Source organism: Peromyscus leucopus, chromosome 12, assembly GCF_004664715.2.
Source record: "Peromyscus leucopus breed LL Stock chromosome 12, UCI_PerLeu_2.1, whole genome shotgun sequence".
Lineage (NCBI taxonomy): Eukaryota > Metazoa > Chordata > Mammalia > Rodentia > Cricetidae > Peromyscus > Peromyscus leucopus.
Window position 1 is genome coordinate 4587506 of NC_051073.1, and position 121896 is coordinate 4709401.

At 49.5% G+C, this 121896-nt stretch overlaps 2 protein-coding genes across 2 annotated transcripts; one reads left to right on the plus strand and one right to left on the minus strand.

The window, feature by feature from the left end:
* Positions 1-57228: 57228 nt before the first annotated feature.
* On the plus strand, positions 57229-83823 carry Cldn14 (claudin 14). Its single transcript, XM_028879973.2, has 2 exons — positions 57229-57362; positions 82529-83823. The coding sequence occupies exon 2, from the start codon at positions 82610-82612 to the stop codon at positions 83327-83329; it is 720 nt and encodes a 239-aa protein (XP_028735806.1). The 5' UTR covers positions 57229-57362; positions 82529-82609; the 3' UTR covers positions 83330-83823.
* Positions 83824-96489: 12666 nt separating this feature from the next.
* Positions 96490-117625, minus strand: Chaf1b (chromatin assembly factor 1 subunit B). Its single transcript, XM_028879977.2, is given in 15 exon segments — positions 96490-96705; positions 97368-97462; positions 100507-100938; positions 101965-102127; positions 104736-104827; positions 104906-104975; positions 107918-108011; positions 108416-108500; positions 110603-110699; positions 113442-113489; positions 113492-113544; positions 114434-114551; positions 116188-116320; positions 116888-117074; positions 117538-117625. Coding segments are annotated over 14 exon segments (1719 nt in total). The 5' UTR covers positions 117014-117074; positions 117538-117625; the 3' UTR covers positions 96490-96592.
* Between the last annotated feature and the right edge of the window lie 4271 nt (positions 117626-121896).

Here is a 121896-nt window from a genome sequence, read left to right on the forward strand (position 1 = left end):
CTGTCGCCAGAGCATCAGGAATCAAGCAGCCCCAGGAGCCCAGCTCACACAGCAGACTCATGACAAAGCTGGGTGTCTCTGGAGAGTCACAGGGAAGTTCTGTAAAAGCAGAGGGGAGATGTCTGTGCATTCACAGTGTGGCTGATACTTGCCTAAGCCTTACAAATCAAAAGTGGACATCCACCATTAAAAATACCTCCCGTTTCTGGGCCAGTGAGAGGGCTCACTGGGTAAAGGCGCTTGCTGCCAAGCCTGAGGACCTAAGTTCAGTTCCATAAGCCCACATGGGAGAAGGAGAGAACTGACTCCCACCAAGTTGTCCTCTGACTTCCACACCTGTGGTGTGACGTGTGCGTGTGCACATGTACACCAACTAAAGGGCAAGAATCTAACAAAAATCCTGAATTTCACTCTCTCTCTTTTGAAGATTTAGTTTTAATTATGTGTGTGTGCCTGTATGTAGGTATGGCACATGGATGCATGCCATTAGGGTCAAGAAGAAGGGGTTAGATCCCCTGGAGCTGGAATTATAGGTCATTGTAAGTCCCTGCTCATGGGTTCTGGTAACCTAGCTTCCATCTACTCCAAGACCAGTTCTTGCTCTTAACCACTAGACAGTCTCTAAAGCCCCTCTTTTCTTTGAAAAAAAAAATTGTGTGTGTGTGTGTGTGTGTGTGTGTGTGTGTGTGAGAGAGAGAGAGAGAGAGAGAGAGAGAGAGAGAGAGAGAAAGAGAGAAAGAGAGAGAAAGAGAGAAAGAGAGCATGTGCATGTTTACATAGAGGGAAGAGGTCGATTTTCATTATCTTCCTCTATCACTTTCCAATTATTTTTTAAGACACTGAACCTACAGCTGGCCATCTCAAGACAGGGTCTCTCACTCTCACTGAATCTGCAGCTTGCCATCTCAGTGAGACCAGCTGGCCAGCAAGCTCCCTCTGCCTTCACCCCCCCCCCCCTCCACCAGCACTGGGGTTACAGGCACATGCTACCAGGTCCAGCTTGGATTCTGGGGATCTGAACTCAGGTCCTCACACTGTAGAGCACCTTCCCTACTGAGCCCCTCCCTCAGTGTAGGTATTTCTTCCTTTACATCTGTTCTATCAACTCTTCCAAAGCTCTTGCTTTGTGTCTGAGTACTTTACAAACACTGGTTCAATCTTTCTGACAACCCTCTGGTATGGCTCTCACAGTAATCATTCCTCTATACTTGATGCCAAACCAACAGTTGTATTATCCAGTGTAAACGGCATCTCCCAGACTTGTGCTTCTGTGGCTCACAACAGCACATTTTGGGGCTCAGTGGTTAAAGCATTTGCTTTGTGTGAGGTCTGGAATTCAGATTCCTAGAACCCACATACGTGCTGGATGGGCATAGTGACCCACTTGCCATTACAGCTCTCAGAAGCCAAAGCCTGCCAGCTCGTCTGAACTGGTGAGCTCCAGGTTATGTGAGAGACCCTGCCTCAAAGAATAAGATGGAGAACAATGGAGGAAGATAGCCAACGTCAAGCTTTGGTCTCCATATACGTGCTCACACATGTGCATGCTCACTCACATGCACATTCACGCCACACACACACACACACACAGAATCACACTTTCCTTAGGAGAGATCCAGAGTGACTCAGCACTGGCTCTCTTCAGTGTAGACACAGGTTGTCACCCAGGATCTGAAGCCACACCTCTAAATACTGGAATAGGCTTTTCTGGTGCTTCTGACCCTACAGACTCAGTCAGAGGCATTAGGATTTCTCCCAGTGGTTGCTCCATTCAAACTCCATTAAGTTAGCCCCTTAATTTGTGGATTTTCCTTGGCTTAGGTCTAGCTGGCAGTTCTCCGGAGCTTGTATCCTCCAACTCAAGTCCAAGCACAGCACATGGTGATTATACCCAGGCTGGGAAAACATGCGTCTTTTCCTGACACAAACCAGATTTCTGTGGTGGGAAACTTGTTCTATGGCCAGCACTCGGTATCTATGCTTTGTGTACCCACAGACTCAACCAACCACGTCAAAAATATTCAAAACAGAATTGCGTCTGTGCCGAGCACATGCTGACTTACCTCGTCACCATCCAGGAGCAACCAGCTTGACAACAAGTTATGTGGCGTCGGTGTCCTGTTGGGCATTACAAGGCATCTAGAAACGGTTTAAAGTGCAGTGGAGAATGTGTGGGAAAGAGATGCAAATAGTATTATTTTCTACTATAGAGACCTGAGATTTCTTAGGATTTGAGCATTTGCAGGGGATCCAGAACAGAGCATCCTCCAGCCGGAGAATCCCTAGTAAATGACTGCGGGAGGGTCAGCACAGAACTGGGTGCTCCCACCTTGGGTATCTGGCTTAACTCTCACAGGGATATGCTCCCAACCTAGTTTATTTTTGGCAACCCTTGAAGAATTGAGATGGAGCCAGCTAGGGCCAGAGAGGCCAGAAGAATGAGCTGTAGGTCACCAACTGGACTTGCCTATCTCTTACGGGTTTGGGGGTATCAGAGTAGAACCCACACTTATTTCTTGATAATGTGATTCAAATATGGCAAATTGGCTCCTGGGAGAGATGGGTGACCCTGAGGGGTTGGTTCTTCCTTTTGTTGCTCTGGAACAGACTGTGTGGCAGCCTCGCCCAGCAAATTACTGCTCTACTTCTGGCTGAGCCCGGTCTGAGGGGCTCTGTGTGTCAACGCATCTCCACCATCCCCAGTCCGAGGCCTCTTCCCAAAGCCACAGAACCTCTGAGCGAGCCAACATTGCCCTCGTAATCATTTCCTACATAAAATCAACAAGGGGAAAATGCCTCTTTAAGCACATGTCGGGATGATTACGTCTCTCCTTGACAGGGAATTATCAACGACGGCCCTGGGGCTCCTAAGACTGGAGAGATCATAAATCTCTGATTAATGGGGTAGGACAGATTGTTGATATTCTCGGAATTCAATCTTCTAACCTCAGAGCCGTGTTTATAGCTCATGGACTCTCAGCTTCAGAAAAGAAAGGCCTGTTTTGTGTGCTTGGTTATTAGGAGATGGCTCCAGAGCAAGGAAGTCAGCCAGTGTGCCTCGTGGGTTGGCCTGAACCAGAGCGTGCATTTACACAATGATTTAGGATGGAAAGCCCCAACAATGCATGAAAAGACTCTGGCTTCAATATTCTACCCATAGTACCTGTCACTGGGCCTAGATGGAGCCCTTCGGGGCCTCCGTGGTTCACTTTGCAAACCATTGTGGGGCTGCCCTCCTTCTAACAACCAGAGAGAATGTAACCTGTCCACCCCTGATTGCCACAGTCTATTTCTTTCTTTATTTCACATATAAATACATATATATGTATGTATGTATTATATATATTTTTCCCCTAAATGAGTGACCGCAACACAGAGCTCTTTATGAAACACGACTCCCCTGAAGAATGATAACATTTCGTTCTGCATTCTTTGGCGGCACCCAAGTCCATGGTTGGACAGAGGTGACCACTTTCATTTCCATCACTGTGTTATGGCTGTGAAAACCACCCTGTGTTATAACTTTCCTCATCCTACAGAAAAGCTACATGAAGAATAGAAACGAATAACTCACCCCAAATTGCCCACGAATCCAGGGTTATTAGGATTCCCAGGCCAGTGGGCTCACCACAAAACTGCGCTCCTTGACAAACAGACTGTGGAGACAAGCCAAGTCTCCATGCCAAACGCTCACTGTCTGCCGCCCAGGTGGAAAGAGGCCAGGTGTAATTTGTTCATGGGAGAGAGCACAGCCTGGGTAGGAGGTCAGGGATATTTTAGAGATAAGGGCGAAAGCATTCTTTAGAGACTGTGGGTCATCGCTTATAATAAAATTGATGGGGCAGTACTAAATCCAAAGCGACGCACAGGCTGGAAGCCATCCACGGTGGAGGACGGACGGTGGACAAAGGGTGGGACTGTGCACAGTGGGGGCGGGGCGTCCTCTTCTTCAGCAGGAAGGGGCCTAGCCCAGACTGTGGCCGGAGACCATGCTGGAAGCAGAATGATGAGATGAATGTTCAGTCCTGGCCTCCTTCTTCCTGTGGGGCCGCCTCTTTCTTTCTGACAACTTCCTGACTTTGTGTCCCTCCTAGTGACTCAGATGGTCTTAGCGGGAGACACAAAGTAGGCTCACCCTGCCCTCCTGCCCTGACGAAAGCCCTCTTCTCCCAGATCTCCCTCTCTCCTCCAGCAACCCACCCTAGTCCTGTCTCCTTGGTGACTCTGTTTCCCTATAGGAAAATTTCCCTCGGTGCAGTGGGTCATTCAGAGAAATCATCCCTGGACCGGGGGTCCTGAAAGTGTAGTCATTCCTTCAACATCAGCTGACTCCAGGGACTGTCAAAGACACTGACCCAGTTTCCTTCCCTGTCAAGATGATGAAATAGCCTGACAAGAGCAACTTCAGAGAAAAGCTTTATGTGGCGATAGTTCGAGGTGACAGTCTATCATTTCAGGGAACTCAGTGCAGGAACTTCTCAGCTCATCATATCACAACCAAGAGCAGAACGAGAACAAATGCAGGCATGTGTTCTTGGGCTCAGGCCCCTGTCCCCACCTACACAATCAAGGACCCTGCCTAGGGAATGGTACCACACACAGTAGGCTGGTCTTTTCCCATCAATTAATGTAATCAAGACAGTCCATTGCAGACACACCCACAGCTAACCTAATCTAGATAACTCCGCACTGAGACTCTCTTCCTAAGCAATTCTATATTGTGTCATGTTGACAATTAAAACTAACCAGGTGCTCAAGAGCCTTGAATAAAATGTAGTATCTGCACAGAACCTACATATCTATGTAAAGCACCGCTGGATTATTACAATATGATGTAAACATTATGTAAATGTAAATTGCTTAGGAAATATTAAACAAGATAAAAGTCTTTTCATGGTCAATAGACATGATTTTCTTTCCAATACTTTCCATCTGTGGTTGGTTGAATCAACAAGCACAGACACTATGGCTATAAAGAAGCAACATGTTGTAGCCAGAATGTAAGGACCATGGAAGATGACATTCAGCTTCTGAGTTGACAAACAGGACTTTGCAGCCAACAATGCACTTGGAAAGCCAGGCTTTGTTCAGGCATCCCGAGAGCCAGGCTCAGAGAGCTAACCCATCAAGTTATAATCAGGAGGGGGTGACAACCAGCTCTTTCCAGGCCTAGAGGATTGTGGGACACAGCTAGTCAGCAAGAGTGATTAACAGTGCGGTATGTGGGTCTCACGGTGCCTCTCTGGGCTGAGGTTGGAGTTGGAAAAGCGTGTGCTGCATGGAAGGGAATCAGAAGGTGCAGAGTTCCCAGTGTGCTTTCTACTGGGCCAACACCACTGTGCTGGCGCTTTCTCACCCACACGTGGGCCCCGAGAAACAAAGAGGGTGAAGAGTATGAGGTAGCAGAGTGCGGCTCTAGACTGAGGCCGTCAGAAGCTCAGCTGAGGTGCAGAGCGGCGCTGTGGAAGGAGCCACATGATCAGATGATGAGCAGCAACACACGTGGCCGCCATGGCGGCATTCCGAAGCATCCCATTCCAGACTGACCAAGAGCCACTAGCCCTTCAGTCGCTGACATCAACTGACCAGTTCTACTCCAGAGGGGAGCATCCACAGTGTGCTCATCTTTGTCCTGTCTCTGGTTGCCTTCCCTAATGCCTGGAGCACATCGGCTCTCCCCAGCTCCCACCTACCCAGACACCACCTTGGAGGGGAAAATGGGACATTGCCACCCAAGGAGTAATTATGTCATGCTTAGTGACAGATTTTGAAGATGGGAGAGCTGCCTAAGTAGATGAGACCAGTACAGCACACAGGTTGAGTCAACTGATGATGTCCCACAGCAGAAAGGCGGTGATCCTTGCCTCTGCCTCACCAGTGGTGATCCTGGTAGAGACGTTCATCAACCAGTTTGTTCTAGAATCATGTCCCTGAATTTGAATATTCTTTACCTACCTTCCTCCAGGTTTATAAACAGTGATCTCCCCAAATGTCATTTTCTGCAGGAATAGAAAAATAACCCTAAAATCTGAATAGGAACAATGAGCATGCCAGAGAGGGGGGAAAAAGTGCTGAGAAGGAAGAGTAAAGCCAGGAGACTGGATTTCCTGACTTCACAATACATCATAAGCTGCTGTGGAAATGCCCTGGCCTGGACGTGGCCAGCACTGTCCTGAAATGAAGCAGCCGAGATTCCCAGAGATGCTCTAGCGCCCCCTCACGGAAGGAGCAGGAGGTTCATGAGGCATCCAGGTCCCCGCCCCCCCCAAGAACACATAAGTAATCAATGCTTCCGGGAAGTGAGGCCGTTACTCCATGTTTAGCAGCTTCACACTTGCCCATATTCCTGTACATTACCCTTACCTGCTCTCCTACATATAACCTTCTCCCTTGCTCCTGCGTATAACCCTCACCCATGTTCCTGTGTGTTATCCTCACCCATGTTCCTGTGTGATCCTCACCCATGTTCCTGTGTGTTATCCTCACCCATGTTCCTGTGTGTTATCCTCACCCATGTTCCTGTGTGTGATCCTCACCCATGTTCCTGTGTTATCCTCACCCATGTTCCTGTGTGTTATCCTCACCCATGTTCCTGTGTGTTATCCTCACCCATGTTCCTGTGTGTGATCGTCACCCATGTTCCTGTCCATCAATGCCGATTAAATTCCTAGGCTTACCCATGAGGCTTGGGCCCAGTCCTGCTCTGGTGTGTTGTTGATGCCCTGCCTGCGGGTAAACAGACCTTTATTTGCATCTTCCCAAAACAAATCACAGAACACAAACCTACACTAGCTAAAACTGTGGTTATGGCAGAAAGACAGACAGAGACCTATGGACAGAAGCAAGAATCTGCAAAGACACTCACAGGTATAGGACCAACTGGTCTTCAGTGAGGATGCGAGAGTCAACACTGGGAAAGTGATACTTTGACAGATGGTTTCAGGGAAACTGGATCTTCACATGCAGAAGAACAAAACTGGACTTTCTTCCACATACAAAAACCAACTCCAAAGGCATTTAAAGAATCAGCCCATGGCCTTCTCCATGGAGGAGTAAACACTGGGAAGAAACCATGGCATCTTACTCCTGTAAGAATGGCTACGATCAAAAACACCAATGACAACCAATGTTGTAGAGGATGTGGAGCAAAGGGAACACTCCTCCACTGTTGGTGGGAATGTAAACTTGTACAACCATTGTGGAAATCAGTATGGCAGTTTCTCAGAAAATTAGGAATCGAACTACCTCAAGACCCAGCCATCCCACTCTTGGGCATATACCCAAGGAATGCTGATTCATACCATAAAGATACATGCTCAGCTATGTTCATAGCAGCACTATTTGTAATAGCCAGAACCTGGAAACAACCTAGATGCCCGTCAGCGGAAGAATGGATGGAAAAAATGTGGTACATATACACAATGGAGTACTACTCAGCAGAGAAAAACAATGACAGCATGAAATTTGCAGGCAAATGGATGGAACTAGAAAAAATCATCCTGAGTGAGGTAACCCAAACCCAGAAAGACAAACATGGTATGTACTCACTCATAAGTGGATTCTAGATATAAAAATAAAGAACAATCAGACCACAACCCATAGAACCATGGAGGCTATATATATAGCATGGAGGTCCCTAGGATGACTGTAGCTTATAATAAATTTCGGTTTTACTCAATTATTGAAAAAAATAGCCAAATGAATGGAAACACATGAACTATGAACCAAAGGTTGAGGGGCCCCCAGCTGGATCAGGCCCTCTGAATAGGTGAGACAGTTGATTGGCTTGATCTGTTTAGGAGGCATCTAGGCAGTGGGACCAAGTCCTGTGCTCATTGCATGAGTTGGCTGTCTGAAACCTGGAACTTATGCAGGGACACTTGGCTCAGTCTGGGAGGAAGGGACTGGACATGCCTGGACTGAGTCTACCAGGTTGATCGCAGTCCTCAGGGGAGGATTTGCCCTGGAGGAGGTGGGAATGGGGGGTGGGCTGGGGTAAGGGGAGGAGTGGGAGGGGGAGAATAGGGGAACCCATGGCTGATATGTAGAACTGAATGGTATTGTAAAATAAAAAAAAAAAAAGAAAGAAACCATGGCATCTGTCTCAGCAGTGACCCCGAAAGAAAGAAATGTGATATGTGATTCTGCCAACTAGATAGGTTCTGTACAGCCAAAGAAACAGCCATGTGGAGAAGAGACAAGCTGCGGAACTGCCGTGTGTGTGTGTGTGTGTGTGTGTGTGTGTGTGTGTGTGTGTGTGTATAATCATATGCCAACAAGGGATTAATATTCAAAGTGTAGAAGGAACCCCTTCAACTCAATAGAAAACAGACCTGATTTGGAGCATAGAGAACAAAAACAATTGAACAAACACTTCTAACAATAGAAATTCTAACATAATTGTGCAATGGGCATATGAATCACTAATCAGGAAATTGCAAGTTGGCATGGCAACGAGACACATCTCACACATGATAAGATGCCTCTAATCAAAAAAAAAAAAAAAAAAAGCCGGGCGGTGGTGGCGCACGCCTTTAATCCCAGCACTTGGGAGGCAGAGCCAGGTGGATATCTGTGAGTTCGAGGCCAGCCTGGACTACCAAGTGAGTTCTAGGAAAGGCGCAAAACTACACAGAGAAACCCTGTCTCAAAAAACCAAAAAAAAAAAAAAAAAAAAAAGCCTCTAATCAAAAGCCGAAGGTGCTGGTGAGGATGTGGAAAAGCTAGAGCCCATGCTGATTAGCGCTGTGTCCTAGCTACTTTCTGTTGCTGCGAGAAAAAAAAAAAAAAAAAAAAAAAAAAAAAAACCCTGACCAAAATCCGCTTAGGGAGGAGAGTGTTTATTTGGCTTACACATCTTGATCACAGTCCATCGTGGAAGGATGTCAAGGCAGGGACTCAAGCAGGCAGAAGCAGGAACCATGGAGCAGCTGCTGACTGGCTTGCTCCTCACGGCTTCTCAGCCTGCTTTCTTATAGACTCCAGAACCACTGGCCCAGGGACAGCACCACCCACCATGGGCTGGGCCCTCGCACATCCATCATTAATCAAGAAAATGCCCACAGTCATGTCTGGAGGCCAATCTGATAAGGCAGTTCCCCAGTTGAAGCTCCTTCATCCCACGAAACTCTAGCTTGTACCTCGCTGACAAAACTAACCAGCTCGCCGTGACAGTGAGAGGACAAAATGACACCAGGGATACGGAAGACAGTACAGAGGACCCACAGAAAGCCAAAGACAGAAACACAAGGCCAGCAATTCTACCTCGGGGTGTTTATCCTAAAGAACTGAAATTAGGACCCCAAAGGAACGTTCGCACTCCAGTGTTTAATGCAACATCATTCACCATAGGCAAACTGTGGGGGCGACCTGAATGTCCACCAGCAGATGGACGGATAAGGAAAATGGGGTGCAAATGCACAACAGAGTCTTCTTCAAGTCCAGGAGGATGCTCTGCCGTGGGGAATGACGTGGGTGGGTCCAGAGGCATTATGCCAGGTGAAATGAGAGCATCGCAGAAAACAAATATCGAATGATTTCACCTATTTGGTTATCTCATAGTTGAATTCACGGAACGTTTCAGAGTTGGGGAGCTGGGGAAGGAGAGTTGATATTTGATGCACGTCAAATTCTGAGTCTGTAAGACAATTATGTCCCAGAGAGCTGAGTGTCGTATCTCTAATTAGCAATACTTTTAACGATTAATTAGGTTTTTGGCAAATCTCATATTAAATATCTTTACCACAGAAAGGAAGGAAGGAAGGAAGGAAGGAAGGAAGGAAGGAAGGAAGGAAGGAAGGAAGGAAGGAAGAATCAGTAGAAACTACTTATTTGTTACTTTCTCGTTGCTTTGAGAAAACACCTGATCAGAAGCACTTAAGGGCAAAGGACTTCCTTCAGCTCACAGTTTGAAAGGACACAGTCCAGACGATGGGGAAGGGATGTCTGCAGGGCCGTGAGGCCAGAGCACATCAACAGTCAGGGAGGAAAGAGCAGGCAGGAGGGGAGGCCAGGGCCACCCTCCCAATCATCCACTTCCTCCTGCAAGACCTTCTAAAGACTCCACCTTCTAAAGGCTTCGCAGCCTTTCAAAAACAGGTCCATCAGCCAGGGGCCAAGTGCTCAACATATGAGTGTAGCTAGAGTTTTCCTGTCTGGCCCATCAGCAGTCAGGACAAATCTCTGTCACCCGCCAGTCCCACAGCCGCTCAGACCCAACCAAGTAAACACAGAGACTTATATTTCTTACAAACTGTATGGCCGTGGCAGGTTTCTTGCTAACTGTTCTTATAGCTTAAATTAATCCATTTCTACAAATCTATACCTTGCCACACAGTTCATGGCTTACTGGCGTCTTCACATGCTGCTTGTCATGGTGGCGGCTGGCAGTGACTCCTCCCACCTTCCTGTTTTCTCAATTCTCCTCTCTGTTAGTCCCGCCTATACTTCCTGCCTGGCCACTGGCCAATCAGTGATTTATTTATTTATTTATTTATTTATTTATTTATTTATGTCAGAGCATTTGACATACAGACCACCCCACAGCACATGAGCCCATGGGGGCCATTTCTCACTCAACCCACAACAGGGTGAAATTCCATTTATTGAGACTTTCAGGAGGGTAGCTGTAGGTAAGGAGAGAATCCAGGTTCCTTGCACCTTGCACCTGAGAATCCATCCAAGTGCAGCAAATGTCACTAGCTGCTCACAGATGCCTGCTCAAGGATGTGAAGGGTGAGGAAAAAAAGAGGACAAGGCTGTGTCATAGAAGGGGCAGAACCAGTCTTTGTCCATAAGCCTCTTAGACTCGGAGGCTGTGGTTTCCTACCACAACGAGGTTCACAAAACACTGGCTGTAAGACTCCATGAAGATGGCTGCATTTCGTGAGTCACAGGAGCCAGGCATGAGAGGCTGGCCCCACAGCCACCCTGGGCAGACACCCCGGGGGGACACCCCAGCTGGACACCCCGAACAGAAGGCACATTAACTTGAATCTCTGTCACAGTATAGACCTGCTCTAGGCCACTTCTGACCTGGGTGAGTCTGAAAAAACTGGAAGAGAGTTCAGAGTCTGAATTACATCAGCATTTCTAGAATATTCCGGAGTTCACACTTGCTCAATTGAAGACCCCAGAGAGGTGACTGACATGACCCTGTGCCTGGGCACTGTGCATGGCAAGATGGAAGGTTCCTGCGGTGACCAGCAGTGCCACTGACATCTGCCAGCCGGTCAGCAGGAGGTCACCTCAGCATTTGGAAGTGAAGTCATGAAATTAGTCACCACTGGCCAGGCAGCTCAGACTCCTAGGAAGAGTCTTTGCAAAGAGACTGCAGCTTGGAGCTGACTGGCTTGGAGCTGACTGGCTGCATTGGGATAAAATTGGATGAAAGATGACCAAGGGGGTCGTTTCTTTTAAAAATTCTTCATCCTAAAATACAGACTGTATCAGATTCTCTGTGCACAAAGTGCCCCAGGGAAGGACATGGGCATGCACACACACACACACACACACACACACACACACACACACACACACACACACACACACTGACACGCAGAAAGCCCAGTCTGCATGTCCCCACACTCAGCCTCAGAAGCTTCCAGTAAAACTGGTAGGTGGGACCCAGCTGTGTGTGGAGATTGTCCTTCACACCCACTGACCAGCCATCCCATGGGAAAGAGAACAGCTGCCTGGAGGCCTAATGAGCTGGCTTTCCAGACGGCTTGGAAAAGTTCCCCCACAAACTCCACATCTATCCATCAGTGAGGCAAGGCCCTGCAGACACCCGCACTCCTTGGTTTTACAAAACATTGGCAATGAACGGACACAGAAGAAGCATACAGCCTTGGCTCATGCCGCCTGTTCTCTTACAACTTAATGAGACTAAATCGCTGATAAGTTGTTTTGAAGCGTAACAGTGCACCCCATGTGGGGCTGGAGCACAGTGCCGTTCTCCCCAGGGCTGATTCCAGTCCTGGCATGTCATTCCACCTAGAGCGCCTCTGTGTTCTGTGTTTTCCAGCGATTTCTGTGAGAGTCAAGGTGGGGTTAGCCTGTGGCCCGGCAATCCACTCCAAGCCCTTCCTAACACATCCCACACACTGGAAAAGCAGTGTCCAGAGCCTGCAAGGAAAGTGACCCACCGAAAACACTCCCAGTTGGACAGATTTGTAAGTATCCAGCTTTTCCTCCACAGGTGCCCATGGAAGCTTAGAACTGGAGATGCCCAGCGACTGGGGAATAGCTCCATAGCATTGGATTTGAGGAGTGGCATGGGTGACCGGTTTGGGGGTGTCTTTAGCATTTCCAAGGGGCTGTGGGCATCAAATATGCTGGGCCTCTGCATGCTGTGGCGAGGGGCAGAACACAGTGTGCGTGACTCGCCCACTCCATGATGATATGTCCTGCTCAGAAAAGCTGCAGAATGCCTTTGCTCCCAAGGGACTGAATTTTAGTTAGAAGACATCTAGAGGCTGCTGCTGGCCACCGTGTGGGCTCAAACCCCGGAAAACGGGGCTAGGATGGAGCTCAGGTGACAGACAGAGTGCTTGCCTAGCCTGACCGGTGCTCTGGGTTCTATCCACAGCGCCACCTAACACCAGGTGTGGAGCGTGCTTGTAATCCAACACTGGGAGATGGAGGCAGATGGATCAGAAGTTCGGGGTCACCCTCAGATGAGAGCAGGAGGCCAGCCTGGGATGCAGAAGACACTGTCTCAAAAAACAGACAACAAACAAACCACAAAACCCTCTGACCTCAGAATCTCTGCTGTGTGACTTTGAGAAAGTTTCCTAACTTCTCCGTGCCTCACTTACCCCATCTGTGAAGAGAGCATCTAGTTTGTGAACATCTTAAGGGGTAAGAGAACGGACCACTCAAAACTTAAGTTCTGATTCCTACTGAGCATTGTGTATAGAGAGCTCTTTAGATTATGGCCCTGGCTGTTATGGTTTGGATGAAAAATGCCGTGTTTGAAGGCTTGGTGCTTGACTGGTGCACTCTCTGGGTGTCGTGGAACCTTTGGGAAGTGGGGCTTAGCGGGCGGAAGTGGGTCACTGGGAGCGGGGTGGGTCACTGGGAGCGGGGCGGGCTGCAGTTAATAGCCCAGCCCCTGCTTCCTATTCCATCTGCACTCTACACAGGTGAGATCTTCCTTGACAGGCATCCTGCCCCGGGCCCAACCAGGGGGACCGCCAAGAGCTGCAGCTGCTTGTCCCAGTGAGGGAGGCGACAGCTAAACTGTTAGAGAACAGAATGATGAAGGGCTGAGCACGCACAGTTCTCAGGCACCTGAAACACTGTGCACAGGGAAATCCAACTGCAAAGGCATTGCTCGCTTAGGGTCAGGAGGTGGCCTGGGTAGAGATGACTCCAAGAGAGAGAAAGAGAGAGAGACAGAGAGAGACAGAGACAGAGAGAGAGGGAGACAGAGAGGGAGACAGAGACAGAGAGAGACAGAGAGACAGAGACAGAGAGAGAGACACAGAGAGAGACACAGAGAGAGAGACACAGAGAGAGAGAGACACAGAGAGAGAGAGAGCGCCTGGTCATGGGGAAGGCTGGGCATTGAGATGCCTTCATTTCAGAAACTGCAGGGGTCCTTCTCGGTTTGTTTTGACACCTTTGTGCTAAGAATTCACCTTCTACTTCCTTCTAGTTTGCCAAAAACCAAGTTGATTTTGTGGGCTTCAGGGACAAGTCTCCAAGTCCAACCCAACCACGGTCATCTCTAGGTCAGAGACAGTGACCACTCAGGCAGACTTCCGCTAACACCTTAGGACTCTTTCGGGATTTCAGGTCAACGAGGCTTAGCTAGGAATGGACCCCAGATGCCAAGTACCCCAAGTTGGCCTCCTAGACACACCCTGCAGACCTCTCTGTCCTGGGGAAACTCAGAGTAAAGACAGAGAGTCTTAAGGCCACTTAGACGGGCAGCACCAGCCACGGTCAGCTTTGGCACAAATGGTACCCCTCTCCTTTTATTTTCTTATTTTTTTTTAAGCCGAGCTGGATGTTTTGCTGCTGAGAGAAGCAATGACCAGTCTCTGTAGGTTTTTTATTACCCAGGAGCATTTTCCTCCTGACCATGCTTCAGAGCTACCTTCTCGCCTTCCTGCCCTTGACCGCTCACGGGAATACCTCATGCCTCGGCGGTGCCAGCTCTGAAGAGTGTAATCAGTTGCAAATGTTTGGGGGTGGATGACTGAAGGATGAGGGAACTTTATCACCGCTCCCATTTTTTACTGTTCGAAAACTGTAGACGTCTCACATGAGACAGCCTCCTGCCCCACTTCTTCCTGCCCTGAATAGTCCTTTAAAAATGATGAGAGCAGCAGCCAAGGAAGGATGGCTGTCAGCCACCAGGACAGCGAGGACGTGGGGCCAGGACAGCCCAGTGGAACCGACTCACTCACTCGCTGTCCTCTCATCTCATCCCCAACATCGAGGAGAACGCCACCTGGCTTTCTTTTGTGTTTTTGTTTGCTTATCAGTTTATTTTCCTGCAGCGCTGGGGATAGAACCCAGGACCTCACACATGGTAGGCAGATGGTCTGCTACTGAGCTGTGTCTCCAGCCCTACTTGGTTTGTGTGTGTGTGTGTGTGTGTGTGTGTGTGTGTGTGTGTGTGTGTTCATGTCAAAAATCTGTCCCAAATTATGGCCCCACAGCCTCCGGCATCTGGGGTCTTCCAGTTAACCTCCTGCCTGCCTGCTAAGGTATCTCGCAGGGAGCTCAGAAGACCTGCTGTGAGGACCCCTCTCTAACCGGTACTGACACGCTCCAACATCACTTGTGGTATACCCGGTCTATGTCTGGCACCCAGTACCAACAACAAATCAGTGCTTGAGCCTGAAGGAGTTTACAGCTGGAGGCCAGAAACACACAGGCAAGAACGGCAGCCAGAGACCGGCACTGAGGGCAGGAGTGAGCTCAGGACGAAGTCTGACGGTGGAGCTTGGACTCGCAGGGTCCTCTTTCCACCCAACAGAGCCACCCAGATGAGTTCAATCAGACCGTCCAGTCTCTGGGCTCACAGGTGCAGGGCCACCATAACAAGGCTCCGTGCTCTGTGGTGCAAACAGAAATGAGTGGTCCCAAGAGACTTCTAACAGGAAGTTGGGGTCCTGAGTCAGCAGGGTCGTTCCTTGGGGACTCAGAGGGTAGTAGTCTTGTGTGAGGGTGAGCAAGCAGAAGAATCTACCCTGCCTGACACACTGCGCTTCCTCTGAGACCTGGGAGAGAGAAGACTCGGTGTCTGTGGAAATGAGGAAAAGAGAAGAGTCCCTATGTGCTGTCTTGAAATGACCGTGTGTCTGCCCTGGTCTAAGGCCTAGCTTAGCCTCTGCACCCCAAGGATAACTTGTCTTCCCTGAGATCTGCTTGTTACCTTCATCCATTTATCTTTCAACTCCACATACAGCCTTTTCAACTCACAGCCTTTTTTCCATGCCTGCCACTTTGGGCTTCAATAAGGATCCTCAGCACTTTGAGATGTGTGTGTGTCTGCTTGCTGTGGATATCGCTCTGTATAAATAAAATGCTGATTGTCCAGTAGCCAGGCAGGAAGTATAGGCGGGACAAACAGAGAAGAGAATTCTAGGAAGTGAAGGCTGAGTCAGAGAGATGCTGCCAGCCGCCGCCATGACAAGTGAGATGTAAGATGCCAGTGAGCCACGAGCCACATGGCAACTTATAGATTAATAGAAATGGGTTAATTTAAGATATAAGAACTAGATAACAAGAAGCCTGCCACACATACAGTTTGTAAGCAATATAAGTCTCTGTGTGTTTACTTGGTTGGGTCTGAGCAGCTGTGGGACTGGCAGGTGAAAGATTTGCTCCTGACGTCTGGGTCAAGAAGGACCAGGAAAACTCTAGCTACCCTGCTCATGCATCTGGTGTTCAATAAGGATCCTCAGCAGCTGAGATGTGTGTGTGCCTGCTCATGCATCTGGTATAAGGGATACCTGAAGGAGTCTAACATTCTGCTTGAAGCAAGTGACCCTTAGGTTCAGTTTCCTCTGTGCTCTGTGGACAGAAATCACAGAAAGACAGACACGTGGGAAAAACAAGCAACAAACTAACCATAGAAATTATCCCTGTGTCCCGGAGGATGAGTGACCAGCACCGGAGGCCGAGTGACCAGCAGGAGCCTGCTCTGTGCACATTTGTTGAGTATCCCTATGCTGAGGCCTGTGCTGGATCTGAGGACTTACAGGAGAGGGAAATAAACCACAGTCCTCCCTCTCATGTTGCTCACAGCCTATCTGGATACCAGACATAGAGAAAAGCCAACGTCTCAAACTATTTAGTAACTGGAGCATGCCCGAGAGAGAGCAGCTGAGCACGCTTCGGCCACTGAGTCAAGGAGGCCTTACCTTTGCAGAGGAGCATCATGGTCAGCCCATCCTGGAGAGTCTTCAAACAAAGGGAGGGAAGAGTGCGGAACCCTGGGTTTGGTTATACTGCCCCCCAAGGATGCTCTCTGGCCCTGCAGAACCGGCTACACACTGGACTTCCCACCTGCAAGAGCAAGAAAAGGATGCTCAGGGCCAGCTCTCACATCTGAGAGACTTCTTTGCTTTCCAGTCTCGGCTGCCCTTCCCGGAGAACAGCTCTGGACAGGCCTGCTCTGTTCCTCACTGGGACGCTCAGCCAGCAGATCATCTAGAAGGTTCGACCTGCTAGAGAGCCAGGGGGTGCTGCCTGATGGGATGGGGAGGGGTGCGGTGGGGCAGGGCAGGCCGAGGTAGAGGCTGACCAGGTAGAGAGAGGAAGGAAGTCCGTCCGGTGGGAAGAAAGGCCCGTGCCTAGACAGACAGACGAAGCCTAGCAAATACAAAGGCTAGGGAACTAGAGACACCAGGTGGGAAGGCAGAACACGGCTGTGAGGCACGGAGCCAGCCCTGGTGCTCTGTGAGCTCACGCAGGGGCGCTGCAGCTTCTCCTCCCTAGGATGTGGCTGCCTCCCCATTCCCCCCTCCCGCTGCCCCCACGCCCCCCCTCACCTTCCCCAGGGACTTTGGAGATGGAGGTGACAGGTCAGGTGTAAGGGGCTTCTCCACACTTCTGTTGCCATTCACAACTCATTAAAACCATGATCAGGTGGAGGCTACGTGACCTCCTAGGGTGTCTGGCCACAGGCAGACAGATGCAGGACTCCACCTAGGGTCTGGAGGCCAGCCCTCCATTGCCTGTGCCCTCCCAACTGTCCTTGGTCTGCTGCCTAAACACCACATCAACACCTGGCCTGGGGGACCCACTCTGGAGTTAGGGCTTATTAGCGTCAGAGGCATGGCCTGGGGACCATCACGTTTAATATCCCTCTCACACAATCCATACATCACGAGGAGTCAGCTGCACCCTCCACATGTTTCTGATTCCCCTAATAGCCAGGTCTCTGCTGAACACCCCACCCCTGTGTCTGCTGGGCTCTGGCACTCAGAAGAACCTGTTGGGATGGTGTGCCTGGCCTCCCGAAGCAACCTTCTAGAACATGTTTTCTTTAAATAAGAATCTTTGTTTGCTGATCCTTGGCGTTCATGTTGCACAGTTCAAGCGTGCTTTAAGTAGGTCAGAGCTGCAGTCAGTATAAAAGGCATTAATAGCGAAAAGGCAAGCCCTAGGCTGGGATGTAGCTCAGTTTGGTAGAGCATTTGCCTAGCATGCATGAAGCTCTGCTTCCATCTCCAGGGCCACATACTTGAGGCACAGTGGTGCAGGTCTGGAATCCTAGCACTTGAGAGGCGAAGGCAGAGGGTCAGAAGTTCAAGGTTATCCTCGGATACATGCTAAGTTGAGACCATCCTAGACTACTTGGTGCCCTGTCTCAAAAACAAAAAGCAAGTGTTTATCCCACCCAGGTCCTGTCCTGCACCAGCTCCCTCCCCGTGTTCTAGAGTGGGTGCCCTGGGTGCACTAAACCATCACGTCTGTGATACTCTGAAGAGTTTTTGACTTCAAAATGGGACTTTGTTTAAAGCAGTGGTTCTCAGCCTTCCTAATGCTCAGTTCCTCGTGTTGTGGTGACCCCCAACCATAAAATTATTTCGTTGCTACTTCATGACTGTGGTTTTGCTACTGTTATAAGTTGTGATGTAACTATCTGAGAACTGCTACTTTGAAGTCATTATCCCAGGAACACTGACTTGAAAAGCATTTGTTTTCATCCAGTGCGCAGCCTCCGGACCTCTGCTGTTTGGAGCGTGACCCTCCCTCGTTGTGAGGGTCGTCCTGTGTCCCTAACTCTGCCTCTAGAGGCCACTAGTGACACTGACTCATCATCATTTGGAATGAACAGGAATGTCTCCCGATGACGCCCGATATCTGGGTACAAAGGTGGTGGAGAGGGCCGTCTCCTTCAGGGAGAACCTGGGACTTACAGCCATTTTTAAATGCTATCAGCATCTCACTAGTGAAAAGGCTTTGGCTGCTTAGAAAGACTCCAGACCTCCACTGTGATGTCAAAGAAATGCTTGGTTACAAGTTGAAAATTATCGGAGGTTCATGATGGACAGATGGGGTTTCATTGCACTCAGTTGCTAGTGGTGTGTGTGTTTGAACTTTTCAAATTGAACGGCCCATGTTTACACGGCCTTTGGGTTTTCATAAAAGCGATGATGCTTGTGCTGATCGAGGCTCCAGCAAAGGCAGAAAGCAGCAAAGGCCAAGACTGGGAGATGAACAGGAAACACTAGGAACCTTTTTCCTCAGGGTGGGGTTTGAATCTGAGAGTCCTCTAGTTAACCTCAAGACAGAACATATTTGGTTAGAAATGCCACAATGACTTGTGATTAAAAAATGATAATAAGCCAGGCTGTGGTGGCGCATGCCTTTAATCCCAGCACTCGGGAGGCAGAGCCAGGCGGATCTCTGTGAGTTCGAGGCCAGCCTGGTCTACAAAGTGAGTTCCAGGCCAGGCTCCAAAAGCTACACAGAGAAACCATGTCTTGAAAAATCGAAGAAGAAGGAGGAGGAGGAGGAGAAGAAGAAGAAGGCTAGAGCAAAGGCTCACGGGTTAAGAGCACTTGTTGCTCTTGCAGAGAACCAGGGTTCAGTCCCTAACACCCACATGGAGGCTCACAACAGTCTGTAACTGCAGTCCTAAATGATCCAATGCCCTCTTCTGGCATCCAAGGGCACACAGACACACTTGCAAGCAAAATACCCATTCACACAAAACAATAAAACTATTTAAATAAGTCCACTACTGATAACAAGCCCATAGATAGCCATGAGCCCTGGAGGAAATGCTATGGACAATTGCCCTGATGCCCAGAACCTGGACGTGCTGAATCAGATTCTGGAATGGGGCCCAAAAATTGATTTGATTGGTACAAGACAAGATGAATGTGCTATTTAGGAAAAGTAGCTCAACAAAGAGCAGAGGGAAAAGTCCCACCCTTGCAGGTCCCCAAAGATCCTCTTCAATCACAGAACGAACCAGAGCAGCATGAGGGTCCATGACCTCAGAAGTATTACCAGTCCCAGGTTGCCATTTATTTCCCAGAGGCAGCTGTCCTCAGAACATGGATCAGCCCACGGACTCTCCTCAGAGTTATTGAGGGCCTGAAGACCACTTGGGAAGATAGTCCTTCCTTGATGAGGTCCATGCTCCAAAACAGGCAAAGTGCTCCTCACATCCCTTCTCTGCCAGCCTCAGGGGGCCTCCTGGAGTATTTCAGGACAAGCAAGCTTGACCTTTAAACCCCAGATTCCAAGTCACGAGTATTTTAACTATGAGTGTGTGGTGGGGTGCTGGGGGTGGTAGTGAGGACAAAAGGGTGTCATCAGCTTACTACAGTTGGAAAGCACCACAGGGTCCCTGGCTTTAATGGTGCAACTTCCTATAGATGTTTAAGAAGTCATAGAGAGGGCTGTAGAAAGGGGTGTATTTCAAAACAAATCATTTGACACTCCCTCCCCACCCCACCCCACCCCTACTCCACCCCCACCAAATATTTCAAGAAGGAAGAAATGCGTCAACTGTCCAGATCCTCATAACTCAGGCAACTGAGAAGAGGCGGCACAGGGACACCCCCCCCTGGGAACCCCCTCTCCCCCGGGAGCTCCCCCCCCACAGCCAGACGAAGGGTCTTTTTCAGACCCTGGGACGCTGTAAGAGCTCCTTTGATGATTGCTTTTGATCTTCTGAAGGCATAAGGGGAGTCCTCACTTTCAAAAACGCTGCAAGAATGGACTCCCGGTGTCTGGATGCAAGGCCTGGTCTGTGTGAAGGATGACCTGTAACTAGCTGTCCCCCAAAAGACTTGGGGGCGGGGGGCAGAACCTGAAAGGGACAGACCAAACCAAACACAAGTTGCTGCTTCAACTCAGGACCTCACTGCTACCCGCTCACACCTGAGACCCCAAGGCTCTTTAGAAACACACTGCCCTTGGGCCTCTGTTAGAACCCAATTGTTGAGTCTCCAGGATGAAGCCAAGCCTCCGGTGTAAATGGAGAAAGTTGTAAATGGAGAAAGTGCAAGGGATCGGGAGACTTGGCAAGAGTGCCGAGCCCCCCCCCCACTTCCTCACTCCCTCCAGCCCTCCCCCTCTCCTTTCCCGGGCTCCCTCTTTCTCTCTCTGTGGGTTTCTGTCTGTAATGCCTCCACCACCACCCCCATCCCGAGCCCCCTGCCCTGGTACAAGAGCCCTGACAGTCTTTCTGCGTCTACCCACAAACACCACGGTGCCAACCTGCTATTTACAATCCCACAAACAAGCGAGAGCAACTGGCACCCCCCGAATTGGCCAGGGCGTCGTGGTTTTGTGATTAAGTTCCTTTCAGCAATTAGTAAATTTATTGTCCTAATGGTTATCGCATGGCTGCCGCTCTGCGACGTCCTTGTGGTTGGGGCTTCTGTCGTCGTATTTCAGCCAGATCTCTTCCCGTCTCTCCCAACTGTCCGTCCCATCCAAAGCTGATTTGCAGTCCTGCAGCAGGATGGAGTCAGAGTTCATTCCGAAGTCCACAGCGAGTTGGAGTAAGACACGGAGACATCTCATTTTGGCTCCGCGGCATGGGAGAGAGAATATGCTTTGTTCAGGGGAGGGGCAGCTGCCTGTGGCCAGAGGGGGGAGTCTGAATTCTCCCTAGCCTCAAATTCACCGTTCAGTCCAAGAGCACTCTTCCTCCAAAGATTATCAGGGGTGTGCGTAACAGGGGGGAACCTCAGAGGAAAGCAGCGAGATCTCTGATGCAGAGACTGTCCCCAGAAATGTCTACCCAGAGCAGGGTGAGGACCGGATGGAGGAGCAGTTCTCTATCTCTCCCCACCCCCACCCCACCCCCCGACACACCACCCCCACCCCCATTCCTGGATGGTATTCCCTGCCAGCACGCTGGGAAATGGAGACCTGGGCTTGAGGGAGCCAAGAACTTACAGGACTCCAGAGTTCTCAGTATCACTCCCTGGGTCCCCAAATGAAAGCCTAGCTGCTAACATCGCCAGCTGAGCAGCTGACACAGGCCCCTGGCTGTAGGTGTGGGGACTCTTGGGTGACTCAGTTTTCTTGCCTAGTAAACAGGGAATAGTCCCCGCCATCACACACTGTTTCTGATTTTAGGATTTGACCCAAACTTAGACAAAAACGTGGAATAAGGTTACAGGATTGGGTGACCCTCTGCTTTTCAGGAGGCGCTTTATACCGTATCAACTCACTTTCACCTCATCACACATTGAAAAGAGAAGTGTGTGTGTGTGTGTGTGTGTGTGTGTGTGTGTGTGTGTGTGTGTGTGTGTGGCAGGATTTCTATGTATGGTATTGGAGCCAGATCCTAGGCTGAAGTCTAGCTTGGACCATACCTTAGCTGGGCAACCTTGGGAACGACTGCCTCAGTTTGCTTCTTCAGGAAGTGCCCCAGTAAGAATTCGGTGTTGTTGAACTGGTGTGACAATCACGTAAAGCTCCCAACCACCTACCTGTCTTAGTTTCCACTGTCATTGCTGAATAACAACATATTGATCAGGTTATAGGACAGCCCAAGACCAGAGAGGCAGAGAAGGCCCCCTGAACATCCTGGACTCCTCAGGCATCCGCTGTATCTGCTCTATCCTTGTTCCTGTGGCACACATACACTGTATAACTCCTTCGGGGATTTGGTCTGTCTGTCTGTCTGTGTTTCCACCCTCCCACCCAGCCCCCCAATGAAACTCAGTGACACATTTGTTCACTGAGTGTTTTCTGAGCATCGCCACTTGGACATCAGGGTGTCCTCAACCTCCAGATGTTGCGCAGCTTCTGTCTCAGTAGCTGGGTCCCTTTGCCTGCCTTGTTGGAGATGGGGGAGGAGGAGCTGCTGGAAGCTCCTGGGGCTTTCTCAGCCCTGCTGCAAGAGGAGAAGTCCTCCCTCCCCCGCCTCCAACAGCACACAGAGACTCTTCCAGGTCAGGTTAATTAATCTCGTCTGTGCGAACGCATTTGAACCTGATATTGAGCATGCAAGTGTGTGTGTAGCAATAAGGCAGTATCTTTTGTGTAAGCTGGCACTGGTGTCCTCTCTGAGAACAGTATTCCCCAGGGCAGGTACAGCTGTGGGAGGGGCCAGAATCCACAGCTGTAATTCCACTCCATGTATCAATTATTCATCCCTTTCAGCACACCAGCTCTGCGTGGCCACCTGTGGGCCATCCTGGCCCCAGAAATCTGCTTAGGGGCTCATTGGGACTCCTAGAAGGGAGTCCCATGAGGCTCTGAGGAGGAGACCGAGGAGACGACAGACACCGCTGGGCCCTGAGCACTGTACATGAGCAGCCATGAGGAGGTTTGAAGCCACCCAGGAGGGGTGAGTGCCCAGCCAGAGGGTCTTGGAGAATGGGGTGAGGTTCAGACTAGCCCCAGGAGCCAAGCACACTGGGGATTCTCTGCAAGCAGGCTGAGGTGTAATGGTGACCCTGGATGTGCATCACAGGAGAGCGTCCTAATCAGAGGTCAGAAACAATTTACTTCAAACATGATCAGGGTGCTGTAGCTTGTGACTGTAACCGCAGCTACTGAGGAGGTTAAGGCAAAAGATTTCTAGCTGGAAACCCACCTACAAAATGAGTTCCATCTCTCCCTGTTCCCACCCCCAAAAAAAGTATTTAAAATGTGCTGCATGAGCAAAGTGTGCAGACTGGTTGTGGTTTGTTCTGCTAAGGCCAGGGGAGTCAGAACCAGCAGCCAGGGAGAGTGGGCTATAAAGCTCCTTGTCGGGTCTCAGGAGCTGGTGACAAACTCCTGGCTACACACGCATGTGTGTGCGTCACTCACTGCAGAGAGTGGGTCACAGAAGAGATCGTGTCCTGGAAGAAAAGAGGTTGTAGTTAAGTGAATAGTCAGAGAGAGAACTTCACACCATTAAAACAGACCCCAAAAATGAAGACACCAGGCAGAGCTCTCCCTCACGACTTCCCCGACAGTCCCCCAGTTCTACGGTGGTGACCACTACCCTCAGAGAAGCTGGGCCAGAGTAGAAATGCTTTCAAGGTGAGACTGAGTACCAAGGGTGCTTGTCCAGGCGAGCCAGGACGCCCTTCCTATTGGACAGTGAACCCCAGGGAGAACACCGGTCTTGTCTTGTTTGGCTGCTGGGAAGTTAAATGTTTTGCTTGCAACTGAAGTGGTCTCCTTTAGGGCTAGAGCTTGGATGGGGTCATTTCCGTCCTTCCGTTTCTTGGTTCTTATACTCTGACACACACACCCCTTTTCAGGTACTTGGGACTTTTATTGTAACCGTATAAAAATCACCTTTAATATGTATATGCATATGTGACAGTGATGGATTTTCATAACTTAATGAAAGAAGACCTCTGGGCACACCTATGGGATGGACACTAGGTTAGCCCGTGGGCACACCTGTGAAGGACTTTCTTGATTCGGTGGATTGAGGTGGAGGAGTGGGCAGCTCCGTTTCCTATGTTTGGGTTCCGTACAGAAAGGAGAAAGCAGGTGAGCACCAGCTTTCGTCACTTCCTGACAGTGGACACAACGCGACCTCCTTCTCAAGCTCCTGGTGCCGTGACTTCACCGTGATGGACAGTTCCCTTGACCCGGCGGGTGAACTGAGCCAGCTCCGCCTCCTATAGGTCACTTTGTCCAGGTTCTTTAACACAGTGGAGCAGACTTGCCTTCTTTTCTTGGAGAGTTTCATGACTCTTGCTTAGAACCCATCAAAGCCGACCAGACACTTCCACCGTTTGCGAGACACCTGGGGCTCCAGAGAGCGATGTGCCCAGGCTGGGGAGGAGACTCAGTTGGTAAAGCGTTTGCTTTGGGAGCATGAGGACCCGAGTCCCATCCCCAGACATGTTTGAAAAGAGAGTTACGTCGGCGCACAATAAGATCGCATAGAAAGAGGCAGAGACACATGGACTGTGGGGCTCCCTGGGTGGCCGGCCCACCTACTTGGTGAATTCCAGATCAGTGAAAGACCCTGTCTCAAAAAAAAAAAAAAAAAAAAAAAAGTGGTTGGGCGGTGGTGGCGCACGCCTTTAATCCCAGCACTTGGGAGGCAGAGCCAGGCGGATCTCTGTGAGTTCGAGGCCAGCCTGGGCTACAGAGTGAGTTCCAGGAAAGGTGCAAAACTATACAGAGAAACCCTGTCTCGAAAAAACAAACAAAAAAAGTGTACAGTGCCTGAGGAATGATACCTAAAGTTGTCCTGTGCCCTACACACACACACATGTGTCCTCACACATACATGCAACGGAATGCACACACACACATGCACACACGATGCTGTCACCTCAACTTGGACCCGCCATGGCAGCATTCAAGCACACAGCAATAATCAAAGAACGACACAATGAACTGCGGTGGACGCTGCCTGGACGTGACACCTGTGTGTGCCCTGCCCTGCCCTGATTGTTCTTCCTCTTTCTGCCCTTTGCCGCTTGTGTGCCAAGTGGGCACAGACACACTTCCATCCTGGTTGATGCTGAAAGCAAGCCGTGAACCATCACACACTTGCTGTTAGTATTCCGTGAGCACCCACCTTCTCCGGCCATTCCTCTTAAGAATCCATCCACAAGATCAACTTAATATCATAGCAGTTATTAATTCTCACCAAAATTTACTAGTTTCATAAAAAAAAAGGGGGGGCGGGAGAGATTGGATTTTTATAGCTTTTTAAAAAGAAACATTTGGCCACACAAAGGTATCTGTGTGTCTAACACTCTCAGGATGAGTGTCTTTGTTGAGGTACCTTTTTCTACCTGTTTTCAGTCTACCTTTGTTGTTGGACTGCCTTTCGGTCTGTCTTATAGAAAGCCTGGCATCCTGGAGTTTGGGGGTCTGTGGATTTGGTTTTAGTTAAACAGTGTTATCTCCTTATTTGAGGTAAAGAAAAAAAAAAAGAAGAAGAAAAAAGCTGCTCCTGCCAGGGCGTCTTCCCCCAAGCTCATTGCTCTGCGGGTCTCTAATAGTCAGCTTGGCGTCACTATGACCAGGCCCCTGACAGAAACATCTGGAGGTAGAAAGGCTGACTTTGGCTCCTGGTTTCCAAAGGGTTTCAGCCATCATCATGGAAAGGCATGCTGGGAAGAAGGCAGGAGCATGAAACAGTGAGACTGACCAGGGAACGTAGAATGGAGGCCCAAACGAGGGACCCACAGAACCTTCCAAGTTCTACCTCTGGTGAGTGACTTCTCACCAGCTAATCCTCACACTCTGCAGGCTCCCTGGCCTTCAGCGCCACAAGCTAGGGGCCGAGCATCCAACCAATGAGTGTGTGGCAGACATTTCAAACTCAAACCACAACAAGGTCTGTTTATCTCTTGCACACTTTCAGAATGCTCACAGCACAGCGGAGAATCTGTGGGGTTAAAGAAATGAATGAAAATCCCTAGAATTGTCCCCAAGATGGGGACGTCAGGCTTGAGCATAGCAGGTTAGGTGGTCTCAGTGTGCTGCCCCTCACCTAGCTCTTCACTGTAGCAAACCCAGTCAGTGGAGCTTTGAGATGAGCCTGCCAAGAGAGACAAACTTTATGTCCTTCCAAACCATAATTTTCCCATGATTCCATATGTTCAACTTAATAACAGTTGTTGAATGGTCCCACTGCCCCTAAAATCAATTGCATTTCCATTCTTGGAGACTCTAGATTTCCTTATGCTCTCAAGGCCCTTGTTTGCTTTTTTTTTTTTTTTTTTTTTTTTTTTTTTTTTTTTTTTGGTTTTTTCGAGACAGGGTTTCTCTGCATAGTTTTGCGCCTTTCCTGGAGCTCACTTGGTAGCCCAGGCTGGCCTCGAACTCACAGCGATCCACCTGGCTCTGCCTCCCGAGTGCTGGGATTAAAGGCGTGCACCACCACCGCCCGGCCCTTGTTTGCTTATTATACAGACTGATATCTATATCATCTATATCTATATATATATGTATGTATGAGCATAAATATTATCCTTTTCAGTTTTTAAACATATCTTTATGTGAGCAGTCATAATTCATATATCATTTTATATAGTACTTTTCCTCTCAATTTTGTATTTCATGGGTTTTTTCCCCCAATAGCATGTAGCCTACATGAAGTAATGTATTTACTTATTTTTGAGACGGAGTCTTATGTACCCCAGGCTGACCTCCAACTCCCTACGCAGCTGAAGATGATTGTAACCCTCTAATCCTTCTGCCCCTACTTCCCAAGTGCTGGGATTACAGGTCTTTGCCACTACACCCGGCTGGTGCTGGCGATCGGACTAGGGCTTCCTGCATGCTGGGCCAGCGCTCTGCCAACCGTGTGGGGTCCTCAGCCCTAAAGTCAATCTTCAGAAAGATAAGTGATTTCCCTTAGCCGGGCGGTGGTGGCGCACGCCTTTAATCCCAGCACTTGGGAGGCAGAGGCAGGCGGATCTCTGTCAGTTCGAGGCCAGCCTGGGCTACCAAGTGAGTTCCAGGAAAGGCGCAAAGCTACGCAGAGAAACCCTGTCTCGGAAAAAAAAAAAAAAAGTGATTTCCCATTGAATCAGCACGATATAATGCAATTAATCATGGCGCCATTTTTGGTCAGAGTCTACCGTTTCCATCCATCCTTTTATTCTACATAAATCACACTTCTGCAGCTTGCTTACACAGTAAGACCTATGGCTCCCTGTTGTCCTCCTTGGCTTGCGATGAAGAAATGATGCCACCGTAGGAAGGAAGGTGACTTCTCTGGCTGGGGTGGCTGAATTAGCTCATCAGTTATCATGACGTTGAACACAAGGAGCTGAGACAGGACCCCCCTATTCAGCCTGAGACCAGTGCCTTTCCCAGGTGTGTGAGTGAGATGTCCTCATGAAGGAAGGACACGAAACCAGCTGTGGCGTCAGACTCAGGGACTGTGCGCTGCGGTAGGACGAGGGAGGGATCAGGACGGACCGGCACTGTGTGGAGGGCTGTGTGCCACAACAGCGGCATAGCAGTGTGGTGTGGCCAGCTAGCTTCTCCCCAGGGCATTCCATCTGAGCACAAGGACTGTGAGACAGAAGGGACCCGTGGGTTTGCCCGCCTCCGCCACACTGATGATGTTGCTGGCAGCGGGAGAAAGCCGGATGCTTCCTGCCAGAGCTGTGCCATCCACAGCCTTGTTCCAGCTCCCACAGGGGAGCTGGCGTCTGTCACCCTCCCTGTCTTCCTGCGAGCTGCCTGGTGTGCCCAGATGCTGCCCCGCCCTCCCAGGATTCCTAGAAAGCAGGACAGTGCCTTCAAAGTTATTCATTGTCGTTTGTCAAATGGAAGTTTTGTTTTTTCGGTTTTGTGTTTTGGGACGGTCTCCTGCAGTCCAGGCTGGCTTCCGACTCACTCTGTAGCTGAGGGTGACCTTGAACTTCTGACCCTCCTGCCTCCACCCACTGAGTGCTAAGGTTACAGACTCATGCCACCATGCCCTGTTTATGTGGCACTGGAGATTGAACTCAGAGCTTCACGGGTGCTCGGCAAGCGAGCACTCCACCAACGGAGACGCAGCTGCCGCTCAGAAGCGGAAGTGTTTTGTGAATTCACACTGTGCTCCAGTAAATGAAGCTGCAGAAGCTTTTCTCTGTTACTGAGATAGAGAAATGATAGGATAAAAGGGTAGATTATTGAATCTACTCTGAAAAGAAAAAAGGGAGAATATGGATATGATACGATAAAAAGGTAGATTATTGAATCTACTTTTAAAAAGCAACTACTACTTTTAAATATTTTACATTGGATGGATTTTTGTATATTGTATACAAATTGTATACATTGATACAAATTTGAGATTAATTTTGTTAGAATATACTGTGCATATATTTCTACTCTTGTTCAGCGTATTGTATCTATACAGCTCATTGAACAATGTAATGCAAATTTCTAGTCCTTGAAAGTTATTCTCACCAACTAATTAGGACATAAGAAATGCAGGTTAGTAGTTAGTCACCTATTAAAATCAAACTTGTACTTAGGTTAGGTATGTTTTCAAGGTCAAACAGATATATTTTAGATAAACAGGTCACTTTCAAACACTTCAGAGATCTACAGAATATGGCATTTAAGATGTTTTAATAACATAGGTTCTTTTTTTATGACAATGAGACATGTCTGCTCCTGACAGTACCAATCTACTTCAGAGAAGATGATGAGCATTGAAGAAACTCCTTATGGAGTTTACTGTCTTTGTGGCAAAAGTTAGCCACTGGGCAAGAAAACACCCTTGCCCTGACTGCTGACAGTATGCTGTCTAAAATGGACAATCAGGACACAAAAGAAAGGACTACCTATCCTTGCCAAGACAAGGTAGGACAGCTCTTTAGAAAATCCTGCTTCACAGATGAGTCTGTCAGATATGCTAGGCCTGTAGGCTGAAGATGGATGCCCCAACATTGCAGAGGAACCTCGGGTGACTGTCCAGGCAGCCAGCTGTTTCTGTCATTTCTCACATTTTTTGGAAGTTGCTTGTTTGCACTTCCTGCTTACTCAGTTAATATTATTTCCTTCTCGGGTCTCTGGGGGAGTTGAAGACTAGATACCTATAGTTTTCCTTGTTAACAAATTCAGAAAAGAAACTCACTACAGAAGTGTAAAGTATATAAGTTTGAAAGACATCAAAAGATAGTTTTCAGTTAGTAATACAAGTTAGGATAGAGTGTGAATTAGGTACAACATTTTAGACTTACCATGATAAATAATGGAGTATTTTTTCATAATCTGTGAAATATTAATGGACTGGACATTGTTAATGCAATTCCCGACTGTATATATTGTATATACTTATTTTACTTATTGTATATAGTTTTTCTTATATTAATTATAACCTTCTTTTATTATTTTAGACAAAAAAGAGGAAATGTGGTGATATATTGTGTACCCTAATAAAATTTGCCTAAGATCAGAGGACAGAACAAGCCACTAGATTAAACATAGAGGCCAGGCAGTGGTGGCACACACCTTTAATCCTAGCACTCGGGAGGCAGAGATCTGTCAGGATCTCTGTGAGTTCAAAGCCACCCTGGACTACGTGAGATTGACTCAGTCTAGGAGAGAAACAGAGGCAGGCAGTGGTGGCACAAGCCTTTAATCCTAGTATTGGGGGGGGGGTCACATGCCTATAATCCCAGTACTTGAGATCTCACACCTTTAATCCCAGTATTTGGGAAGTACACACGCCAATAATCCCAGCACGAGGAAGGAAGTGAAATGTCTGGGCAGAGAAAGGTATATAAGGTGTGAGGAGACAGGAACAGAGGCTTTTCAGGCTGAGGAGTTGGTGAGGTAAGAGGTGTCTGTGGCTTGTTCCTTTGTCTCTCTGATCTTTCGGCATCTACCCCAATTTGTTTTATTTTGTTTATTTTGTTTTGTTTTGTTTTGTTTTTATTAAAGGGCCATTTAGCAATTCGTGGCACAGTTGCAGAAGTAGCACTGGTCCTGAGGGCTGCTTGCCGTTGACAGTGTTTCCTGTGTTGGAACACAGCCCCCATAACCACCCTGTTTATTTTTGTGTTTTTCTGGGCTGGAAATGGAGGAGCTCACCACAGTAGGCAAGTGTTCTTCACTGAGCCCCACATGCCACTGCCGCCTTTCAGACTCTGCCACCCACTCTGGACACACAAACTGTCTCTTCCGTGGCTGCAGTCACAGTGGCTGGAGCATCCCCAAGCATGAGAGCATCTGGCCTCCAGAGGGCCTCAGGGATGGGCGAGAAGATTACAGAGAGAACCACCCGGAAAGTCTCACCCACTTGGTCCCTACCTGCTGTGGTTAGCTTTAACAGTTACTGACACAGCCGAGAGTCCCCTGAGAAGGGAGTCTCAGTTGAGAGATTGCCAAGACCAGATTGGCCTGCGGGTATATCTCTGGGGATTGTTAATTGATGAAGGAGGGCTCAGTCCAGTGTGGGCGGCACCACTCCCTGGGCAGGTGGTCCTGGACTGTGTAAGAAAGCTAGCTCAGCCTGAGCCTGAGGGGGAGCCAGCAACAGCATCCTCCATGGCCTCAGCTCCAAGTTCTTGCTTGAGTTCCTGCCCTGAGTTTCCCCAATGATGGAGGGTGACCCGGAAGTGTCAGCAAATAAACCCTTTATTCCCCTGAGTTGTTTTTGGTCAGAGTTTTATCACAGCAGTAGCGGAAGAACAGGACAGCCGCCAAGGAGTACAGCTCAAACAGCACCTTCCCCGCGCATGGCCTGACCTCCCCCGACGCCACCGCTGTTCTGTGGTCTGTGCAGCTGGCTCCTAAGCACCCAGATGCACCTACCCTCCTGAGCTGAGCCTGCTGCCTTGCCTCTGGCTGCACGGTAGACTGCCAGCTACCCTCTGGAATCACAGAGCATGCTAAGTTTACACCCTCCGGATCACAGAGGTGGCTCTGTAGATGTTAAGTGTCAAGACTCTTGGTGCTTGTAAAACAAACCACGATCGGGGTGTGGTGACTCCAGCAGGCAGATACCTGATGTCAGTCTTCCATACAGATCTTGCCAGCCATTTGGTAACATGGTAACTTTATATGGCTAGAGCTCCAGCTGTGGATATTTAAAGAGGGGGAAACATTTTTTATATCTAGACAAATGTATCGCTGATCATAAGCTAAATATTTTCTTTAGTGGAAATTTTCCTTTCTCATCATATTTTCTAAAGAAACCCTGCCTTTCTTTCCATTGTTTCTGCAGGTTTCCTTTTCTAAGACTGCGTGTGTAAGTGTGCATGTGCGTGTGTGCATGTGTGTGTGCAAGTGTGAGTGTGTATGAGTGTGTGAGAATGTGTGTGTGTGTAAAACTGGACACTAAATCTATAGCTACACGCATGCTGGGTAAGTGCTTTATCAGTGAGCTATATGTATCCAGCCCCAGTTTTACCTCTTATTTTGAGTTTTACACGATAGTCCTGACTAACCTTGAATTCATTCTGTAGCCTTGAATTTGCCATCCTCCTGCCTCAGGCTCCCTAAGAGCTGGTGTTCTTAGCCTGTGCTACCAGGCCCTGCTAAGAAGTATCTAGCGTTCTCTCCTCACATGTCAGTTTGCTCTCTCTGTAGTAAGTAACAGTATTTCCTGTGGCTTCACTCAGGAGACTGAGTAATGCCAAGGTCATGTGAGGGCTTTGGGGGAGAAGATAAATATTTTGACTGCCAGCCGGCTGTTTTTTGTAGCATGTCACACTCCAGTGATGTTTATAGCAGAACAGACCCTCTTCAGAGGTGATGGATTCTGAGACAAATTGCTTTACTTTTTGAGATGGGGTGGGGTTGAGGCTGAGGTTGGGCGTGGTCTCACCGCATTGCCCAGGCCAGTCTCCAGCACCTGGACTCCCAGGGTCCTTCCGCTTCAGCCTCCTGAGTAACTGGGGTTCAGCAACCATGGTGGGGGGAACACTGTTCTATCACATTTTCCCAGTTCACTAAAGTGCCCCATGACTGTCCCATGAACTGTTGAATATACTTATTTCTGTGTTTACCAGCGTGAGACCATGAGAAGCCATGTTCAGCTACTGGACACGAGTTCCTGTGGCCAGTCATTCTGCGTCTTCAGAAACCCCCGACTTTGAAATGCCAGCCCCGAACACACCCAGACAGAACGTAATGTGCTTTAGCACCATGTGATAAAATGAAAAGTACATTAGATTTTTAATTGTTTAGATAACACAAAATAGATGCTCTTTAATTTTAAATTGATTGTAAAAATAAACATTGCAGGACCTGAGAGTGTGTAATCCAGTGGTAAAGCATGGGCTTAACATGTAAGAGGTCCTTGGGTCAATCCTCAGCTCTGAAAAACGCATACATATAGTTATGCACATTTACATACACACACATAAGTGCATATATATATATATATATATATATATATATATATATATATATGTGAAGTAAACATCACAGAAAATCTTTGGGCTTCAATCCTAATCCTCTACTGTCCTATCCTACGGACAGTATTGGTCTAGGTGTATATACAGAGGCCTTTAGAGGTAAATTTACAGAACTAGACATATGGCTTCAGGGTAGAACGCTTACCCAGCATGTATGAGGCCTGAGTTCAAAGGCCCAGCACCACTAAGGACACAAAGTAAAGTATTCACAGACACACAGTCATGTGTGGATGTGCGTACATACTTCCTTAAAGTACCCGCCAATTTTTCAGTCTTGTTCATTGAAGGCAAATTATTCTCCCAAACTTCTCTTTAACAAACTCTATCCTGGAACTCGCTTTGCCCTGGACAGCCTGTCTTGGGGGCCGTCCTGTGTGAGTTTATCTACGTGCGCCGTTCTTCCATTGAGCTGTCACCACCAGCCAGACAGCCCCCCCCTCCCCAGGTACATCTGAAATGTCAGCACCTCCCCCTGCTCCCCACCCACTCACGCCCAAGACTGTTTTGCCCTCGACCTCCGACCTCCGTCAGATCGGATGTTTCCTTCGCAGCCTCTTGCTCCTCTTGTGATGCTTAGATTGCTCTTCCAGTGTCACGTGACCTTCCCCCACTCTTCTCGCTTCTGCGCTTACATCTGCTGGTCTACCCTGCACTATATCCTGTGTCCAGTGCACCGTAGATGCTTAGTAACATCAAGGAGCCCCTAAGGAGGCGCACAGAAGTGTGTCTAAGGAAATCGCTGCTGCATGATGGATGTACAGAGCGAAGGCAGAGCTGTGGTGGGCCAACCGATGGCTACCATGGCTGTGCAGGGGGGATTGCTTGTCAGAGCCCTTCACCCCAACATGCCCCTTTAGTTAGGGAGACTCAAGGCAGCTTCTTCATTTGTGGAGCATTGCCTGCCTGAAACGCCACTGTGGAACTAGCTTCCCATGGTGCTTCTGCCCCTGTTAAAAATAAACCAAGCTCGACTGGGTTTGCTTTGTTAAAATTAATGCAAATATTCCACACCCCTTCAAAACCTGCCTTTGAGCTAAAAGCCTGATGTGGATATTTAATCTTTAACCAAAATGCAGAGGGACACACACACAAATCCTGGAAAAAACAGCCTCATTAATTGTCCACACAAAACCCACCAGCCAGAAATCGCCTGCTCAGGTGTCAGAGGCTGTAGTCAGGGATGCAGCTATGATACTAGCATCATCTTAAAATCACACGGTGGTGGTTGCTCTGAGCCTGATCCTTTCCTTTGTGGCATTTATTTCATACATTGGCTACTGTGGACTGGAACAGACTAACAAATACAAGAAATAGGGAAACAATGATTCAAAACATCTGCATCTCCTATTTAATGAGAAAGGTAAGCGTAATTTTAAAAAAAAATTTTTTTTTTATAGCATGTGTGTGTGTGTGTGTGTGTGTGTGTGTGTGTGTGTGTGTGTGTGAACGCATGCCATGTGTGGGTACCCTCTGGGCCTGAAGACAGCCTCAGGTCCCCTGGAGCTGGATGGAGTTCAGGGATGATTGATTATGAACTGCTATGTATTTGCTGGAAACCAAATCAGGTCCTCCTCAGAGCAGAACGGAGCTTAGCCATTAAGTCACCTCTCCAGCCCCCCATACTATTTTTTTAAACTAGGAAATACAAATCTGAGTTAAAGGAAAGCAGTGTTGACAATTTTCTGTAGTGGTTCTTGTCTCAGATGTGACCTGGGTGGCTGAGGAACATTGTCATCTAAAGGGCACAAGGTAAAGGTTTGGCATTGTCACTGGAGGGAAGAAACTCGGCCAGCTACACCTTTCTGTGTGTCCAGAAGCCCTGTCACAGAGTTTCCGTGAGGGAAGGGGATTTTAAATGCAGAAAACTTTCTGTAGAAAGATACCTCCTTTCAAACATGATTAATATGTCTTGTCTGCAGCTTTCTCTTCAAATTATTTGTGATTCTACTGAGGAAGAAACATTTCTTTGTAGCCACAACAGTCGTCTGGGTGAATCCAAATGAGTGTATAAAAGGCTTGAGTTCCTAGCAGGGTACGCTCTGGGGCAGGTCACATGGGAGTGATGTCTATCATCCTGTGTAAAGGACAGAGGGCCATGCAAGGTAACAATTCATCCTGTCTGTGGTAGAGATGGAGGAGAAAAGAATCCATTTCTAGAACTCTCTAGAAGCAATTTCTGGAACTTTCTGGTCCACTTTGATAACTTTCCACAACTTCTAGAATGTTCTGCTACCTGGAAACATGTGCATTCTTTCACTGAAAAGTTAATTTATCGGTATGAAGAATGGGGCCTAGGGTGAATTGCTTGTCTCCAGATCAAGGGCAGGTGCTTCTGTGTGGATGGAGCCCTTGAGAGACCCCCGTTCCTCTAGGCTGGCTGCCTGAGGGAGGGACCTCATCCAGCTCCTTAGCGCTGTCCTCCTGTGAGAACAGAACAAGCAGGGACCTGCACACCCATGTCTGGTGGAGCACCAGGGCCGCCTTTTGTCTGAGAAGAGAAGGGATGGGACGGAACTTTCCAGAAAGGTTTTCCTAGCTCCTGGTTTCCCTAGTGCACAGAGTTAACAGCTTGGAGTCATAGTGAGGATTCAAACCCTGCTAGGTGGTAGAGCGTGGACTCCTTGTTCTGTTACATGGAGCCTGGTGTTCAGAACAGCACTGGCCACACACACTGGCAGTGACCGATGGAGGAAGGGTGTCATACTCTGACACGCCACCCTGCACCTGGTAAAGGGCTGCCTGGGTGGCTGTTTCAAGTGTTCGTCTTGATAATCTCATTGTTGATCACTTGCCTCTAACAGTAAGTAAAGCAATTGGATAACCCAAACCAGTCACCTCCAAGACGCTGGTCAAGAGGGACGTAGAAAAACACAGTGTCAAACACGTAAGGGTATGAACCACAACTCTCAACAGCGGGGCTTCTTAGGACTGGAGAGATGGCTCAGCAGTGAAGGCCACACACTGCTGTTATAAAGGGACCTGACTTTGGCTCCCAGGTCCCCACCCCCGCAGGTGGCTTACAGCTGCCTGTGACTCCAGCTCCAGGGGCTCCGGTGGCCTCTTCTGTTCTGCACAGGCACTGCACCTATGCACGGAGACCCCCCAAAAGACACATTTTTAAAATTATGTTTAAAAAAGTCTAAAGTAAAAAAGTAAAGACTTCTAAAAGAACTAGACAGTTGAGTCCACATGGAAGAGAAAATTGGACCTTTAAAGACAAAACAAAACTGATGTTCACCACCTCATTTCTGCATCAGAACAAGAGGAAAAGAAACTTCCAGGTGACAAAATCATGAGTTCAGTGTGCAAAGACAATTATTCTTCAAACCAGAGCTCAAATGTCTTAAGCAGCCAAATTTATTTTTCCTGAGCGATGGAAGAATAAGTAATAAGAAAAAAAAAAAGAAAGAAACTAGGAAATTAAATGTAAATGTCATGGCGAATGCCTTAACAGTGACGATTCCCCTTTCCAGCCAAACACAGTGACCCACTGCCTCTCTGTTTTCTCCCCAGAGAGTCAAGAAATGACTGCATGATAATTCACTTATCTGTAGTGCAGGAACCGCAAGGGCAGAACCACATATTATTCAAAATGGGGAATTCACGTCACATTATTTTCCATTGGTGAGTAATGGACGGGAAATGGGAAATGTCACTACAAGGCGGCCTGGCCATCTGGTAGGATCTTTCCTGTGACTGTGGCAGCTGATCGTAGTGTGGAAAGACTAAGGCAGCGGATCTCAAGCTGTTTGGCTTTCTCCAGGGAACTTGGGTTCATGCATGGGAGGCAGGCAATAAAGTCCAATTATTCTGGATGTGGCTGCACAAGGCATATGAAAATTATCTCACGCAGAGCGACGCTGCAGCTAAGTATTTTTCAGAACAGCCATCAGTCATTCCAGGTACCGGAATCAAACAAACCAACCAATCTCCGCGGAATGACTCATTAATCAAAAGACGGTGATGAGATGTTGGCAATTTTTCACTGCTCCACGTGTAATATTTTAAGTCTGACGTGCTGACAGGATGTTGGTGTGTAGGAAATTATCACACCCGAGAAGGACAGCCAAGCTTCACAGCTCTGGACTACTCGTGTGTTATCTATTTACCACGGAGCCTCTGGTCCGCCCTGCTGAGGCGTTTGTGACTTATGTAGGAACCGTGGTGCCTGCAGTTGAAAACGACAGTGGGATGAGGCTCTTAGTCAACCGAGACTTTGGGGGAACTCAGTGTTCCTGGGGTCCTTGGAGCAGACCAGAGCCTTGCCCATCGAATCCCTGGTCTCCAGAGGTCAGCTTCTTGGTCCTTATGTTCACAGCTGTGGCAGGTCCATGATGATGAATTCCTTATCAACCCTGAGAGGGGCCACTTCAGGAGTGAGGTAGGCTCTGCTATTTAGCTTGGTGAAGCCTATGGAAAAGATTAATGACATTACAACAGAAAGGAATTTTTTCTTGTGTATGATTGAGCCAACCTCATGAATATCAAGTGCTGGCAGTTGCCTTTTGGGACTTAAAGTTTATTTAAATGAGCCTGCTTTTAAAAATAGTAATAATTAAGTCCTTCATCTGTTTTATTAATTAAGTCCTTCACCTGTTTTATTAATAAGTCCTTTGTCTTTTTATTAATAAGTCCTTCGTCTGTTTTTATTTTTCTCTTCCTCCGTGCAGACACAAACATCTCACAGTCCTGCCGGACTTAGAGGTCTAATGGGTTAATAAGTTCCACAGACTTTTCTAGGGCACAGCTTTGCCTGGAGGGGGCAGCTACGTGAGAAAGAAAATAAAAAGGGCTGGGGAGATGGCTCAGCCAGGAAGGTTCCTGCCGCATGAACACAAGAACCTGAGTTCAATCCTTAGCACCCATGTAAACACCCAGCACCGTGGTACAGAACATGTCCATGACACCAGCCCTGAGTGTGGGTGTGATAGATCCCTGCAGTTCCCTGTCACCACAAAATCAGCGAGCTCCAGGTACATTGTGAGATCCTGTCTCAAAAAAATAAGATGGGGAGGGACTGAGGAAGACATCCAGGGTCACCCTCTGGCCTCTGGAACACAGGCATGAACATGTACACATGTGCGCAGGACACACAATTATAACCCTCTGGCCTCTGGCACACAGGCATGAACATGTACACATGTGTGCAGGACACACAATTATAACCCTCTGGCCTCTGGAATATGGGCATGAACATGTACACACAATAATAATCAAAGCAATAAAGAACTATGGCGATCGGGAACGCCTGTTGGAGGAATGTGAATTGGTTGAAAGTTCATACTCTACTAGATGTAGATGAAGGTTTTAGCTTTTGCTCCAGGTGGATACTTTTAATTTTCCAGCTAAAATTATTGAAAAATACACCATTTTTCTCTTTTTTTAAAAAAAGATACCATTTATTTTATTGTGTTACAGGTGTCCAACAGGGGTGCTAGGATTTGAATGCTGATCCTCTTGATTGAGCAGCCAGTGTTCTTAACCTCTGAGCTAGTTCCTTAGCCTAAGAGGCATCATTAACTCTAGACAGTCATATTTCTCTTTGGTAAGGATATCTTGATGTTGGGTGGTTGAAATACACCCTCTTTTTACATCCATCAGTTTTGAGCATCATTAAGATGCACTTAATTATGCTCCAGACTGAGCGTGTGTAGACAGCTAAACCCTGAGCTAAAATCAGAACTTGTCTGAGTATAACCTTTGAACAATGAAGCCTGCGTGACTAGATCAACCACCAGTTGATGGACGTCTTAACATCAACCTCTGGCCTCTAGCTGAACACTCATGTGTGTGTACATGTACCTGAACACACACACACACACACACCTACACACCAGCAGAGAGAGAGAGAGCCCTTATGATTGAGAGGTAGGCCTCCTGGGTTCTGGCCTGGTTCTGTTCACCAAGCAGTGTTGATCCAGTCTGTCCACCTCTCCGGGTTTCTGCCTTACCTGTAAAGTGGGAGTGCCCCACACCGGATCGGTGACAGTCTGCCACACCTGCCCACTACTTGTTTTGTAACTAAAGTTTTGCTGGGACACAGCCATGCATTTTTATGCCATAACAGTGACCAGACATCCAATGAGGTTGAAAGTATTTCTGTTACCGTCTGGGTTAGATGATGTCCTTCTTGAGTCCTTCCAACAATTCTGGGCAGGAATAGACCACAAAGATTGGGGGCATCTGAGTGAGGGTCAGCTCTGAGATGGGAACAGACAGAAAGGAGGGGCTGGGCTGGCCAAAATGAAAACACCTTTTTCTTCTTTCCCGGTGGTGCATCCCTGAAGCCCAAGGGTGATGCTTTGGGGACTCACAATGTGAACTACAATGGGCGGGGAAGGGGCAGGCTATGTCTCAAAGATTCCAAGGCCCAGGCTAGGGTGTAGCTCAGCTGGTGGAGCGTTCACCTAACATGCACAGAGCCTTGAGTTCCATCCTCGGTACAACATAAACCAGGTGTAGTGGTGCACATCTGTAGTCCCAGCCCGAGTGCAGCAGTACACATCTGTAATCCCAGCCCGAGTGCAGCAGTGCACATCTGTAGTCCCAGCCTGAGTGCAGAAGTGCACATCTGTAATCCCAGCCCGAGTGCAGCAGTACACATCTGTAATCCCAGCCCGAGTGCAGAAGTGCACATCTGTAATCCCAGCCCGAGTGCAGCAGTGCACATCTGTAATCCCAGCCCGAGTGCAGCAGTGCACATCTGTAGTCCCAGCCCGAGTGCTGCAGTACACATCTGTAACCCCAGCCCGAGTGCAGCAGTGCACATCTGTAGTCCCAGCCCGAGTGCAGAAGTGCACATCTGTAACCCCAGCCCGAGTGCAGCAGTGCACATCTGTAGTCCCAGCCCGAGTGCAGCAGTACACATCTGTAATCCCAGCCCGAGTGCTGCAGTGCACATCTGTAATCCCAGCCCGAGTGCTGCAGTGCACATCTGTAGTCCCAGCCTGAATGCAACAACGCACATCTGTAATCCCAGCACATCCAAGGTTGTCCTCAGCTACCTAGTAAGTTTGAGGCAAGCCTGGGTTACAGGAAGACTCTGTCTCAAAAACAAACAACAAACAAAAAAAGATGCCGGAGTGAGCCTGCAGCAGATTCAAGGGGTCAGGGTCCCCAGCGATTCCTTGCTGCTGTTTCTGACGGGCCTCGGTGTGCAGGACAGCGGTATGGCTGGTGGAGGCAGACACTACTGGGCTCCTCCCTCGGAGGGCATCCGCTGCAGGCACCCCACACATGCGCCCCACCTGTGGTCATGCACGCTGCCCTCCCCAACGTGTGGTTTGCCAGCTCTGGAAGCCATCATTCGAAGCCTCTGCCAAGTTTCCAGAAAGTCCCATCTGGCTCCGCTCGCCTCCTCAGCCTGCACCCCACTGTCACCAGCTCCGCTGTCACCCTCAGATTTCCTCCCTGCTTTCTAACTCGTCTCCGCAGCCTTCCCTTTCCTGATCTGAAACCCTGTTCATCCTGTCCTCCTGGACATCGGGGTGTGATACAAATCCCAGCACTCAGGGAGCTGAGACAGGAGGATGGCAAGTTCCAAGTCCACCTGGGCCACGTAGTAAAGAGCCTGCGTGGTGGTTGGTTTTGTTTTGACACAACCCGAGAGTCCCCATGAGGATTATCTGCACCAGGTGAGCATGGATATGGAGGACTGTCTCCATTTCCCTAATTGATCGGTGAAGACCTGGCTCTAAGGTGGGCAGCACCCTGGTCTAAGAGCAGAGAGAGCAGTGTAGAGAGAGCAATGTCCACGCAGAAGGCACGGCCCTCTGCTCCTGGGGTGAATGTGCTGTGGCTGGCTGGCTGGGGTTCCTGCAAGCTTGACTACCTTCACGAGGGCCGTAACCTAGAATTCTAAGGCAAAATAAGCCCTGTCTCCGCTAAGTCGTTTTTTGTCAGGGGATCCTATCACAGCAACAAAAACGAAGCGAAGTCTTCCTGTCTCAGAAAAAATCAACTTAAGGTTTGACATTCGTCTTCTCCAGGAAGAGGCTGGCCTCTCCTGCCCCGGGCTCCCCCAGAACCTCAGTGGCTGACACCCCCATTCTGACTGTCAGCCTGGCTGCACATCCCTGACCTCAGAGCTTTGTGTTAAACTGTCTCATCGCAGGATGAGACCCCAAATGAGGAGCCAGTACTGACTGGTGCCTGGAAGGCTTAGCCTACTGTGCCCAGGTAGGCCAGCCTTGGTGTTCATTATCTGGAGGTCAATGACTGGTGTATTTCACAGAACACCTCGTTCTGGGTAACTTAAGGCCCAACTAGAAACAGAGAAGGTAGCCAGACCCCGGTAGCCAAAGGCAGCCGAAAGTGATTCATGGTATTGAGCTCCTTGCATGGATGCCTTGCATCCACAACACAAGCCAGGGCTACCTGATGAAGACATGTACGGTCCACAAGTCCCATCCCTCTGTGTGTCATGACCGGTGCAGAGGATATGGGTAGAGCCTCTCCACACTCCTTGTCCTGTCTTCTCCCGTTCCTGCCAGCCCTGCTGTAGGCCACATTTGAATACTGATGGCAGCATTTGCCCTCATGGGCGCAGGTCCAGCAGGTCCTGGTCATGTGACCCTGCCTAGCAAGTGTTGCCATCCCACCCATTGCCCTAACGTCTGAGGTCTCTCAGGCTCTGTGCAGAAGAGGCCCCGTCTGCCAGGCTTGAAGTGGGGAGCCTCGTTCACACCAAAGCTGACACTCCTCTTGCAGGTTAGAACTGGGAGCAAGCACGGCCAGTCTTGGACTGTCGAAGGGCTGGGAGCTGGAAGAGAGTGTTTACGCTGGGAGAGGGCATTGGGTTCTGCTCAGTCTTGAAGTGGCCTGTACCCCAGTATTGCATGTGGATGTGGAATTCAGGCAGGAGAAGGCGGGAGACCGATTGTGGTGTTCTCACCGCGCTGAGGTCGGACGACAGATCATTAGAGCCAGGCAGGCAGCCAAGAGAAGGATGTCCTTCCCACTGGTTGTTTGGGGTGGCGGTTAGTCACCTTGTACTTTCTAGAGTACTTTCATTATAAGGTGTATACTCACAGGTGCAACCCTTGTTTAGAAAGGCTTGAGTGAGCTCAAGACACCCCAACAATTTTTGAACTATTTTTAAGTTTTCATGTATTTATTATTATATGTATGGGTGCTCTGCCTGTGTGTATGTCTGTGTGCCATGTGCACGTCTGGTGTCCACAGAGGCCAGAGATCTCCTGAGGCTGGAGTTACAGGCAGTTGTGAGCTGCCATGTGGGTGCTGGGAATAGAACTCTAGTCCTCTGGAAGAGCAGCCAGTGCTCTTGACTGCTGAACCTTCTCCCCAGCCCCTCACCAAAACAACGTACCTCAAGAACTCTCTCTCTCTCTCTCTCTCTCTCTCTCTCTCTCTCTCTCTCTCTCCGTCTCTGTCTCTCTGTCTCTCTCTCTGTCTCTGTCTCTGTCTCTCTCTGTCTCACACACACACACACTCTTCTTTTTTTTTTTTCTGTGCTCAGATGGGAATTTCTAGAAGAATGAATCAGGGTTTTTTAAAGCCTAGAACAGACGTGCTAGAGACGATGTATTATTTGAAGCTGTCCACTTGCTATGGACAAAACCATAGGAAAACACCCAAGATGGTGACAGGTCTGTAGCTCTAAGCCTGTGGGATTTCCAGCTGCAGTCTGGCCTCTTTCCCTGCTCCCTGGAGCTGTGAGTCGGGGGCAGAGGCATCAGGACATCTAGCGATGTAGGACAGAGCTAAGCAGAAGAGAGACCATGGATGCGGGTACCTGGCTGCCCGGCTCTGGCCTCTGCAGTGTCTCCCGCACCTTTGCAGCTCTCTTTTCCTTTGCCAAGTCCCTCTGCTCCCAGAAAAGCCCAGGACCGCAGTGGATGCTCACATTTGGCTACCTGGTGCCAGGGCGTTAGAAATAAGCGTTCTCACTGCTCCTGACGGCGTCTATAAGACAGGCATGCTATATGCTTGTTGCTAGACACCAGGTGGGTGACTAAGATGGAGCTAGAGAAAGTCATTCTAAGTGGGGGAAACCCTGCACTTCTTTCAAACTTAACCTTGACGGGAAAGAGCCAGAGTTAGGAGGGGAAGAGAAATGTCAATATTTCCTTCATATTTGAATTTGTGGTTTTTAATTTATGTGTTGAACTCCAGGGGCAGACAGACATATCTTCTTGCACGGCTCTCCGGTTACTCTCCCCCGCGCATCTGCATCCTGTTCTCTGGAAGGCACCATATATCACAGGGTCTTGAGACGGGAGCATGGGAGTGCAGGAACTTGGCTGTGCTGGTACCCAGGCAGCTTTGCTGAGTACATTTGTAAGCCCTCAGCCCATCCTGGGGACCCCTCACTGTCTCCCAAAGACAGCGAGGATGAGAAAAAAATTAGCATCTAGGCAAGAAACACAATTTGCACGACAGTTATCCTCTCTTGCGGTCTGTATTGTTAGATTTCATTGAGATTTTTAATTTTTATGTTATGTTTACGAGTATTTTGCTTGCACGTGTGTGTGTGTGCACCTGGTGTCCAGGGAGGTGAGAAGAGGTGTCAGGTCCCTTGGAACTGGAGTTGTAGACAACTGTAAGCCTCCATTTGGATGCCAGGTCTCTGGAAGAACAACAAGAGCTCCGCACGCCTGAGCAGTCTCTTCAAGCCCTTGATCCACATCTATTTTATTTTGAGACAGACGTCAAGTCTTCCCGGGGCGTAAACATGTATTACCACATAAAGTAGAATGTAGGTCCCAGGATGGAAAGGTCAGCCTAGTTGTACATGGAGAGTGACCGTCCTGATAACATTGGGCGTGGAGAGAGAGATTTTTATCATAACAGTGGTACCAAGGAAGTTACTCTTACCCCAGCTTGGAAACCTGTTTAATCTGCAGTGAGAAGTTCCAAGAGTTCTATGTTGTTTGTTGTTCTTTGACTCTTGCGGGGGTGCGGGGGAGGCTGCTGCTCAGCTCCCAGATAAATACACGGAGGCTCATTCTTTCTTATAAATGCCCAGCCTTGGCTTGGCTTGTTTCTAGTCTGCTTTTGTTAATTATCCTGTCTACCTTTTGCCTCTGGGCTTTTATCTTTCTCTGTTTCTGTATACCTTGCCTTACTTCTTGCTCCATGGCTTGCTGTGTAACTGAGCTGGTCCCTGGAGTGCTCCTCCTTATCTCACTCCCAGATCTTTTCTTCCCAGATTTCTCCTCGTATTTATTCTCTCTGCCTGCCAGCCCCACCCATCCTTTCTTCTGCCTCACTATTGGCCATTCAGCTCTTTATTAGACCATCAGGTGTTTTAGACAGGCAAAGTAACACAACTTCACAGAGTTAAGCAAATGCAACATAAAGAATGCAGCACATCTTTGCATCATTAAACAAATGTTCCACAGCACAAACAAATGTAACACATCTTAAAATAATATTCCACAACAGTTCTGTGTGGGGATGTAGGCCTCAATGTTTAAACTTTGGGAAGGGGACATGGTTTGGTGGGTAGTGCTTGCCTAGCATTTGAGAAGCCCTGGGTTCAAGCCCATATAACATAAAACCAGGCATGTGGTGGCACATGCTTGTAATCCTAGCACTTGGGACTTGGAGGTAGGAGATCAGGAGTTCAAGGCCAGCACTGGCTACAAAGCAAGTTCAAGACCAGCCTGGGCTATATGAGACTCTGTCTTCAAAATAACAACAACAACAACAAGGTAAATGAATGAAGTCAGACATAACTAAGCTGCTTAAGATAACTCAGTGGGGTTGTCTGGAGGTGTGGCACAGCTAAAGTCATCAATTCTCAGCCTTTTGGCTAAAATCAAGTGTTAAAACTTCTAAACCCTGAGAGCATCCTATCAGTCTTTTGGCCTTCTACAGAACACCACTCTGTCCCATGATTTCTGGGTAGGAAATCTCAATGTTGCCATTTTCCTTGGGTGTTACTCTTTGAGTCAGAAAAGCAGGAACTAAGATAAGAGCACCCTTCGCGGACCCCCTTGCTCCAGGTCTCCACACACACAGTGACCCACCAGCCTGGGCCTCTCTCACGGCTCCTGAGACATCTGCCCACACAGATGGACCTCTGGTGTGTGGAATATCATTTCCTTGGGGGGAAAATCCAATCTGTCTACAGGACTTTGTTTTAAGATTTTCTTGGAATGTGGTGAAAAAAATCTGTGTTTCTGCCATGGGAATGTTCAGCAGAAGTCTGTGTGGCCCCCGTTACGGGATGGTATGCGTATTGCGGGCCTGAATGGATGGATATTTGATGGGCTACTTAGCTCCCCTGCACACGTGAGCCCAGGAAAGGGGGACAGACAGCCTTTATTGAATCCCCGCTCCTCCCTGCCCCCTCCAGGACAACCACGTGACTCCCCCTGGGGGAACAGCCCCCTGGTTTAAGAAACAAAGCTGATCTCTACCAAGCAGTCTCTAATTTTGAAATGTCCGTGGCCATCGCCAAATTTTGTAATCTTTAATACCGAGTACCTTTTTCTGCCTTTTTGAAGTGACAGCTTTTTTGAGAAGGTCTGGGTTTCCCGAAAGCCACTACCACTGGGTTGTGTGCTCCGCACAGCTCATACGCTAAAGCCAAAAGCTGCTGAGGCTGGAGCATGCCCCATGCGAAAGGGCTCTGACTTCGGGGAGCCCACGTCCAGGGAAGCTGAGAGGAAAGTGTGCCTCCACAGCTCACCTAGACCAATGACAGAGAGCTGCCAAGATGAAGGGTTGGTTCCTGTGAGGCCCTCAGAAGGGCCTCTTTGGGTACCCATGAGCGCACGCTCAGTGGGGCTGGACCAGCCTTAGAAAGAGACTCCTTTGCTTGCGTCTGTTGTAGCTCCTGGTGGGTCGTGTAGAAGCCTGGAGTCTCCATCCAATGGAAGCTGAATTGTACGCCCTCCCAGGGACCTGCAAGGCTTACCTCCCATTCTTGTCAATGGGATTTCAACCTGGAATGTCTTCTTGGCAGATTATGTTGGGTTAAGATCATAAGCCCTAGAGGCTGCAGAGGTCCAGCTGGGGTGGGCGCCACTGCGATGAGCAAGAATGTGGTGGAGAGACAGGAGAGAAAGAGAAGCTGAGCAGAATGTGCACTATGAAGAGAGGCGGAACTGGAGACGAGAAGGAGATGAGGAAAGCCTGGTGGGAGAGGCCTGCACTGCCTCCTGAGGCCGAGGTGACATCTGGACCTATGCTAACTACCAAGGGCCGTGTCTGGGTCTGTGGCCTTTGTGCAGCGGGGGGTCTGTGTTGATGTCTGAGGCCTGTGTCCCTACCAAAGACCATGTGCACATCTGGTCTGGGCTGTTGATGTCTAAGTACCATGCTGAGCTGAACCAACCCCTCACTGGCCACTACACGGTGGTGCCAGTGGTGACGTGAATGCAGGAGATGGCCTCACCCCTTCCTGGATGCAGCCCTTGAAAGAGCTGGCCCCGCCCCTCTCTGGGGCGGTGTGGGAGAGCTGGTCCGGCCCTTGCCTGGGCCCCTGGTGGTGTGAGTGTAGGAGAGCCGGCTCCTGTGGCATGGGTGCAGGAAAGCTGGTCCCACCCTTCACCTGGGCAGTGCTGGAAAGCCGGCCTACCCTTACCTAGGCAGGTGGTGTGGGCATGGGAGAGCTGGAAGACTGACCAACTCAGCTACCAGCCAGGCCCAGATCCAGGGCTTTGCCCTGCCCCAGTACCTACCCATCTATGAGCTGCCAGGGCACGGGAAAGGGCCAGTCCTGCAGAACCCCAAACTGTGGAATCCCCATGACTCAGGGTAACAGCAGGACAGCCAAGAGGAGCCTCAGTGAGGCCAGCATCAGTGGTGCAGCAGAAGCCTGGGGCCTCAAACCCGACCAATGACTCACTGCAGTGAACATTTGCAAGCAGAGCTGATTGGACAAAAGGGTACACTGTGTGACGCACTGGGACACCACAGCTGCCATGGCAAGACTTTATTTTTATTGTCTATTTTCTTTTGGGGGAGGCTACAAGGGTGGAGGGTGGATATGGATGGACTGGGAAATGAGTGGGATTTGGGTGCATGATGTGAAATTCATAGAATCAATAAAAATATTATGGGGGAAAAGAAGATCATGAATCCTAACACATGGCGATTGTCTTAGTTAGGGTTTCTATTGCTGTGAAGAGACACCATGACCGTGGCAACTCTTATAAAGGAAAACATTTAACTGGGGTGGTGGACTACAGTTTCAGAGGTTCAGTCCATTATCATCATGGCCAGGGAGTATGATGGCTGGGAGTGTGATGGCATGCAGGCAGGCATGTGGCTGGAGAGGTAGCTGAGAATTCTACATCATGCAGGCAGACAGGAAGTGAACTGTCTCACGGGCGTGGCTTAAGAATATATAAGACCTCAAAGCCGCCCCCACAGTGACACACTTCCTTCAACAAGGCCACACCTCCTAATAGTGCCGCCACTCCCTATGGGGGCCATTTTCCTTCAAACCACCGCAATGGTATATCAGCGTTTTCCAATGTTCTCTTCACAATAGGGAGGATATGGAATTGATCTAGATATCCATCCACAGATGACTAGATAATAAAAATGTGGTACACGGTGGGATTTAATTAAGCTGTAAAGGGAAATGTCATTATAAAATTTACAGGAAAATGGATGGGATGGGAAATGTATTAAATGAGCTAGCTCAGATTCAGAAAAACAAACACTGCATGTGTTCTCTCATATATGGATCCTAGATTCTGATTGTTATATATGTGTGTTATGTGAGAGTGAGTGTGGGTAGATGCCAGGAAGCTAGAAAGGAGAAGGTTATGCCGGGGGAGCATGGGCCCCATCACCCTGAGATAACTCTGGAGCAGAGCCCTAATCCATAGCCAGCCAGAGGCTGGACGAGGCAGCTGCTGTCCAAAGAACGCCAAGGGCTGCAGGCAGCTGCCAAAACTAGGCAGAGGTGAGCAAGGACACCCCCCCCCCAAGACTTCAGAGGGAGCATGGCTCTACCCACATCTAGATCATGGGTTTTTTCAGACTCATTTTTCAGACAGTACATTTTAAACTGTACATCGTCATCTGTTACAATGTTTCTAGGGCCCGTGGCTCTTGCCATGGAATTCTGTGTTGTCCAAGGATTCTGCACACAGTGGATGGTGAACACACATAAGTCCTGAGCTGAGTGCTGGGGAGCTGCTCCAGCCAACGGCAGCTCCCCTCTCCTGATGGCGAGAAAGAGGGCTTGAATGGACCAGAAGGTCCTGTCATAATAAAAATGAGATGAGAAAATAAGAATGCCCATAATGGGGGGTTTCCACATTTCACAAGGTTTCCGTGTTTATGATAATGAACCGATGTGGATACTTTCGTGGTTAAGAAGTAACACAGGAGCCTGGCAGGTGGCGCACACCTTTAACCCCGGCACTTAGGAAGCAGAAGCAGGTGGAACTCTATGAGTTCGAGGCCTGCCTGGTTTACAGAGTGAGTTCCAGGACAGGCAAGGCTGCACAGTGAGATTCTGTTTCAAAAAAACAAACAAAAACAAAAAAGAACTACAAGGGGTGGGAGGGGTGTTCTTGCTGAAGGACCTGGGCTCAGGTGAAGGTGTAGCCCTCGAGATAATAATAGCACCTCACTATGACTCCCTCCCTCCCACAAGGCTCCACCTTCCATGAGTCTCCCACCTCCCAATAATAATTCAAGTTTTGACTTCATCAACAGATTAGCCATTCATTAGGTCAACCAGACCCTCATGAGCTAACTGGCACTGGAAATGCCTTCACAGGCACACCCAGAGGTAAATTTACCAATTTATCTCCTGGGTATCTGTAGTCCATATAACATCGGTGAATTGTCACACGCTTTTTTTTTTTTTTTTTTTTTTTGGTTCTTGATTTTTTTGAGACAGGGTTTCTCTGTGTAGTCCTGGCTGGCCTGGAACTCACTCTGTAGACCAGGCTAGCCTTGCACTCACAGAGAGTTCAGCTTCTGCCTCCTGAGTGCTGGGATTAAAGGCATGCACCACCACAGCCTGGTGGTCACATGCTTTTTAAGTTTGTTTTGAAAGTGGCCTCTGAGAGTGAGGAGGCCTTCCCTCACCTCCTCCAGAGCCCCCAATCTGGGTCAGGCTACCTCACTTTGTAATAGGGAGAGAGGAAAACAGGAAGCAGGTGAAGTGATTGAGATTTAAAAAACCAGCATGATGGCTCACTCCTTTAATTCCAGCGCTCAGAGGCAAAGGCAGGTGGATCTCTGCGATCAAGGACAACTTGGTCTAAACAGTGGGCTCCAGTATAGCCAGGGCTGTGTAAAGAGCCCCTGTTTCAAAAAACCAAAACCAAAACGAAGACAATAAAAACAAGCAAAGAAATGAAAGAACATCGTGCCCCCTTTTCCCACTTTTCAGCAATCAATCTTTGTTCACTCTGCTGGAAAAAGAAACGAGTCTGAGAATGGACAGTCAACCCTCTCCACAGACATTACTATTATTTATCCCATGGTGTAAAAATGCCTGTGGTGGGAAATGGAAGCTAGAGGGTCATCCACAGAGAGGACAGAGAGGACCATCTGCCTGGGACTCCAGCGGAGCCAGCCCTCCATCACGTGGCTCTCCTCAGCTCCCCTGTCTGGTTTCTGTGGGCACTGGGAGCAGCTGATTCAAGGACATTGTCCGGTTCCTTCTTTTTCTTGTGCTTGTTTTTCCATCAGGCTGTTCCAGTAGTTCTCGCTGGTTGAGGTGAGCGCCTGATTCCACGAGCTTTGCTGTCTATCTGCTGCTTGCTCTTTTCTCTCTTTCTCTCTCTTGCTACGCGCTTAATAAACTCATCCATCAAAAAACAAAAACCTGTAGCCGTCCAAGATCACTCTGTGGGCTGTACATAACAGTGCCTTTCAATCCAATCAAGTTCAAAGTCAAGATCACAGTCACATCTCTTTGGAGTTTTTCTAACCATTTGGCACGTAAAAAGCTGTCTTTCCCGTGCTGGCTAATTCTCAGAGACCCGGGAAGTGTTGCTACACAGGCTGCTAGGGAGAGAAAACTTACCCGCAGCTGTGGCCAGCTGTGACGCTGCATGCTGCGCTGCTCGGCTGTCAGGCAGGATGAACTCACTGGGGCAATCGTGGCATGGCTGTTGGGGGGCAACCAACTGCTCTCCAGTCAGACTCGAGGCTTGCTCCACAGGAGGATGGACAGCCTGTCAGCCTGGTGAAAAGCCCATGTCTGCCGAGGTCATGGGCCCTCCCGGGGAAGCTACTGCTGTTTCTGTTAAATGGATATGTGTCTGCCAAGCTGCCAAACGTCTAAAAAGACGTTTATGTTTCTGCCTAAAGATCAGCACCGTTCTCAGTCTTTGTCAGAGAAGCTTCTTTGGGCTGTGGGTGGCGGTTGCTGCAAACACTCTCTAAGTGCTGAGACTAAGTGACTGTTGGATGCTCCGTCCTGTCAAGGATATCTGTATCTCCCCGCTCCCCAGCCCAGGACCAAGGACTCTCACAGAAAAGAGTGTGGGAAGAATGTAAGAGCTGAAGGAGTGTGGATTGCTGTGGAAGGTTGTCTCCTGGGCATGATGTGGCCATTGCGCTTTAGGCTTTCAGCAGCTGTGGTTAACTTCACGACAGAGGACCCCTCAACACTCCACTGAGAGTGGAAGTGGGTCTCGTGAAACCCCGCCCCTCCCTTGGGAGCTACTGGCTGTTAAGCACTGCTTGGGAAAAGGAGACCTCTCCTGTAGAGGTATCCATGCTCCAGTAAATAACCGTTCATGACCAAGGGAACGACCCTCATTACATTCACTAGGTCACACACAGACAGAATAAACAAGAAAACAGGAGGGAAATGGTTCAGGAGAGAACAGGTTCAGCTGGAGGGGGTGGAGGACAGTAGAGGGTTACGGGGAGAATATGATCAAAATATATTATATACACACACAAAGATATCGTCATGAAACCCATTGTTATGTATAATCAATACACGTTAATTCAAAAAATGTTAAAAACTGCCAGGCACAATATTGCATGCCTGTATACTCAGAACATTGAGACAGGATCCCAAGTTCTAGGCCAGCCTGGGCTAGCGAGATCTTGTCTAAAAAAAAATAATAATAATTAAAAGTCACTCTTAGGGCATGGCCAATCAGAATGAGCGCCCCTCTGATGCATCCCCCATGAGCTCTATGTGCGTCCGGATATAAAGTCAGCAATGGATGGAAGTCCTTGCTGAACTGAATCAAACGGGAACTGAACAGACGCAGGGCCTTTTCAAACATTTGTTTGACCAGCAGAAACTTTCTGCAGCTCAAGTCTGGTAAAGATCCCAACGTTTGCAACAGATGTAGCACTTTATTGGTAACGTTTTGTTTTACAAGTTCAAATTTATAATATTCATGTATTTGGATGACTGCGAAAGCCAAGGAAGGGAAAGTTCCAGATACCCCGTCAAGGTGCTCTTTAGTTAAACTGATCCAGATGTTTGTTATGGGAAGGAGAGAGGAGCTTCTGTATTGAAGCGGAACCATACACAACATCTCGTGGTGGTTTGTACTCCTGTCCACATACATGGAAGTCAGACACGAACCGCCAAATGTTTCAGTAAGTAACATTTACCATACAAACGACATGCCAGGAGCTGTTTCCACACAACTGGCTCTCCTGGTGTGTCAAAGCTATGCTCACAGGATTTTATATGAATGGATGAAAGTGAGTGTGAACCTCCAAAAGATCAATGCAAGACACACAAGCTTCCTGAGCGTGGTTGTATTTGCCCTTACATGGAAATCTCCTTGCAGAAATGGCGGAAGAGGTTTTAGTGAGCCGTGGGCACGGACTGGGAGTGGGACGGGAGCCCAGCCCAGCAGCGGTAACAGTAAAGATGCCCAGGGTGGGAGTTCATGCTTGTAATGCCAGCACTTACGAGGCTGAGGCAGGAAGATTGCCATAAGTTTGTGGCCAGCCTGGGCTACTGAGAGAGACTGTGTCATAAACAAACAAACAAACAAAAGCCATAGAACAAGCCAACAGGACATGACTGGAGAAAGGACTCACTTGCTGCTCTTGCAGAGGACCAGAGTTCGGCTCCGGGCACCCACATGGCACACCACCCACAGTTCTGGGGGATTTGATGCCCTCTTCTGACATGCACATGATTCACTTCTATGTAGGCAAAACACATGCACTCATAAAAATAAATAAATCTAAACAGCAAAACAACTGTTTAAAAACTGGGCACATCTCAGTATCTCAGGATTTGTATTGTTCATACCACAATTTTTTTAAGTAAGAAACAATAAGTTTTTAAGTTTACTGATCTTGTCATTTAAAGTGTACGATTCAGGGGCAATAAATATACACCAATGTTGTTGAACAACCATTATCATTATCCACTGTCAAAACTTAATCATGAAAAAAAAAAAAACTTTATCATGCCAAACAGAAGCTTTGCCCTGAAACTTCTGACCCTCCTGCCTCAGCCTCCCAAGTGCTGGGATTAAAAGCTGTGCCCAGCAGTTTTGAACATTTATTTTATTAGCATATACTAATTATACATAACACACAATAATGGGTTTCATTGTGACATTTGTTCCACTTTCTCCCCATGTCTGTGAGTGTCTGTCCCAGACACCTCATGGACGTGGCATCATGGAAGTCTTGCTTATTTCACTTGACATGAGATCATTGCCCTAGTTTGCTGTCTGTTTCTATGATCAAACACTCTCAAAAGCAACGTGGGGGAGGATAGGGCTTCTTTATCATACAGGTTAAGGTCCACCGTGGAGAGGTGTCAAGGGAAGAACCTGGAAACGGGAATTGAAGCAGAGGAACACTGCTTACTGGTTTACTCCCCCAACTTTCTCAGCTACCCTTCTCACACAGCCCAGGCCCACCTGCCTAGAGATGGCACTGACCGCGGTGGGCTGGGCTCAGTTGCCATCAAGAAAATGTCCCATAGACATGTCCACAGGCCAATCCGATGGAGGCAATTCTTCAGTGGAGGTTGCCTCTACACAAGTGTGTAAAGTTGACAACTGAGATTCGCTATCACCATCCTAACTCATCCCCCTTGGGCTGTGTATCAGAACTTTGTCACTTTTTAGGTTGAATAAGACTCTGTCATTTGTCCATTGATGGGTATTTGAGTTGTCCCCACTTGTAAGTACTAAGAACACTGCCATGGACACTGGTTTGCAAGTCTGCACTCTTGCTTTAGATCTCATCTAGCGGGCAACTGGTGGGTCTGGAGGCAATCCTGTGCAGGGGTTTTTATTTTAAATTTTTATTGTTTTTTTAGTAATCCTAGCTGTTATCCACAATGACCATGCCATTTGACTTTCCTACCAATGGTGTCGAAGGTTCTAGTTTCCCCACATCCCCACATCTCTTTGCTGGGAGTCTGCTGTGGAACAATCCTTTCCTACACTATGAATATGTATTACTCTCACTGGTTAATAAATGGCTGACAGGCCAGTAGCTGGGCAGGAAGTTAGGCAGGAAAGCCAAACTGAGAATGCTGGGAAAGAAGGAGGGAGAGTCAGGAGTCACCAGCCAGGTGCAGAGGAAGCAAGATGAGAAAGTCATACTCAGAAAAGGTACCAAGCCAGGTGACTAAACATAGATAAGAATTATGGGTTAATTTAAGTGTAGGAGCTAGTTAGTAATAAGCCTGAGCTATCGGCCAAACATTTATAAATAATATTAAGCCTCCAAGTCAATTATATGGGAAGTAGCTGCTGGATATTTGGGAGTTACTAGTGGGACAGAAATTTGCGATTACATGTGGTGTTCCAACATGTGGCTGAAATTTCCACATAAAACCTGTGATTAAGAGTCTCATGAGCTACCAGCCAAGCATGTTAATTAATACAAGCCTCTGAGTGATTATTTGGAAGCAGCTGTGGGACTGAGCGGGACAGAAGAAAGCCCCCATTACAGGAGTTAGTATGTTTGTTTGCTTTTGATAAGGGGTATACGCTTGAGATTTGGGTTGAGGATTCGAGGCCCCCTGAAGGCTTTTCACAGCATGCTAACTGCCTTTGAGTTCTGCAGATCCCAGTCTGAAAGCCCAGCCTGGCCTTTGTATGCCTACAGTGCCAAGGCTGGCATTGGAGCAGTGCCTGCTTTGACTCCATTCTGAGAAGTAAGCAAGGTGATCAATTTCAAATTGGAGGCAGGAGCAGTGGTGGGAACAGATGCCTCTGTGTGAGGGCAGGAATGCAGAGCCCTGGTGGAGACCAGCCTTCCTCTCCTCCTGAGGAACCATCTCTCTCTTCTCTTCCCTTCTCTCCTACCTCTTCCCACCTCTCTGCCTCCTTCTCTCTCACACACAGACAACTCCAATAAGACATCATCTCCTGTTCTCCCTTCAGGTCCCCAAATCCAACATACTGGTAGAAGCCATCTTAGTTGAAAACCTTTTAAATCCATAGGTGCTTCTGATGGGCTGGGTTTCTCTCACAATTTAAAAAAACATGTGGTGGCCAGAGCTTAATATCCTGACACGCCTTTAGTCTCAGCACTATGGAGGCAGAGGCAGGTGGATCTCTGTGAGTTCAAGGCCAGCTTGGTCTATATAGAGAGTTCCAGGCCAGCCAGGGCAACACAGTGAGACCCTGTCTCAAAAACAAAACAAATCAACAAAAAAAACAAACCAAAACAAAACAGTGAAAGTCATCAGGGCTCCTGATTTGGGAATCAGGAATTTGGGGATTCCTTCAGGGACAGAGCCTCAGAGCTTGGTCTGCACTCTGCTCTATCAACACTCTGAACCCGCAGCTAGGAGAGGGCGCGGCTCTGCCCAGGGCAGTGCCTGCCAAACCTCCAGCCGACTCTCTCCAGATCCAGGGGCTGCTAACATTGTCTCATGTGCTCCCCAGGAGAGTGGCTGTGCCTCCTGCCCTAGGAAGGAAGGTGACTGTCCTTGGGATGGAGGGTGACTGTCTTCTATAGGAAGGTCATTTGAGTCACCTCCCAGGAGGAGCTCTGGCTCTTCCCTTCATGACTTTGTGTAGAGACATTTATGGTCATACACATGCATGTGCTTTAATGTGTTTTAATCTTTACACGCGGCATCTTGTCCTGCTACTTGCCTTCTCCCACCTAACTCGGCACATATAAATAGACTTCATTTATTTTTTAATTTGTTTTAAATTAGATTTACTTATTTTATTTTGTGTGTAAGGGGTATTTTGCCTGCATGTATGTGTGTCTGTGCAACTGTATACCTGGTGCCCACAGAGGCCAGAAAAGGGTGCTGTATCCCCTGGGACTGTAGTTGTGGACAGTTGTGAGCTGCCATGTGGGTACTAGGGGTCAAGCCTGGATCCTCTGGAAGAGCAGCCCAGTGCTCTTAAAGGCTGAGCCATCTTCCAGGTCTCTGTACTTGAATCATTTTAAGGATCTGGTTGTTATTTATGGGAGCAGGGTCTGCATGTGAGTGCGTCACATGTGTGCAGGAGCCCTCAGAGGCCAGAGAGGGCACCAGGTCCCTGAACTGGAGTTACAGGACGTTGTGAGCTGCCCAGGTCCTCTGCGAGAGCAGCAAACACTCTCAACTGCCTGAGCCATTTGCCTCGCTCATCTGAGTGACCGAACGTTATTCCATCAGGGGGATGCTCCATTGCCGTTTATTTTAACTAGTTGGTCAGTAGTGACCAAGATGTCAATAATCATGTCAATGTCAGTAATCCCCTAGTTAGAATATAACCGTCGGGTGCAATCTTTTGTCTCCAGGTGCTCTCAGGCAGGACTGTCCTACAAATGAAAGCCAACCAGCAGTTACTGAGGCAAAGATCGCCTCTCCCTGACCACATGTAGCTGGCCCTCCATCCCTGGTTGCCTCTGCTGGAGCCCTGCTCATGGCCAGCTGAGGGGCCTCAGCACCCTCAGCTTCCTCTTCGCCACCCGTGTTTCAGCAGAGACACAAGTCAACTCTTAACCGAGCAAAGGGCTTCATCTCGGTTCTTCCTTTAACAGCGGTCCTGGGTTCAGCAGGGCCCACCGTCTCCATCCCCTGGGCAAGCCCTCTACTTAGAGCAGTTGACTGCTTAAGAAGCTCCCCATTATCTCTCCACACAGCTCCCCACAGGAGCATCTGGGCAGAGTCATTAAAAGCCAGCACGTCCCGGAGAACAGTTTCAAGGGTTACTAATAGTGTTCACAGACTGTTGAGTTGGGATAGAGCCATATGCCAGACACACTCTTCGTAATCCTTGCCAGGTTTCTCCAGGCAGTCAAAACTATATCAAGTAGATGATGACTGAACCTATTGTAGACCCTTTGGTTGGGAGAAATTGCTTCAGTATGAGGCTTTCAGCCCAAACAGACCAACCGATTTCGTGACTGGGTGAGCTTCGAGGGGCAGCCTCTCTCTCCAAGCAAATGCTGTCATTCCATCCTGATAACACTGAGGATGGTCATCTCAGGTCTTGGTGTGGCTCCTTGTACCTCTGAATCTACCCAGCTTCCTGCAGTCATTAAAAAAAAAAATGACTACATGGAGGAGCAAAGAAAAGAAACACATGGCTTCCAGATGCCCCCACATCAGGAAGGATGTTCCAGATGAGAGGAAGCGGGCACGGTGGGAAGAGATCAAGGTATGGAAAAGAGGCTAAAATTAGTCTTATCTCTCAGCCGATAGCATACAGGACTTTTAAAGCAGTCATTTTTATTGATATTGACTGTGAGAATTATCTTCTGGACTACTAAGACATTTACAGCTGAATTGGGGGACCAGGGAACCCACATGTGTAAAATGGACAATAATACAAGGAAGCGAGGGGTTGAGATTAGGTAAACGTTCAGTGTGGACTCGGGTGGAGCCCTCATTGAGACAACAACATAGAGCTTCCAAACATAAGCCATTCTTGATGGGGGTCCAACCTGGACCCCTCTACTGCCCTGACGCTTTAGTGTCTCCACCCACTGGGCATGGAGGGTCCTCTCCGAACATCTCCCTGTGCCTCTGCCGTCTCCCCTACCTCGACACAGCTGTTGAAGAGTGTGGCTTCTCTTCTCTCATCTGCATCCCATCAGCCCTCTCAAATCCGTCCAGAAAAGGAGCCCTGCAAACAGACGAGACAGATCAAGTGAAAACGTGGTTATCACCTACTTAAGGCACCACGGGTAGCTTGGGGAGCGTGAAGACTGTATATGAGGCTCTAGAAAGTTCTTTCTTCCCAGGACCTCTGGAGGAAGTCAGTGTAGCCATGGCCATAGAGCAGCTAGAACAGGAAGCCGGCGGTGGGAATGGTGGAGCCTGGAGGATCTGAGCTGGCTTGCTTCATTTATTTATTCACTTTACCGGTGTTTGCATGCTTCATCTGGATGGCTTGCTTCAGACCAGGCTGTGGACCCCTTTTCAATAAAGAGCCGGCCTGGCACAGCGCGTCTCACGCCTTGCTGTCTGTCCGCCGAGTTAAAGGCCTGGTCTGGCAACACCGTCTCTGAGGAAAATTAAACATAAAGTTGATGGTGTTCAGCATCATCAATGTTAAAATATAAATGTCTACAAGCCCCTCACAAGTAAATTTTAAAAAAATAAAAATAATAATAAGAGCCAAGCAGAGGTGGCACACGCCTTTAATCCCAGCACTCGGGAGGCAGAGGCAGGCAGATCTCTAAGTTTGAGGCCAGAACAAAATACAACAAAAAAGAAAGAAAAGAATGTTCTTAAGCAGGCTGGGGACAACACACTCAGTGTTTCCGAGAAAGCCTTGTCCCTGTAACTCGTGTCCATGAGATTCTGTGTATGTTTCAACAAATATTTCCCTGTATTGGTCCACAAGGCCATGTACCCCAGGATTCAGTCCCTTGGAGCTTCCTTCCAGGGAGCGTCTTTACAGAGTACAGGGACTATCGAGGAGTGTGGGGGAGCGCCTGGTGTGGTGCCTTCTGTCCTCTCCAGTACCTCGAAGAGAAGAGACCCAGGCAGGGCCACCTCAGCTCCTAACTAAAGGCAACTGCTCCTGGGAGTTTATGGTCTGGTCCTTTTCAGTTTCTCGTGTGTCACTTTTCTAGGGGCTGCATGGGCCAGGCGTCTGGACACGGGCCAAGAAGCCGAAGCCTGTTGAAGCCACACACTCCACTCTTGGACTGACACCAGAGGCCACCCAGCCCTGCCAGGCCATACGGCCTCTCGCTCGCCTGATGTATGAGGTGGGTAGCAAGCTTTTCCCTCAGAAGAGGACTCCGAGGGATCAATTACTTAAAGTCCATAAACATGTATCGTTATAATTCTTATTCCAGTTTCTACTCAAAGCTGAAATGGCCAAAAGAAAAGAAAATAGCGAGCTGGGTACCCCCCCCTCCCAAGGCAGCTCCCTCTGCCTCTCCGGTATTTCCGGTCTGGTGGGAGACTTGTCCCCAGAGCCCTGGGTTTGTTTGACACGGAGCCACAGTTGGCACATTTGAGAATGAGGGGCCAAGAACCCAGCTGAACCCTGGACAAAACTAGGTTCTAGGTGTTCCTATACCTCGCTCTAGTAGAGCAGACGTCCCCAGTGAGGCCCAGAAGGTGTGTGCAGGCAGCAGGCTATAAGCTTCCCCTTCGAGATCTTTGGGGGCTTGGCAGGAGGTGTAAGTGGCCGGGAAACAGAGTTTGGGTTTGAAAGGTGTGTGTTTAAAAACACTGCCTTGTGGACGTTTTCAGCGAGCACGAGTTTTCTGTGTGTGGACTGCACTGGTTAAACAGTACCTTCTCATCTACCACTCACACTCCCTCGTGAGAGTTCCTCAAGGGACGCTTACCCATGATTCCTCTTCACTCTGAGGCTGAAACTATCCCCCCCGCCCCACCCCACCCCCAGCCTCGCTGCAGCCTCCCTGCGGTCAGCACGATCCATCGTACCTCTATCCTTCTCCCAGGTCTACCCCAAACAGGCAAATGGTCGTTCTCACTTTCCAATTCCAGGGCACATTCACCAGCTTGGCTTCCCCTTGTGGGGCCTCCCATAGGTGGCCGACATCCGGAGGTGCCCATCATGTGCAGGGGGGTAAGCTGTCCCACCTTAGCAGTAGGAGCCCTCTCCTGCTCAGCCGAGGAAAGTCAGGACAGAAACAGAAGGAATAGCAGCCATGCCTGGGGCCATGTTGAAGCAAGGTACTTCTGTGACATTGTTTAAACCCGCGGTTTTTAAACATTTGTTCAATATTTACTTAGATGAAAGGCCCAGTTCTCTAAATAAATAAATGGAGGGCTCAGCAGGAGGAAAGGCCCCAGGGCAGGTAGCTGCAGCCTCCCCAGAGTCTCCAGAGAATACATTTCTGGCAAGAATTTGTACCACCTCTCAGCAAAACAAAAGCCCTGCAACTAATCTCACCCACCTGGCAGACAAGGCTCTGGAGCGGACTGGGCCAGGGTCTACCTCCTGACTCCAGGTGTTTCCAGATGCCACACTTCTTCCCTGGCCCCTCCCCACCCCCTGGGGGTGACTATGGGCCAAGAGTATTCCATCTCCTCTCACTACTGGTTTGGACCTCTCAGCTGGACCACCCTGACTAAAGATGTGGCTTCTTTTCAAGTGCACAGGGAGGCCCAAACGCTCAGCTGTTCTTGTAGGGGAAAGCCCTGTGTCTGCCCCTCCCCGTCCCACCAGAGCTCTCTGGAGCTGCACGGCACATCTGATGGAACATGACCTGCACAGTGCATGAGAGTCAGGAAGGATGCTTGTGGTTCTTTGGGTCTCATAAGCACTGTCCTGGCTTCCTCCCCTGATCCTCCCCTTCAGATCTTCCCAGTTACCCTTCTGGCCTTTACAGCGCTACTTTTGATACAAAAACCACCCCCTCCCCACCCCCACAGCTTGCTAAACTTTGTCCTTGGCCTCCTCCATCGTTTCCACGAAGGCAACTTGAGCTGCATGGAAACTAGCTTTTTGACATGCAGTAGTATGCTCTTCCCTTGCCTCTTCGGGGCAAGGCCCACAGCTGTGGCTCAAAGCTGCCCCTTAGAACACACCCAGGAGGCGGAAGAAAGGCTAGGGTGGAGTAGAGAATGTGTTCACAGAACCTTCTAAACTCTTGGCGGCACTGGGCTGAGAGTTCTAGAATAAACAAGAATCGCTGTTTCCAGCTCTCGCTGCCTGAGAACGTGCAGCCTGAGGTGTGTGTGTGTTGGTGTGTGTATGTATGTGTTGTGTTTATTCATATGTATACATGGGAATTATATATGACTTTTAAGGAAAGTATTTCTAAGACCAATGGCATCATAATGAATCAGGACTGTGCAGAATGGAATTCACTAGGAACCATGTGCACCCCATTTAAAGTGTTAGGCAACTGTGGTTGCTAACACGCTCCCTCTCATAAAGCAGGGACATGTCAACAATGATCTTTCCCTCCTGTTTTAGTTATACAATGAAATTAAATACTTGGGCAGTTGCCCTGGGCCTTATCACCTATGGTGGCCATGATCCCAGGGGGCCCTGGGCCCCTGACACGCACCTGTGATCCTAGCACTAGAGGGCAGAGACCAAGGCATCCCTGAAGACTGTTAGCCAGCCAGGCTAGCAGAAGAGATGAGAGACCCTGCCTCAAAGAGTATGAGGAAGGAAAACTATGGAAGAACTGTGGCATCAATCTCTGGTCTCCACATATGCACATCCATGTGAACACATGCATACACACACCCATGTGTATACACCCATATATATACCCCCACACACACCCATGTGTATACACCTATATATATACCGCACACACAAGGAAGAGAGACATTTTGTTACGATGTTTTTCTCAGTATCAATGATTATAACTTAGTACGCTGGAAGTTATTTTTCTTTGAAGGGCTATACAAAATATGTGAGTATTTGTTCCACTACTTAAGCAAACAAAAATATACACAAAAATAGGATTTTGTTGTTGTTCAGGGTTTTTTGTTTATTAAGACTTATTATTTATTTATGCGTGTGTATCTGTGTGTATGTGCATGTGTGTGCAGATACCTCCAGAGGCCAGAAGAGGGCATCAGATCCCCTGGAGCTAGAGGGGCTGGCAGTTGGGTGCTGCAGGCCTTGGGTGCTGGGAGCTGAACTCAGGTTCTCTGTAAGAACAGCGGGTGCTCCTAACACACAGAGGCAGCTCTGCAACCCTGCCTGATTGTTGTTTTGTATTGGTGTGTGTGTGTGTGTGTGTGTGTGTGTGTGTGTGTGAGAGAGAGAGAGAGAGAAGAGAGAGAGAGAGAGAGAGAGAGAGAGAGAGAGAGGTGTATTAAAATCAGGGTTTCTCAAGGGCTAAGCAATGCTATGTATCTCCTAGTCCCCCAATCTCTTTTCATTGGATTTAACATTACTCTGTTAATTTACTGTGGGAGTTTTAATTGCTTCCAATGTTTGTCCCTGCCCAGTGGAGGTTACTGAGCTGTTACTCTAAGTATTTCTCTGGAAGCTTCCAGGGTTTTCATTCTGCCCTGAAGCCTACATCCCTAAGGCCAAGGTAGTAAATAATACATTCCTGGTGGGGGAAAATCTAGGTTTTGAATGCCTCGTAGGCCAATACTCACAATAATGGTGGGCTGGGTTACATTTAACCGACCAGCTTCCCCTTTCCCTTGCTTGTCCGTGATAAGCTGGGAATAACTGGAGCAGAGCAGAAAGATCTGCAGCCTTTGGGACAGAAGACACCATATTTTTTTCCCCACTCACTATTACTTCGAGTTTTATTCTAATCCAGCGCCAGCCTTTTCTGTCAGTGTTTAGATGCCCTCTGCACAGCCCAGCCCAGACCAGTCAGTAAAATGCAAAAGATTGTCAAGTCGGGAGTGTGGATAAAAGGAAGCAACCACTCTCTATCCAGACAGAACAGCTTTTCAGTTCACTCTCTAAAGAAGTTGCCAAGCAGTGAGATATTTCGGAGAGGCCATAATGCAGAAAAGTAATACACCTCGGTGCCTCAAATTATGAAGCTTCTAAGTCTTTTGTCTTTAAAGGGAGCAGCGTGCTTCCAGAACTTGGCTTTCAGAGTTCCTTTTGGAGCCTGAAAGAGTGGATCACAGCGCCATCCAGTGGACATCAGCGGTTTAACGGTTGGCGCCAAAGAGGAGGAAAACACATTTAAATGCTATGTTTCACCTTCCTTCCATTCATTTTCCGTTTTTTTTTTTTTTTTTTTTAACATCTTTTAAATTAGGGTGTATCTGTAGCTGACAGCATGTCACAATTTAAATCATTTTCTTTATCGGTGATCCTTCATCCAACAACTGACTCCCAGTTTCACCAAAATACAATTTTTATTGTACTTTGTGGGGTAACATTCCTTCAGTCATTTTTCCAGGGACAGTTACTGAATATCCACTTGGTGTCTGGGACTCTTTGATTTATTGTGTGTTAATCACTGCATATGTTTTTGTTCAATCACATTCAAGCTCTTGATCACGATTTCTTCGTGATCCGTCGGTGTTCGTGAGAAATAACTCCATGCATTTACAGATCCATCACCGTGGGCTTTCCTTTGGCCTTAAAGCCTGTATCATTTGACTCAGAGAATGGTGCTCACCTGAAAAGGGAAACAGAGGCAGAGTCCTCAACCCTGACTGCATGTTAGAGTCCCCTACAGGGATTCCTAAATGGTCATTTTCTCAGAGATCTGACATGGGGTCTAGGAGTGAGGCCCAGACATTCCAAGGCACCTACTGTGTGCTGGCATGAATTTTCTCCTTCATTATGGTCAGATTCATGCCAGGTTGTATAGTTGGCAGTCAAATGATTAGGCATGTCTGTTAAACAGTTAGTGGAAAACTTCGTATTTCAAAGTACAGAGCTCTTGGCTGGGTGCTGTGGTGTACATCTATAATCCCAGCACTTGGAAGGTAGAGGCAGGAGGGTTAGGATTTGAACGGCCTCCCAAGTGCAGAGTGAGTTTGAGGACAGCCTGAGCTATTTGAATCCCTGTATCAAAACATGAAAAAGTAGACAATTCTAATTTCTTATGAGAAAGATGTTTAAGGATGTAAAAACTACTCTGTGAGTGTTCATGTATGTGTGTGTGTGTGTGTGTGTGTGTGCGCGTGCGCGCGCGCGCGTGCACATGCACTTGAGGCTGTGTGTGCATTACAGTGGGAGCCATCTTGAGTGACATTCCTCAGGAGTCATCAACCTTTCTTTGAAAATAATGTTTTCACTAATCCTTTGGTAATTTCATATTTGAACTTCTTCTTCTTCTTCTTCTTCTTCTTCTTCTTCTTCTTCTTCTTCTTCTTCTTCCTCCTCCTCCTCCTCCTCCTCCTCCTCCTCATCCCCCTCCTCCCTTCCTGTTTTTGAGGCAGGGTCTCTCACTAGCCTGGTGTGCCCTGATGCTGCTAGGCTACAACACACAGCACCATGCTGGACTTTCTGTCCATGCTCTAGGCATCTAACTTAGGGCCTTCGTGCTTGCAAGAAATCACCTGGCAAAGAACAGCAGGCAGACTGAAGCCATGATCGTCAGGGGAGTCTGCTCCTAAGTGCAGCCAGATGACACAGTCTCTCCTAGAACCGTCACCCACACAGTGTCATTTGAAATGAACACAATAGGCATGTGACAGGTGTCGGCGCCAAAAGGTGCCCCCCGCAATACAGTTTAACACGCACAACTCTGTGAGCTGAGGGGTCTGAGGTACCATCTCCTTGGGGTCCTCTTCCTGGCTGAGCATGATCTCTGCCCACTCTGGAGCTGAGCCCAGCATTGCAGAGATGGCCTGGCTGTCCCTTGCCTTCAAATAGTTGTGTGTAATGGGATTCTGTACCAGACCACTCCTGACAGAGAACAGGGTTTCGCTAGCGCCGCACGTAAAGAAAGGACCCCATTCGCCTCAGGGCTTCCACCTTCTGCTGACTTTGTCATCTTAGGCGAGCTTGAGTTTATCAAGTCTCTCGTTGCCCCAATTCTTATGCAAAACTGGGACAGAAACATCAAGGATCACACAAAGCGCACAGCTTACGGTAGAGATCACCACTGCTCATGGCAGGTTCATCACGTTCAAAGGCTTTGACGTAACTAACCCCTTTTAGTCAATCTCATGCAGTCTTTACAGACCTGAGTGCAGGGCACAAGATCTTGCTGCTATCTGCAGGCCTTTCACAGCAAAGTACCAAAAAATAAACATTTAGGGCTGGAGAGATGACTCAGTAATTAAGAGCTCAGTGATTAAGATGGCTCTGCTCTTCCAGAGGACCCGGGTTCAATTCCCAGCACCCACATAGCAGCTAACAACTGTCTCTAACTCCAAGATATGACATCCTCACACAGACATACATGCAGGCAAAACACCAATAAATATGAAATAAAAGTAGATAAATTATTTAAAAAAAAAATATTTAGGGAATCTGGTAACTTACTAATCGCCAAAGAAGGAAGGAAAGAAAGAGAGAAAGAGAGGGGGAGGGGGAGGGAGGGAGGGAGGGAAGAGAAGAGAAAGGAAGGAAGGAAGGAAGAAAGGAAGGAAGGAAGGAAGGAAGGAAGGAAGGAAGGAAAGAAGGAAGGAAGCTGAGAGCATAGCCCTGTGGTAGAGTGCTTACCTAACATGCATAAGGCCCTGAATTCAATTCCCAGCTCCAAAACTAAGTTAAGAAAATAAATACTGGGTGTGTGGTGTGCATAAACCCTCACATTTGACCCATTTGATTCATAAACCAGACATGATGGTGCATGCCTGTAATCCAAACTTTAGGGGTAGAAGCAAGCAGATCAGAAGTTCAAAGTCATCCTCAGCTACATAATGAATTAGTGGTTCTCCTGGGCTACATGAGACCATGACACAATGGATGGATGGATGGGTGGATGGATGGATGGGTGGGTGGATGGGTGGATGGATAGATGGATGGATGGGTGGGTGGGTGGGTGGATGGATGGATGGATGGGTGGGTGGGTGGGTGGATGGATAGATGGATGGATGGATGATGGATGGATGGATGGATGGATGGGTGGATGGATGGGTGGATAGATGGGAAGATGGATGAATGGGTGGATGGGTGGATGGATGGATGGATGGATGGATGGATGGATGGATGGATGGATAGATGGGGAGATGGATGGATGGATGAATGGATGGATGGATGATGGATGGATGGATGGATAGATGGATAGATGGGGAAATGGATGGATGGATGGGTGGATGGATGGATGGATGATGTATGTATGGATGGATGGATGGATGGATGGATAGATGGGGAGATGGATGGGTGGATGGGTGGGTGGGTGGATGGGTGGATGGATAGATGGGGAAATGGATGGATGGATGGATGGATAATATTGCCTAGGGGGGAAATATGGCTGTACAGTTGGACCTAAAAGTACAGAATGCATTGCCTGTCTGGTCAGGTCAGGCAGCGGCTGGATGTGTCACAGTTCTGAGGCATCTCTGAGGCTGCAGAAGCAGCATGTGCCCAGCCTGACTGACCTCAGGTTAGCTGCAGGCTGAGGGTCAGATGAGGAAAACTGATTCTTCTTCCCTCCCGACGAATGTCCCATTTCACTTGCCCAGCCCCTGGTTTAGACCTGTTGTAAGGCTCCTGGATGTGAGGCTGTGTGCGCACTCTCCATAAACAGACTACAAAGGGGGACGTCTGCGGCCAAGCCAAGGCAAATACAACTATGAAAACCTATCCCGGCTTGCCCCAAGGCGTTTCCAAAAGGAAAATAAACATTGTGAATGAACAGCACGCTCTAATTCTGTGCCTCAAGGGAGCCAGGGGAGGATGGGCCAGCTCTGTTTGCAGCTGGGGCAGGCTTCTGGGCTCAGCTCTGCCCTCCTGGGAAGCCCTGGGGACCCTCAGGTTCTGCTACCAGCTGCTGATCTGTGAGAACACCCTTCTATGCGGGGCTGCGGCCCTGACAACTGAGCACCTGGGAAGCAGGAAGTCGCTGCTGGCTTTGCCAGTGGGGCTCCGTGGGCTGGAGGAACCCAGGGTCTGTCTCCAGCTGATACACAGCTGGATGACTATTGATTATCTCTGTGTCTAGATGGCTGATTGTACTTTACCGTGTGTAAGAATCATTGCACTGGGTGGAACTGACATGGAGGCGGATTCCCAGCTCTGTACCCCGAAATCCCGACTCAGAAGAATAGGGCTTGAGGTCCTGACATTCGTGTCAGTGAGCTCCCAGACAGCCTTGGGCACACTCTAAACACGGTACTAGGACTGTTTCCAGCCTCACTTGTTTTTCACTAGGTCCCCCAGGAACCCAGCCCATAACGCAGAGGGATGTTCTGTACAGATCTTACATGAAAAATGTTCTCAGCATCTGGACTGTTCTCAGGGGCAGAGAAGTCCAGGGGTGCCCTGGAATCTGGCTTCAAAAACCCTAAACCAGAGTAGGGAGACAGAGTGTGGGTGCAACACCAGTGATCGAGAAGGAGCAGGGCATGCAGGGAGGGAGGATCCTTTCGTGCGTCTCCTCACAGGTCCGCACAGTCGACCTTGCAGCCCACCGGCCACTTGGGAGCAAGCTCAGGGAATCCCTTCACTTCAGTGACCCTGGGGGAGACTGGCTGGGTCCAAGGCCTAGAAGAGGAGGGAAGGCCTCATAGAAGGGAGAAGGAAGAGAGAACCTGCCAGTGCCCGGGGGCTGAAATACACACCCAGAGGCTGCCGGTACTTGCAAGGATTGAAAAGTTTGGCTTTTAGTGTAGACTTGATAAGGTAAGGAAGGACTGGGATTTTTTTTTAGGATTTCGACAGTGACAAAAAGAAAAAAAAATCTCTCCTATATCAGAAGAGGAAGTTCCTGGGACAGGGGTGGGCTGAGATGGGCGGGGCTGCAGGGCTCCCCAGGGGGCCCAGAGCTGTCCACATCCACTCCTGACAGCATCCAGGCCGGAACAGGTCCTCAGAGCCGATCCCCGTGGGCACGGTGGCTGTCACTCCCCAGGCTGTTCTCCCTCCTTTCCCCTCAAGTTCTTGTCACAGGATGTGCACTCAGTGAGGTTCTCTAAGCCTCCTCCAGAAACCAGAGGATTTTCTGACGCTTGAGTGTGGAGACTGGGACGCAGCTCAGCGGCAGAGCGTTTGCTGAGCATGTGTAAGGTCTGGCGCTCACATGTCGGCACCGAAGGGTGGAGGCGCTCGGCTTCACAGCCTGGCAGAACCTGTGTGAATGTGAGGAGAGAACCAACTCCACAGGGCTGTTCTCTGATCTCCACACGGCTGTCCCCCATAAATCCCAACATGGGAAGGGTGGACACAGAGTAGAGCTGAACGTACAGGGAGTTGAATTCCCATGAGCCACGGGTTCACTGGCTCCAAAGCTCGTGTGTGTTCTCTTGCCTGTTCCTGAGGCTTGCCATCAGGAGTTCTTCTCTGGGTCTCTCTGCCTCTCTCTGTCTCTGTCTCTGTCTCTGTCTGTGTGTGTGTCTCTCTCTCTGTCTCTGTCTCTGTGTCTCTCTCTGTGTCTCTGTCTCTATCTCTCTCTGTCTCTCTCTCTCTCAAAGAAATCTGAGAGCATCCATCTTCTTAGAATTACCCATATGCCTGCCCTATCCCGGCCATTGGTACCACTGGTCTCTTCGGCCGCTGGTTGCCTAGGAGCAGACAGGTTGCATCAGGACCTGCAGTCTGGGTCTGCCTTTTGGGTGTCCACCCAGTGTCTCTGCTGAAGACCAGGGCCTGAGGGACTGGGGTGATGGGATTTTCATATATGTAATTCCCTGCCAGGCAGGCCAGTGGGATTCCCACTCCATCCCTGGTCGAGATGGACCTCTTGTAGTCACTGGCTTCTAGCTAGACTCTTGGGTGTAGGCTGTGTCCACTTTGGATAATATGACAAAGTCCTCTCTACACCCAAAAGGGTAATTGGAAATCCTAACTTACTTAAAAATGTTGTCAAACAGAATTCAGAAGTATTTATATTATATACCATAATCAAATGGGATTTATTCCAGAGATGCAAGAGTGATTCAGTATCTGAAGACCAATCAGTGTAACCCACCATCACGACAATAGGAAAAGACTCAAAACTGTTTGACACTCATGCAGTAGAGGTGGGGACAGAAGAAGGCCGTCTGTGAAATACATACAGCTAATGTCACAGTCAGCTAATGTCACAGTCAGCTAATGTCACAGTCAGCTAATGTCACAGTCGCTGTAGGTTCTACATCCACAGAGTCAGCTGACTGTGGGTTGAAAATACTAGGGAAACCTGCATCTCTGTCACCACTCCATAAACTACACCACAGGACCATGGCAGTCCCTGACTTGCAGGGCATCAGCTCACTCGGCACTGTCTTCACACGGCCCACTTCCCCCACCCCACCCCCCACACATACACACCATGCCCTTCCCTTTCCGGACATCTGCCATTGGGTTGAGGGCCATCTTAATCCTTATATGATCTCATCATATTTTTCTGTGTTGAGACAGGATCTCCCTGTGTGGCTCTGGCTAGCCTGGAGTCCACCATGTAGACCAGGCTGGCCTCAAACTCATGGGGCAACTCCTGCCTCTGCCTCCTGAGTGCTGGGACAGGCACGTACCACCATGCCCAGATAATAGTTTCTTATTTACATCGGCAAAGACCCTGGTTCCAAACAGGTCACATTCTAAATTCTGGGTGGATGTGAGTTCAGGGGTAGACGGACACACAAGGGTTCATGGCAGGGGTTCGAGGGCAAAGTTCCACATCTCTGTTCTTCCTGAAGTGGTGGGACCCCAGGAGGGCGCAAGTTCTAGGAAAAGATCAGCCTCGGATCATCTGACTCATCCTACATGTACCACATTTGTTTCAGTACTGTCTATGCTTTCACAACTGACCTTCAGAAGTCCCCAGCTTCCCGAAACGCTGTCCCTAGCGCGTGTGCCCCCGTAGTGCGTGTGCCCCCGTAGTGCGCGTGCCCCATAGCGCGTGCGCCCCGCAGCGTGTGCGCCTGGCTCCCCTGGCTCCCCGTTCTGACGCAGCCCTTCCCCTGCCCTTTTATGACATTTGCTTATTTGTTCATACCCTTTCTTGTTCCAAAAAAGGTTTCAGGCAGATGGCTTTTATTACCGGCTGCAGGAGAACACTGGGATCCTGTGGCACAGTCTCCTCGGCAAACACAAACTGCGGTGAAGCCAACATGAAAAGGTCCAAACGCGCTCGGCAATTAAAATGACGGGGTCGAGTTTGACACTGGGTTCCCGTCCCCGCTCTCTCTGACTCCAGGGTACACACCCAGTCCTGGCTGTTCTGTTTCTAAAAGCTGGGTGTGTGGCTTCTTGTTTTCTGGGTGACCTCTGAGTAGAAGAGGGTAGATTCCCGGTTAAACTGTAGGGTCCTCTGTGAGGAGAGTCCACTGAGGGACATGGGGGCATTTAAGTACCAGAATTGAGCCCCGTGGTCACATGAGACCCTAACTGGCTTGCTGGAAAAGCTGTGAGCCCCTTGGCTAATACTTTATAACAAAACATGGCAAAAAAAATATGCAGCTCCCTGGTTTAACATGAGGCCAAGGAAAGTCTTTCTTGGGCTTAATTATTCTCCTTTTTACTTTATTTACTGAGAACTTCTAGAATGATTGGGCTCTGCCTCTGTCAAAATCACTTCTATATGTCCAGGTGTATACATGTACTTGCTGGAGTGAGTGTGCGTGCCTCTGTGTGTGTGTGTGTGTGTGTGTGTGTGTCTGTGTCTATGTGCACTTGTGCGTGCATGCAGTGTGTGTCCATGTGTGAGCTTATGTGGGCAAGAGACAGAGTTATCAGAACCCTTCTTGATAGCTACACCTGGACACACAGCGGATTCTGGACTGGTACCCTGTACCTAGACACAGGGCCCATCTCAGACCCTTTTCTCAGAACAATAGTCATTTCTGGTGGGTGGCTCCAGGGAGGGCTGGTAACTCTGAGGTAGTGGTGGTGGAGGGGAGAGCTCACAGCTTGTCTGGGAGGAGGCCTCGGGTGAGGAGGACCAGACTGGAGGCCCAGACAAGATGGCTGGCAATGATAGCAGCTTCCTCCTGGGCACACACTTCATTAAACACCACTCACGAGAGGGCGCTTATATCATTACAAGGTCTGAGGCACACTAGAGGTGTGACGTTGGGTGCCAGCAGACAAGTGTGTCAGAGAGGTAGCAGTTGGGGGTGTGGGTTGCCCAGGGCAGGTGTGGCAGGCACCGCTCTGCACCAGGTCTGCTGCAGGCCGTGTGGCACCTCTGCCTGGGGCAGCCTCGAAGGGCTGAGGAGCCTCCCACAGCATCAGGCTTCCTGTCATGACCCTGAGTCCTAATGTAAGCGTTCCCCGGGATTTCCATCGGGCTCTCGGCCAGACAGAACAGAGACGGGAAAAGGGTGTTTCCATTGTCTGAGAACACAGTACCCCACAGAACTCCTTCCTCATAAACGTGGGCAAGGACAACTGGGTAATCATGTGAGCTCAGCACATTTGTATTTATACTTTTACACTTACATATAAAATATGAGGTAAAGCAATGCCACCCTAAGGACCAGTTGTCTCCAAACTTCAAGCCTTGGTCCTCGGGGTGGCATAATTGGGCGGTGATAGGCAGGACCTAATGAGAGGGTTTTTTGGTTTTTTGTCGTGAGACATTCTCGTGAGGAGATTGTGAGACCCCAGTTTCTCTGCTTCCCCTTTCCTTCCTGTCCAGTCCCAGAGATCAGCACTCCACCTCACACTCCTGGTCATGAAGCCCTCAGCGAGCAATAGGCCACTGGTCATGGGTGAATCCTCTAAAACTCTGAACCAAAATAAACCTTTCTTCTTTTTAAGTTAATTGTTTCAGGGTTTTTGCTGTCGCAATGGAAAACTAAATAACATAAATACCCGAAAAATAAAATGTACCACTTTAACGGTTGACTCAAGACAGCTCTCACTTCCAAAGGAATCAGCGGTTCATTCTGAGCTAAATTGGAGTGACTCGGGAACAGATTTGGGCTGGCTCAAAAGACATGTTCCGGGGTTGAGAAGATGGTTCAGTCATTTGAGAGCACTGACTGCTCTTCCAGAAGACTCAGGTTCAATCCCCAGCACCCACGTGGTGCCTCAAACCATGTGTAACTCCAGATGTGGGACTCTGCACCATTTTTTTTTTTATCTCCATGGACACTGTACTCATGTGGTGCACAAACATACGTGCAGGCAAAACATCCACACACATACAACAGAATATTAATAATAGATTAATAACAAACGTAGGTAGCTGGGCATAGTGATGCACGCCTTTAATCTCAGCACTCTGGAGGCAGAGGCAGGTAGATCTCTGAGTTCAAGGCCAGTCTGGTCTACAGAGTGAGTTCCAGGACAGCCAGGGCTAGCCAGAGAAACTATGTTTTGAAAAAAAAAAAATTGTGTAAAAAGACATGTTCCACCATAGAAGCCGCTATTTCGAATTTCATTAGTTTCATAACAAAGATAAGTCAAGGTGTTTATCATTAAACTGGCTGGTGCACAGGCTGGGGTTACTACACCATGGAGAAGTCTGTTATTGGTCTCGGATGTTAGCTGGTGAGAATCTTAGCCTAGGCTGGTGGGAGCTCTAGTCTGCTAAGGATACAGTTCAAAGGTTTACCTGATAGCCATAGGATTGCCAGTCCAGGCACAGAGACAGCGAAGGACATCTAAGGCTCATAACTGCCTGTAATTCATGTCTGTCATGCATGAAGACCGGAGTTCCATCCACAGCACCATGTAAAAACAAAACAAAACAAAAACCCTTTATTTTAATGATGTTTTCAGGACTATTATATTAAGCAGTGAGTAAGGTAAACACAATGTTATGGTGTGTGGACATTTTGTCAAACCCTTATAAGTCTTGACTTTCTTTTGGAACAACTGTTCCTGTTTGGGACTAAATTATGGAAGGTCTCAGCATTATGGCCTGGTTCGAGTCTCTGGATAGACAAGACTGCACCTTTCTTAAGCATACAGGCAGAGTCGCTGGAGTCTGTCTAGACATAAAGGTGTGGGTTGGTTTCCATCCATCCTCGTTAGTGACTCCAGCGTGGTCACTCACCCTGCCTACTCTGAGCAGGGGTCACAGGCACGGCTGCCCAGGGACATTAGCAGTCCGGGAAGATCGTCTTGTCAACACTTGACTTCTAAGTGGAGTAAGCTAGTCACAAAACTATGAATACTGTCTGTCCCCACCACACGGGATGTTTAGAACAGTGAAGTCCGTAGAGACAGTGGGATGGTCGGCCACCACACGGAAATGGGGGGTGGGGGTTGCTTAATGACTCCAGATGTTTGTTGGAAGTCACAAAATCATTTTGGAGATAGAAGTTGACATATCTATCTTCAGTACCCAATGTGACTGACTTTGTACATTTGGTGGCAGAACTATGCTCTTAGATGATTCTGTGAGCTGAGGATGCTGGAATAAAGAAGATCCGCACCTGGGTCAAAGGTTCTGTGAGGCTGAGTAACTAGTCAGAAGTTCATGACTGGGGGAGTTAGAATCTTTCGGCTCCAGAGCCAAATTATTATTATTATTATTATTATTATTATTATTATTATATTTATATTTTTAGTTTAATTTGATGTGTAGTAGTGTGTGTATGTGTGCATGAGTGTGGAGGCAAGAAGAGGGTGCCAGACCCCTGAAGCCACTCAACTTAGGTGCTGGGGTCTAAACTCAGGTCCTCAGCAAGAGCAGCAAGTGTTCCTAACCACTGAGCCATCTTTCCAGACTTCCTGGGCCGTTTTCGGTCCCCTTGAGATTCCTTCACTGGTACCTCTCCGCCTGACCTAACATGTTTTCCCATCACATGTTGTTATCTGAGAGCTGGAGAGTTGGCTCAGTGGTCAAAACATGTGCCGCTCTCACAGAGGACCAGAGTTCAGTTCCCAGTACCCAGGTCAGGTAGTTCACCACCCTATTCTGGCCTTCAAAGATACCCATACTCATGTTTACACACACACACACACACACACACACACACACACACACACACACACACACACACACAATTTAAATATAAAGTAAGATCTTTTTTAAAACAAAGTAAATTATTCGCTACTTTTATTTTCTCTCTACTCAGGACTTCCTAAGAATGTACAATGAGTGCTGAGAAATCAACAGGTTATCTAAAGTGCCGGGGATGGGATGTAGGCGTAGAGTGCTTGTCTGGCTCACATGAAGCCCCGAGTGAGTTCCCTCTAATCAGCATCAGAAGGCTGAAGGAGGAAAGTTCAGTTTGAGGCTATCCTTGGCTACACAGTGAGCCCCCACAACAACTCAGGGAAAAAAAAGTCCCTTCAGAACATTTGCATCTTAGTGTCTGCTGGCACCCCAGCAGACACCAGTGATCTTCAAATGCCCCGGCCTGTCCTACCTCCAGAGAGGCTCATTCCTTCCATGACTCCGTCTCAGCTCATGGGAAAATCTTTTCACGGGACGGAGGGTGCAGTCGGGTCAGAAACTGTCAGACCTGGGCAGAAGACTCAATGAAGTCTTTGGCCCAAGCACAAGGACCTGAGTTTGCATCCCCAGGACCTCCACAAAGAGCTGGACACAGTGGAAAACCCGGAACCTCAGGGCTGGGGAGGCAGAAACGGGCGGATCCCAGGGGCTCCCTGGCCAGTCATCAAGTTCTGCCACATATAGTGAGAGACCCTGTCTCAAAACATAAGGCAGAGAGTAAAAAAGGAGACACTGGATGTCAACCTCTAATATCCACACATATACACATACACATAGACAGACACCTACAGAGAGACAGACAGACACACACACACACACAGATACACATAAACATAGACATACATGCACACACACAGAGACAGATAGACACACACACAGAGACACATACACAAACAGACACACAGAAAGACAGAGACACACAGAGACACACACAGAGACATACACAAGCAGACACACACACAGAGACAGACACAGAGAGAGACACACACAAACACAGAGAGACACACACAGAGAGAGAGACACACACACACAGAGACACACAAACACAGACACAGAGAGAGACACACACAAAAAAAATTAAAATGAAGCACAAAACTTTTAAAGATGAAGCAGACACTAAGTTGTAGAAGCTCACACTCCTACCTCCCAGGTGCTCCCTTCCTGTCTACACCATTGTTGCTAGGGACGAAGGGACCAGGCTGAACCATGCCCAGGGCCATCTGCCCAGCAGAGATTTTTCACAGCATCCCCTCTACCAATGACTGATGAGTGCCGAGAGAGGTTCCTGAACACTTAGATTCGTTACCATAGAGAAGCTAATGGAATCAACCAGAAACTCGGTGGTTCTCAGCACACCGTGGCCTCCCAGAATCACACCCTGGACTCCTGAAGGGCCTGGAGTCATTCCTAGCCGGGCCAGGTCTCTGCACCACCTTGGAGGTCTCAAGGCCAACATCTCCCACCTCCCGAGAAGGCTGTCTTCCCCCTTCGGCTCTTACCTCCAACCCGATGTGCTTGCCTGTCATTCAGCACGATGCCCCATTGACCTTCCTACTCAGTACCGTTTCCTGCCTACAGACATCACCTGAATCAGCCACCAGGCTAAAAACAACCAGAGAAGGAAGTTGCTCCTTCCTCAGAATTCAGTATTGGGAAACCAAATTGCTCAATAGGGAAAAAAAAGTCCAAAGCCATGTGGGGACAACTGCCAGGTGGACGGTTCAGAGGACGTGCCACTGTGGCCACAGCTGGCGTGCAGGAGACCTTTTTACTCATTGACAGGAGTCTGGTGACTTTTAGAGAAGTTGACAAATAAAGCCAGAGCAGAGAGGTCGGAAAAGGGTGACGGAGCAGTGGAGGGGGGGGACGCTTCACCTGCTGGCCACAGAGACCCCTTAGTCGGCCCTGTGTGGATGTCTCAGGTGTTCTTATTCCAAATGCAGGTATGACGTTTCTGGTTGGTCTTGAAGGCCTGCCTCAGCAAGGCCACCTGGTAGGGCGCCCCGGGTGGTTAATGTTAACCAAAGGGCGTGTGTGCCCACGCAGACTCTACTCAGAGACCGTAATTGACCAGACAACTGTCTCTCAAACGCCCTGGCCTCGAAGCTTCCGGTTGGTGAGTGAGGCGAAGCTGGAAGACCTGCGGTGTCCCTGAGCCCGAGCCAGCTGCGTTCCAGAGCAGCGAGGTGGATGGGACTCCAGGTCTTCTGTGAGTGAGTGGGAGTGACGGGGTTGGCGGTCATTTCTCTCAAAAGCTGGGCCCCTGCCCTCGGGTGTGTGGGTGGACGAGTTGGAAGGCAGTCAGTGGCCTGGAGAAAGGGAGCGCTCTCCAGGTGAAAGAGTCACTGTGGTCCTTGGGCCTGGGTGTCTTGGGGGACCGTAAGACATTGGGATTGAGGGCAGCCAAGCTGCCGAGGACCCAGGAAGGGCAGGAATCTGGTTCCACAGTATCTGGGCAAAGCTCTCTCTTCGCTTGCTGGACCTCAGTTTGGGAGCAAGGACTGAATCCGTGGGATGTTTGGGACCCTGTGTCAGCTGGGGAGCTTTATCATGACTATTCAGAACTGCTACCTGAGAGCATCCTCCTCCTCCTCCTCCTCCTCCTCACGGGAACCTCTCCCTGACCCCCAAGCACGCGCACATATACTTGGGAGAAGAAGAAATGAGTCGGTTTGGTTCCTCTATCTATCTGTCTGTCTGTCTATCTATCATCTATCTATTTATCACCTATCATCTATCTATCATAGCTCTATGTGTGATTGTGAGGATATGTGTGTGTTTGAGTGTGCATGTGTGCACATCCATGGGGAGGCCAGGAATACTGTCCACCTTATTGTTTGAGGCAGGGTCTCTCATTAACTTGGAGCTCACCCATTAGTCTAAGCTGACTGACTGGAGAGCCCCGGGGACCCACCACCTCTCCAGTGCTGGGTCTTTAATCCTCCACTCCCTTGAGCCCCATATCCTCAGCAGCTGTCTTCCCAAGGCAGGTGACAGGACTCTGGACAAGGTAGAAAAGGAAGCAGGATTAGCATCCTGAGAGGGTCTCCAAACTGGAGATATCTGGGGCTCTGGCTTTTAATGCCCGTGGAGAGCTTGACATTTTTGAAGGTTTAAGTCCTTTAGGTACTAGGTTTAGATTTGAAGTTGGTAAACTAGAGCATCACCCACAATGGCGGACCTGAGGTCCCCATCTGGGTCTGAGGCTGCCTGTGGCCTCAACACTTAATTGCGCCTCTCTCTGGCTGGCCCCTGATCCTTATGAATGATCGAACCTCAACCTCATGCTCCTTGCGTTTGCTGGTGGCCCCCAAACTGGACCTTCAGGTTTTCACTGTATTATCTCGGCATCTTCTCCCCAGCTTAGGGAGCCTCTGCCTCGAGGTGGTGGTGATGAGTCAGGCTGAGCAGATTGCCTCCAACGACTCAGGCTGGGAGGCAGTGCTGGCCTCCGCCCTTATCTGGATCCCTGTGATCCACCAATCTTGGAGGCTTCCTGTCTTTTACGTACTTATCTGTGCAGGAGATGATGCCTCGTGAGGCATCTGTGGACAAAACTACACAGGTGAAGAAGAGCAAATTCATCTTTGGGAGCCATGGAAACATTACCGCTCTAGTGACTTCTCCTTGCCATACAAAGCAGCTTACGGCAGAGGGATTTACGGTTCGAGGCAGAAAAGCCATCGCCACAGGGACACGAGACAGAAATGAGTGCTGCTCCCACACCCCTTTCGCATTCAGTCAGTGCTCCCAGCCCCTGGAACAGTGCTCCCAAAGTTCACTATGAATCTTCCTCCTTCAACTAACCTAAATCTGCAGAGCCATGCAGAGTTTTGTTTCTAATGTTGGTTCTGTGCTGTCGATTGGTCAATAGCAACCATCTCGATTACTAACAAGTATTTCCTGTTATCCATTTTTTAAAATATTTATTTACTCAGGCAGGCCGTGCATGTGGAGGTCACAGGACAACTTTGGGAGTCAGTTCTCACCTTTCATCCTGTTGAGGCAGGGTCTCTCTTGTCTCCGATGCGACACTGTGGGGCACTGTGTACTCCTGGACAGCTGGATCAGGGGGCTTCTCCTGCCTCCACCTCCCATCTAGTCATAAAAGTACTGGGATTGGAAATCCTGGGCTCCAAATCCAGACTTTGTGTGGGTTCCAAGCATAGGACTCTGGTCCTCCGACCTACACGGCTAATGTTTCTCTAAGCTATCTCTCTAGCCCTGAGTTGGGTGTGTGCATGTAGATAAAAATCGATGAAGTTTAATATGTTCGTGGGGTGGGTTTTTTTTTTTATTGTTTTCTTGTCTACATCAGAAAAGACGTCCTGGAGTACAGAAATATATCAAAGTCAAGCTTGTACCAAGGCCATCTTGAGATTCAGACAGTGGATCTTGCCAGCTCAGGAGTGATTCCTGGAGCTTTTAACCCACGCATTCCTCCGTCTGCCTGGCGTGTGTGTTTCTTATTCAGCAGCGAATCCCCACACTGTTTGCCAAGACCATGAGCTTTCGGGGGGCTCAGCCAACAGCAACAGCGAGAGGGGAGCTGCCCGGCATCTTGCCGTCGAGTGACTATAAAGAGAGGAAGAGAGGAGGCGGGTTGCCAGCTCTGCAGCTTCCCTCCCGGTGGGTGGGCCATCATGGGGATCCCATGGTTTCTCTATGACAAGAGAGACATGAAACCTGTGGTGGGGAGCCCCAGGTCTGTGTCCACTGGCCGCTCCTGGGCACCGGAGACCAGCGACAGCTTTGTCCCCAAAGCTTCCGGTGCTGTCCAGTGGACGACAGTAACCATCACGATTACTGACAAGTATTTCCTGCTTTCCACTTTTTAAAATATTTATTTATTTAGGCAGGACGTGCATGTGGGGGTCAGAGGACGACCTTCCGGAGTCAGTCTCACCGAGTTTCACCCTGCTGAGGCGGGTCTCTCTTGTCTCCAGGCTGTGCTGTGTTCTCCTGGACAGCTGGATAAGGGAGCTTGGACCATATTCACGGAGATATCCAGGCTACACTTAAGAAAAAAATAAGCACATGAAGCCATATTTTTTACACCACAGGACACTGTGAGAGAGTCCCTGCTCCTTTCAAACTCACAACCAGATGTTCTCGACTGTTTAATGGGGGGAAAGCCCCAACGCCCAGCTCTTGGGTTCATCCTCACGGACAGGGCTGCAGGCCCGATCTGTGGCTGCTCCAAGGAGCCAGCCTCTCTGTGAAAGGTTCACTCAGCTGTGAGCACTGCTCATTGCTACCGACATCTTGGAATTCCCAGTAGTTTCTGAACAAGGATCTGTGTTTGTATTTGTAATGGGTTCAGCTTGAAAGCAGGCAAAGGTAACACCTAGCACCCAGTATGCCTCAGAGAAAGTGCACAGCCTGATCACATGTACACATGAAAGGCCACCTTCTCTCTGGGTCCTTGAATTCCAGGGAAATCTACAATCTGAAATCCCATCAGTGACTCAGTTAACTTTAACTTCTAAACATGTAAAAGGTGTAGACAGGGCTGGATGTAGCTCCGTTTGTAGAGTGCCTGCCTGGCACACGTGAAGCCCTGGGTTTGGTCCCAGGACTCCACAAACTGGGTGTGGTTCTGCACACTTATAATACCCAAACTCAGAAAGTAGAGGCAGGAGGATCAGAGATTCAAGGACATCTTTGGCTACAAATCAAATTTAAGGCCAGCCTGGGCTATGTGAGACTGTCACAAAATTAATCAATTAGTTAATTTAGTTAACTGAAAATTCAAAGTCTGCATATTGAAGTGGCATCGGCTGCACCGTAAGCCAGGCCTGGTTGTGCCTGTCTGAAATCCCAGCACTGAGCATCGGGTAGAGTCACGAGTGTCACAAGTTCATCCTTGGCTGCACGGAAATTTGAGGCCAACCTGAGCTGTGTGAGACCCTCACAAAAAGAGAGAGGGAGGGAGGGAGGGAGGGAGGAGAAGAAGGGAGGGAGGGGGGGAGGGAGGAAGGAAGGAAGGAAGGAAGGAAGGAAGGAAGGAAGGAAGGAAGGAAGGAAGGAAGGAAGAAACCCCGTATTGCTTTAAATGTTAATGTCACCCAAAACACTGTATCAAGGACACAAATGATACCTTGGGACCAGATGTCTAGACAGCCAGAGAGCTAACACCACGGCACAATCCTTCATCATCCCATCACTGTCTTTCTTCACCAGCCATTGTCTGGTTGCCCAAGGCCATCTGTCTCTCACCCTGCCAGCCTCACCCACCTGGTCACAGCTCTTCCAGTGTCTCTCACCCAAGGGTCACAGTCTTCTCCTCTTTGGTCTCCCTGCTCAGCCCAGTCACTTAATGACTTTGAACTTGAATTTCCCCACCTTTCAATGAGAATAACAAAATGCACATTGTAGATGCTCAAGAATCCACCATCGGTGGAAGCACAAGGTCCGAGTACCAGGGACACTGAGCACTTTCACCTGAGGAGTCCCTGGACTCAACATGCAGTCTCGGAGAACGGGATTGAAGCAGCCTCCACAGTGTTTTATTTAGCATCGGTAAATCTTTGCTTTACATTTTCATATGCACCACATTTGTTACTGCGGCCGTATGTCCCAGTTCAATGTTCAAATGGATAACTTTCAGAGGTTCACAAAACTCACAGGCCAGCTGTGCTGTCTTACCCCTGGAGGTCTCCAACCCGGCCGTGACAGCGTCCTGTGGCTTGGTTTGGGGTTTTCTCTTCCCCTCCCTCCCTCCCTCTCACTCAGCTGTATGTCTGTCTTGATCTAGGTCCTAACTGAAGGGGGCCCCACTGAGCTCTATTACATTTCCAAGGTTTTTTTTGTTTTTTTTTTTTTTTTTTTTTTTTTTTTTTTTTTTTTTTTTGGTTTTTCGAGACAGGGTTTCTCTGTGTAGCTTTGCGCCTTTCCTGGAACTCGCTTTGTAGACCAGGTTGGCCTCGAACTCACAGAGATCCACCTGGCTCTGCCTCCCGAGTGCTGGGATTAAAGGCGTGCGCCACCACCGCCCGGCCATTTCCAAGGTTTTTATGACCTATGAAACCAAGACATGTTGATATAAGAAAAACTGACAGTAATTTACTGTCCAGGGGGTTGTAGGGGGACTGGAAAGATGGCTGCCTGGTTGAGAACACCTACTATTCTTTCAGGAGCCATATCCGGTGGCTCATACTGTAACTCCAGTTCCAGGGATCCGACCCCTCTGACCTCCACAGGCAACACACACGCACACTCACACACACACACACACACACACACACACACACACGCACACTCACACACACACTCACACACACACTCACATACACACTCACACACACACTCACACACACACATACACACGGTGCAGGCACACATACATACACATAATTAATAATTAATTTTTTTTAAGAAGGGAGAAGAAAAGCAGACAACCAACCTAAGAAGGACAGCCAGCCAGTGGTTGGGTGCAGGCAGCAAGCTGAACACACCTTAGCCTCAAACTCTTCCTAGGTTAAATATTATTATCATTATTATTATTATTATTATTATTATTATTATTATTTAATGTGGAGAAGCCCAGTCATTTGAACCATGTGTGGGCCACTTGGACAAAGCCTGTCTTTGAACTTCATATCAACAGGAGATTTTCCAGATCTTTCTTCTCTTTTTCTGTCTTCTACATTTAGGGACATGAAGGTAGACGCTGCTTTGTTTAATGTAGTGACCACACAAAGCCACCAGATTTTTTCAGCACTCTGCTCTGGAGGAGGCTCACTCTTGTATTCAGACTTGGTGTGTGTTTTTCTCTAACTTCCTGGGCTAAGTAGACAGTGCTGGAGAGAGGGAGGAGTAGCTGGAGGGAGGATTAGCTGAAGGAAGGGGAGTAGCTGGGGAGGGGGAGTAACTGGGGCAGTGGGGGAGTAGTTGGAAGAAGAGGGAGTAGCTGGGGGGAGGAGTAGCTGGAGGAAGGGGAGTAGCTGGGGGAGGGGGAATAACTGAAGGGAAGGAGAGTCGCTGGGGACACTTAACGAACAAAAATTGATTCTAGAAATCTGGGACCTAGGCTCCTCAGGGCTCCTCCTGAGGGCTGTGAGGGGCAGGCTGTCCCAAAACTCTGTCCAAGCTTCCAGGGGCTGCTGGATCTGGAACATTCTGGGCTTCTAGATGCATCACTCCAAACTCTGCACCAATCTTGGCATGTTTTCTCTTAGTCTTCGTGTGTCTTCTGTCTTCTCATAAAGACACTAATCTTGGCCTGGAGAGGTGGCTCAGCGGTTAAGAAGGCTTTGCTCTTACAAGGCAAGTTTTTGAAAAATGAAAAATAACCTAGCATATCTATGCAACTAGGAAAAGAACAGCTATAAAAACAGGTTTTTTACTGAAATTCAGTTATTTCATCTTAAAATGTTGACAATCTGCATTCTTAAAAATTATTCATTTAGTATGTTATGCATGTGTGTATGTGCACATATGTGGGGGACGTGAAGATAGAGATTGGGGACAACTTGAAGGGTTGGTTCTGTCCCTTCCACCGTTTGGACCCCAGGGATCAAACTCGGGTCCCTCAGGCTTGGCAGCAAGCACCTCTACCCACTGAGCCGGCTGCCAGCCCTGATCCGTATTTGTAAAGAGTCTGAGTAGTGGGATGATGCCTCCTGGGAAAGGCTTAGAATTCCTGTGATCCAGGTGACTTTGGGTGTTTCACACCGAATCTGGCGGCTCTTGCAGATTGAGAAATGACCTCTGAGGTCCTGCACCTGGAATTGGTTTTCATCTAACCAACACAAGCGTTCTTGGTTGGAAAAGGCGTTTTCTTTGCCCGCGTGTGCAGACATGGGTTAAGCTACAACATGTCATTTCTGTGTGACTTGGGGGAGACATCTCCCACTGATGTCCTGAATGAGCACAGTAGGCACTATCACGCCATTTAGTTCTGGTTGCGTTATTACCTGCCTGTGATTCTCACAGACCGCGTGAACGGCCTAGAAAGTCCTGTCAGTTTAAACTATCAGTGCCTGCAAGGCTGACAGGGAACTTAAAGTTATAGGAAGTGTGGGGCTGTAACAACCATCTCTAAATCTCTTTAGGGTGCAGGGAAGCCCCCCGACACACACACACACAACACACACACACACACACACACCAGTGCCTTCACCTTGTCAGATGCCGCGCTGCCCACCTGGCCCACTGGGAGCAGAGCCTTTGTCTTGGACCTGCACCTCCTTCGCAAATGTTCCCACAGGCAGACACATGCCTGTGGGGAAAACAGTAGCCCACAGGGAACTCCCAAGTCAGCCCTGGGTGGGCCAGTCCTGCGCCCGCCGGCCCGGAGCACACAGCTCCAGCCTTCCTATGCAAACAGCAGGGCAGGTGATGCCTTCCGCAGCAGCTTGGGAGGAGAGTCACGAGGCTTCCAGGGAGCCGTTCAGTTAATATGTTTTCTACAGAATGAATGGCGGCCTTAAAGTGAGGATCGAGGCCAGGAAGAAATGCCTGATGCCAGCAGCCGATGCCACTATGGGAGAGAGGGAAACTGGAGGTGGGGGGAGGGGGCTCATTAACACATCTTAAATTAGAAAATCCGTAAATTAAAAATAGCAACCTACTGATTTCTAAAATTAGCCCTCCTTGCTTTCCATAAATACACACTGAGACCTCCCCAGACTGGTCCACTCACCAAGGCCGTGGGCTCAGGCAGGCGAGCTTTCCTTACGGTCCTTACTTAATGAGTAACTTCACAAGGAAGGGTTGGACAGGCTCTAGAGTTCGGGGTCAGGGGTCATCCGGGGAGCCCAGTGTAGTCCCACCGAGGGCCACCTGGAGCAGCTGAGGACTGACCTGACTCCTGCTTGAGGGAATTCCCCACCCTGGGCTGCCTCTGTGGCTAGCAAGGCAGAGCTGGCCCTATGCCGGGCGGGTGGGGGCGACACCCTGTTACAGAACCTAAGCTCCTGGCCACCTGGGAAACCTGTCCCTGGGCAGCAGTCGGCAACCTTGATGTCACATCGGCTCTGAATTCCAAAGCAGCCTCTGGCCTGCCTCTGGGGTGCCTGAGAAAGTCACCGCCTTAGAGACACAGCCACCCAAGGCTGTTCTCCCAGTCACAACTGGTACACCTTAACAGGTGTCAGTCAGTGCAGGCTGTGTGGATAACATTGTCACCTCCAATGACTGACCAAACAGAAGGAAGGTCCAGGTGTAACAGAAAGACTGGAGGGTAGACAAAAGGCAGAACTTCCTCCACGTGCTTCCCATGAGTAGGTCCCAGGAGACATTCAGAATGGGGGCTCTGAAGGGCAATTCCCTGGGGGTCTCCAGGAAGCACAGGCTGCTGGGACCTGCATCTCTCTCTTCCAGATCTGTCCGTCCACCCTGTGAAGTCCCCGAAACCATTTTATTTTTAGGACATGTTAATTATCATACCAGCTGCCTATGGAAAAGTGTTTGAGCGACAGAAATAAGTGCGTCGAGATAATATTTAACCCAGCTCCCTTTCTCACCCTCCCTCTCCTCCTCGGCTTTATTAGGCCTCCTGCGGGCACCTGAGGACCAGACCCACCCCTGGGGACCTGGGCGCTGCCCGGCGCGGCTAGCGGGGGCCCTTGGCCATGGCCAGCACAGCCGTCCAGCTCCTGGGCTTCCTGCTTAGCTTCCTGGGCATGGTGGGAACGCTCATCACCACTATCCTGCCTCACTGGCGGAGGACGGCCCACGTGGGTACCAACATCCTGACTGCCGTGTCCTACCTGAAGGGGCTGTGGATGGAGTGCGTGTGGCACAGCACGGGCATCTACCAGTGCCAGATCTACCGCTCACTGCTGGCGCTGCCCCGGGACCTGCAAGCTGCCCGGGCACTCATGGTCATCTCCTGCCTGCTGTCGGGCATGGCCTCCGCCTGCGCTGTGGTGGGCATGAAGTGCACTCGCTGTGCCAAGGGCACACCCGCCAAGACCACCTTCGCGGTGCTGGGGGGCGCGCTCTTCCTGCTGGCCGGCCTGCTGTGCCTGGTGGCCGTGTCCTGGACCACGAACGATGTGGTGCAGAATTTCTACAACCCGCTGCTGCCCAGCGGCATGAAGTTCGAGATCGGCCAGGCCCTGTACCTGGGCTTCATCTCCTCCTCCCTGTCTCTCATCGGGGGCACCCTACTCTGCTTGTCCTGCCAGGATGAGGCCCCCTACAGGCCCTACCAGGCCCAGTCCAGGCCTGGGGCCACCACCACGGCCACCGCCCCTGCCTACCGCCCACCAGCAGCCTACAAGGACAACCACGCCCCCTCGGTGACCTCAGCCTCGCACAGTGGGTACAGGTTGAACGATTATGTGTGAGTTCCTTCCCCGGGCCTCTGCCAGGGCTGCTGGCCCCGAGGGACCGCTGACGGATGCAGGGGGAACGCAGGGACCCACGTGCATGTGTGGAAGTGAGCCCAGAACACAGGGAAGGGTGCTCTTCAAAGCAAAGACTTCTCAAAAGTGCTGGTTTTGTATTTATTCTATGTATTTATGTGAGTGGTCTAATAAGAGATCAATAAAGAGTGGCCCGGAAGCTTGGCCCACGGGGTTGGTTTGCCGCCCAGGGTCTGTGAGGTGGACAGCAGCAGGTCCTGCATCAGGCATGGAAAATCTCATCTGAGCCCCAGGGAGTTGGAGTGTCCTGGCTGTGCAGCCACACTCAGGATGAGGACCCCTGAGCCGGACACTGAAGCACTAGCATCCACTAGTGCATGATGGGAAAATCATAGAAAGCCGGTTGCTGTGCCCCACCCACCCCACCCCCACAGGAAGTCACAGAAGCCTCTAGCAAAAGTAAAGAGGTTGCTGTCTACCTGCAAGGCATTCTCATTTTAAAATAATGTATTTGTGTGTGTGTGTGTGTGTGTGTGTGTGTGTGAGAGAGAGAGAGAGAGAGAGAGAGAGTGTTTCTGCCACCATGTGGGACTTGGGATCAAACTCAGGTCACTGGGCCTGCCCCAAATACCTCTCCACACTGAGTGATCTTGCTGGCCCAACAGTTCCCACTTCAGGGAGCTAAAAAGGGAAGCGCGTCTGGTGCCTCCACTTACTATGTGTTGGCCAGAATTTCAGTCAGGACTGCTTGAATTTGCTAGACTCTTTTCTGGAGTAATCAGTCCTAGTTGTCATGACAACAGGTTTTAGAGGGCTCCTTCAACTAGAGAAAAAACTCCTAGAAAGTTGGGGGGGGCGGTGCTTGAAAGCTTCGGGAACCCTCGTGACTGTCCTTTCTGGCTTCAGTCACATGACCAGAGAGCTGAATAATGTCTCCCCCAACCTCACTCCTGCAGCCTAACCATGGTTCTGGGCTCGCATCCTTGCTCTGCCTCAGCCTCGGTCCCAGGCTTGGAGTGTGGAGGAAAGATCCACAAGAGAACTGCAGTGGAACAGGGGATCTCAGTGGTGCTGCCCGGGAGACCCTGGCCCATGATCACAAAGGTAAGAATAAATATCCAAAAGGGAGGTGAACGGAGGCTCACTACTCAAGTCCTGGACCTAGACAGGCCTCGGGGAACTTCCTCACCCCTGCATTAGCGACTTTTCTAATAATAAACATACCTGTCAGGGACTGGGATGAGGTTCCGTTGGAGAGTGTTTGCCTAGCATGCACCAGGCCCTGGGGTTGGTCCCCAGCATCACATAAAACTGTGTGTGGAGGTGTGCACCAGCTGTCTCAGAAATTAGAGATGGAGATGGAAAGATGAGAAGCTCTTGACTGCACAGCCTGTTCAAGGACAGTCTGGGCTGCATGAGACCCTGCCTCAGAAATGAAAAACAAACAAACAGCCTGTTAAGATGCAGCTCGGGGGACTGTGTTTATTGTGGCTACAGTCTAAGGGTTCTGTCCACCACGGCAGCGGGATCGTGATGCAGCTGGTTACGTGGAATCCACAGTCAGGAAGCCGTGAGTGAGAAATCCTGGTGCTCGGCTGGCTTTCTTCCTGCTCTCAGTCCGGTGCCCCAGCCCACAGGCTAGTGCTGCATACACTTAAGGCAGTTTTCCTTCCTCTGTTAACCAGTCTTGAAAGTTCCTCATAGACATGCCAGGTAGTTAATCTAGACGAGTGGTTCTCAACAGTCCTAAAGTTGTGACCCTTTAATACAGTTCCTCATGTCATGCTGACTCCCAACTAGAACAGTATTCATTCCTGCTTCATAACTTTAATTTTGCTGCTGTTACAAATTGTAATGTAAATATCTGCTACGTGACCCCATAGGGGTCGTGACTGGCAGGTTGAGAATCACTGTTCTAGAGCCTGTCAAGTTGACAACCAAAGTTAACCATCACACTCCCTGGGGTCAACTTTGTCCTGACATTGCAGGGCTCTCTCGACCCTCAGGTCCCCAAATGCTGGGGAGAAACCAGCTGCTATTTCTAGGCAGGCAGAGGCTCCTAGAGGTGGGCAGAGCTGAGGAACCTCTTTGTTTTCTGCAGCCAATCCAACCTACAAACTCTGTCCATGAGCCTCACAGGGATCTCCTGGTGTCTCAACCAAAAGCAAGTTGGGGAGGAAAGGGTTTATTGGGCTTATACTTCCACACTGTAGTCCATCACTGAAGGAAGCCAGAACAGGGCAGGAACCTGGAGACAGGCACTGATGCAGAGGCCGTGGAGGGCTGCTGCTTACATGCCTGCTTTCTTATAGAACCCAGGACCACCAGCTTAGGATGACACCACCCTCAATGGACTGGGTTGTCCCCTATCAATCACTAATTACAAAAATGCCTTAGAGCCAGATCTTTTGGAGGCATTTTCTGCAGTGAGCTTCCCTCCTGTCCAGTGACTCCAGCCTGTGTCAAGTCGACATAAAACTAGCCAGCACATCTGGCAACATGAGGCAGCTAGTCAGATCAGAGTGGGCTTGAAGGTCCCCGGGGATGGACCCCCCTCATAATCAGCAGCTTGTAAAATGAGGAACTCCATAGAAGAAGAGCTGTGTATACAACTATGTAATTACTGAAGAAGAAAAGAGGGGTGCTGTGGATGATTGATCCATAAATAAAACACTGATTGGCCAGTAGCCAGGCAGGAAGTATAGGCGGGACTAGCAGAGAGGAGAATTCTGGCAAGTGGAAGGTTGACGCAGAGAGACGCTGCCAGCCGCCACCATGAAAAGCGAGATGTAAGGTACCGGTAAGCCACGAGCCACGTGGCAACTTATAGATTAATAGAAATGGGTTAATTTAAGATAAAAGAACTAGATAGGAAGAAGCCTGCCACAGCCATACAGTTTGTAAGTAGTATGAGTCTCTGTGTGTTTACTTGGTTGGGTCTGAGCAGCTGCGGGACTGGCAGGTGAGAGCGATTTGTCCTGACCCTGGGCCAGGCAGGACCAGGAAAATTCTAGCTACAGGGGGGCTGGGGAGATCTGAGTTTGTCTCTGACCTTGGGTGGTTGATTCTCAACCATCTGGTAGCTAAGGATGTGGCTCAGTTGGTAACAAATCTGCCCAGAATGCATGAGGCCCTTGGTCCCAGCCCAGCAAAGCTTAAACTGTGTGTGGTGACACTCACCTGTCATCCCAGAATTTGGGAGGAGGCAGAAAGAGCGAGGCATTTAATATCACTCTGGAGAGGAGCTCAGTGGTTCAGAGCACTTGCTATTCTTACAGAGGACCTGGATTCTGTTCCCGACACCCACATCATGGCTCACAACCATCTGTAACTCCATTCTAGAAGATCCAACACTCTCCTCTGATCTCTGAGAACACCAAGCACTCATACAAATGTGCAGATAAAACACTTATAAAACAGATAAAAAGAAAAAAGAAAGACTATCCTTGACTACACAGCAAGTTCAAGGCCAGCCTCAGTCTCAAACGATAAAAAATAAGTAAAATTCTTTGAAAAATGCAAAAAAAAAATCCTTGGATGATTATTAGATTACTATATAGCCAGAAGCACTCTAGTAAAGAAAAACATGCCATAATCCCTTTCTTAAGAGTTCATCCGAATGGGTCGCTCAGTCACCCAGGCAGGAAACCAGACCTCAAGCAAGCTGCCTGACCTAGAAATGTTCAGGACAGGAGAAGGTGGGCTGGAGAGATGGCTCAGCAGATCAGAGCACTTGCTGCTCCAAAAGAGGTTTGGACCCCAACACCCACATCAGGCAGTTCATACCAGCCTGTAAACACAGCTCCAGGGCTTCGACACCCTCTTCTGGCCTCCTTGAGAACCTGTATGCACAGCGCACATGCACACACACATAGAATAGTAAGTCTAAAAAGAACCGTAGGAAGTGGATTTGAACCAGGACTTGAATCTGGATGACGAGGCAGGGATGTACGTCAGTGACAGCACAGGACCCCTCCAGTCTAATCAGCATGGGAATCCTGACCAGCACGTAGGTGGTTTGTGGCCATATGTGGAGCTTCCAGAACTATCATTCATAGATCATGGGGGTGGGGTGACGGGTGGGGGTCTTGACTACATAAGATGAAAGGTGACATCAGTCACACATCTGAATCCCCAGGAGAAACAGAAAGGGACATGATAGGTCTGCCCTAGACCTAACAGGAAGTGACATGGTGGGTCTGCCCTACACCTGGCCATCTAAACCTGCGTGTAGACCTGAGGAAGACTGGGTTGGTTTCCCCCTGCAGGTAACAGCACGTCCCATCACTTTCTCTTTCTCGTTTTCATTCACCCCCAGGACCAGTGTCTCTGCCCCTCTAAGCCTCTTACAATCAGGGCCATCATCACGGAGTAGATGCCATGCCATGGGTAGATGCCACCTCCTGCCCAAACCTTCAGGACTAGGTCTTAATCAAGATTGACTCCTTTGAGGCACGACCCAAGACCTCAAGTGTCAGAATGAAAAGGAAACATGAGTCAGATTCAGAGCTGTTCCAGGAACCCATTGTTACAATGTGGTATGAGTTACAGCCTTGCCCCTGTGGACTGAGAAACGCTACATTTTGGTTCTCTGAACTTGGATCTAATCCTGAGAGGTCCTAGTCAGCCCTGCTTTCTGGGTCCTCCCTCCTCAGTTCAGGCTGCCTAGGGGCCCTGGCAAAGAAGAGCCTAGTTTTAGAAGAAGCGAGAGACCAGCCTATACATACACAGACCACCAGGCACCGATGCCTTCCAATCCCGAGTCTCCTCCACTCACTTTGAGAGACACTGGAATCTTCTACCTCTGGATCCCTGGAGAAAATACCCTTTCCTCAGTGGATCTTGAGGAAGCCATATCCTACCACAGGTCTGTGCCCTCCTGAACTCGGCATCTGCCTCCCCTCTCCTGGACCTCATAATGCCCTCATGGGTTGGGGCTTTTGAAATCTAAGACCTCTGACATCTCCCTGACACATCCTAACTTCACGTTGGCTGCAGTGACCGCAGCGGAAAGGCTATGGAACCAAAGCAGTCCAGAATCTATCTGTACAACAGGCATTTTCCTTAGTGACAAACCAGAGACAGAACGAGGCTTTTCCCTTCACACTGGGTGCCTGGGTCACAGCTCCAGGTCAGGTTCCTCTGGCTGGGGTTGGCATGTTCCACAGACTGAGGCGGGAAAGAGAACACAGCCTGAGTTTGAACCCCAGAACCCCACATGGTGGAAGAGAAGACTCCTGAAAGTTGTCCTCTGCTTCAGGGGTCATGTGTTACCTGAAGCTCTTACACACACACACACACACACACACACACACACACACACACACACACACACACACACACACACGAGGAGGTGGTTTTGCCCATGGGAGAGAGGAGAAAATGAGTATGGTGTGACAGCTGAACTGAGCAGGTTTATCTGAGACTTGAGGTCTGTTTCTGGCTGTATCACGGGGGCTCAGGGCATGGCTCAGTTGGTACAGTGCTAGCCTAGCATACATGAAGTCCTAGGTTCAATCCCCAGCACCCCATATACTGGGCATTGTGGTACATACCCAGTACTTGGGAGGTGGAGGCAGGAGGATCATGAGTTCGAGGTTCAGAAGTTCAGCCATCCTTTGGCTATGACTGGAGTCTGAGTGAGATACCGGAGATCCTGCCGCAGAAAATACACAAATAAAGGTATTAGAATCCTCAGACTTTCTCTCCTTAAGAGAAAGGAAAAGAGAAAGAGAGAGGGACAGAGAGAGACACACAGGAAAACATTGTAATCTGAATTTAAAAAAAAAAAAAAAAAAAAAAAAAAAAAGCCGAGTCGATTACTGGGCAGCTGTCCAAAGGAAAACATAGAACTTCATCTAGTAAATTATTTTAAAATACTACCAACAGGCTTTGCAGGTGCGTGGAAGGGGAAGGCATTAGTAAACCGCCCATTTCCTGCCGGAGAAGGGCCAATGGAGGTCACCCCATAAATCACACCCCCCCAGGCTAATCACCTGCCTCTTCCTCAAGTCTCCTCCTGCTCAGCCAGCCTCACACAGGCAGGTAGGCAGCCCAGCACAGGTCTACCTTAACTCCGCTCTCCTGAGGGCCTTTCTACTGAAATGCTCACCACCTTCCCCGACGGCGGCTGGCAAGCCTGGCAAATGATTAACTGGCTGGAGTGCTCCCCCTACTAGGGAGGCCTACCAGCTCCTGCCCGGGGCATCAGCCGCCTCCAGCTTTGGGGGGGTCTGGAAATTCTTTAGTCATCTCAGGCATTTTTCCAACATAAGGCATTTGCATCAACTTCTCATCTAGCCTAATAACTAGAGAGAAAAACAGGAGGGTTTTGGTCCAGTGACTTCAACAGGTGTCTGAGGAAGTGGATGCTTGCCTTGGGTGAGTGGGTGTTCCATGACCTTGTCCATCATGAGCTGGATGAGCAAGGGGACCCTGGAAGTGAAGTGGGAAGCCTAAGGCTATCCTTGGGAGTCCTCCACCCGGACCCCTCCCTCCTGAAAGGTACTTAACAGACACACACAAACCGTTTGGTTTCTGTCTCTTTTTAGTTTTTGTTTTTGAGACAAAGTCTTGCTATGTAGTCCAGGCTAGCTTTAAACTAAATCCTCCTGCCTCTGTGTTCCCAGTGCTGGGATTAATAGACCTCCACCATCTCACCCAATAATCTCACATGCTTTTATTTTTACAAAATCAAAGCTGATTAAAACCAGGATGAAACTGCAATGAACAAAATGTAGAAGATGACAGTATCAAGTGTGGACAAGGAGGAGCAGCCACAGTTTACAGTTGTTGCGGAGATGAATTAGGGTGATGACTTGGTTCATCCCCGAAAAGGAGAATCTGCACGCTCCACACTCCCTTTGCGGACCTTGGAGGCAGTGATATGGGTGTATTCATCCCAGCGGCCTCTGTGGCAGACTCTTAGAATCAGGATGGGTTTTGCTGAGCTCTGTGCTCACAGCTCACTCAATGCTGGTCCATTTTCCTCATCAGTTCGTGAACTCTGCTGTCATGGTTACATTTTTATTCCCATGGCCTTGTACATTGTAGTTGACCAACAAGCCACCTGTGGCTGAATGTAGCTAAAAGCACGGCTTTGCACTGGGTAAAAAGGACCACAGTAGCCGGGCGTTGGTGGCGCACGCCTTTAATCCCAGCACTCGGAGCAGAGCAGGCGGATCTCTGTGAGTTCGAGGCCAGCCTGGCTACCAAGTGAGCTCCAGGAAAGGCGCAAAGCTACACAGAGAAACCCTGTCTCGAAAAAACCAAAAAAAAAAAAAAAAAAAAAGAACCACAGTAAGTAGAACACGAGGCCTCTGTTGCCACAGGCTACTCCATGGCTGGCCATCAGGTAAGGTCAAGCCTGAAGCAGAGATGGAAGGAAGCACACAAGTAATGCATTTTTAAAGATTTATTTTATTTTTAGTTGTGTGTGTGTGTGTGTGTGTGTGCACGTGCACGCACGCGCACAAGTGCAGTTGCACGCAGAAGCCATAAGAGGGCGTCAGATCCCCTGGAGCTGGAGTTACAAGAGGTTGAGAGCTGCTTGGCATGGGTGCTAAGAACTGAATTCAGGTCCTCTGCAGGAGCAATGTTCATTCTTAACCGCAAAGCCCTCCCTCCAGTCCCCAAATCCCCACAAATTCCCAGAAGTGAAACAGAAACTACAGGCACAGCCTGAAATAAATAAAACTGAAACTAATAATGTGTTGAAGCAAAAAAGAAATTAATGCTCAACCTATTGGAAATGTAAAAACAAAAGTCTCTCTCTCTCTCTCTCTCATTTTAAAGAGGAGCTCAAAGCACAGTGACGGCCTCTCTGGAAAGTTACAATAGCAAAGTTACTGTATCAAATCCCTACCAGGTGGGTGAAGCTGGAGGCAGACTAGTAATCATACCTGTAAAGGCTTCAGGAGAACAATCAAACATTCTTGGGGGCAACATGAAAGATCATAGAAAAAAAAAAAAAACAGGAAGAAGAGGAAGGAGAGACTGATGATGAACCCAAGATTCTGAAGGGCAGAGTAGAAAGTAGAGAGCAGTGTGTTTACGGGAAGGTGGTGAGGAGAGCGTAAATAACACAGCTAACAGCAAAGGCCAGCAAGACGACCCAACGGGGAAAGAGGCCTGCTGCCCCGTGTGAAAACAGGAGTTCAACCCACACGGCGGAAGGAGAAAGCCCCTCCCACAAGCTGTCCGCTGGCCTCACACGTGCACTGTGGCGTGCCTGCCCACACATGGGCACAAATGCATACACACACTAAAAAAAGAAAAAAATGTAACTAAAAACGTTAAATTAAAAAAAAAAATGCACACGGGGCTGGAGAGATGGCTCAGTGGTTAAAGACTGCTCTTCCAGAGGTCCTGAGTTCAATTCCCAGCAACCACTTGGTGGCTCACAACCACTTGTAGTGAGATCTGGCGCCCTCTTCTGGCCTGCAAGGACACATGCAGACAGAACACTGTATACTTAATAAATAAGAAAATAAATAAATCTTAAAAAACACACACACACATAAGAGCTGAGCAGTGGTGGCACATGCCTTGAATCCCAGCACTCGGAGGCAAAGGAGAGCCAGCGGAAGTCATGGGGTGTCAGGGGCTCTAGCAATACCGTACCACTCATCTCCCACCCATTGAAAGCTCTGTGGTTTACAAAGTAAAACATATTTTTATTGGGCATATTTATATGTGACCTTTGTTCTAATATTTTATTAAAATTTACATCAGCATTTGTAACAGATGGACCTGTTTGGGGACTGTATTTGTAAGGGCGTGTGTGTGTGTGTGTGTGTGTGTGTGTGTGTGTGTGTGTGTGAAGAGAGCGAGCAGAGCTTGATTTAATTAGCTTAGTGTGCTGACCAGCAGGGATTAATACACTGAGTTATGCAGAGGAGAAATCAAAGTCAACTATGATTAATGACTTCAGGCCACAGGGCCCAGCTAGCGCTGGAGAAATCAAAGAGCCTGGGGACACCGAAGGCCCCAGGAGCAAGTGTTCAGACAGACTGCCACGGAAGCCACCACACACAGCTGTGACTCTGAACCACGCGGAGAGGTGTGTGGTGCGTGCAGCCAGCGGCAGCGGCTGAAGCTCAGCCCACTGTGCTGGACAGATCTCTGTCAACCCCACACAAGCTGGTCATCTGAGGAGGGAGCTCAATTAAGAAGATGCCTCCAGGGGCTGGAGAGATGGCTCAGAGGTTAAGAACACTGGCTCTTCTTCCAGAGGTCCTGAGTTCAATTCCCAGCAACCACATGGTGGCTCACAACCATCTGTAATGAGATCTGGTGCCCTTTTCTGGCGGGCAGGAATACATGCAAACAGAACACTGTATACATAATAAATAAATAAATTTTAAAAAGAAAGAAAGAAAGAAAATGCCTCCATGAGATCAGGTTTACACAAGTCTGTAGGGCATTTTCTTAGTGATTGGTGGAGGAGGACCCAGGTCATGGTGGGTGCCATCCCTAGGTGGCGGTCCTGGGTTCTATAAGAAAGCAGGCTGAGCAAGCCAGTAAGCAGCACCCCTCCATGGCCTCTGCATCTGCTCCTACCTCCAGGTTCCTGCCCTGTTTGAGTTCCTGTCCTGACTCCCCTCAATTCACCCTTGGCTGTGGAGCTGGGCCATAAACAGACTGAGGAGTGCTGCTTGAGGACCAGCCTGGGCAACCAAAGGTGGGCAGGTCCACCGGCTCCACCCACGCCCTTTGTCTTAGCTCAGCAAGGCTGTTCCGGGAACCCGAGTCGCAGTGGCAACCCAGTGGTGGAGTAGAGGCAAGCCAAGCCACAGGGAGATGGAGACAAATCTGGCAGCCTGGGACTCGGGAGGGTGGAGGGGGTTCAGGTCCTCCAGGTGGGGCTGGGACACTTGCCCAGCAGGGCCGGAGTGTTACTTGGGTCTGTGGCTAGCGGACCATTTCTTCCGTTTGTCCAGTCGCCAGGAAACAGGAGCCCCGGACAAACCCGCAGCGCTGGCCTGAGAAGAAAAAGGAGCTTCACGGGCTAGGGCCGAAAGCACAGACGCTGTTTTGTCCCTCCTGCCAGGCGGCTCCATGGCTCTGCCTCCTGGTTTCCTCCACCCAGGGAAGTGCAGGGGGTGGCAGCTTCTAGGTCTGAAGGCCCCCTCTCCCCAAGGGAGCTTAGCCTGGAAGAGAAAGCCCACGGGAAGTGGAGTTGTCTTGAGTACCGGGAGGGTGTGTGTGTGTGCGGGCTGCTGTGTGGGCTCAGCAAATGCAAGCTGAACTGGGGTTTGACTCAGCGGAGGGTAAGGCCACCCGAGGGGCCCCCGTGGAGAAGCACCCAGCCCCTCGCGGTGAGCTCCTTGTCACCAGAGGGAAGCTGAGGCTGGGTAAGCATCATCAGCAGGGACAGATTAACCCACCAGGGCTTCTGATCAAGTCTGTTTGCTCCCTGGGGAAGAACGGTCTCCATCTTTGAGGCAGTTTCAATGTTCAGTACTGGTCCAGTGTCTTTTCATTCTGAAGGTGAGGAAGGACATCTGGATGGAGGGATTCTACTCAGCATCTGGGAGGTAAATTAGCCACAGACTCGGGCTGCAGACTGCTCTGGTCTAGGCAGGCTTCCCACCGTTGTCCCGAGTTGGTGGCTAATTTTGTGAATCAACTCCGAGAGTTTTTTAGATGCAATTAAAAGTTAAATCCCTGGAGGCTGGATGGTTCAGAGGTCAATGGCACACGCTGCTTGTACACAGGACCCAGGTTCAGTCCCCAGATCCCCACAAGATAGCTGATCACTCACTGGGGATCCGACGCCCTCTCCTGCCTTCCTGGGCACCAGGTACCCATGTGGTGCACATACACATGTCCAGGCAAAACACTCATACACATCAAATATTCTTAAAAAGTTTAATTTCTCAAGTCTGAGCGTAGCGAGAGGTCCCCAAGAGCATTGCATCTGGTTTGAATTCCCAAGTGTTAGGATCTGGGCTTTGAACTACCATTTCTGATTGTTACTTGGATCTTGCTTTGTAGACCAGGCTAGCCTTGAACTCACAAAAGATCCACCTGCCTCTTCTCTTGAGTCCTGGGATTAAAGGTGTGCAACTTTGAAGTATTTGGTTCTTATCTGAGTTCTTCCTAAAGGACTCAGAGCCTTTTCAAAACTTAGTTATGGGAGGACCTGGAAAACCAAGATGTCTCACTGCTGAGAATCGTTAGGGCAGCTGGCTCCTTCAGACAGCTTCAGAGGTTTAGATCTGTGGAAACTGACTGCTAAGAGGTATAAATAGTGTATAACAATTAAAAAAAAAAAAAGTTTTTCCAAGTAACTGTCAGTTCACCAGCTGATTCCCCTGCTGTTTGGCTAAACCTAAAATTCACCTTGGAGTGACCCTTATTCCCTCACGGACCCACGCAAAACAACACGGACACTGAGCAAGCAGCCTGTCTTCCAGTGCAGTGGAACCGCTCCAACACCTGAGGCTGAACTCCCCCTCTAGGCACGAGGGGAGCCTGCAGCAGAAGGCCTGCTTCCAGCCACGCTCCCTGGTCCACGGCCACGCTCCCTGGTCCACGGCCACGCTCCCTGGTCCACGGCCACGCTCCCTGGTCCACGGCCACCCTCCCTGGTCCACGGCCACCCTCCCTGGTCCACGGCCACCCTCCCTGGTCCACGGCCACACTCCCTGGTCCACGGCCACCCTTCCCACCGGCTCTGTGGTGTCTCGGGCAGCTACATCTGCATGTCTGTTACGGATTTCCTGAGGTCAAGTCCCACCTGCCTTTCTGAAGTGTCCTCCAGCTCCCTCAGCTCTCCAGAGGGGAGTCCTCAATGCTGGCTGCCCTGGAGGCTCTGAGGGTGGGTGTTAACTATGCCTGGCTCACCCACAGAGGCTGACTCTAACGACCTAACCCACATGGGGGTTGATTTTATCCTGCTTTCTGAGCAAAGCAGGCTGGGACCCAATGGTGATGCCACCAGATCCACCACTCTAGGGTGGATAGGCAGGGGTGGGGTGGGGTGGGAAATAAGAGGAAAAAAGGGAATTGCTAGGGAAGGGAAGACCTGGGAAGGGGCGCTGCCAGGGCCTCCCACTTCTCTCCTCCAAATCCATGTTTTCCCCAGGGTCTGACAAAGGCCTTGACCAGAGGCCAAGTAACCTAGAGCAGATCCCACTTGAGATGCCCTCTGAGGACACCAAGTCAGTTGAGTATTCAGAAATAAGTACCCCTGGGTGATCAGTGCTAAGTACTCCTTACCACAACTTTACAGACTCTTCACACCTCCCTTCAGAGCTCAAACTGGAGAAAAGCCCAGGCTCTGCTGGTGAGAACCGTACATTCCATGCAGGACACGAGGCAGAGGCCACACTGAAGAGATGGCCTCCTCGACCACCACACTGGCTGCTGAGATGGCTCAGCAGATAAAGGAGCCTGCTGCCAGGCCTGGAGACCCGAGTTCAGTTCTCAAGACCCACCCTGTCAAAAGAAGAGACCCGACTACCAGACTGTTCTCTGACCTCGGCGTGTGCACAGGGATCATACGCACACACGCGTGCACATACTCATACTAAACTAGAAGAAGCACAAATGAACCAATGAGCATTCACACGTTTCACTCGTAATTCTCTTGCATGTGTGTCCAGCTCTGGCCACCAGGGCCTTAAGCTGAAGAGGGAGACCACTCTGGCCATGCCTGCTACAGGGCCAGGCAGGACAGCCCTCAAGGCCTCCGAGCAGATTCAGTGAGCGAGTGACCTCCAGTGGCCACCGGGAGCACTGCATGCTTCCACTTGGATTTCTCATTTGTGGTCCAGGTGGCCGGCCCCTCCTGTCTCTTCTCCTCAGCACCCAAGTGAAGGGACCCAGGTGCACATCACATTTCCTAGCCTCAGAAACTCACCAAAGAGGCGTGAGCCGGGCGGTGGTGGCCCACACCTTTAATCCCAGCACTCGGGAAGCAGGGGCAGGTGGATCTCCGTGTGCTTGAGGCCAGCCTGGTCTACCAAGTGAGTTCCAGGACAGCCAGGGCTACATTGAGAAACCCTGTCTTGAAAAACATAACAAACAAACACAAAAAAAAGGGGGGGGGCATTGGCCTCACTCCAGAGTCCCCGTGGAAAGGGACGACAAGAAAAGTACACAGACCGCTGGAGCAAAGGCAGCACACACACTTCTCTACGGGAATCAATTCATGGGTATTTATTCCACTCCGATATCACCGTAACGAGCCTCAGCTCTTGGGCCTCCTGCGCACATGGGTGCCGGGCCCGGCAGGCCTCAAGAAGACTTGGGAGCCTCATCAGGACCCAGGGTTTGGGCACCTCCTTCATCTTCCTGAAGTCTGGGCCTTTTCACTTCGGGAGGCTCGTCCTGGGGCTCTCCAGGCATCTCTGGAAAATTAACAGACATAAGGTTAGCTTGCAGTGAGGGCGAGTCAGGTCAGGTGACAGGAAATACAGAGCCAAGATGAGGGGCGAATGGCCTGGCGAGACACCGTACCGCCACACGGCACAGAGATACACCAAGGTGGCTGTGTGTCAAGACAGCGGAGGGTGTGACGGGGCAAGAGGTGGCATCGGGTGGGGACTGGAGAGGTGGCTCAGCAGTTAAGAGCACTGAGTGTTCTAACAGAGAATCCGAGTTCAGTTCCCAGCCCCCACACGGCAGCTCACCACTGCCTGTAACTCCAGTCCCAGGGATCTGACACCCTCACACATTCCTGCAGACAAAACCCAAAGTACATTAAATAAATAAATTCTAAAAAAATAAAATAAAAGGTGGCATCAGGGATGTTATTAAGCCCCCTACAATACTACTCATCTGCCCCAGACGTCAGCTGGCATGAAGTGGAGACACCCCATCCCCCAGAAGCCTCTACCGTTCAGTGCAAGGGTCCCTTTCCTCCTGGCGAGGCAAACGCCGTCACGTCCAAAGGACGGTCGCGGTAGGACGCTGGCCTTCTCGGAGCTTCTCTTTAGAAGGTCAGGTGTTAACTTCCAAAGAACACGTCCTAGGGATGAACTGCCCGCCAAAACCGCAACAACCCTCTTACCTGACTCCATCTCTTCTGTGGAGGAGGGGGCAGTTCCGCTGGCGGGCAGTGGATTGGGCGAAGCTTCTGCTTTTAACGGTGTTAAGTTTATTCTCCTTAATTAGAAAAAGTAAAGGGGGGGGGCTGCTCCTTAGTGTCAGAGAAACTGTTTAGTATAAAGCTAAGTTTCCAAACCACCAAAGGAAATGCATAGCTTTTCCCCCAGAGCACATCCAGCAGGGTCTTAAATGCTGTGACATGCTGCCATGCCCAGTGAGGACAATGTTCTCATGGGAGGCTCTGCCACCACAGCTCATAGTCAACGGTCACCATAACCAATCCACCATAACCAATCCACCATAACCAATCCCCCAAGTTCCAAAAGCTGAGCCCTGCTGGGTAGGAGTCTAGTTCACACCTTGCAGAATGTGAATCCAAAACACACATGATCCCTTTTTAAATTTGGAGTTTTGCTTCCCAATAACTAGTGTTTTTTTTTGTTTTTTTTTTTTTTTTTTTTTAAAGTTAAAACTGCAGGGAGCTTGGTGAATGGGTCAGAAGACCTCAAGAGAAGCAATTTAACCCCAAAAATATCTCACAGAATGCCTTCCCACACCTAAAAGAAACAGAATATTAAAAACACATCTTGTGCCCGGTGGTGGCGCACGCCTTTAACCCCAGCACTCAGGGAGGCAGAGGCAGGTGGATCACTGTGAGCTCGAGGCCAGCCTGGTCTACACAGGGAGTTCTAGAACAGCTAGGGATACATGGTAAAATCATGTTTCAAAACACTAAGAGACAAAAAAAGAAAAATCCACCACATTGTGGGGTTGGAGAGATGGTTTAGAAATGAGGAGTGTTTGCTGCTCTGCCAGAGGACCCAAGTACAGCTCCCCGGACTGTCAAGGATGTCTAGAGGACCTGACACCGTTTTCTAGCCTCCGAGGGTGAACACACACACACACACACACACACACACACACACACAGTTTTTTAAAATGCCTTCTTATCCTATACAAAATAGATTTCAAAAGAGCCAAACGTTACATTTGAATTGTATTATGAATTCACTAATAGTCAGGAACACTGCAAGAGACTGGGAGGCAAGGAGTGGGAATCCATCTTAGCAGCCCACACCTCACTGAGTCCATCCAGAGGATGAGAAGGGAGACGGGTGGCGTGGGCAGTGCAGTGTCAGGGGATAACTGGGCATCAGAGATGAAGAAGGAAGGAAAGCCCAGCCTGGCACCTCCTGGTGCAGAAGGACGCGGGCAGCAGCTGATTGCAGCAGGAAATGGCGGCACAAATGCATGCTAGCAGACGGCTGTGGCCAGGACATCACCCGGGAGGCCCCAGGCCACCAATGCCCACTGCCAAGCAGCTCAGGAAGATGCGCACACAGCAGCTCTCCTCAGCCCTGAAGGAGGGAACCCCCCATCTGTGTCACGTGGATAAGCCTGGAGGACTCGCTGAGCACAAGACCAGGATCTCCCCCGAGGAGGGATCAGAAGGGTTGCTTGCGCTCATGGATTTTTCTTGGGGGTAGGGATGGGGGACTGAGACAGGGTCTGGTATGTACTCAAGCTGGTCTGGAACTTATTATGTGGTCCAGGATGCCCCAAACTCAGTCTTTCTGCCTCAGCCTCCCAAGTGCCTGGAGGTCCGTGCCATCCTGCCACGTGGATCGATCTCACATAGAGTGAGGGTGTGACGGAGGCTGGAGGGAACACGAGAGGCTCGGCAGTTGGCAGCGTCACAGCTAGACAAGGAGTGAGTTTTGGTGGCCCAGCGCACAGCAGAGGGCCATGGTTAACAACGGGGATGTGCGTAAGAGCAGAGTCTCAAAAGGCTCCGTGCTTAGGGATGGAAATGCGAAATGACCCAACCTGACCCATACACAACGTACACACACACACACACACACCAAAATATCATGTGCTGGGTGTTGGTGGCTCATGCCTTAATGCCAGCACTCATGAGGCAGGGGCAGGCCTCTGAGTTCGAGGCCAGCCTGGTCTACAGAGCAAGTTCCAGCACAGCCAGGGCTACACAGAGAAACCCTGTCTGGAAAAAAAACAAACGCAACGTATCCCATGGGGACATACGGTAATAATGCACTAGTCAAAATTAACTCAGGAGTTGGGAATGTGGTTCACTTGGTAGGGCGCTTGCCTAGCATGGACAGAGTCCCCAGCAGTACATAAAACTAGATGACCCCAGCACTCAGGGGACAGGGCAGGAGGACTGCAGAAAGTCCCAGGCCAGCCTGGGCTCCATGAGCCCCTGCTTCCATTTTAGATAAATAAATACAAGACTCCGAAGTTTACAAGGAATGTGCCTGTGACGGTGTGGGTAAGCCTCCTGCAAAGGCCCAGCAGAAGGTCCCTGGGCTGTGGTGTCATGGGAGGGAGGTCCAAGGGATGCTGTTGGGTCACTGAGGGTGCCCTTGAAGGGGATACAGGGACACTGGCTCCTTCTCCCCTGCTCTGTCCTCTCGGCCGGCCTCCATGAGGTGAGCAGCCCCTTCCCGCACACGCCCACCATCCTGTAGGGACACCGCCCAGAGCTAAGAGGCGATCCGCTGTGGACCGAGCGGAACAAGGCTTTCCTCCTTCTCTGTGACTGTTACAGGCATGGAGTGAGTGTAGGAGAGCCCCGTGATGCAGCTCCATGATTTCCTACACCACAGGGTGCCTGGTGCCGCTGAGCTGAAAAGGGGGCTCTTCCTGTCCTTGTGCACTTATAACCTAAGCGGAAACAAAGCCCCGCCAGAGAACACTACCCGGGCAGGGGTCACAAGACCAGGACGACAGAAGACGCATTCAAATGGGTCTCAGCAAGATTCTAGCGTCACCAGGAGTAGGTATCCAGGGCCTCCCCAAGGAAGCAGGCACGAGGAGAGGATCTCAAAGGGCAGAGTGTACTCTGGAAACATGACTAGAGTCAGGAGACAGGGCAAGAAGACAGAAGAGAAGAGCCAGGACCGGACGGCAGCGGAGGCAGGCCACCTAGCACACATCACAGATGGTACCATGGGCAGAGGCTAGGCTTTACCCCTAGGTAGGACACACAGGTCCAGGAGGAGGGACGTGGCCCACGTGCTATGCTGGGGCTCATTTCCCAATGCCAGTTTCTTGTTTTGTCAAATGCTCTTTCTTACCGGGGAGTTGTCTTGCCCCAGGACTGCAGCGTGTTCAGTGTGACCCTCCGGGGTTGCGGGGCTTTTGTGTTCTGACTAGCGGGCTGCAGGGTCTTCTCCTCAGAAGGTCGCGGCAAGGAGCTTTTGCCAGCAGGCGTGGCTGAGGGACTGTCCCTGATGGCGGATGGAGCTGGAGACTGTGTGGTGGGGGAGGGGGTGGTGCAGGGACTGCTGGGGTCCTGGATTCTGCCAGTGGGGGTCCCTTCGACCGATCTGGATCCCGGTGAAGATCCCTGGTGTGTCTGGGTCTTGGTTTTCTTTGCTGTATCAGGAGTTCTTATGCTCAAAACTGGCTTCTCCTTCAAAGGTACGCCAAGTTCACCCTTCTCGAAGGTCACAAACGAGCAATAACCATCCGTGGAGGAAATGGCCAGGAAGGTCCCATCACTGGACCTGTGTTCCCAGAACAAGGAAGAAGTTAGTTACTGACGTCTACAGGTCACGCCCACACTTCCACGACCAGGCAGGAAGCGGAAGTTGGAGCCAATCACAAGTTGTGTTTGTCTGAAGGCAACAGCCAGGGGACCCGTACAACAGACGTTTGAACAAGCTCTTCAGGCACGCAGTGTCCTTTCTCAATCCCACCTCAGTCTCCGGGGCCAGCGGGGTCCATGTGCCCTCCGACCACCTTCACCTGGATAAATGTGAGGCGATCTTTTCCTTTCTCAACATAAAGAATAAATTTAGGGCGGCTGAGACAGGTTAGTCGGTGAAGGCGCTTGCTCTTCAAGCCCGACGACGAGCTGTTCCCGGGAGCCATGTGAGGAGACAGCAGGGAACCAACTCTACGGAGCTGACCTCTGACCTCCACGTGAGCTGTGGCACACACCCCCCACCCACCCACACACTAAATTAAAAATCTTATATAAAGAAATTTAAAGAAAAACAAAGGGCGTCCAGAGGTAGCTCGGTTGGTAGAGTTCCTGCCTAGTGTGTCCGAGGCCCCGGGTTCAAGACCAAGCATGAACTGGGTTTGTGGGTAAATGCCTCTCATCCCAGCACAAGGCAAGGGGAAGCTGGAGGGTCAGGATTTCAAGGTCATCCTCAGGCACAGAATAGAGTTAGGCCACCCGAAGCTACATGGCACTGGGGGAGGGACAAGAAATACTGGTGGGTGGCCAGGCTTGCTGGGGTACAGGGAGAGCCCAAGGCAATGGAGTCTGCAGGGAGCTACGGAACCCGAGGAAGGGCTGCGTCACGTGATACTGGCAGGTGAGGTCTCTGACCAACAAGTCCCCAGGGCTTCCCCTCAGCTTACTGGGATTTGGTACACACACACACACACACACACATACACACACACACCAGGAACAAAACAGAAACTGGTGAACAAGACCAAACTGGAGATCTGTGGAGACACAGCACTCCCTGATGGAGAGGCCCCGCCTCCTCCACATCCTCTGTCTGTTAGCTACTCACCAGGAAATGTCGCTCAGGGTGTGGTAATGGATGTTAGACACGTAGCCAAACGGGAAAGGCTGCTGAGTGTCATACAACAGCACGGAGTCCTCGGAGGCCACGGCAAACACCATCCGGTAGGGCAGGCTCACCAGCTCGGGGCTGGGCTCCCCCGACGCCTTCTCTGTGGGGAGAGGACAAGCTGACGGAGGCCGCAGAAGCGCAGTTCCCAAAGGAGAGAGCCGGTCCCCCCCAAATTCCTCCCTCTGGGGAAGGAAATGCCAAGTCACTAGGAGCTAGTTTACTGTAAGCCGCACAGACGAGTTCAGTTCCTGGCTGGCAGGACGGATCAGTGGGTAAAGGCGGCTGCCACCAGGCCTGCCCATGTGAGTTGGATCCCCAGGACCCACATGGCGGAAGGTGAGAACTGACTCCTTTAAGCTGTCCTCTGACCTGCACACATCTAGTGAGGCACGAAACCGCCCCCCTCAACAGACACACTTACACACAATAACAAAATAAAAATGTCAATAAAAAGAATTCAAGCCGGGTGTTGGTGCGGCACACCTTTAATCCCGGCACTCAGGAGGCAGAGGCAGGCGGATCTCTGTGAGTTTGAGGCCAGCCTGGGCTACAGAGTGAGATCCGGGACAGCCAGGGCTGTTACACAGAGAAACTCTGTCTCAAAAAACAAAGCCAAACAAAAAAATTCAGCTCCTTCCATTTATGTGAGGAAGAATAAGAGGCCCAATCAGGAACCGAGGGGTTCTGAGTGTCGTGAACCTTCCAAGAAGTGCAGCTTTCGTTAGGAGAACGGTTTCTTTCATTTAGTGTCTACTTTATAGAGTTCATAAAGTGTTTCCTTTAGCAAGTGATAGCTTGTCTCTTTTGGGGGAGGGCGTGGCAGGAGTGTGTGTGTGTGTGTGTGTGTGTGTGTGTGTGTGTGTGTGTGTTCGTGCACATGCAAGCCTCACTCTCTAGCCCAGGCTGACCTATAATCCCAGCAGGACTCTGGGCCAGCCTCCCAGGTGCTGAGATAACAGGGTGTGAACGACCACGCCTGCTCAAGCCATGTTTTTAAAGCTCTATGCAGTTGGCGATGTCATTTACATTAAGGATTAGAAAGTTTAAAGTAGGGCTGGAGAGATGGCTCAGAGGTTAAGAGCACTGGCTACTCATCCAGAGGTCCTGAGTTCAATTCCCAGCAACCACACGGTGGCTCACAACCATCTGTAATGAGATCTGGTGCCTTCTTCTGGCCTGCAGGCAGAACACTGTATACATAATAAATAAATAAATCTTTAAAAAGTTTAAAGCAGTGTCTGCTTCTACCCTGAAGGAAACAGGAACCAGAATACTTTCCCCACTCCACTAGACTAAGTAAGTGGACAGCAGCTTTCAAGACACTGGCCAGCAGGTGGTGAGGGACAGTGACCCCGAGAGTGAGCAGGTACACAGAGTCCACAGTCACCTCCACTGGCTGCCGGGAAAGCCCAGGGAAGGCACAGACCCCAGGCCCGGCCTCAGAGATTCTCAGCTGAAATCCTGGGCCTCAGAGCTCACTCAGGAAGACCAAGGCAGCTGGAAAGCTCCAGGCTACAAGTGAGTTGTCAGCTCAGTGAGGACTGGAGCGGGCCAGCGGAGACACTTCCTGAGACTGAGGAAGAGCCTCAGAGAACGAAACATCCCCAGCAGGGTGTGCTTCCCAGGCTCAGGGAAACCACACAGTCCTGGGCATCAGTTAGTGTGCAAAAGGCTTTGCCTTAGAGTGCCAGGTGTGCTATGAACCAAATACTGCCTGGTCCTTTTTTTTTTTTTTTTTTTTAAAATATTTATTTATTATGCATACAGTGTTCTGCCTGCATCCCCGCAGGCCAGAAGAAGACACCAGATTTCATTACAGATGGTTGTAAACCATCATGTGGCTACTGGGAATTGAACTCAGGACCTCTGGAAGAACAGTCAGTGCTCTTAACCTCTGAGCCATCTCTCCAGCCCTGCCTGATCGTATTTAATGAACCGTAAAAGCAACAGCCCAAAGGATCAAAACGTTTCTAAGCAATATAACTTCATCCCCAAACGAACAAGACCTAAAAGCCCAGCATTGGTTAAGGTGGACACTATCTATGGTATAAAATTAAAAATTCAGACACACAGAGCGAAGAGGAAGGGCTGGGGCCACAGCTCAACTGGCTTAGCATGCAGAGCCCCGGGTTTAATAGTCAGGGACACCTAACTGGGTGTGGTGGTGCATGCCCGAGACCCCAGTGTCCAGGGCCATCCTCAGCCGTGCGACAGTGAGTCTGAAACCAACCTAGACTACACAAGACCCAAAACAACAAAAAGCCTAGTGGAAAAACAAAATGAAACTAGTTAGTACTAATGTATTTTTTAACGTTGCTCTAGATGAGAAAGCGTACTCTTGACAAAGAGAATAAAGGCACGCTATGCATTATGGGACACTACACGGGAATATGCATGTCAAAAAGGCATGGGACAGACTCTTGACGTCTTCACAGCAAATGTCAACATCAAAGAGATGAGACACACCCTGATTTAAACATTACATTGTACACACACTGAAACATCCTAAGAGACACGCCCTAATCTAAACATTACATTGTACACACTGAAACATCACAGGATGGCCCCAGAAATAGATCATTTTTACATGTAAAGGGAACAAAATTAAAAACCTGAGCCAAACCCCGCATAGCTTTCTCCACAAGAAAGCCACCAAGTCCCCACTCCGGGGAAAGCACCCCCACACACACACTGTGGTTCTGATGTACCTGTTTCCGCCACTGGCCTCAGTTCGAAGTAGACAGGACAGCAGCGGACAGCGAGAGTCGCTTTCCCAGGGCAGGGAAGGTGGGCGATGGGCCTGCAGGGGTGACCACAGGTTAGCAACAGACGTCTCTGCTTGGCCGGGCAAACCCAAGACCGCTCTTCAGGCGCCTACCTTTTCAGGTGCTTTCTGGAGAACACATATGTTGTGTTTGTCACATTTTCACCAGATTCCATACATCCAGCTGGGGAGCAGGGGGAGGGAGGGGAGGAGGGAGGGAAGGAAGAGTCATGGTTACCCTGTTTCCCAGCAAAAGATCCCAAGCCTTCCCATCTGGCTTGCAAAATATTCTTCCCCTCGGGTGGTAAACTGACAATGTTTCTGTGACAGAAAATGTGTCTGTGACAGAAACGCACACAAATGTTCCCTTTGTCCGGTCCCACTCAGCTCCAGTTCCCACCTGCCTGTCACCTCCACCTGAGGGAGGAAGCCCAGGGCAGGACGAACTGGAGTCAGGAGCGTTCACTTGTAAACCCTGTGCTTGAGAACAGAGGCAGTCCAGCAGGCAAGCGTCCTGCGGGCAGGCCACTCCATCACCAACGCCACCCACTGGACTCTAACCTACGAGAGCCACCAAATCCATCATCCGCCCCTGGCCAACCATCCCCCCAACACCAGCGGCCTCTAGAGAAACAAGCACCCCCTACAGCAGCTGGAAGAACAGACCAATCCCACCTACCCCACCCCAGCTTCCTCCCCGGGAACCAGCAGACTATGGGCACAGGCACCACCCACACCTGCGGGAAGAACAGACCCCACAGGCACAGGGAAAACCCATATCAGCCGGAAGAACCGGACAATAGGCGGGATCTAGGCACCCAAACCCCACAAACCTCAGCTGAGACAACCCTTCTGGACCTGACAACCGCCAATCACCAGGACCCTTGGCCATTCAGGCCTAAAGATAATAAAGGAAATAGACAAAAAAGGAACAAAAGACCCAACCAGCAAAGACATCACAAGAATCAACACCTGTACCTGTAACTATCCCAAACCCAGCTGGGTAGACGGCAGTGTACGAATACATTCAACAACATAAAGGGCAATATGGCACCACCAGAAACCAGTGGTTCTACATCAGCAGGACCTGAACATCCCAACAAAGCAGACGAGGCAGAAGAAAACGATCTTAAAAATAACTGTATGAAGATGATAGAGGCCCTTAAAGAGGACATGAAAAATTCCCTTGAAGAAATTGAGGAAAAGACAAACAAAAGATTGGAAGAAATCAATAAATCCCTTAAAGAAAGCCACGAGAGCAGAGGCAGACCCAGCTGCCGGAGCTCCACCTCAGAGCTCCCAGGTCTGTTCCCAGCATTCAGACCTTAGCTGTCCATCTCTCCAAGCCAACCCTTGGGTCGTCTGGAGACCTAGCCCGCGCTGCAACCTAGAGCCCAGAACCTGACTGTCACGTGGTTTAAAACGTATGTGCATGCGTCTGACATGTAACCGACCAATCTAGAACTACAAGGGACTCTTGCTTTTGCGCTTAGCTAGTCCCTGCCCACCTCTCCTCACTACCCCACTGGGACAAACCAATGCTGGTTCTGTCTCCCTGGGCACATCCAACAGCTCGCCACAGCTCAGGCACACACTCCCACAGGGTGGTCTTTTCAGTCTATCTGTTGTAAGCGGCAGAGATTCACGCTGTTTGCTTGTTCCTGTCAATAGCTCATAAGTCGGCACACAGGGCACTAAGGCCTTTTTTTTTGGTCGTGCTACAATATTTACTAGGAGAAAACTATCATCCTCTGTTGAGAGGTACTGATTTGGGGGCTGTAGATGTTTTGGTTTGGTGGGAGGGTTGGTTGTTTTTATTTGCTTGGTTTTGATTTGCTTGAGACAGGGTCTCACGCATCCCAGGCTGGCCTCGAACTCACTATACAGCCAAGGGTGACCTTGAACTCCTGGTTCTCCTACCTCTTCCTCCCAACACTAAGTGATGAATTGCAGCCAAGTGCCCCACATGGAGTTGACATACAGGCCTAGAGATTCCTATGCCCTTTCCTTGCTAAGGAATTGTGTCTCAGATGTGAGACAGGGATTGGATGGCTTAACTGTTGCCAGGCTGCATTCGAAACACTCTAACAAGCGGCATTCCCAGCCTACGTACCCACATCCTGCACAGCCTAACGGGAACTGTTACTTTTTTCAATTTGAAGAGAGTAGCGATATATACACTGTCACCACAGATCACTTCTGTGTTTGCCTGTTTCTGGGCGCCAGAACCGTTCTTGGATGCACTGGGCCCTTCCTTCATCACTCTGTTTATTTATGGCCCTCAGAGCCTCACACACGTTAGGCCAGCACTTGACCAATGAGTTACAGCCAGTCTTCATTTTCCTTTAGGGCTGTCTCCGTTTGTGTTTAGTTTTCTTGCCAAGTGAGAGGGCTGCTGCATAGGATACACTGTATCAAAAGCATCAGCGCCACTTCCATCGTGTGTCACAGCCGGCTACACCTTTACCACATGAAAGCTACACCTTTAGATCCAGGCCTGGCGGGGCACACGGATAACCCCAGCAGTCGGGAAACGGATTCCGGGATCAGAAATCAAGATCATCCTCAGCTACATAACAAGTCCAGGACTAACCTGAGCTACACAAGACCACGACACAAGACAAAACAAAACAAGTTCTGGGATACAGACGTAGTTCAGTTGGTAGAATGCTTGCCTAGTATGCTTGAGGTCCTGGGTTCAAGTCCCAGTACTGTTTAAACCACGTGTGCTGGTGCATGCCTGTCATCCCAGCTGCTGGGGATGGAAAGGGAAGTGGAGTTCTAGGTTACCCCCAGATACACAGTGGATTCCAGGTCTGCCTGGGATGTGTGGAACAAACAAACGAACAAACAAAAATTAGGACAGACGGATGGGAATGTGGAAGAGCTAAAACTCTTCTAAGTAAAATTCATCTTAGAGAAAACACCGATCCAAGCCTCTCAACTCCCAAACTTCTGTGAACATCAAAACCATGACATTATCTAAGGGCCAGGGTGGCAGTGTCTGAAGTTCCCGGAGGACATTGTACGCTCTGCTCACACTTGCCAGAGCTGAAAAGTGTCACAACGGGAACACAGGGGTCCCCATGCTGCCATCACCCCCCTGTCACGAGTTGTCAGACACACCTGGAGTGAGAAGCAAAGATCCGTCTGGAGTGAAACTGAGTCTGCGGAAGAATGACTTCATGCTGTCGTCATGAAACATCCGGAAGCTTCTTGCCTGTGGCACACAGAGCTTCAAGTCATTCCGAGACACCTCACACGAAGGCTCACCACCTAGAACTGGCTTGCTGAGAACTGAGGCACACCAGTCAGGAATCACTACCCAGAAACACAGAATTAAACCATTCATGAGAACTGGTCGGCCAAGGAGGCAGTCCGAGAGGAAGCCTCATTAGTTGATCCGCAAGGGTTAGGAGTCCCCAGATCTCAAAGGAATGGTGAAATGGTCTATGCTGGGCTGGCAACATGGCTCAGGGTTAAAGGTACTTGTTGTCAAGCCTGTTGACCGTGTTATCCCCAGGATCCACACAGTGGCCTCAGAGAACTGACTTCTGACCTTCATAAGCCCGCTGGGACATGTGCCCACACACAGATGAAATTACAATAAAAAGTACTTCCTACCTCTCCTTCAGGCCCTAGTCCAGACAGCATCTTTGAAACGTTGAAGGCCACACGCTTCTTCTGAGTGCTATAGACTCGCAGCACCCTGAAGAAAGAGAAGTCTGAGTCGACTGGACGCAGGAACTGGATCTCTAACAACATACTGCCCGTCTGTGTGAGCCACACAGCTTCAGCTGAGCTGTTACGGACAACTAGACTTCACTGAGGGATTCGGAAGGAAGCACCTAAGTCTGCCACAGTGGGAAATAGGGAACACATTTATTTTTACTTCATTTCCCTCACTTATCTCTTACTGAATAAACAGTTCTGCTCCCCACACGAGGAAGGTGAATCCTCATTTGTGAGGCATGACGTTTCGCCCAGTGCCAACATGTATGACCAGAGTGAGATCTGTTCTGCGTGGACAGTCTTGTTTGCAGAGATTTCTAGCGTAAGGAATGCCAGACACAGAAACTCACACCTGTGATTCCAGCACATGGAGGATCACCATGAGTTCAAAGCCAGCCTTGGTTACAGAATGAGACTAGAAGCTGAGGCAGGAGGATCAGAAAGACATGGTTGTGCCCCTCCCGCCCTCTAAAAGAGCAAGGATGGAAAACGTCAGTGAATGAATCTTGCTCCCAAGTCACATTGTTCCCACTAACCAAACTGTTCTCTCTCACGCGCCTCAAGGAGACATCAGAAAATGCACAGCATTCCGAGCAGGAGTGTGGCAGTTCGAATGTAATTTGGCCCCCATAATCTCATAGGGAGTGACACTATTAGAAGATGTGGCTTTGTTGGAGTGGGTGTGGCCTTGTTGGAGGAAGTGTGCCACTGTGGGGGTGGACGTTGAGGTTTCTTATGCGCAGGATACTGCCCAGTGAGTCAGTTGACTTCCGGTTGCCTGCAAGATGCAGGACACTCGGCTATCTCCAGCACCATGTCTGCCTGCACGCTGCCAGCTTCCGGCCATGATGAACTGAACCTCTGAAACTGTAAGCGAGCCACCACAAATAAAAGTTGCCTCTCTAAGAGTTGCCGTGGTCATGGTGTCTCTACACAGAAACAGAAACCCTAACTAAGACAGGGAGCATCTACAATAAACAGACCCTAATCCTTACACATTGTCCTTATTTCAGGGCCACATTAGACTCAATCTTTGAATTAAAAGCCCCCGAGGACTGGGGCTGTGGCTCCGCTGCCCAAATGCTTGTCCGGCATGCCTGACGCCCGTCTTCAGACCCCAGCACTGCGGAGCCCAGGGCATGGTGGAGCAAGCCGAAATCCTAGCACTCAGGAGGCGGAGCAAGAGGGTGTGAACTTCCAAGACAGCCTCGGCTATGCAGAAAGTTTGAGGCCAGCCTGGGCTACATGAAATATTGTCTCAAAAAAAAAAAAAAAAAAAAAAAAAAACCAATAAAGGACTGGCCAGGTGGCTCAGTGGTTAAGAACACTGGCGGCTCTTGCAGAGGACCTGGGTTCAATTCCCAGCACCCACATGGAGGCTCACAACCATCTGGAACTCCAGTTCCAGAGGATTTGTCACCTGTTTTCTGACCTCTGTGGGCACACACACAGCCAAACATTCATACACATAAAAGTAAAATAATCTAAAAAACAGTATATAAAAGCCGCTACAGCAGTAAGCCACGACCAGCGTCAAGTGTGGGTTTTTGCCCAGCATCAGCAGGCTGTTTGATTCCCCAGCACTGCAAAAGAAATGGGAAGTGACCATCTCAATTCACCCACCACCTTACTAGTGTGTCTCCTCGAAATCAAGTGGGATTCAGTTTAGTTGACGTTAAAACGTTCTTCTGTAATGGGGTGGAGAGAGGGCTCGGTGACTAAGCGCGCACGTGGCTCCTGTAGGGGACCCCAGTTTGTTCCTACCATTGACGGCTCCCAGCTGCTCGTAACTCCAGTTTCAGGGGATCCAATGCCATCTTCTGCCTCCAAGAGCACCGGGCACACACATGGTGCATGGACACACATGCAGGCACACACACAAGCTCCTTCTCCATTAATTCACCCAGCCAATGAAGATTCAATGCTGTCAGCTCTGCATAAGGCACCTGACCTCATCGGTCTCTAATTCCTGTCTTGTCAGAATAAGCAAAACAAAACCAAAAGCCCAAACCAGACTGTCAGTCCCCTTAGAGAGGCCGTGATGAACTCTCTGCAAAACCTTTCCTGTTACTTACACACCTGTCACAACTCAGGGTCGCAACGTATTGACCCAAAGGGTCCCAGGTGACTCCTTGTACGTAACTTTTATGTTCGTTGAAAATGGAGATCTTCTGTCCTACAAAGAAGCACACAAGAGCATTCATCACCAAGACTCCCGAAAAGCACACCACACGGACTGAGACTTCCACGAGACCACCTAGTTCCAGCCCTCCCTTCCGCAGGCGGTCCAGAGAGGCTGTGTTCCAAATCCCGTGTCAGGCTCGAGGGACCCACAGGTCACTCCACACAGCCCTGCCCTCCAATCACAGCGGTCAGAGTAAGGGAGCCGGGCATCTACAGCAAGCATAGGCTATGTGGGTCACAGGAGGCAGGTGTGAGTATCCGAGACCTGATGAGTCCTCTGGGCTGCGTAAGAAGGGGGACGGGGACGAGCGCATCCCTCACCCTGTCACAGCTGAGCTTAGCATGGGTGGTGGTGACACCTGCTGATGGTGGAGAGCGGGGTGGGGCACCAGACAGGGAGGAGCCACAGCACCATCAGAGAGCCCTGCAGGTCAGCCACAAGCCAGGAGGCCCCACAGCTGCAACTGACCAGCTTCAAAGAGGAAGCTGAAGCCAGATGTGCACACCAGTGACCACTTGGGAAGGGGAGGGGAGGGGGATCCAGGGTCCGAGGCTAGCCTTGGTTATAAAGAGTTTCAAGACACCCTGGGCTACCTGAGACCCTGTCTCGAAAAACTCAAACAGACAGACAAACCAATAAACCGAAGTTTAGAAAACAGGACAGAAAGAGTCACAAGCTAGGTCATATCCACAGAAGGGTGGAGGGGCTGGAGCTGGCAAGGCTGGCACGGACACTCAGTGGGTGAGCCAGCGGCACAGAGCTTCACAGGATGAAAGGGAAACAGTTACCAAGCTATAACCACTGACTAGTATACTTCCGACTAGTATACTTCACTCAAACTCTGCAATATTTAATCATTTAAGTTACTGTGGGAGCCCACAGAGGTTTCCTAGTGAGATCTGAGCTTGCTTTACCAGCAGAGCTGCATGAGAGGATGATGACCACGGGCCTGGGTACCAGGTGCTTGGAAGGGTCTACACTTGGCTGTGTCTCACAAGGGGGAGGTCTTTTGCTCCACCCCTAGGCATTATGATAAAAAGCCCTTCGGAATAAAGTTCTGGGCTGGTGGGTTCAGACCCAGGCCCTCCCGAGGCTATCCTGTGTGTCTGTCTTTCCTCTCGTCACCTGGGTATATCCTTCTGTCTAATAATTCTCACTTCTCCCTCCTCAAGAGTTCCCTGGGGTAAAAGTGGGAGCAGGTCTCCCACCAGTTACCATTCAAAGGCTTTAACCATTTGAAAGCAAACAAAAAAGCAAGCCCAAGGCCCTGGGTTCAATCCATGAGAGGGATGGGAGAGAAAACCTCCTCCAAAAAGTGGTCTACCCTTCATTCTCCCAACTCCTTCACCTCCTTTCCATCCTCTCACCCACCCCCTGCCACCCCGCTTCCACACCCACCACCCACCAGCACCGCTAACCCAGTGCCTGTGGCCCACACAGCACAGGGACATACTTCAGCTTGATGTGTGTGTTGTGTGTGTGTGTGTGAGTGTGTGTACCCTTGGCTGTCCTGGAACTCACAGAGATCCACTCGCCTGCCTCTGCCTCCCGAGTGCTAGGATTAAAGGCGTGCGCCAATACCGCCCGGCAGCTTCAGCCTAATTCTAATTGTGCCGTCCTCCTTCCTCAATCTTTAGGGATTGAAAAGACCGCTCAAGGGGGCCTGTGTAGATCGCAAGTCAGCTAGTCCAGAGAGGAACACGAGGACAGGCCTGCCCAAGGCAAGGGTTCGAGAAACAGGCCTGAGGCCAGGGCTGGGAAACAGAGGCGGGACACAACACAGACGCCAGCTGGGGTTTGTCCCCAAGGGTGAAGGGAGGAGGGGTCAGAGGGTCAGACTCTGATGGTTTAGGATCACACTGGAGACAAGCTAGACAGAGAACAGCAGGCCAGAGGAGCCTGGTGGTTCAGTGACACTGGCCCCATGGCTCATATATTTGAATGTTGGTGGAACTGTTTGGGAAGGATTAGGAGGTGTGGCCTTGTTGGAGAAGGTGTGTCACTGGGGCTGAATTTTAAGGCTTTAAACGGCTGTGCTATTTCCAGTTAGCTCGCTCTCCTCTCTGCTTCACGGCTGTGGAGTAAAGACGTAAGCGCTCCAGTGCGGCTCCAGTGCCCTGCCTGCCTGACGATGTACTTCCCACCATGACGGCCGTGGACTCTGACCCTCTGAAACCATGAACAACAAATTAAACGCTTTCTTTTATAAGTCGCCTTGGTCTTGGTGTCTTACCCCAGCAACAGAACAGTAACCCTGATGGGGGACAACAAACCAGAGGGGGAGAACTCTGGGAGACCCGGGGGGGGGGGGGGGGACGGGGGGGGGACGGGGACGGACAGGACGGACGGACACGGACACAGACTCTCAAGTAACAGCTCTGGTAAACAGGAGGCAAGAGAGGGACATGCCACTGAGGTTGACACTGACAGAAGACGTGATGGAGGTCTGGGATGAGGCCTTGACTTCTGCCTCTACCGAAACTGCTCCCCACTCAGCACCCCTAACAACATTTCCCGCCTCCTCATAACAGCCAAGGTCTGGAGCTCAGCAGGTCCGAGCACTTTCTGCTCTTGCACAGGAATCAAGCTCGGTGGCTCCTAGTACCCAGACTGGGAGCATTACCACTGCCTACAGCTCTGTCTCCAGGGGATCGGCCAACCTAGCCTGGACTCCACAACACTACACACATGTGCACATACACATAATTTTAATGAAATAAATATATCACTCACCTTTGCTGACATCCCATATGATAACTGTGTTGTCCACAGAAGCAGAGCCATCAAATTCCCGTCAGAGGCCCAGCAGATGTCATACACATCTTCCAAGTGGCCCCTAAAGCCCAAGTCAGGAGAAATAACATTATTTCTTCAGAAGAGAAAAGCTATCAAAAAGTTCGAAGTCTGGGACCATGCGTTCAAATGAGACTCTAGAAATTCTCAGTGGACAGGTGTCAGCCCTGGCTACAAACAGTGCTTTCAATAGCTGTATCTAAAATAAGTCAAAGCGCCTTGCAGGCCTACGTGGATAATCCCAGCACTGGGAACTTGGGGCAACAGGATGTAATTCAAGGCTAGCCTGGGCTACACAGCTAGGCTGCCTAGCTCAAAAACACCAGGTACAGAAGGTGGGGGTGAGGGGGGTGTGAGGGGGGGGATGACTCAATTATTTTTTTTTAACCAAGGAAAATCTCATAATAGAAGGAAATATCTATTCTTGACTGTTTTTAATCCTTTATTATGTTATGAAGTAGGCAAAAGTTTTAAGTTAGGCACATGAACATTTTTGTTTTGTTTTTTTGAGACAGGGTTTCTCTTGTACAGCCTTGGCTATTCTGAAACTCGCTCTGTAGAACAGGCTGGCCTTGAACTTAGGGGTCTGCCTGCCTCTGCCTAAAGGTGTGTGCCACCACCATCCGGCAGGTACACGAACTATTAAAGTATTCAGGCGGTAAAGAAGTCACTCCAGCTGGAACTTAAGCACACTTGTTGCCCTTTCAGAGAAATCAAATTTGGTTCTCAGCACCAACGAGTAGCACAGTATCCCCTGAAACTCCAGTTCTAAGGGACCTGACGCCCGCTTCTGACCTGTGCAGGTACCCACGCACACAACGGCATGCACTCTCACATCGTACACATCCATAATCATAAATTATAAAAAGTGATAAAAATGGATCTTTAATTTAAAAAAAGGGAAGGCTGACTCGCACGGCCCCTCCCCTTACCTCAGGGTTTTTACCACAGTCCAGTGCTCCTTGTTCAGCTGAGCCTCATCCTCATCCTGAAAGGCGGTCTGCTCTGGCTCCTTGCTGTCATTCATCTTCCACAGCAGAATGACGGCGTCTGTGCAGTGAACAGGCACAGCATGAACAAGGCTTTCCCACGCCATGCCTCCTCCTTCTCTGGAGTTTTAGGGTGTTCTGTAAGTTTTATGTTGCTCAGTGGACACTCTGGCCATGAAGAGCCATTCACTTCTAAGAATATGGACAGACTGCATGATGGTATGTGCCTGTAATCCAGCCTTGGGGAGTCTAAGCCAGGAGGATCAGGCATTCAAGGCTAGCCTTCACTACATGGTGAGTTTAAAGCTAGCCTGGGCTACATGAGACCCTCTCTTAGAAAAAACACAAAGAATTTGAACAGGATAAGTAAATTTGCCTTCATCAATGAAACAAAACAAAACCAATTCATAATAGACCCGACCTAGGATCATCATACATATAGGCGTCCCTGGGCCAGCTAAAGACCACTTCAAAGTAACCGACTGCATCGAGAAACCAGAGAAACACAGATAGCTGATCAGAAAGAGGAAAAGTAAGGGTTTGCAAACCATGCCTGTGGAAGCTTCATCGTGCTGGATACCCATCTCACAGGACCCCTGTGAGGACTGCATGGGAGCTTGGACGCGGTAAGCTGCCGACTGCTGCCCCCTATTCATATCGTCATGGACGCATCGGAAACCTTAGCAATGGTCTGAACCTGCCGACTTCTCCCTGCTGACTACAGGCTCACCGTATAACCTGCCATGCGATCCTTTCGGCATGTCCAGGAAGGAGATCAGATGAGTGAGCAGAAAGGAAGAGACAAAAACAGCTCACTCAAAGCCACCTGGAATCCTACCTCACAAGCTCATCATGGAGCCTGCGGGAAAGGAGGCAGGCCTGGGAAGATCGACACTCTCCATGAGGTGACTAGAGGGAGATTTTGGTCTTCAAGGCTAAGGGGCTTTGTAAAAGGGGAACTGTCCAGGGCCAGTTCATAGGAGAATGCAAGTACATTGTATGCATGTGCACAGACACACACCCACACATTCTGGGCGTCATGACACAGAATTCAATCATGACACTTTTTCCAAACAAAAACCATGATTTGCTTTACTCTATTCTGTCCTCTAGAGTATTTAATGTATGGTATAAAGATTACTTTTTCTGTATCCTTTTTTCCCATCATAGCACAGTCAGACAATACAAATCAATCTACCCCAAACAGGCACAAATTATGGGAAGATTATACAGAGGTGCAGGCCCACGCCCAGCACCGTAGCCAGGCTCAGCACCATCCCGGGCCAATGACAGTGTCACTGTGTGTCAACCCTTCCTACCACACCCAACCAGCCTGCAGGGGACAAATGGGGAAGGAGCTATTTTCAGACGTATCTTCCGAGTGTAATGCTCTGTCCTCCGTCTTCATACTCTGATACAGTCCAAAAATGTTACTTATTAAATAATTTGAAAGGCGTACAGGGAGGGTCAATGACACCCGAAATGGAAGACACAACCAGCTCAGGTCTCATTTTTTGACTTTCTTTCCTTACAGTATCTTGCTATTTATCCCAGGCCGGCCCTTCAATTCTCAGTCATCCTGTCTCAGCCTCCAAGGTGCTGTGTTGCAGGCCCATGTCACTCCCAGCTCAAAAGTCACTATTAGACAGGACACACGTTAAGTGTCAGGCTGAAGAGCTATTAAGTACAGTACTTACCATCTCCTCCAGACGCTAAGATCTCCCCAGTTGGAGAAAAACGGACGACATTAACAGCTTTGGTGTGCCGAGCAAGATTGGAGAGAAATTCCACAATGGCTTTCCCGTCTGGCCCCTTCTCCACCTTCCAGATCTGTTGACAGCAAAACATTCACAAGAGAAAGACACTAGCCACCTTCCTCTCTCCCTCTCACTAGACAACTATCTGTTTTCTGGTAGAAAATGCAATTTCCTTTTGAAACTTGGCAAACTGAAGGAAGTGTTAGCAAAAATGTAAGCCAGCAGTCCCAGACCTGCGATCTTCCCTTCCAGTTCTTTCTAGAGGAAATGAGCACGGCACAGGAACTCTACTCAGTATTTTGACAATGTCTCACCTAACCCAGGCAGGCCTCAAACTCATCGCCAAGGAGAATCTCCAACTTCGGATCCTCCATCCTGTCCCTCACAGGTGCTGGGAGTACACGCCAGCAACAGAGTTCTCATTACTCTAAGGTACTGGGAACCCACTCGTAACAAAGTAGAGAACGTTAATTAAGAAAGCCAACCTCGCCAGCACTCCATGCTTACCCCAGACCTGAGAATTTAGCATTCTGGGCTAGGTAGCAAACCGACTTGAGGTGCTGGCTTCAGTTTCAAATAAAGGAATGAAAACTTGGACTCCACATAGGACTTCCCTGTATCCTCCCACCGGCCCATTTACCCTGACGGCGGTGTCCACGCCCGCGGAAGCCAGCCTGTGGATCCTCCAGGCGGCACCATGCTGGAAGTCCAGGCTGTACACTGGCTCCTTGTTGTGCCAGGCGATTTCACACGTGATCACTTTCATCCTCCCAAGTCCCCACCGGGCAAAGGGAGGCTGGAAACGTTAGCAGAGTTAAACAGCGACCCTGGAACAGCAAGGGCGAACCAGGTAAACTGCACTGCAACGCAAGCTGCTACCGACGCGGGCATCTGCGAGCCTCAGCTAAAAAACGCTCACACCGGCACTGACTTCCACTACTTTACCGTTCCGGAAGAGAAAGAAACCAAATACCCCAGATGGAGGCGAGGCGGGGGTACAGCGCATCCCGCCGAGGTGGGGTCCAGGGACCGGTAACCGGGTACGGGCAGTCACCCTGGGCAGCGGCCTCCCGGGAGAGGGACTGGTGGGGAGGGGCGCGGGTTCGGGCGGCGCAGCCGGGCCTGGCGGGAGGCGCGCGGGTCCGGGTCCCGGCCGGGACTGCGGCCTGGGACGAACCGGCCTCTGCCTGCACCCGCGCCCGCGCCGCGATCCCGCTCCGCAGCCCCGGCGAGCAGCGGCAGCCCGACCCGGTGCAGAGGCACCGAAACCCGGATCAGCAAGGAACTTACCTGCAGGGACGCGGTCCGCAAGGAGCCGCCACCACCCGCGGCTTCCCGCGCGCCGAAGACCACGCCTCTCAGAGGGCGGGGCCACGGGCGCCCCTCCTCTGAGTGGGCGGGGCTGTCTCCGGGCAAGGGCTCCTGCTGGGCGGGGGTCCTAGGGCGATCCTCCTCCCCGTGGGCGGTGCTGTCGCGACAGCGAGGCTTCCGGTGGGCGGGGCTCTGGGCGCCCCTCCTTCCCGTGGGCGGGGCTGTCGGGGCCCGTGGCTCTTGCCGGGCGGGACCCGGAATCCTGTCCCCGCGCCTCCCAGCCCAGGCAGCTCCTACCTTGGAGGTGCAAAGCCGGCAGTTCTGCGGTGTTTTTCCAGGCGTCGCCGCCGCCTGCTCCGCTAACCCGGGTCTGCCCGCGGGGAATTTACAGTCTGGAAGAAAAGCAGGGCTAGAGACGCAGCCCCGCCTACAGAGGCGGGTTCCATCAGCAGACCCTGACTGTGATCCCCGCACTCAGGGGAACCCTAAGCTCAAGGTTATCCTCAGCTACCTAGAGAGTTCCAGGCCAGCCTGGCCTACTTAAGACTAAACAAAAACAAAATGTAACACTTATTATAGGACAGGTGGGAAACTGGGACTCATCCAATAGTACCAGAAAACATCCACCCACGCAGTGAGTATTTGAATGCTGTCACTCTCCACCAAAGATCCCAGAATGCCTCTGGGGAAACTGTTTTCCGCCCTCTCCTAGTGATGTGAGCCTGGCATAGTTATGATATTAATCCAGCCCTCAAGAGGTAGAGGCAAAAAGAGGACCAGAAGTTCAAGGCCAAGTTTGAGGCCAGCCTGGACTACATGAATGTAGGAAATCAAGTTGTAACACCCATTCCAATTATTTAATGGTTAATTCATCCTCCATGGCCCTTCTTAATAATTTCACATACTTTTGAATGGCAAGACTCTTGTCTCCTTTATCCTGACTTGTTATAGGCCAACGTATGAAAATTACATTTTTTATAAAGAATGAATTTCAAGAGCTGGAGAGATGTCTCAGTGGTTATCTTCAAAGCACTTGCTGCTTTGAGAGAGGCCAGGGTTCAGTACCCAGCACCCACATGGTGGCTCACAACTATCTTTAATTCCAGTTGCAGATGATTCAACACTCTCTTCTGACCTCCAAGGGCACCAGGCATATGCATGGTGCACATACAACATACATACATACATACAGGCAAAACTCATACACATAAAATTTAGAAATCCAAAAAATAACTTAAATGTTAATCAACCTCTGACAGAATAATATTTACATTTTCAGTTATTATTTATTCTGAGACAGGGTCTCTTATATCCCCACAAATAGTGTAGCTCTCAAACACATGATATAGCCTGAGAATGACCTTAAACATCTGATCCTCCTGCCTCCACCTCCAGAATGCTGGGATTACAGGCCTGAACACCCACCATGGCTGGTTTATGCTGGGAATCAAACCTCACGCTTGTTACCTGAGCTGAACTACATCCCCAGCCCCAAGTTATATCTTTAATGTTAGAAATACAGAATAAGTTTTACAACAAAGCAAAACATACAAGACAGAAAGGACCAGCAGTTGTTCCAGTAAAAACCCAACTGTCTGTTCTTTATTTGTTTTTGTTTGGTTTTGTTTTTTGAGACAAGGTTTCTCTATGCAGTCCTGGCTGTTCTGGAACTAGTTCTGTAGACCAGGCTGGCCTCGAACTCACAGAGATCCACTTGCCTCTGCCTCCTGAGTGCTGGGATTAAAGATGTGTGCGACCACCATGCAGCATTTAACTAGCCATTCTTGATACAGCATGTGGAAACTGTGACAAAAAGCTACATTATCTTAACCTAAGTATTCAAACCACCAAAATATTTCTCAGTGTCATTCCCAAAAGAGTTCATTTAGCAGCATCGGTCAATCCAAGCCATTTTCGCCCAGCTTTCGACGTGAGAAGCATGGCCTCCTGGTTTGCACTTGAGGAATATATTCTTAGAGCTGTGTAAAGACACCACTTCGTTACCAAGAACCTGGAGCTCTGAAAAGCCCAGAGACTTCATCCATTTGAGTCTTCATGGAAAAGTGGTTTCTCGGCTGCCAGTCCTGCAAATGTACTTGTGCTCCAACTTTCAACTGCAGTAGTGCGCCCCGCTGATCCCAGCGGTACTGTACCGTGGTGGTCCCGCTTCGCGTGTTCTCTCGGCCTCTGTCTGTCTGTCTGTCTGTCTTTCTCTCTGTCTCTGTCTGTCTCTCTCTCTGTCTGTCTCTCTGTCTCTGTCTGTCTCTCTCTCTGTCTGTCTCTCTGTCTCTGTCTCTGTCTCTGTCTGTCTCTCTGTCTGTCTCTCTCTGTCTGTCTGTCTGTCTCTGTCTGTCTGTCTGTCTGTCTGTCTCTCTCTCTCTCATATAGGTATTCCAGGAGCTCTGCCAAAATCAAGATGCGCCCACTTGTGTAGCAGTGGTACCATTGCTATGGGGGCAACCAGCACCAAAAGGTGTGCCCGTGTTTTAGTCACATTTCTATTGCTGGGAAGGGGCAGCATGGCTGAGGCAACATTAAAAAGATAAATAAATAGATAAATGAATGAATGAATGAATGAATGAATGAATGAATGAATGAATAAAAAGCTATTAGGGCGTACAGTTCCAGAGGGTGAGTCCCTGATCATCATGGCAGGCAGTATCGCAGAACTCTTCTGGTGTGACAAAACACACCCCCCTGGAGTGGCACAAGTTTTTGCTCTCCTCTGTGTCTGTGCACACCCGTGCGTGTGCATTTATGAGGAGGTTAAAGTCCTTGAAGTACTGACCGCTTTTTTTTTTTTTTCCCCGAGACAGGTTCTCTCATTAGCTGGAACTCAGGCAGGCTAGGCTGACTGGCCAGAAAGTCCGAGGTAACCTGCCTGGACTCCCAAGGACTAGACGTCACAGTACATCTGGATCGTTTTACAAGGGATCTGAGCCTTGAACTCACGTCATGTCCTTGTGCTAACACCATCTCAACTGTCACTCGAGTCCTGGTACAGATGGTTCGTGTCACGTGAAGAGTGACGGGACATGACAGGAGGGGAGGGTGTGAGTGGTTCATTTCGTGAGGCCCGTGGGAAGGAATGCAGGATAATGCGATAATCCATGGAGTCTATCTAATGAGCAAGGGAATTCATTAGGGGTAACTCACTACAGCACGGGTATTTATCGTAGGGTCCAAGAAAGCTGAGCTATGTCCCACACTGATCTTCCTCCAGGATCTGCCTGGTCAGTCCCAGCATCCAAACAATGAGGGAGCAAAGAGAGCACCACATATGTGCATCCCAGGTCTTAAGGGTCCCTGGTGGCCATGCCCCAGGGGCATGTACTTCAAGGTCATAGGCAGGTATAGCCGTTATCTGATTCCTCACTAGGGGCGGTGCTTCAAGGTCATACCTAGAACGGCTACCCACTACATCTCTCCCTTTTGTCTAAACAAAAAAGTTCTAACCTAACACAAAACTATATACAATAGAAATGATTACCAAGTATTGTCCAGGAGAAATAAAGGGTAACGATCTAAACAAAATGGAACTACAACCAACAAGAACAATATCAAACAAGAGACACATACTAAAATCCAGAGATTTCCAGAACATAGATAAATGGCATGTTACAGAGATTATTCCAAAACCAGTCCTATCCTGAAGAATTTGAATCTAGTGCTTACTATGTTCTAGCTAAGATACGAGAAAATTGTAACTGTAACTATTAGTCTTCAACTCCATCAAAGACCTGAGAAGGAATATAATACCTGAGAAAACGGGAAATGCACAGAAGCAAATTTAGAAAATCTTGTGAGAATAGACAGAGACAGCTGGCAGCCTGGACAGTCACCAAAAGTTTCTCAGCACTGTTGGGGCATCCAATTTGGCTACAGGCCTAGAATATCTGACAGACCATTTTCAGAAGCAGGAATTTTGAAAGATCTTATCCTGTCTTGGCAGAGTTCAGTAGTCATTTTTCCTTGTGTCCCACTCATCTGGAAAGGAGAGCATTTGTACTGCCAGCAGTCCAGGTAAGGGTAATTCTTTGCCCAGCAGGCCATTTTGTGCCAAGAAGACAAATTTCCAAACAGAAATGTCTTAGAAGCCCAACATTCTCTCAGGATCAGATCAGTACTGCCAGGAGCAATCATGTCTCATGTCAACAGAATTCTAAGTTATCAAAACATTTAAATGCCATATTATCTAGATCTATGAAGTGTTTGAAGATTACTTATTCATCTGAATGAAGTATCTGTAAATTTGGACAACCTAACTGCATAACCATAGAAATGACAAGCATGAGTGACTATAAATCTGTAACTCCTATCTACCTAAATAACCTAAGG

Excerpts from the sequence above, each read along its gene's own strand:
- Cldn14 (XM_028879973.2), top strand. The coding sequence starts at position 82,610 with ATGGCCAGCACAGCCGTCCAGCTCCTGGGCTTCCTGCTTAGCTTCCTG.